Source organism: Schistocerca americana, chromosome 2, assembly GCF_021461395.2.
Source record: "Schistocerca americana isolate TAMUIC-IGC-003095 chromosome 2, iqSchAmer2.1, whole genome shotgun sequence".
NCBI classification, from domain to species: Eukaryota; Metazoa; Arthropoda; class Insecta; order Orthoptera; family Acrididae; genus Schistocerca; species Schistocerca americana.
In genome coordinates this window covers 106,500,497-106,644,675 of record NC_060120.1, presented here as the reverse complement: position 1 = coordinate 106,644,675, position 144,179 = coordinate 106,500,497, and the positions used below count along the sequence as shown (strand labels likewise).

The 144,179-nt window shown below is 39.9% G+C and overlaps 2 protein-coding genes across 3 annotated transcripts in view; one reads left to right on the top strand and one right to left on the bottom strand.

The window, feature by feature from the left end:
• Window positions 1-26,182, top strand: part of LOC124596586 (endoribonuclease LACTB2) — a 93,405-nt gene extending 67,223 nt beyond the window's left edge. The window contains exons 4-7 of one of the 2 annotated variants that reach the window (XM_047135778.1): window positions 2,560-2,758; window positions 14,748-14,876; window positions 17,203-17,421; window positions 17,454-18,308. In XM_047135778.1, the coding sequence (XP_046991734.1) occupies window positions 2,560-2,758; window positions 14,748-14,876; window positions 17,203-17,334 (460 nt within the window). In that variant the 3' untranslated portion in view covers window positions 17,335-17,421; window positions 17,454-18,308. Of the gene's footprint in view, window positions 1-2,559; window positions 2,759-14,747; window positions 14,877-17,202; window positions 17,422-17,453; window positions 18,309-25,855 lie in introns of those variants that run through there. The other variant, XM_047135779.1, reaches the window with a different exon arrangement.
• A 19,432-nt stretch (window positions 26,183-45,614) lies between these two features.
• Window positions 45,615-92,835, bottom strand: LOC124596584 (transmembrane protein 18). Its single transcript, XM_047135776.1, has 5 exons — window positions 92,707-92,835; window positions 91,235-91,352; window positions 80,372-80,426; window positions 49,261-49,354; window positions 45,615-46,383 (listed from the first exon to the last, which is right to left on the bottom strand). Exons 1-5 carry the CDS (start codon window positions 92,767-92,769, stop codon window positions 46,261-46,263), a joined length of 453 nt encoding a protein of 150 aa, XP_046991732.1. The 5' UTR covers window positions 92,770-92,835; the 3' UTR covers window positions 45,615-46,260.
• Window positions 92,836-144,179: the final 51,344 nt, after the last annotated feature.

The window sequence follows — 144,179 nt, the reverse complement described above, 5'->3', positions numbered from 1 at the left end:
CTGGTTGGGCATTTCGAATTATTTAAGAATAAAGGAGATGACTCATAGAAAGGCAGAAGTGCTGTGTCATCGATAGATACACAAACAAAAGGTACAGACAGAATGAAATTCCTTTTTAAAGCTGTAGGTGAAATACACACACACATACACACACACACACACACACACACACACACACACATGTACATGTCTGTTTCCCTACATTGTGCTTGGTCGACTGCAGCCCTTTTCTGGCCAATGGTGGGATGGGGTGGGGTGAAGAATGGAGAGAGGCAAGAGGCAGGAAGGGGGTTTGGAGGAAGTGTCTAGCAGCTTGGGCAGGGGAGAGGGGGGGAGGGGGGAGTGGGGGCTGTTGTGGGTTAGCAAGGAAAGCAGGTAATGGGGGCAGCTGGCACACAAATTGGAACAGGCGATGGTGTACGCATGCATGCACACACACACACACACACACACACACACAGACACACACACCTTTGGTTGGGGGATGGGGGACTGCAAGTTACCTTACGTTTAGGCAGGGAGGAAGGATGTGCTGTAAGAATAGCTCCCATCTGTGCAGCTCAGAAAAGCTGGTGGTGGTGGGGAAGATCCAGATGACATGAGTTGTGAAGCAGCCATTGAAATCTCGCATGTTGTGCTCTGCTGGATGTTGTGCCATTGGGTGGTCCACCTTGTTTTTGGCAACGTTTTGGCAGTGGCCATTCTTTCTGGTTGACAGCTGGTTGGTTGTCACACCAATGTAAAATGCTGTGCAGTTGTTGCAGTAGAGCTGGTATACAACATGGCTGCTTTCACAGGTGGCCCAGCCTCTGCTGGAGTAGGATAAGCCTGTGACAGGATTGGAGTAGGTGGTGCTGGGTGGTTTGATTGGGCAGTTCTTGCATCTGGGTCTTCCAGAAGGGTACGATCCATATGCCACTCCCACCCCAAAATCTCCTACCACAGAAATCATACCCTTGAGGAAGACCCTGATGCAAGACCTGCCCAATCCACCTACCCGGCATGACCTATTCCAGTCATGTCACAGGCTTATCCTACCCCATCAGAGGCTGGGCCACCTGTGAAAGGAGCCATGTTATACACCAGCTCTGCTGCAACCACTGCACAGTGTTTTACATTGGTATGACATCCAACCAGCTGTCAATCAGAATGAATAGTCACCATCAAACTGTTGCCAAAAACTAGGTGGATCACCCAGTGGCGGAGCACAACATGTGAGATTTCAATCGCTGCTTCACAACCTGTGCCATCTGGATCCTCCCCACCTCCACCAGCTTTTCTGAGCCGTGCAGATGGGAGCTGTCCTTACCGCACATCCTTCGTTCCTGTAACCTCTCTGCTATAAACCTAAGATAACTCGCTGTCCCTCCCCTCCACCCCCTACCCAATAGTGTGTGTGTGTGTGTGTGTGTGTGTGTGTGTGTGTGTGTGTGTACACACACCATCCCCTGTCCAAATATGTGTCAGTTAGTTGTGTGCTGTCATCTCATGCCCTAATCTGTGAAATCGCATTCCCAGCTGTCTGCCACTGCCCCCTCTACCTGCACCCCTAGCTAGCCCACAGACAGCTCCCCACTCTCCTTCCGAGCCACTAGATGCTTCCTCCCAACCATCTCTCCATTCCTCATCCACCCCACACCACCCTGCACCGCCACCTCACCCAAGTACTCTCACCGTGGGCAGGAGACAGGCATGTACATGTGAGTGCGTGTGTGTTTGTGTGCATGCTTCCCATACAGCTCAAAAAAGGAATGTCGTTCTGAAAGCTAGCTAAGTCTGCACCTTTTGTTTGTGTACCTATCAGCGCTATAGCACTTCTGCCTTTTGGCGAGGCATCTCCTTTATTCCTAAATAATTCATAACAACGACTAAGCCAGAGGCATCAGAGGATGAGACGACATTAAAAATCTCAAGTGGCACACATGCACTGTAGTTTAGGTGGCTTTTATAGACCAATTTGAGGTTATTTTCCAGCTTGATAGACCGCTAGTGTCCTATACCAAATTGTTTTTGTTGACTTCCCCTACACCACTGTAGAACATTTTAAACAGTTATCATTACACCCTGTGTTATTAAACTATTATACTAGCACCATAGATCAAAACATTATTTTACTTAGGGCAAAAATCTTGACAATTGGACACTGAGTGCAGAATTCAAGTATTGACTGCCTGCTATCACTCCACTACCATTTGCAGATGGGGGCATTCAGTTATGTAATGTTGCAGCATTCAGGGCAAAAAATATTGCACAAAGGAGACTTTTGCCACTTTTGATATTCAGATTTGGATAGAATAAACTCATATTTAAAGACAATAAGTGCAGTTGGATTTCATCCTGTTTATCACATTCATTATCCAGTCAGTATGATGATGAATCACTTTTATAACTAAATCAGGAATATTATTGACTGTATACCAAGGAAAAGATTGTATGTTCTAATTGCTATCTGCTTTGAAGTGAGAATTTTATTTTTATTTATGTTTAATTTGATGCTTTCGTGTTTTATTTAGGGATGTGGAATGTAAAGTTATTTATTGTGTGAAATTTATTATGTAGGATTATGCACACTCCAGGTCATACTACAGATCATATTACATTGGTACTGAAAGAAGAAAATGCATTATTCAGTGGAGACTGTATTCTGGGCGAAGGGACAGCAGTATTCGAAGATCTGTACGATTACATGGCTTCCCTTCATTTGATACTAAAAGAGAAGCCCAGTCTGATCTATCCTGGACATGGGCCAGTAGTGGATGTAAGTGTTGCTCATTTTTTTTACTTAAAATGCATAATGACTGTTCACATGTGACACAGTTTGTTGCTTAATTCTGGTATTCCAAGTTTATATAGCCTTATCAGCCATTGCTCACACTATATTATCATGTATTCCTGTCTTGCCAAAGCTACTTCCTCTTCCTTCTGTTGCTAACAACACTTGTTTTGTCCAGTCCTTTCTCAATCCTCCTCCTCCTCCTCTTCTCTTGCAGTTGCCATTCCAGTACTCTCCTTGGCCAATTATCTGCCCCATTCTCCTTCTGTGGCGTATGCTCCTGTATTTTTACAGTCACATCTTTTACAATCCACTATCCTTTTATTTCTTTATTAGTCTTCTTTGCAGTCTTGATATTCAACTGCTCATTGTCCATGTTTCTTCTCCATAGAATAATAAACTTTTATTAATTGTACTATATAATCTTTTCTACATCATCTTTGTATTTTTTTTTACCTTTAATTTCATTTACACTAGTTCTGCCAGATGTCACCTTGCTGAGAGTTCTCTCTTACATGTACCCCACTTTCTTTTTCTTCTATTTTATTTTATATCATCATGCACAACAAAGGAGCCCATTTGAACTTTATTTGTTCAGTTGAAGCCCACACATATTACAAAGACATGGGGCTGATATTAATTACATTTTTATAGATTATATTTGCAACAACAGATATTTAATAATGACAGCATTAACCTAACTGGTGATCGTCGAGGGGACACTGAATAGTGCACGGTACATCCAAACCGTCATCGAACCCATCATTCTACCACTCCTAGACCGGCAAGGGAACTTGCTGTTCCAACAGGACAATGCACGTCCGCATGTATCCCGTGCCACCCAACGTGCTCTAGAAGGTGTAAGTCAACTACCCTGGCCAGCAAGATCTCCGGATCTGTCCCCCATTGAGCATGTTTGGGACTGGATGAAGTGTCGTCTCACGCGGTCTGCACGTCCAGCACGAACGCTGGTCCAACTGAGGCGCCAGGTGGAAATGGCATGGCAAGCCGTTCCACAGGACTACATCCAGCATCTCTACGATCGTCTCCATGGGAGAATAGCAGCCTGCATTGCTGCGAAAGGTGGATATACACTGTACTAGTGCCGACATTGTGCATGCTCTGTTGCCTGTGTCTATGTGCCTGTGGTTCTGTCAGTGTGATCATGTGATGTATCTGACCCCAGGAATGTGTCAATAAAGTTTCCCCTTCCTGGGACAATGAATTCACGGTGTTCTTATTTCAATTTCCAGGAGTGTACAACAGTGGCTAAAAGGGAGAGGAAAAGCCACATAGTTAATGCAAGTTTGCCTTCTGGTACTCATCAATAGAAGTACTGATTTTGTTTCTAATTGATAAGGGTAGTTTGTTGAAAAGTAGGTTACCCATATCTTTCATCTCATAGCCTCTTGTGACTTCTGCTTTATCTTTGTCTCAGTAGATGAATGTTTGCTTTTTTTTCTTACGTCATGGCTGTGGACTCCTCCATTTGTTGTAAAGAGAACAAGGTTGGTGAAACTGTTTCTAGAATACAGATACACAGGACTGGCAATATATTAAGCTCTTGAAAAATGGGTTTGGTGGCAGATGGGATTGGTACACTCTTATTACTTTTATTATTTATTTTTGCCCCATGAAAATTTTTCTATGGATCACCCCCTCTGCTGTTACTGAGTGCACAAGTCCATGATAAACAGTGTTTAGTGTTTTTATATCATGACTGCCCAAGAATTCTGAATGTATAGCACAGATTACAAAACTTTTACCTTGTGGTGGCCCCACTGGAGTGACCTGCCAATCCAGACTCATTCCAGATGGACCACCACAGCACAGAACTGTTAAAAAAGCTTGGTAGCCTCTGCTATGCTTTCAGAATTCTTGGGCAGTCATGTGATGTAAACACATTAAAAATAGCTTGGTAGCCTCTGCTATGCTTTCAGAATTCTTGGGGAAAAAAAAAAAAAAAAATGAAGAGAGGACAGATATGAATGTATCATGTCTACATTTTGTTGGTTCCAGTTCTTTGTTTGTCTGCAAATTGATGATGCATCTGTGCTGTCAAGTTCCAGAATATTTATTGCAGTTTCAAGCAGCCAAATGTTCTTAACTTTGAGATGACAAGACAGAGAATTCTTGTGGTTGGCCTGTCGTTATTCATTTGGAGAACGTGACCTTATAATATTAATCATCTCTTCCTGCTCGTGTCAAAGAGTTCTTCTTTTGGCTGATATAATTCCTGAGACTTCCTTTTCATTATAATTCCATCTAAGCAGACCGGGCCAAAAATTATTCATTGTTGCTTTTCTCTATCTTGAATTTTGATCTGTCTCCAATTATTAAAGCTTCCTTTGCATATAATGACTGTGTTTGATTACCATGTTGTGCTGTCTTAGTTTTATGTTCTGGGAGATTGATTTTTTGTTGTGTCTGCAACAGATGATTCATCAATTTTTGTGATTGAGAGTGTGCGTGTTTGTTTCATTATTTAATAATGGAGGCTGCACAATTAGTGGTGTAGTTCTGGGTATATAGACAAGTTGTTTCCATTTCATGCACAATATTTTGATGACCGACTCAGTCATCTTCTTCAGGTGCTGTGAGCTGTGTTGTTATGTTTATTCATTGCATGGACTCCAACAACTCTGGTGCATAAAACAGAAAAAAAAAACTTGGCTGTACTCCATTAATCTATCATGCTGAGAAAACCTAAGAAATCGAGGCTGTATGATTTCTCCTAGGTATCTGAATTGAGTTACCATAGGATGTGTCTTGAAAGGAGCATATAAGATGAACATCAACAAAAGCAAAATGAGAATAACGGAATGTAGTCGAATTAAATCAGGCGATGCTGAGGGAATTAGATTATAAAATGAGACACTTGAAGTAGTAGATGAGTTTTGCTACTTGGGCAGCAAAATAACTAGTGATACTCGAAGTAAAGAGGATATAAAATGTAGACTGGCAATGGCAAGAAAAGCATTTCTGAAGAAGAGAAATTTGTTAACATTGAGTACAGATGTAAGTTCAGGAAGTCCTTTTCTGAAAGTATTTTTATGGAATGTAGCCATGTATGTAATTGAAACATGAACAATAAACATTTCAGGCAAAAAGAGAACAGAGGCTTTTGAAATGTGGTGCTACAGAAGAATGCTGAATGGTAGATGGGTAGATCACATAACCAATGTGGAGGTACTGAATAAAATTGGGGAGAAAATAAGTTTGTGGCACAATCTGATTAGAAGAAGGGATCAGTTGGTAGGACACATTGTGGGACACCAAGGAATCACCAGTTAAGTACTGAAGGGAAGTGTGTGTGTGTGGTGTGTGTGTGGGGGGCGGCAAACATTGTAGAGGGAGACCACGAAATGAATATAGTAAGCAGATTCAGGAGGATGTAGGTTGCCGTAATTACTTGGAGATGAAGAGGCTAGCACAGGATGGAGTAGCATGGAGAGTTGCATGAAACCAGCCTTTGGACTGAAGAGAACAACAACAACAGGATGTTCATCTAGATACTGAGGAGTTCCTAAGATGTGATGAGTTTTTATTCATGAGATTTGTGCAATCTAGTTCTTCTTTCTTATTGTTGGAGGGAAATGCTGGGTTGTCAGCATAGACCATACACTGCCGTGGGTTTTATTTTCATATAGTCTGCCAATAATTATTCCTTTAACTTATTTCTCCCAGGTCCTGAATTCTTTGTGCAATACAAGATTGAACAGTAGGGTGGACAGTCCATCTTCTTGTCAGACTTCTGTTTTAATATCAAAAGCGTCAAACATTTCACCTGAGAATTAAACTTTTGATGTAGTTTGGTTTAATGTTTGTTTAATTAGCTTTGAACATATTAAGTTATGTATGTCTATCTACCTAACTACATGCTTTTTTGAACTCTACAAGGTGATCATTATCTGTTTGCCTTTGCAAACAAGTAAGATGGTTTTTTAGATAGAGAATTATTTCTGAAATGTTATGCTGTTCCTAAATCCTGCCAGTTATTTGTTATCAGGGCTCTTGACCAAGACTTTTGACAGAATTTTGTAGGTGACTGGTGCCAAGGAAATCCCTCTGTAGTTATTTATATGTTTTATTCCTTTTCTTACACAAAGGGTGGATTAAACTTCAATGCCAGACACCAGGAATTTCTTTCACCTGAGTCAGATAAGCAAGAAACACATGAGGTTTCTCAGCAAGTCTTTTGTCTTTTTTTTCCACATTTTGGAGACTACTAACCCCACCCCCACACCCTCTCTCCGCTGGTGCCTTGTTACTTCACATGTTCACATGTTATTTGCTCAGTTTCTTCTAATGTGGGATATTCTGAATTTCACTTTGGCCTAGGATTTTGGAAAATTGAGTCAGTTTTGGTTGATTCACAGTTAAAAGGCACAGTGCTGTTCATTATTTGTTTCCAAAGTCTCAATCTGACTTGTTTCTTGATATTCTGGCAGTTTTTTTAAAAATCTTACATAGTAGTTAGACATGTATTGTTTTCCTTGAAATCTCGTTCATTTTCTACCAGCTCTTCTGGTCATATCGGTATCTTTCAAATCTGATGATATTGAGTCTGTTTATGAATTTTGGTGAACTCTTGTGACTTTTATGTGGTCCTGTGGGAATTTCAGTTTTTCCAGGTTTTGTTTGTAAGTTGTATGGCCTTTTCACATGTGTCATTCCATCAGTTACATTGTGTTTCTTCAGACATATGTCAATGCTTTGGGAAGTTTTCAAGGGTGTATATTTATCAGTTCTAGTGCATTGGAAGGATTATGGTTGCAACTGTTTACATGGGGAATATCAGAGTTGTTTTAAAGATCACCTGGAGCAATTTATTTTTCTTGTTAGTTTCTACCTTGAATAAAATATTAATATGATGGTAGGGGATATTGACTGTACTTTCTCCTAGATCCCAGAAGTTCACTGCTCTTTGTGTGTATTTTTGGTTGCAAATATTAGTAGGTGCATAGATACTGATGAGTGAACAAGGCTTTGTTTTTGGGTCAGGTTGATAACACAGAAATTATTTCAGATAACGATGCAAAGTTCAGTACTGAATAAATGATATTTCTTTAGATTGCAAATCCAGTGCCAAATTGCAGTGGATTGCTAGGGACAGTGACACCTGGTTTCTACTTGTATCTATAGTTCTCTGTAACAAAATGATTTTCAACAACGTACCTCATTTCTTTTAGTGCTACAGTTTGGTTGTTAAGTTGGTCTAATGCATCTGTAGTTGCTTCAGTTTGGCAGTTTTGAGAAGTGTATTGATATTTAATTTACATTTTAAGAAATTTGGGAAACTTTGATAAACTCTCCCACGATGTTCTTGGTTGTCCAGAATCCAATTACAGAGATAACTAAGTGCCTTTACTAGGGACTTGGGAAGTTGCTTTGTCCCTGTTATTTCCAGCACGCTAGAAAGTTGAAGGTAAAGGGGAGATTAATCTGAGTCGAGCTCAGTGTGAGAGCTAAGGTATTAAGCCTACAAGATTTGCCTCTAGAAGTGTTCTGGCCTTTCTTTTAAGGCTTCTGTATGTTCCAATTATCCTTCTTTATTTAACTTTGGACTGACAACAGCATCTACTGGGATATTAAATCTGCCCAGTATTTAATGCAGGTGGAGTTTACAAAATTAATATATTTAAATACTTCCTGATGTCAGATATTTTGTTTAGCTGAAATTTGCTTTGAGTTCTGAGTTTTCATAAATTCCAGTAACTCTCTCATAATGCATTCTATAGCATCATCTTTGATGGTTAAGATAATTTTATTGTCTGCAAATAACAGAGAGACAGAGACTTATATTACCTCCATTCTTTCTCCCACACTTATATTGTCAATCTTTTAGAGCTTCACTAATGTAAATGTACTCACTGTTACAGACAACTAACCTCCCAGCTTCATCCTTGTATTGTATTTGTATTTATTTATTTATCCTGTGCATCACATATTGTACAAAGTACACATGATATAGGACAAGTCATTTTTCTTAACAAATATGTAGTTTGGAAAAAAAAAAAAAATAGGCAATGGACTGCCACTTGGTTCTGTAGCTTGTTTAAATATGGGCAGAAATATCTTATTACACGCACTTAAGAAGGAATGCTTGTTCTATAGTTCATTTATGTTAAAAATATGCATACGTGGAACAAGAAACAAACTAGAGTTGTGCTGCAGGACACTAAAATTTAAGGGACATACAATCATCACAAGAGGAAATGGTTTTGGTGAAGGGAGTATCAGAATTTGAATGGTATTGTGGGGAAGAGAAGAAGTAGATGTGGGTCTTGAATCATGATGATCAAATTTCAAGATTGATGGTACTTGCATGCAGATTCCTGACCAGAACAGTTGTGAATAGTGCTTGCACATCATTTGACATCTGACTGCTCTCTTGTGTAGCTGAGGTGCCATTACTAATAAGTAATGCAAGAGTAAAGTTAACAGTTCATTGACTAACCAAGGTGCTGAGTCATCAATATGCACATAACAAGACTTCTAATGTTGCTAGAATTCCGTCTTGTTTAGGTGCATATCAGTCTTTCAGCAACTCAGCTGTTCAGTGGTTTGTTATCTCGATATGTACCATCATTTATATTCCACAAACGAATTTCGACTACCATATTTATGAGGTGCTATTACTGCTGATGCAAAGAAAGCCCCCTCATAGTAGTAGTGGTAGCAGTCACATGAGGGGGGGGGTTTGGAGAGATCCACCTTATTTTACTCAATTATTCATTGTGTTCTATACATTCTCACCTCAAAGAGAAACATTTAGGGTTGTGGAGTGGGCCAATCTATATATTAAAATGTGAAACAGCTGTTAGAAGGTACATAAGTTATTAACTATGGTTAAATTCCTATATGCACTGTGTGCTTACCCAGGCTAAATTTAACATAATAAAATCACAAGGCTTTGTATGGAGGGAAGACTGCTAGCTCCTCAGTTCTACTGACGAGCTGCTTCTTTACCTCCTACTGCTAGCTAAACACCTACACGGTGATATTGTTGAGAGACACAAAGAGGGGGAAGTGATTTTTTAATTTTTAGCAACAAATATCATTAATGACTAAATGTACTGAGAAGTCATAGTGTTATGATCCCATTTTGAAGATTTTGGAATTTTTACTGAGCTTGCTTTCATCATTGTTGATAGTACACAAGTATTGAAAATACATTGCAGGATTTTACCACATTCATGGTAATGGAGCTTCAACTCCTGATTACAGCCTATCCCCTGAATTTGATTCAGGTCTAGTCTTCCTGGCACAATATGCTTTAAACTATTATTCATCACTTGTTCCTGCTTCTGTTTTATTTTACACTCATTTGTTTTAGGTGAGAACAGAGCTCATCATATCAATAAAAGGATCACTCAAATGATCTGTGAAACATGTAACTAAATAATAGGATTTTTTAAATATTTTCCCAGTATTCTTATTTGACTCTAAAAAGAGATATATACTCAGATCAGTATAATAAAGTTCTTGACAGCTAGTTGTTTATCAAAGAACTACCACAGCAATGACCAACCAGAGAATGAGCCTGGCTACACCTTTCTTTTATTTTACGTTGTTATACTGCTGTGCAAAGATTATTACGGCTCCTAATGTAACTTTTATGGTTCAATTTCATTATGTGCTTTGTTTCTTAGTGCTGATTTTCATATAATACATAAAAAATATTTGCAGTTGACTGCAAAAATGAACAGAAAAGTGACTAGACTGTTAAAAATCCTCCACAGTGAACTCAGTACTGCAGGTTAACAGGAAATGTACGAAGGAGTGCAGTCAACTGAACAGCTGTTGTTGCCATGGCCATATTGATGTGGCAGTAATGGTGATCCAACAGTGTCACAGCTTTCTGTATTGATCTGTCTATCACTTTGTTACTGTGATCTAGGTATAGTGTAAAAATTGGGATTCAATGTAATAGGATGGATATTGTCGTGAGCATTGCATCAATTAGACTCATGTGTAAATGCCCCTGTTGCTAGAGTGACTCCCCAAGCTCTCAATTTACATGTTCCTCGTAATGCGTCATCCAAGGCTGGTAATAGGATGGATATTGACGTGAGCATTGCATCAATTAGACTCATGTGTGGATGCCCCTGTTGCTAGAGTGACTCCTCAAGCTCTCAATTTACGTGTTCCTCGTAATGTGTCATCCAAGGCTTGTGCTATTACTCAAGGCATGATGTTATTTTTGTGCTGGTATATGTGATTTCATTCCTGATTGAATGTAGCTGCAGTCCAAATTGTTTTCTGCACTCCTAAAGGTAAAATTACATTATCTTCTTCAGAAAGATCTTCCTCCAAAAAGCTTAAATCACAGGTGACATCAGGTGATACCTGCGTTTGATGTAGAGACATTCTTAGGGATGATAATCAAATATTAAGGAAAACAAACAACGGAAAAAATAAGGGTAACTGCTGTAACTGCTCACCACTCAGTTGAGGCATTGAGCAGACATGTAAGAGTGTAGGCTTCCATAGCCTGAGACAGTGTGAATAATACCCTTTTGGGTCTTAAATTGAAAACTTACAGAGTAGCTAAACTCATGATGAAGGTGTGTGTGGAGGGGAGGGGAGGGGAGGGGAGGGGAGGGGGGGCAGGTGGGTGGAGAGTGGCTATAATCATGATTGGACATGGGTTTGATTAATTCACACATTGTATTCTGCAAATAATATGGGAGAGCCCTTCAGAGATGTAGAGAGATTCACATTATACAATAAGAGACAGAAACAGCCATTGTAGGTTACTTTTGTAACATGTCCTGACAGTTACAACTAGTGCTAATTTACTCACACTGTTAATTATATTATGTGAATTACTTCTAGCTTACTTCATTTTTAAAAAGGCTTATGTAAGTACAAGGGTTGGAACTTAAATAGTGGCAACTATTTATTCACAACCGATACGAAAGAGTTACATGTTTGCACCTGTTACTGTCTTTCAAAGTAGTCACCAGCATTGTGTAGAACCTATTGCCAGCAATGTGGAAGGCATAATATACCTTTAACAGAGCCTGTTCTGTTTATGGTGCGAATGGAGCGGTCTACTGCCTGTCAAATCTCTGCAACAGTTCTGAAGTGAATGCCGCAAAGTGGTTCCTTCATCTTTGGAATCAAATCAAAGTCATAAGGACTTAAGTCAAGGGAGTATGGTGGATGATACAGTCACATCAACCGAACAGAGCAGCCACAGCTTGTGTTGTATGCGCCCATGCATTGTCGTGCAAAATGATGGGTGGGTTGAACAGAAAGTGTCGCTGCTTCTTTCGCAAAGCTGGTTGCAGGTGATGCTCCAAAAAACAAACAGTAATACTGTGCATTGACGGTGTGCCTTGGAGGAGCATAATGCATTAGGATAACACCATCACAGTTGTACACGAGAATAACCATAACTTTCACCATACTGGGGCCCTGACGCACTTTCGACTTTTGCGTAACCCATTATGACGCCATTTGTTGGATTGGTGTTTCAGTTTTGGGTCATAAAATGTGGCCCATGTCTCATCCAGTGTTATGATGTGGCGTAAGAGAGCCTCTCCTCCATGTTCATAGCGCTCCAAGTGTGTCTGAGCAGCAATCTTAACGCATCCATTTCTGCATTTCCGTCAAGTCATGCGGAACCCACTGTGATGCAATTTTTTGCATGCCCAGGCATTCCTTCAGGATGCGAAGCACAGTCGTATGCACTAATCTGGTTTTGTGGGTGAGCTCACAAATTGTATGAAGTTGATCACTGTCCACCAACGCGGCAACAGCATGCACTTCTTCTTCAGAGACACTAGGACGACCTGCCCAGTGCATGTCTGCCACAGTTTCCTGACCTTCGTTGAAGGCTTTTATCCAACATGCCACTGTTCTGTATGGTAATGCTGATTCCCACGCCTCTTGAAGACCTTGATGACACTGACATGCTGCATGACCTCTGGCACATTCAATCTTGATCCAACTCCGTTGTTCCTGTTTCAAAAACATAGTGACACCGTTATGTTAGACCACTTGCTCACAAGTGATTGTGTTTCCCTCGATTGTGCGCAAACCGATGATGTGGGACAGGCGAGCCCATTTGCTCGGAGGTAAGGTAGGTATGTCAACAATGTGTGCTATCAATGACAACAGTAGATTCCATTGAATAGCGTCTCCACAGCAGTGTTGCCACTATTTAAGTTCCAACCTACATATAAAAGCAGCTACTTTGAAAAAATCCTCTGCTCTTCCTTCACAGAAGTTCTCCTGCACACTTAATGGGACTATTTGTGCAGAACTTCTGTAAATTTTGGAAGCTAAGAGAGAAATACTGGTGGAAGGAAAGCTGTAAGAGTGGGTTGTGAGTTGTCGATGGATAGCTCAGCCTATGTGAGTTTTGCCTGTGAAAGGTAAGGTTGCAGGTTTATATCAAAGTACGCATATCATTCTTTATTTTCAGACAAGCTGGCAAATTAAAACTATCTGACTGAAGATCAGTTTGAATCCAGGAGAGATCCAGGAACAAGGTACAGAATTGTGTATGTGAGGATATTGATGAAAAGATTGATTAGAGTAAATAAGGAACTGCATGTATGCTTCATAGATTGGGAAAAAGACTTCTGTGATCATGAAAAATAGAAGATAATGTTTACAATTTTTTCAAAGTCATTGACTGGGACAGGAGACTGATAAAGAGAACTACTAAATTGAAAGACAAGAGTACTGATTTTCTGCACATATTATCAGTATCTGCTGTCTCATAAAATGATCTTCTGTGGTCAGTGCACCTGAAGTAAATAAAGCATTTATTCAGTAGAAGTGAGCATTTAAAATACTGTGTTAAGAAGTAACAACACATCTAGCAGGGGCTGTTTTATGGAGCTTGGAATTTTTACATTCACTTTCCAATACCTTTACCTGTTAATGGTTATTGTTGCTGCTGTGGTGTTGACAAGTATGAATGACATATCTCTGCCATTGCAAGTTCTTTGACTCTGTTAACTAACGGCCCACACCATCTTGTTTGTTAGTTCATTGTATGACTTCTTGTAATATGGACGTCTGTATGAAATATACCGGTCTTCCAGAAGTGAGTGTGTTACCTTCGGCTATAACCCAACAGAAATCCCACACTGCCAATGAAAATCAGCTTCTGCTTAACTATGACTTTCACAATCGCAGTACAATAAACAAAAAGAATTTTCAGGTAGACTTTGCCCCCTTGCCTAGGGTGCTGAGTGAAGTTATTTACTGCTGTGTGAATGTATTCAACGAGCTCCCATTTAACATGAAGCAAGGAATTTGGAATCATAACTAATTTCAAAAGAAATTTAAAAGCATACCTCATTAATTACCATTATACACATTATCTAACTATTTAGATTCAGGGTTGGAAAGTTCTGTTAGGTACACGGCATGTAGCAATGTTCATTGTAAAGCTGCATGCCAAATAATAATTTATGTTAAACAACACTATTTATTTACAGAATTAGGAAACTATTCTCTTTTAAAAATACCAGTGTAATAACGGAAATGTTGAGCAACCAACAGCTATTTAATGTAACTGAGGAAGCAGCAACTTCTTTCCAAAGTAGCGGCTTCCTTTCTAATTTATTTGGTTAAATTTAGCTGGCATTGCATTAAGCAGCATAGTGAAAGTTTATTGTTGCTACAGTGTACATATTAAGTTTTTATGGCATATCGGGTTGTTGTTAATGTATACTTTGACACTTTGGACACACTGAACATTCTCGTTCTTGATGGGATTTACAGAACACAGTAAATGACCAAGAACTACAGGAAACAGCAAGGAATATGGCCATTATGGAAGACACAGTCCTTTTTTCATATTTATATAAATGACGCTTAATGTCTACATATTGCCAAAAATTAACCATCATTATCAAATGTGTGTAAGAGACATTTTTTAAATTCCATATGCTACTCCATTCACAACTAGAAACATACAGTTATACATTTGTATATTTTATTGCAGGATCCTCTCACAAAAATTGAATTCTACATAAATCACAGAACTAAGAGAGAAAATGAGATTCTGGAAGTCATGAGGAATAATACCACAAAAAAGTTCAGTGAAATGGATTTGGTAAAAATTATATATGTGGTGAGTATAATGAAGGAGCTTATCATTTTTTATGAATGTACTGTTCAAACAGTAAATGAAGTTTCTGTGATATGCCTGACTGTTGTTAATATATACTTCGACTCATTTGACAGCACCAATGGTTGTTATTCTTGATTGGGGTACTTCACTTGTAGTTCTTGCATCCCTATAAGTTATAACTGTCAACATGTTCAGGGTATTTTGTCAGCAGTCACCAACTGCCAATTTGTCATTTTTATCTTCAGTCTTGTTTACAGAGGGGACAATATTTAGAAGAGAAGGAATAGAAAATTTTCACAACCACAACTTGCAGGCCTTAGAAAATTCTCAAGGCACAATTCAGGTTAGACACTAAAAGCAGTTAACTATTAATGCTGTGTGTGTGTGTGTGTGTGTGTGTGTGTGTGTGTGTGTGTGTGTAGGAATTGTAGGAGACACTCGGAATATTGTTTCAGCAGGTCTTACAGCTGCCGTCTAGAAAGACTTTATTCAGACCACTCTTCCAGGCTTGATGCAGCAAGTGCTCCTCCAAGTATAGGGAAGCATGTGGTTTATGTACACGATGGCCCTCCAGTACATTGTTTGCGATAAGGTGGACGGTATCTACCATTACAGATGGATAGTTAGGGTCCTGCACGTTGTCTGTGACTTCAGTCATTGGGATTTTTATCTGGGGCCACCTAAAACATTTGAATTCAGTTGCAGACATACTTCAACAAATCATGGAAGCTTACAAAACCACTGAACTCCACCCAAGGGAGTTTGATAGGTGGAAATGGTGCAACAGTCTATGATCTGACAAGTGCATGCATGTATAGAAGCAATCAGAGGACATTTTGAACATTTGTTATGAGTTTCACACTCAAGAACTTTGCAGAATGTGTTTCCATTATTAACTCAAAAGTCAATTATTTTTGGGGATATGCCTATACGAAATTTTTCCTTGTTCCTTTTTTCCCCCCCCCTTCCTCCAAGGTTTAAAAACAGGTAATTCTGATAGACCCTGTGTACAAGTCTTTATGTCTTGTACTCCAGTAATATCTTATATAGAATTAATTTGCCACAACTGTGATTTCCTTAAATTCTGACTTGTAACAAGGCACACAATTCTTACAATTTTCCCAGTATTTCTAAATACTCTAACACTGAAAACATATTAATACAGTCTCATGCCAGCACAAACTCTCTTGCCAACTTGAGGCTAAAATAGTGAAATGCAAATGTACCCGCATTTGGTAACCTCTATCATTTCGTGCATCCTATTATTATAGACTTTGCAATGTATAGTTAAGTCTCAATGCAGTGTATTGTTAAACAGAATTCAATACAGTTCCAAATTTGCAGTTTCATCCTTGTGCTTAGTTTCTTCCTGGATGCCTGAACAGAGCCTGTTTCTCAGTTTACAATGGCAGTTTTGTTGTAGCTGACCTGTCTCTGAAAGTGACTCACTTGGAGGCTTCTGATCACATTAGATCTAGTGGGAACAGCTTTCTCTTTTTCATTAATCATCAGATCTTTTCTAGATACATAAAACAACTGTATTTCCAGCATCTCTGATATGTCCACATACTTCAACAGACACTTTAAACTTGACAGTCCTGCTAGATATTAAAGCAGAAGCTGTGTTATTTGTTTATATTTCCTACATTATTTAGATGTCTTCTGACAGCATGCATTTGTTAGCCATTTTATGTCATTTTTGTGTGATGACTTGGTCTAATCACTATGTCTAATAGATTGATGCAAGGGGCAGAAAAGTTAAAAGGAAATAAAAAATTTCTAACAACCCTGAACTTTATATCTTCTTACAGAATTTTGTTGTAGACCATGTAGTGTCACAGTTATTGTCTAGAGTATAGACAATTTTGAAAGTGCTCGTATTTATCAGTGCTGGTGTTTTTACATAGGTATTATTCAAAGAAAATAGTTATCCACACAGAGTGCTGTTTACAACAGACAATTAGTTCTCAGGCAGCCTTAAAATGAACACTGTTATTTGCCACATACCTAACAAAACTTTTCAATCCTTGAATCTAGATATTCTGATAATTTGTAGGAAGATTAACTAGTGAGGTATGTTTTTAATTGTCCTTTAAATTGGGTGGGATTATAAATTTCCTGCTTTATGTTCAATGGAAGTTTTATTAACACCTGTGCACAAGAGTACTATAACTTCATTCCAAACCATAGGCAAGGCTCCAAAGTGTAATTGAAACTTGTTTTTTGAGATCACAGTTGAGCTGAAATAAGTTCTTATTGCCAGTGGCAATATCAGTTAAGAATTAAATACACTTGAAAGTTATGTGTAATTTTTATATTTCCTCAGGAAACACCTGAACACCTGCATCCTGCAGCAGCTGTAAATGTTGGTCACCACCTTCAGAAGTTGTTAAAAGAAGGGAAAGTTACAAAACATGAATCACTGTGGCAGTCTGCTGAAGTGAAATCATGCCTGTAATTGCAATGCTGGAATTTTGCTTTCAGTACAATAATGGAATAATAAACAGAAACGAGGGAAGAAAACTGCTGTTAACTTGTAATGCTGACACACACACACACACACACACACACACACACACACACACACACACACTGTTTGTGTGTGTGTGTGTGTGTGTGTGTGTGTGTGTGTGTGTGTGTGTGTGCAGAACCAGTTTGGAAGTCATTTCGAAACAGTGTCTTAAGATATGGGATGAAGTAACTAACTAACATTTCAATGAGCAGCTATTTTAACATTAAAAGCAAGAATATTGAAATTAGAAGTATTTAGACAGAGTGCTACAGATTTCAGTTAAATCCTGTAGTGATGTAGGTATTAAAATATTCCCAGCTACAAACTGAAATAAGCAGAATGTTCTAGAAATAAGTTAATATTTAGCTTATCAGTGACAAAATGGCACTGTTAACAAGACACATGCATGTAATAATGGACATTAACCTACTGTAGCTATTTGATTCTTTGAATATGGTGGAGGATATGTTGTGGTGCTAATATACAGTATTTAATGGCGGCATGTGAGAGAGATGTCCTTGGCAAACATTCACATGATTGGTAGAAGCCATTGTATGATTAAGAATATTGTCAGTCTGAATTCAGATGAATTACTGTACTGTACCGTACATGAAACTACAAAATTTGAGATGGCAGATATAATTTTGATGCATAATTTGTGGATTTTTTTTTAATGGACAATTTAGTTATTGCAATAAAGCAGTTTATGAGATTGTATAAATGCTTTGCAACAATCATTCCTTCTTATACTTCTATTGCTCATACTATAAATGGATGCTTTATAGTGCAATAAATACTATTACATGTTCTTATTTGTAATTGATCGGAAGTGGAGTAAAATTTAAATTCAAAAATAACATGATGTATTGATGAAATCAATAAAGCCAAAATAAGCTTATATACTAAAATAGAATATCAAACAGCATACTGTCTTCCATTTCTCTGCACAAATCTTAAATAATTATTTCCCATTTATGTTATAACATTTGTGCATAACATGCAACCCTGTGAACTTAATGAATAACTGACTCTTAAATTTTTTTATTTTTCTTACTCCTGCAACTGAACCCAAGTCATGTGGGTTCAGACGTTCCATGGTTTTTCAATTCACTTAAGGTGTGTGCTTGTGTGGTTCAGTTAAAAAGGTCGGCACTGAAAACTGTTCTTGTCTTACTGAAATTTCTTGTACCATTAATTTTACATGTGCATTCCAAGAACTATTGTACAGTGCATGGCAGTGGTTATTTTGTACCAACAATAGCAGTTTTTTGTGCTCTATTTAAAGATGATGCAAGGAAAAAATGACCAATGATATGCCTTGGTTCATATCCTGATCTCATAATTCTTATGCAACATACGATAGAGGGAGCAAAGCTCTTGCAAAGACATTCTTGAATGTTGGTTCCCTACACCAACCCAACAGGATTACATGAGAACATAGTTGACATAGTTGTCTTTCATCCAAAGATGGGTCATTAACATAGAAACAGTGTCATTCTGAATGCAGTTTGGAGTTGTGATCATGTAAAAACCGCTATTATGAACAGTAAAATTGCAAGTGACAAACTGTTTAAAAATACAGCCACTCTGCAATAAGAATGACCAAATGTGCTGTTAACATGTTGATTACCACGAGGCTGCAGGCAGCCAACAGTGGAGCCTTACGCCTGATACTATGGCCTGGCCTGGCAGCGAAACATCCATCACTCTACTGCATTATCTTTATTTTTATTGTAACCATAATTTTGTTTCAGATTTACACAGAGGCTTATTTATATTAATTTCGTACCAGCTGAGTTGTGCGGTGGCAAAGACAAAGGAACATGGCTCTGACTCAGTTGTGGTAACAGACTGCATAGATTTGGCTCCCATTTGGACTGAAGAGTGCCCAATGTTGTTCCCATGAGTTCATTGGAAACTGCTGTTTTGATCTACTAAATTATTCACAAAAAGCATTTTCTATTATTCACAAAAAGCATTTTCTAACAAAACAGCTGAAAAAAAGGATATTGCCTGGAGTAGAAATTTTATAACACTGCTGTTCATTGCTTATAAAAGTTACACATAACTCAAATATTATTTGCAGCATTATTTGGACAAATTGGTTGTCCTACACTTCCCTTTCAATTTACCATGTGTTATTAAATGCCCGAGGCTTGATAAAGGACGTTCCATCCTCCTGGGGAGAACAGAGACCAGATCTTGACAGGAGGGTGGAAAAAAAAAGTAATCTGTTGTCTCTTTAAAAAAGGAAAAAGGACGGAATATCAGGGTTTAATGTCTCATCAACCATGAGGTCATTAGAGATGGAACATAAGCTTGGATTAGGGAGGGATGGGTAAGAAACTCGATTGTGGCTTTTCAAAGGAACCATCCTAGCATTTGCCTTAAGTGACAAACCTAAATGTGGATGACTGAATTGTCGTCCTTCCAAATGCTAGTCCAATGTGCTAGCTGTAATTCTCATGTTCTGATAGACAGTTGTCAGTATACTACAAAAGCCCACTCATCTCCAATGATCTCCCCCTCTTTTCACAAATTAATCTGTATACTACAAAAGGTCACTCATCTCCAACAATGTCCCCCTCTTTTCACAGATTGTCCGCCCCCAATAGCTGAGTGGTCAGCATGACGCACTGTCATACCAAGGGGCCCAGGTTCGATTCCTGGCTGGGTCAGAGATTTCTCCACTCAGGGACTGGGTGTTGTGTTGTCTTAATCATAATCATCATCTCATTCTCATCGACAGGCAAGTTGCCGAAGTGGCAACATCTCAAAAAGACTTGCACCAGATGAACGGTCTACCTGATGGGAGGCCCTAGCCACACGACATTTCATTTCATTTCAGATTCCTCTGAATGTATGTCAAATTTAATGCTCAGTGCACCCACATAATGATGGGCGGCATTGATCAGTATCAAAACTTTTGTCAGAGAATGTGTGCATCTGTGTATTAACATATTCAGTGTTGAAATGTTGGCTGATGGCATCTGCGAGTATATGGGAACAAGTTTGTATATCAATTTGCAAGAAAGGCTGTGTCCAATTAATATATGCTCTGAAGATAAATGACCAACATTCTCCACCTTGATAGTGATTTGTATATATATTGAGATGGGGGAGTTTAAATGATACAAAATCATTATGTAACAATGGCAAATATAAGGGTGTACTGAAAAGTAATGCCTCCAAATTTTTTATTCTGTTCTCAATATCAGTTGAGGTTTTTCATGTCATGCATATTTACTCGGTCAACTTTCCCACTTCGCTGATGCAAGTTGCAACCCTCTGGCACTAGAGGACTCTGAATTGTAAGGTACAACATGGTGGTGCATAACGTAGCTATGTCGGTACATGAGAAACAGCATGCTGTTATCAAGTTACTGACTGCAGAAAATGTGACTCCAATTGAAATCCAAAGAAGAGTGAAAGCTGCGTATAGTGACGATGCCAGACCACACACAGGCACTGCAACACCTGCAATACTCCGATGCCTCAAGTTCACTGTCATCCATCATCCTCCATACAGTCCCGAGATGGCCCCGTCCAGTTTTCACCTGTTTGCAAAACTTAAAGAATACCTTTGAACACTTCACGTTGAAAATGCTGAAGCCGTGCAAACAGAGGTGAGGTTGTGGCTCTGTCAACAAATGCAAACATTCTATAGTGACAATAACAAACAGGTCTTTCATTGGGAGAAATGTGTCCATTGTCAGGGTGTCTATGTTGAAAAATAAATATGTAGACATGAAGATTAAAGATGTAGAATGTTAATAACATTTGTTTTATTTAAAAAGCTTTAAGAATTTTCACATAAAAAATTTTGGAGGCATAACTTTTCAGCTTACCCTCTTTTATTCTCAAAACAACTGCAGTAGTTAACTCCTGACACCTTCGCTGTCATTTCGCAGAAATTCTCGAGAGAGGATAGAAAAGCTAGCAAGAAACACTGCTCATGCCACTGTCACCTGACAACTCACTGTCTGTCTATCGGATGGAATGATAATTAATATCAACTAATAATACAAAAGAAACACAAAATGCTTTTTCTCCTAGTGCATTACTGCAGACGTGTGGAAACAATGCTTTTTCTCCACATGTTGTCCTACGCCACTGCAATCAAACGCCAGTATCAGATTTTGATATTCTGCTCAGAAAACTGATGTTGCATCTCTCTATGTAAGGTAGGTACAGCATATTACAATTTCTACAGAGATTCAGGCTGGCAATAACATTTAATTGTCTCAAAATTAACTACTCATATTCCAGTTTGAGCTATTAATTTTATGTCTGAAAACAAACATTTCTTTGAGTGTTGATCGAACTGCAAAACAAAGGTCGGAAATTCTTGGGATTGTGAAGTTCAGTTACATTTTATTACCATTCTCATGCAATGAGATTGCTTTTCAGCAATATTTTCCCTATTTTAGAAATGGTTCTCAAATAGTAAATATTCTGACATTTAGTAGGCTATTTGTTCCACACGAATAAATTCCTTGTCACATTTCCATTCCAAATAACTGATTTAGAAATTCAATCTACCCAAGCCTTTTCTGTCTACTAGCCTTCAAATTTATTACTTTGTGAGCCAGTGGATGGTTTGCTTCTATAAATTTCTGAACAGGAGTTAAACAGTAAGTGTAGTTGTTGTTGAACTCTAATGTAGTTTTTTATAGTACTGTCAATAGGTGTCACAGTTAGAAAAATGCTAAGCTTATCATGTTTGGTAATATTTGACCAAATACCATACAAGATTTCTACCAAGCAACTGAAGCTATGCACTTCTATGTGCATCCTACATTTTTGTCAAAACATGCATGAATGAAATGGACGCCTTTGTAGTTTCAAGTGCAAACCATGATAGTGGCCAATAATAGATAAAATTCAAATTTCAAGAGGCAACAGAATTTTATCAGGAATATAGATATGGTACTCACCACATTTTGCATTACCTTTATTCAAAGATAACATCAGTTAATCATAATTAATCATGCACTTTATTTGTTGTGTTGTGAACAGAATTAGTGATCATTTACATTTATTTATGTAAATGTGATCATCATCATCATCACAGTTAGAATATTTAAAACTGAAATTAATCAGGTTCTTGAAATAGGTCAGTGGCTGAGTGCTCTGGTTAATTTGAGAGCAGAAAGAAGATTAACAATTACTGTATAGAATGCGACATAATGGCTGCATTCTATAGATCAATGACTGTGTATTAACATACTGACTGCTATAAGGCTGCTGGTGGACACAGCAGAGTTTCACATGTTACGCAGTGTGCCTGCCGCCGGCCACACAGACAGGCTGGGCCAATTCATATTAGCAGAAAATTTGGAAACTGTATAAAATAAAGTTATTTTACTTTGTCTTTACTTATACACATCCCTTATACGAGAAAATGCTAAAGAGATGGAAAAATATAGGATGGTTGCAGATAAATCACATCTAAGGCGAACATAGGAACTTGGTGCCCCATGAGGATGGTGACTACCACAGAACAAGAATTAGATGCAAACTAGTTGTAAACAATAGGTATACCTAAACAAAAAGAAAGGAAACAATCACTTATATTACAGTTTATTGAGTAGGCGATTACTGTTACCTCTTTCTTGTGTAAATGTCAGGCAGTGGCCTTTTTTATCTTTTGAGAGTGTGGTAATCTTTATTGGCTTCTAGAGAACATTCAACTGGATAGTGAACCCAACTTCATGTAAATCAAGAAATGAAAAGTAATGCATGTTACTGCAAGAAATATAAAGCAAGTAGAGCCTTAAGCCACAATCTCTCAAACCTAAGATCACATATTATGTGAATTGAAGGTGGAGGGAGGGAAAGTAAAGGAAAGAGAAGAAACTAATGATATCAGCTGCATCGGTATTTTATGCAGAGTCAGTGGAACCGAGGGAAAATGTGTGCCTACTGGGATATGAATTCGGAATCTCCTGCTTACTAAGCAGTTGGGTTAACCACTGTGCCCCACAGACACAGTGTTTAACATAACTGTGCAGACTATCTCTGTATGCCCCTCAGCTGACCCACATTCCCACCTAGCACCACCTATCCACAGTCCTCATCCATATCCTCCATGTTTGCTACTTTGAGATTCCTGCAGGAGGTCAAAAGTGACTGAAGCTGGTGGATTCATAGCCTGTAGTGGTGACAATTATACGAATGCATCGTGTCTATTCTTTTGGACAGCTGCTTTGGGACTTTACACAGAGTCAGCACGCTATCAATCTGCCACCTTCAGCGCAAATGCACAGTTATCTTGAACATTCTGCAGGAATCTCAAAGTAGCAAGCATGGAGAACATGGGCAGGGAATGAGAATACGTAGGCTCTAGGTGAGAATGTGGATTGGCCGAGGGGCGTACCGAGATAGTCCACGCAATTGTGATACACTCTGGGTCTGGGTGGTGCAGTGGTCAATGCAACTGCATAGTAAGTAGGAGATTCTGTGTTTGCATCCCAGTCTGACAGACATTTTCACTGGGCGCTGCTGACTCTGTATAAAGCTCCAATGCAGCTGACGCCATGAGTGCCTTCCCTTTCCTGTCCTTTCTTCCCCCTCCACCTTCAGTTTACATAATATGTATCACAGATATGGATTGTGCATGGTGTCTATTCTTTCGGACATGTCTGAAAGAATAGACATTATGCATTCATATAAGGTCACACCTACAGGCAATGTTCATCCACATGTGACTGACCGTATTACAAACATGCCACCCAAAGATATACTGTACGAAATGCAGTAGAGCTTGTGGCCGCTTGCACGCAGATGGTGTCGGGAATGAGGTTCTCCTGAGTCCAGCGGCAGCTTTGTGGCAGTCAGTGTGTACAGCTGCATGTCGACAAAAGGATTCAGTTTTTCTTATGGATGAAGTTGTATAGAGATCCCAGAAATATCGGTTCCTGCACGAAAATTATGTGCATAATTAGTTTGGATCTTTCATGATGCAGGCTTGTGCATTTGTGTTGTGTTGTTTCTTCCTGACAACCAATTTGCAAAAGTGACACACTCATTCACAAACAGAACAAAACATGCAATGGCCATGCAGAAACAAAACACATGCAGTACAGGTATGACAAGCACGTATGCAAAATGTGCATCTAAAGCATATAGCACCAAGAGAAGAAAATAAACTATACAGGGTGAGCACAAAGTCTTGCCCTGATTATAAAAATTTATAACAGAATAGCCATTTGGAATAACCATTTGACATAATAAGTTACATTTGATGCCGTTACATAGGTTATGTTACTAGTTTTTTTTTGAGACCACTTACATTAGTAAACCTCAACGTGTGCTCCCTTGGTAGCTTGGAGAATGTCGAGGCAGTATTCCAGTCCTGCCAGATGTTTCATAACATGTGTTCTGTCACAGTACCCACAGTAGCTTGTATCCTAGCCTTCAGTTCATCGACGTCAACAACTAGTGTGACGAAGACTCTGTCCTTGATATAGCCCCAGAAAAAAAAAAGGTCAAGGGGCGTAATGTCTGGAGAGTGGGGTGGCCAGAGTGTTGCACCGTTCCTTCCAATCCACTGATCCAGACATTACTCCCCTCTCCAGACATTAAGCCCCTTGTCTTTTTTTTCTGGGGCTATATCAAGGACAGAGTCTTCGTCACACCAGTTTCTGACGTCAACAAACTGAAGGCTAGGATTACTGTGACAGAACACATGTTATGAAACACCTGGTGGTATGTCAAACAGTTATTCTGTAATAAATTGTTATAATCAGGGCAAGACTTTGTGCTTACCCTGTATTATATGAACTGTAATGCCCAACATTATAATATGGTTTACAGAAGCTCGAAACTTAGTGCAGACTTCAAAGAGAGATGTTTTGAACAGTTTTCATAATGAAACTCAATCTTGAAATTTGTCAGAAAATCCAGAGGTTAATGATGTTCTTGAGAAAAACAATTAGCTCTGTATCCACACGAAGTAATATGTGCTATAAAAAGGAGTTCCCAAGGTGATTCCCTAGTCCTAGATTTCCAGAAGGCTTTTGACACTGCTCCTCAAGAGCAGCTTCTAATCAAACTGTGTGTCTGTGGAGTATCACTGGATCAGTGTTTTCCTGTCAGAAAGGTAATAGTAATTCCCTGGAAGTAATTTGGTGCAACAGAAGTGATATGTGTGGTTCCGCAAGGAAAAAAAGTCCTAGATTCTAACAGATTCAAGCATCTGACTACTTTACAAGTGAGTTAATGTGTTAAGTATTTGACGACATTCCTCGTTGCTTTTCAAGCATGTTAATATTTGTGACATATCTCTTGAAATGTGCCGTACAGTGATATAATTTTCCAGGTAAATTCAGTGGTGTATGTGGATAACACCTGCAAAATGTGTTGTAAATAGAATTTGTAGTGAAGAGGTAACAAATTATAACATCATGAGAGATGCTGAAGTTTTACTGCATGAACAACAAAACTGTAGTAACTGATGTTTCAGCGTAACATCACGCTAGCACATCGGCATGGAACATAACATCATAGAAGGCTGTAAGACGACGTCAGCCAATAGAACGCTGACTAGGATGACACCACGACAGGAGCGGCATCTATATGAAGAGAATATAAGTGCCACTCCAGCTAGCCTCAGCCGCACTAGAAGACGAGCTGTGGTATAAACTCTGGGTGTAGCAGTGACTTATGAACTTGTGTGATTTGCTTGCATGGAAATTGTATATACTGAAGGGCTTTGATAATTTGCATGTTGCCAATTGCTTGAGACCCCTCTTTGTAAAAAGGCAAAGTTAAGTATTGTCACTTTAATTTACTGTAATAAACTCCATTAATAAGATTTGCTTGAATGTTGTTTAGCTATCCAAGAAAACGGCTTCCTAGGCACCCTTTATTAGACGAATGTGCAGGATCCAACAAACTTATTTCTTTTCATTATTTTGTGGGGGCGCATCAGTGAATAAAATTAGGTGTAAAGTTGGCTGAAAGTGACTACATGCTCTCATTGTAAATACTGTACGAATATAGTATGGTTAATTTGAGCACCATGAGTTATGCTGCCTCCTCTTATATACACATTTTGTAACTGCAGTACTTGACTTATTGTGTTAAGCCTTTAACATAAGATTACACCTATTAATGAGTATTTATGTCAGTATTTAAAATTTTTAAATTCCATCAATAAAAATAAGAAATATTGAAAATCAAATTTTTGTTGCCATTGGTAGCTGTTAGACAGTCCACCTGCAACTAGGACCAGGTGACTGTTTCAGATGTTTAGTAATATAGATCTGAAAGCCCTCTTAGGTTGTTTGCAGATTATACTGACATTTACCCACCCACCAGTAAAGTCATTACAAGATCAAAATGAAATGAAAATGCGTAATGAATTGTTCACTCTGCGGTGGAGTATGCACTGATTTGAAACTTACTGGAAGATTAACACTGCGTGCTGGAATGGGACTCAGTTTTAATATATCCGTAAGTTTCAAATTGAAAATGATTTAGACAAGATACCTCTATGGTGAAAAAGTGAGCACTGATCCATATATACAGAGTGAGTCACCTAACGTTACCGCTGGATGTATTTCGTATACCACATCAAATACTGACGAACCGATTCCACAGACTGAACGTGAGGAGAGGGGCTAGTGTAATTGTTTAATATAAACCATACAAAAATGCACGGAAGTGTGTTTTTTAACACAAACCTACGTTTTTTTAAATGGAACCATGTTAGTTTTGTTAGCACATCTGAACATATAAACAAATACGTAATCAGTGCCGTTTGTTGCATTGTAAAATGTTAATTACATCCGGAGATATTGTAACCTAAAGTTGACGCTTGAAACCTCCGACGTTCAGTTGCGTGTTGTAACAAACACGGGCCCACGGTCGGCGAGCAGCATCTGCAGGGACATGTTTACGATGACGACCGTGTTTACGAGTGTGGCTGTAGTGCACTGTTGTGGTTTGGTCTAGCTGTCGCAGTGTCCGCATGTAGCGCTTGCTGCTATTGTTACTCTGTATTCGTCTCCGCATGCAGACCAACTGTAGTACACCGTGTTACCAGACGTCTGTGATGGTGTAGTGTTGTAGGAACTGTGACCATGGTGTATTTGAACTCTGAAAAGGCGGAGATGATACTCATCTATGGGGAGTGTCGACGAAATGCAGCTGAAGCCTGCAGGTTCAAATGGCTCTGAGCACTATGGGACTTAACTGCTGAGGTCATCAGTCCCCTAGAACTTAGAACTACTTAAACCTAACTAACCTAAGGACATCACACACATCCATGCCCGAGGCAGGATTCGAACCTGCGACCGAAGTGGTCGCGCGGTTCCAGACTGAAGCGCCTAGAACCGCTCAGTCACACCGGCCGGCAAGCCTGCAGGGTGTATGCAGAACGGTACCCGGACAGAGAGCATCCAAAGTGCCGCACATTGCAAAACATCTACCGCCAACTGTATGCAACAGGTATGGTCGTAGCACGCAAACGGGTCCGTAACAGGCCCGTCACAGGAGAAGTGGGTGCAGTTGGTGTGTTAGCTGCTGTTGCCATGAACCCACACATGAGTACACGGGACATTGCGAGAGCCGGTGGACTGAGTCAAAGTAGTGTCATGCGCATACTGCATCGTCACCGCTTTCACCCGTTTCATGTGTCGCTACATCAGCAATTACATGGTGATGACTTTAATCATCGAGTGCAATTCTGTCAATGGGCATTAACAGAGAATGCGTCGCAGTTCCACCTGTTTACCGATGAAGCGGGTTTCACAAACCACGGGGCAGTGAATCTACGGAACATGCATTACTGGTCCGTGGACAATCCTTGCTGGCTCAGACAGGTAGAGCGACAGCGACCGTGGACTGTAAATGTATGGTGCGGAATCATTGGCGACCACCTCCATTGCAGGGGCCCAAACAGCTGCAACATACATCGTGTTTCTACAGAATGATCTGCCAACGTTGCTCGAAAATGCCCCACTGGAAACGCGTCGATGTATGTGGTATCAGCATGAAGGTGCACCTGCACATTCCGCAATTAACACTAGGCTGACCCTTGATAGGATGTTCGACGGGCGTTTCATAGGACGTGGAGGACGCATAAATTGGCCAGCCCGTTCTCCTGATCTTACACCTCTGGACTTCTTTCTGTGGGGTACGTTAAAGGAGAATGTGTACCGTGATGTGCCTACAACACCAGAGGATATGAAACAACGTATTGTGGCAGCCTGCGGCGACATTACACCAGATGCACTGCGGCGTGTACGACATTCATTACGCCAGAGATTGCAATTGTGTGCAGCAAATGATGGCCACCACATTGAACATCTATTGGCCTGACGTGTCGGGACACACTCTATTCCACTCCGTAATTGAAAACGGAAACCACGTGTGTACGTGTACCTCACCCCTCATGGTAATGTACATGTGCGTCAGTGAAAAAGACCAATAAAAAGGTGTTAGCATGTGGACATAATGTGCTGTTCCAGTCTCTTCTGTACCTAAGGTCCATCACCGTTCCCTTTGGATCCCTATGTAATTCAGTGCTCTCCGATACACATGATCGAACAGCGGAGGAGTGGTGCTCAAGCGTCAACTTTAGGTTACAATATCTCCGGATGTAATTAACATTTTGCAATGCAACAAATGGCACTGATTACGTATTTGTTTATATGTTCAGATGTGCTAACAAATAAGCGGGGTTCCATTTAAAAAAACTTAGGTTTGTGTTAAAAAACATACTTTCGTGCATTTTTGTATGGTTTGTATTAACCAATTACACTAGCCCCTCTCCTCACGTTCGGTCTGTGGACTCGATTCGTCAGTATTTGATGTGGTTTACGAAATATATCCAGCGGTAATGTTAGGTGACTCACCCTGTATATATATATACTTACCAAACAAAAGCGCTGGCAGGTCGATAGACACACAAACAAACACAAACATACATACAAAATTCAAGCTTTCGCAACAAACAGTTGCTTCATCAGGAAAGAGGGAAGGAGAGGGAAAGACGAAAGGATGTGGGTTTTAAGGGAGAGGGTAAGGAGTCATTCCAATCCCGGGAGCGGAAAGACTTACCTTAGGGGGAAAAAAGGACAGGTATACACTTGCGCGCGCGCGCACACACACACACACACACACACACACACACACACACACACACATATCCATCCGCACATACACAGACACAAGCAGTCTTTGGGAGGTGGGATACTGGAAAGATATGGCACGGGAAATTTGTTCTTGTACAAGGTTGGGAGGATAATTATGGCCTGTGAAGGCTTCAGTGAGACCCTCAGTATATTTCAAGAGGGACCGCTCATCACTGCATATGCGCGATGACAACAGGTGGCTAGGCTGTATGGAAGGGACTTCTTGGTATGGAACAGGTGGCAGCTGTCAACGTGGAGGTATTGCTGGTGGTTAGTAGGTTTGATGTGGATGGACGTACTAACGTAGCTATCTTTGAGATGGAGGTCAACATCTAGGAATGTGTCTTCTTGGGCTGAGTAGGACCAGGTGAAGCAAATGGGGGAGAAGTTGTTGAGCTTCTGGAGGAATGTGGATATGGTGTCCTCACCCTCGATCCAGATCGCAAAGATGTCATCAATGAATCTGAACCAGTTTAGGGGTTTAGGATTCTGAGTTTTTAGGAAGGATTCCTCTAGATGACCCAGGAATTGGTTGGCATAGGATGGTACCATGCAGGTGCTCATAGCTGTACCTCGGATTTATTTGTAGGTAATGCCTTCAAAGGAGAAGTAATTGTGGGTGAGGATATAGTTGGTCATGGTGACTAGCAAGGAGGTTATTGGTTAGGAATCCGTTGGGCATTGAGAAAGGTAGTGTTCAATAGTGGTAAGGCCATGGGCATTAGGAATCTTTGTGGTAAAGAGACAGGAAGTGTGGAGAGTCGGTGGAGGAAATGATTGGTAGGTTCAAGGTAATAGGTTGAAGGTGTGGGTCAATGACAGCAGAGATTTTCTCAGTGGGGGCAAAGTAACTGGCCACAATGGGCTGTCCTGAGTGGTTAGGTTTATGACTTTAGGAAGCATGTAGAAGGTAGGAGTGCTGGGAGGAGTAGGTGAGTAGAGAGATGGACTCTGGGGAGAGGTTCTGGGATGGGCCTAGGGATTTGAGTTGTGGCTGGGGATCCTGTTGGATTTCTGGAATGGGGTCACTGTGGCAAGGTTTGTAGGTGGAATTATCTGACAGCTGGTGGAGTCCTTCTGCCAGGTAATCCTTGCGGTTCAAAACAACAGTGGTGGATTCTTTGCCCACAGTTAGGATTATAAGGTTGGGATCAGTTTTTAGATGGTGTACGGACTGCAGTTCTTTCTGCAGTTGTAAGGTTAGTTTGCATGTTGAGAGATTTGGGGAATGATGGTGATGCAAGGTTCGAGGTTAAGAAATTCTGGAAAGTTAACAGGGGGTGATTTGGGGGCAGTGGGGGTGGATCACAGTTGTATGGAGGAGTGAACTGAGTTAGGCATGATTCAATATTGGTCTTTAGTTGAGTGTGGTTGGTAGGGTTGGTGGCAAAAAAGTGTTTCCACTGTAGGGACCAGGAGAAGGAGAGAAGGTCTTTAACAAGTCCTGCATGATTGAATTTGGGAGTGGGGAGAAAGGTAATGCCTTTGGAAAGGACTGATTTTCGGTGGGGCTAAGGTTTCTGGAGGAAAGGCTCATGACTGTGTTATGGGTCTGTTTAGGTTTTAGATTCTGTGTGGTGGTGGGAGTGAGTTTTGGAGGGTGGGGTAAGTGCAGGTGGTCTGCGAGGCAAGGTTTGTCAGCTAAGAGAGGACGTGGGGGAGGTTTGGAAGTTGTTGTAGAGGTGGTCGACAGTGGTACTCCAAGGTGGGAGTAGGAAGTGAGCAGGATGGAGAGCTTTTTGAGGTGGCGTTGTGCATATTACTCAAGTTCCTGCAGGGCAAGAGCTTCAGTGTGTGTTATGAGTTCCAGGAATTTGGGATTGCACAGCAGGAGAATTTTGTGGATGGAGAGAAGGTACTGCAGGGAGGTTTGGGCTTGGTTGATAAGGTTTTGCAGGACTATGTTGGTGAGGGCTAAGGATTGGTAGAATCTGAACAGGTGGAGGTCACTGTGGAAGGAGGGGTGGCAGCCGGAGATGGGTAATTTGAAGGTAAGGCCATTTGGGGGTATTCCATGAGCCAAGCAACAATGCTGGAACAATATGTGGTGCTGTGTTCTGGATAGGGATACGGAAACTTTCCTGTATTGATGCAGATGGAAGGAGCAAGGATCCATGGTGGTGGAAAAAATGCGAAAAATTACATAAAAAAACATAGATTTATGTCTGAAAAATTTTGCAAAAATACACCAAAATAAGTGTGAAAATTCATGAAATAGATGCAAAAGTGGAATGGATGAAATCTGAGGGAGTTGACGATAGCGAAAATCGAAAACTCACTAAAATCGGTGAGAAGTCACAAGGATCAAAGTAAAGAATAAATCATTATAAAATATATATTACTGTGGGTATTAGGTCTGAGGGTGGGTAAGTATGAAGAAGGGGGACAGCAGATGTGACTGGATGAGGTGGAATTAGTGTGCGTAAGTTGCGTCGTTTGTGTGTGTGTGTGTGTGTGTGTGTGTGTGTGTGTGTGTGTGTCTGTCATCTATTGTTGACGAAGGCCTTAGTGGCCGAAAGCTTTGTGACAGTCTTTTTGTTGCGCCTATCTGCGACTCAGCATCTCTGCTATATGGTGAGTAGCAACTTTCCTTTTCAAAAAACTATCTAGGACAGATAGTTAGGAACCACACTCAAGATGAAAAAATATTCACTCTAATAGCAATAAACAGATCTGAACTCTTTGAGAATGTCCTCATCGAAACTGGTATCAGTGACTATGACACGGTTGTGGCAACAGTGATTACCAAAGTACAAAAAAACAGCTACAAGTAGGAAGATATATATGTTCAGTAAATTAGATAAAAAATCTGTAGTGTCATACCTCCATGAGGAACTTGAAACCTTCAGCACAGGGCACGAGCATGTAAAGGAACTATGGCTCAAGTTTCAAAGAAAAGTTGACCATGCATGGGATAGGTACACTATGTAATCAAAAGTATCTGGACATTTGGCTGAAAATGACTTACAAGTTTGTGGCACCCTCCATTGGTAATGCTGGAATTCAATATGATGTTTGCCCACCCTTAGCTTTGATGACAGCTTCCACTCTCTCAGGCATACATTCAATCAGTTGCTGGCTTCACGGAGTGCTGCACTGAGGAGAAGTATCGATGTTGGTTGGTGGCCTGGCACGAAGTTGGCGTTCCGAAACATCCCAAAGGTGTTCTATGGAATTCAGGTCAGGACTCTGTGCAGGCCAGTCCATTACAGGGATGTTATTGTCATGTAACCACTCCGCCATAGGCAATGCATTATGAACAGGTGCTCAATCGTGTTGAAAGATACTATTGCCATCCCCGAATTGCTCTTGAACAGTGGGAAGCAAGAAGGTGCTTAAAACATCAAAGTAGGCCTGTGCTGTGATAGTGCCATGCAAAACAACAAGGCGTACAAGCCCCTCCATGAAAAACATGACCACACCATAACACCAGCGCCTCCGAATTTTACTGTTGGCTCTGCCCACACTGGCAGATGACGCTACCCGGGCATTCACCATACCCACACCCTGCTATCGGATCGCCACATTGTGTACCTTGATTTTTCACTCCGTACAACATTTTTCCATTGTTCAATGTTTATGCTCCTTACACCAAGCGAGGGGTCGTTTGGCATTTACTGGCATAATGTGTGGCTTATGAGCAGCCGCTTGACCATGAAATTAAGTTTTCTCACCTCTCACCTAACTGTCATAGTACTTGCAGTGGATCATGATGCAGTTTGGAATTCGTGTGTGATGGTATGCATAGATGTGTGCCTATTACACATTAGGACCCTCTTCAACTGTCAGCAGTCTTTGCCAGTCAACTGATGAGGTCAGCCGGTACGGTTTTGAGCTGTACATATCCCTTCACTATCACATCGGAAACAGTAGACCTAGGGATGTTTAGGAATGTGCAAATCTCACATACAGACATATGACACAAGTGACAATCAATCACCTGACCATGTTCAAAGTTTGTGAGTTCCGTGGAGCGCCCCACTCTGCTCTCTAACGACGACTAAAGACTACTGAGCACCTGGCAGTAAGTGGCAGCACAATGCACATAATATGAAAAACGTATGTTTTTGGGGGTATCTGGATACTTTTAATCACATAGTGTACATACCTAGTAGAACAGTTCATAATGGGAGGGAACCTCCATGGTGTACAGTCACTGTAAAGAAATTGAGATTACTGCATAATAGATGATAGACACAAAGAAGCTGAATGAAATATGTTTGACTGTCAAGAGATCAATGTGTGAAGCCTTCAATGATTACCATAGAAGAATATTGTCAAATGATATTTCACAAAACCCAAATAAATTCTGGCTGTATGTGAAGGCTGTCTGTGGCAACAAAGTTAGTGTCCAGTCCCTAGCAAATGAGACAGGAACTGAAACTGAGAGTAGCAAAGCAAAAGCTGAAATGCTTAATTCCATTTTCAAATGTTTCTTTACAAAGGAAAATGCAGGAGAATTGCCCCAAGTTAACCCTCTTACCACTGAAAAGATGAATGAAATTAGTAGTAGTGTCAGTGGTGTCAAGAAACAGCTGAAAATATTCAAATTGAACACAGGCTCCAGGGCCCAATGGAATTCTGATCAGATTCTATACTGAATTTGCGACTGAGTTAGCCACTCTTTTAGATAAAATCTATTGTAGTTTCCTCACACAAAAAATCATGCCCAGTTCTTGGAAAGGAGCACAGGTCACCCATGTCTACAAGAAGAGTAGAGAAGAGTAGTAGAAGTGATCCACAAAACTATTGTCCAATATCCTCAACATCAATTTGTTGTAGAATCTTAGAACATATTCTGAGCTCAAACATAATGAGGTACCTTGAGCAGAAAGACTTCCTCCATGCCAACCAGCATTGATCATGTAAAACTCAACTCGCACTTTCCTAACATGGCAAACTGAAAACTTTGGATCAAGGCAGTTAGGTAGGTACAGTAGTTCTTGTTTTCCAAAAAGCATTTGACTCAGTATCACAACAAAACTTATTGTCAAAAGTACTAATGTATAGGGTATCAAGAGAAATTTGTGACTGGACTGAGGACTATTTGGTAGGGAAGGCACAGCATGTCATATAGGATGGAGAGCAATTGTCAAATGTAGAAGTAACCTTAGCACCCTAGGGAAGTGTGTTGGGACCTGGCTATTCATGTCAAATCAATGACCTCGCAGACAATACTTTTTGAGGATGATGCCTTTATCTGTGATGAAGTGTTGTCTGAAAGAAACTTTATAAATATTCAGTCAGATCTTCATAAGATTTCAAAGTGGTGCAGTGATTGGCCAATTGCATTAAATGTTCATAAATGTAAAATGGTGCACTTCACAAAATGAAAAAAAGGTATCCTATGCCTACAGTATCAGTGAGTCACTGTTGGAATCGGCCAACTCATACAAGTACCTGGGTGTAACACTTTGTAGGGATATGAAATGGAATACAGACTCAGTTGTGGATAAAGCAGGTGGTAGACTTTAATTTATTGGCAGAATACTGGGGAAGTGCAATCAGTCTACAAAGGAGATTGCTTACAAATCACTTATGCGACCGGTTCTAGAATGTTGTTCATGTCTGTGGGACTTGTACAAATAGGATTAACACAGATTATTGAATAGAGAAAGGCAGCGTGATTGGACACAGAGTTGTTTGATCCGCGGGAGTGTCACAGAGATGCTGAAGGAACTGAACTGGAAAACTCTTGAAGATAGACGTAAACTATCCCGAGAAAGTCTACTAATAAAATTTCAAGAACCACCTTTAAATGATGACTCTACGAATATACAACAACCCCCGCCCCCTGTTACTCACACAGAGTCATGAGGATAAGATTAGAATAAATACTGCATGCACAATGACATTCAAACAATCATTCTTCCCTCACTCCATACAGTAAATGAAATGGGAAGAAACCCTAATAACAGGTACAATAGGATGCACCATGTGCCATGCATCTCATGGTAGTTTGCAAAGTATAGATGTAGGTATATAATACGCGAGTTTTGGTTCCAATCATTAAAACAAAGGCTTTTTTGGTATATAATACGCGAGTTTTGGTGCCAATCATTAAAACAAAGGCATTTTTTGGTATTTAATAAGCGAGTTGTGGTGCCAATCATTAAAACAAAGGCATTTTTTTCTTTGGTGAGATCTCTCCATGAACTTTTGACCACAAACTGTCTCCTCTGAATGCAAAAATACTTCATTGACTCCCATCTCTATAGGGAGAAATGACCATCATAACGTAATACGAAAAATCAGAGCTTGTATAGTCTGATTTAGGTGTTCCTTTTTCCATGTGCTATTTACGGTCGAGAAATAGTGTAAAAGCGGTTCTATGAACCTCTGCCAGACATTTAAGTGTGAACCACAATGGAGTGATGTAGGTGTTTCTGGGTGTGTTTGATGTAGAATGCATATAAAGATAATAAATATGTAAACCTACCATAGTTGAAACAATATGAAAACAAAACAGTCAAAATTTGTTATTAACTGTTACATCCCATTGAGAACAAATTCCACTGTGAACACTATTAAAGATAGTTCAGGTACAATATAGATAAATTGAGTAGATCAATAACACTACATATATGCTAATGATAAACACAAAATAGCAGAATAAGGAAAGAAAATAAATTTTTTTCTTCTTCAGACATAAAGGTACAAGTTTAATTTCCAAACTTTTACAACAGGAAACTGAAAGTTTAAGACATCTGATTAAAATTTTAGTGCCAAATTTTGCTCCATGGAGTAGTTTTACAGATCACCTTCACACTCGTTAGCAAACCATTTGCTTTCGTATACTTATATTAACAAGTTGGTTGCCAGACCTGAATCATCCAAGGTTATGTACAAGGCCAAAGCCTTTTTCAGGTGTGAGCATGCCTTGTTTGGGCTGACTCCAGCTACAAGTTGCTAAAAGGAAATTGGAAATATCTACCGAAACACAACAGGAAACGCACCTGACGACCCATAGGTGAGACATCAGGTACATTCATCTGAATTCAACGTAGTTGTGTATATGAATTACACATAATGGCCTGGAATAAGTATCAATTTGATGCACATGGACTGTCGGGGAAGTCACCCTGTATATCAATTTGATACACATCACACCTGATGTGATAAATTCCCTCTTATTTTACGGTCTAGCTCTTGTTTCTTTGTTTACAATGCCTCTTACATTCCATGTAGCAATTTTCATTCTATCTGTAATACCTAAACGTTTATCCTTCACTTGCCTAAGGTGTTGATCCATCCTTTTTCATCCGAGCCTGTGAATTGCACATTCCCAAATTCTCAAAAAATTACTTCCCTTTCAGAGTCCACAAATTGTTCTTGACACTTAGATCTACATTAATTCAATTCCTTGCTTTGCTCCTCTTGCCCCTGTTTTCCACTGCCAGAAGTATACAGGGTGAATCACCTAACACTTGCTCTGCAAATATTGTGGAAACGGAAAGTGCTATTGATGTGTGGTTTTCGTAGAATGGGTTGGTAGTCAGGGGCTCATATTTTTAGGCAGTAAACTGATTCTAATAATACTTAGAAAGTTTATTTTTGTGCAAACACACGAATTTTTAAATGGTACATTAACAAATTTAAGTAGGGTAGGTTAGAATGTAAGTGATGTTTGTTGCAGGAGTTTAGTGCAAGTTGTTTACAAGATATTGTATTTTGAAAAGTTCCCACACCAACTCTTGTTTGTGCCACCCAACCTGAGTAGTTGCTCGGAATGTTGTCATTATGTTTGCTTATAGTGTGCTTTTGTGTTCTTTGAGTGCACTGCAACTTGCTGGTCAGTAGGTCATGAGTGGACTATGGGATTTACCAATGTACAAAAAGCTGACATGCTTATGTTGTATGGTGAGTGTACGAAGAATGCAGTTCGTTCTTGTAAGGTGTATGTAGCAAGATGTCCTAACAGATGTCAACCATCTTGGCAATTATTTATCAACCTCTTCAACCAATTATGTGAAAGTGGTAGTGTAACATCTAAGCATCTTGGCAATTATTTATCAACCTCTTCAACCAATTATGTGAAAGTGGTAGTGTAACATCTAAGCATCTTGGCAATTATTTATCATCCTCTTTAAACACTTATGTGAAAATGATACTGTAACATCTTGACAATGTAACAGAAAGAAACAAGTGACACAATCGCACAAGAAAGGGGCATAAGTCAGGCAAGTCTTCTACACATTCTCTATCGACAGAGGCTGCATCTATTTCACATCTCCCTCTGTCAAGAATGGCATGGAAATGATTACGAGAATCGCGTTAACTTCTGTATATGGCAATCAGATGTATCATGTTTCTTATTTAGTGATGACGCTACATTTACCAATCATGGTCAGGTAAACTGCCGAAACATGCACTATGGGTCTGCTGACAATATCCGTTGGCTTCATCAGGTGGAACTTCAGTGTCCATGGAGTGTAAACGTGTGGTGTGGGATAGTGAACCATCAGCTCAAAGGCCAGTTTTTCATAGATGGAACACTGAATGTGTACAAGTTTCACAGCTTCCTAACAGATCATCTTCCATGGATGCTAGAAGATGTTCCTCTAGGAGGAACCTATGGTACTAACATGATGGCTGTTCAGCCTACGGTGCACAAAGTACTACACAGCCTGTCTTCTTGGATTGTTTCCAGATCCCTGTATTGGACACAAAGGACCTGTACCTTGGTTGGCCCATTCCCTGGATTTGATGCCTGTAGACTTTTTCTGCGGGGAAAGCTGAACGATGCTGTCTACAATGACATACCAAACTACACCTGATGATATGCAATGATGTATTACTGCAGCCTGCTTGAAAATCTCCACTGAAATGCTAGCATCTTTGCAGAAATCACTCCAGGCCCAACTGGAAGCAAGTATTTCTGCTGCCAGTGGTCATTTTGAACACAATCTGTGATGGTCAATTGTCTCTTTACTGGTCAGAATCCACATAACTAATGTACGTTCTTGTGTTGTTCTTTAGTATGTACTGTGTAAGTGTTGATGTGAGAACTTTTCAAAATACGATATCTCGTAAATGACTCTCACTAGAATCCTGCAGCAAACACCACTGACATTTTAATTTATCCTACTTTTAGTCTGTTAATGTCAATAGGCATAGTTACATTTAAAAAAGTACATGTTTGCACAAAAAATTCACTTTCTAAGAAGTATTCCAATCTGTTGATTGGCTAACAATTCAAGCCTCTGATTACAAAGCCATTCTGTGAAAACCACGCATTAATACAACTTTCCATTTCCACAATATATGCACTGCCAAGTTTTAGGTGATTCATCCTATATATTACCTTCAATTTTTACTGTTTTACTGTTCATTTTTATCTCTACTCAAAACTTAATATTTCTTTCCTTTGTTGGCTTATTGTGCTTAATTTTTAATTTTTTCATTGTGTAGGAAGGCAAAGATATACTCTGAGCATCTACTGCATTCTTTAAATGGTTCCTCTTGGTGCAAATCCTTGTTTCAATATGTAGTAGTTTCTTCAATTATCAGAAGTGCACACTTATTTGTGTGTCAGATCTGCATCAGAATTGTTAGAATGGAAGATAAGGTCTCAGGTAATTGTGGAACTGAACTTGAATATAGTACAGAAATAAATCTATGTCCAAGCATATTAAGACAATTCATATTAACATGGACTGGGTTCAGAATGTTAGTTCACAGAAGATAAATTCAAGGACATGCTGGTCCCCACATGGGCAACAGAAACATTAGCCATAAAACACAACCTTTGGAACTGACTTTGCCGTACACAAAACGGGTTAGGACACTTGCAGAAACAACGAAACAAACATGCCAAATTTAAACAGACACAAAATCTCCAAGATTGGTGATCCTTTACAGAAGCTCGAAATTTAGCGCGGAGTTCAATGCAAGATGCCTATAACAGTTTCCACAACAAAACTTTGCCTCGAAACCTGGCAGAAAATCCAAAGAGATTCTGGTCATATGTGAAGTATGTCAGCGGCAAGAAACAATCAATGCCTTCTCTGCACAATAACAATGGAGTTACTATTGAAGACAGTGCTGCCAAAGCAGATTTACTAAACACAGCCTTCCGAAATGTCTTAACAAAGGAAGACGAAGTAAATATTTCAGAATTTGAATTGAGAACAGCTGCCAACATGAGTAACGTAGAAGTAAATATCCTCGGAGTAGTGAAGCAACTCAAATCACTTAATAAAAGCAAGTCTTCTGGTACAGACTGTATACCAACTAGGTTCCTTACGGAGTATGCTGATGCATTAGCTCCATACTTAACAATCATATACAACCGTTCACTCGATGAAAGATCCGTACCCAAAGACTGGAAAGTTGCACAGGTCACACCAATATTCAAGAAATGTAGTCGGAGTAATCCACTAAATTACAGGCCCATATCGTTAACGTCGATATGCAGCAGGATTTTAGAACATATATTGTGTTTGAGCATCATGAATTACCTCGAAGGAAATGGTCTATTGACACACAGTCAACATGGGTTTAGAAAACATCGTTCTTGTGAAACACTGCTAGCTCCTTACCCACATGAAGTGCTGAGTGCTATTGGCAAGGGATTTCAGATCGATTCCATATTCCTGGATTTCCGGAAGGCTTTTGACACTGTACCACACAAGCGGCTCATAGTGAAATTGCGTGCTTATGGAATATCATCTCAGTTATGTGACTGGATTTGCGATTTCCTCAGAGAGGTCACAGTTCGTAGTAATTGACGTAAAGTCATCGAGTAAAACAGAAGTGATTTCAGGTGTTACCCAAGGTAGTGTTATAGGCCCTTTGCTGTTCCTTATCTATATAAACGATTCGGGAGACAATGTGAGCAGCCGTCTTCGGTTGTTTGCAGATGGCGCTGTTGTTTATCGACTAGTAAAGTCATCAGAAGATCAAACCAAACTGCAAAACAATTTAGGGGGAAAAAATTGAATGGCGCGAAAAGTGGCAGTTGATCCTAAATAAAGAAAAGTGTGAGGTCATCCACATGAGTGCTAAAAGGAACTCATTAAACTTCGGTTACACGATAAAGCAGTCTAATCTAAAAGCCATAAATTCAACTAAATACCTAGGAATTACAATTACGAACAACTTAAATTGGAAACAACACGTAGAAAATGTTGTGGGGAAGGCTAACCAAAGGCTGCGTTTTATTGGCAGGACACTTAGAAAATGTAACAGACCTACTAAGGAGTCTGCCTACACTACACTTGTCCGTCCTCTTTTAGAATACTGCTATGCGGTGTGGGATCCTTACCAGATAGGACTGACGGAGTATGTAACAACAGCGACTTGTACTATTGTACACATAAGTAATTATTTTCATCTGATTTTATGATAAACTTGTGTAATTGATGTTCTGATTTCATTTCGTTTTGTTTCATGCCATATGTTAAGAAAACTGTAAATAAGTTTCAATGTGAATATTAATGTTTATGTCAAATGCCAAGTAATATTGTAATAGAATTGAAATGTGACAAATGTTGGAACTGTTGTAAGATGTTTGAAATTGTAACTATGCGTCTGGTCCATACGTAGTCAATGGGTTAGGATATGTAGAATGCAAAAACTCGGGTGAATACCCGGTCTGTTACGGAGTGGTAAAAGGTGGATGGCAGGCAAGTGCGGGAAAATGTGCACGGGCAATGCACGGCACAATGGGCTGAGTAGTAGTTGGAGTTTGGCACTGGTTTGAGCAACACCTTCTGGAGCAAGGAGGCTCTCCTGGAAGACATAGCTTCACTGAGCCTTGGGTATGCTGTTCCAACACCCACATAGCATGGCAAAATTCCATAGGCACTAAATGGAAAAGTATTGCAACGCTAAGAAGAATTAAAGTGCCGATACGTCAAGAGAGCTGTGGTTGTGTGTGTGTGCTCTGTGCCTCGCCATCTTGCCGCCCGCCAACCGCCGCATCGATACTAGCAGGTTGAAACTTTTAGTACTGTATTCGTATGGATCAGAGAGTGAACTGTGTTCGTTTGGTGCAATAATAACCTAAATTTTAATTTTACCAGAATTTTTCCATCATTCAATCCTCACAACTAACCTAGACAGGGTCTTTTCCAAACATTGTGCAATCCGAGTGTCCCGAAATGAAAATTAAAAATTGTATTAAAATTAATTATTTGCAGAACTAGCTATATTAGAATGGTGTTTAATGAAATGTTTTGTTAATGAACCAGTAAATGAATAACGAAGGTATAACGAAGTCAAAAGATAACTTTACTATTGATATAGTAATGAAGTTTATTATTTCGAGACAGATTTAAAGGCATTTAAATTAGCAGTAAATAAGATGAAAAGAGTAGTAACTTATATATATAAAATTCAGTAATCATTTTTTTTTTAATTACAGCGATCATAACAGTTTCAGGGTCCCCCCTTCATTTATTTGAATTCTTAAGTGTTCTAAATTGGTTTGACCAGCAAAAGTTAAAGTCAATATAAAAGCCAAAATTTATCAGTGTTTTATCTTTACCAAAATTGACATTTTGTGTGTGTGGCATAAAAGTACAATTTCTAGGGTAACCTATGCCCGATTTTAATCAGATTAATAGGCCGTATAAAGTTTTGTAGTAAACATTATAGTGTAGTGTTATGTATTCATGATTTTCCATATCAGTACAGAACGTGAAACTATCAGTTCAATAGACTTTCTGGTTATAAAATTCTACTATATTATGCAGTGTTACAACTTGTTTTGCATGAATATATACCAACTTGTACAGGGAAGAAACTCAGTGAATGCCGAATTAGGCTGGCGACCACATTATTGTCACATTGGTAGCATCTTCTGGTTTGCTTTTGACCCATCCTGACACGTGATTGCATTTCAAACTTACTTGACGTATCATTGTTATTACAGAGTGATGTAAGTCTGATTTGCCACCATTCAGGCCCACACGGTCGATATCTATGCAAAAATCCTTTCTCATAAGGTGGATCCCGCTCACTTACCATAGCACAGGCTTTAACGAGTACTGTGTCAGGGATTACAAGTACATCGAAAAAGTTCAAAGAAAGGCAGCACGTTTTGTATTATCGCGAAATATGGGAGAGTGTGTCACAGAAATGATACAAGATTTGGGCTGGAAATCATTAAAAGAAAGGCGTTTTTCATTGTGACGGAATCTTCTCACAAAATTCCAATCACTAACTTTCTCCTCCAAATGCGAAAATATTTTGTTGACACTGACCTACATAGGGCAGAACGATCACCACGATAAAATAAGGAAAATCAAAGCTTGTACGGAAAGATATAGGTGTTCATTCTTTCCACGTGCTATACGAGATTGGAATAATAGAGAATTGTGAAGGTGGTTCGATGAAGCCTCTGCCAGGCACTTAAATGTGATTTGCAGAGTATCCATGTAGATGTAGATGTAGATGAAATGTCAGTACTATTTCTGCAAATGGAGACCATTTTCCAAGTCACTTCATTAAATCTGAGCACCTTCAATGCACTCAAAATACCGAAGAATACTTAAGTAAAACCACTGTACAGCAAATGTTCTCAGTAATCTAGCAAGTCTTGAACCACACTGAATAGCCATCTGGCATAATAATGATACCACATATCCCAGTGGCTGCCTGGAATTTGCTGGGTTGCAAAAACAGTAAATACAACAATAACACCATGAACATGTGAAACACATTGTGCTATAAAGTTCACACATATGCTGTATCCATTCACACACACAGTTATATGTAGGTATTCTTGTTTCTGTCCATATTAGCATCTGCAAGAGAGGCGCTCTGCATCGCGGTGTAGCTTGCTCGCCAGGTTTCGAGAGGGTGCGTTTCTGGATGAGGTATCGAATACATTGCTTTCCCCTACTTATACCTCCCAAGGAGATCACGAATGTAAAATTAGAGAGATTAGAGCGCACACGGAGGCTTTCAGACAGTCGTTCTTCCCGCGAATCATACGCGACTGGAACAGGTAAGGGAGGTAATGACAGTGGCACGTCAAGTGCCCTCCGCCACACACAGATGGGTGACTTGCGGAATGTAGATGTAGATGTAGATTAGCAAACTGATTGACGAGAAGGAGTGAGGGATGTGGGGTACAAGTCACTTACATCCTTCTGCCTAAAGTCTATTTATATTTATGAAAAACAAAACGTTATCATGGATGTTGCTGTGATTAAGAACGAGGTTCAAGAATGACAACATAATAAAACCGTAATTCCATAAGCATTATACAGGGTGATTCAAAAAGAAAGAAAAGATTTCAATGGTTTATTACAGACAAACTATGACAGACAGAAACTTATTGCGCATGTCATGGATAGAGGAAGGTTCAAAGCTTTATATGAACATACACACTCTACCATACACTCAATACAAGCATAATATGTTGCTCGAGAAACATTGAAATGGTAGTCCACTTCATTCCATACACGAGTCAACAGGTCACTGTTTACTGAATCAACAGATTCAACAATTCGAATTCACAGATCTTTAACAACTAGCTGCCATAGGCAAGGCAAAGATTATCTTTTATGTATCCCCACAAAACAAGACTGCAAGGTCTGAGGTCTTGTAATCTGAGAGGCCAAATGCAATGAACAAGAACTTGCTGTCCAACTCTTCCACTCCAACGTTGCAGGATGGTACTGTTAAGATAATGTTGCACTTCAAGGTGAAACTGGGGCAGGGCACTGCCATGCCTAAAAATGAAATCACTGGAATTTTTATGAAGTTGAGGAAACAACAAATTTTTCAGCATGTCCAGGTATGACATGAACAGAAACGGCACAAAACACATTCAGTTTCTGTGGTCTCTTTCATATTTGATAGTGACCCAGAATTTTGTGACCGTCCAAATTCTTACGTTATAGCAGTTTACTTTACCCGATAGATGAAATGACCATTATCCAAAAAGATGAGTCATTTGGAAAAAAGTGTTCTCTGGCTTACGCTGGAGAACTGAAATGCAAAATTCGTACCTTCTGTTATGGTCATTGGGATACAACTACTGCAGTAGCTACAACTTGTAAGGCTTCATAGGCAGGTGTCGTTTCAGAATACGCCACATCGTTGTTTGAGGAAGTTGAAGTTCCTGATCTGCATGTCTTGTGGACTTCTCAGAACACCGTGTGAATGCTCATCAGATACGCTCGACATTTTCATCACACATGCATGGCCAACCAGTGCTTTTTTCTTTGCATACACAACCAGTTTCTAAGAATATGTTATGTCAATCATAAATCTGTGTGTACAGAGGCAGCTTCTTGCTGAATGAATTGCAGAATGCGCATTGCACTCAAACAATGGCTTGATTTCGAGCAAATTCACACACAGAAAATTATTTCTCTTGTGGTGTAGTTGCAATGTTGCTACAAACAAATAACAGTGCTGCTGTGTCAAAACTTTGAATCTTCCTCTATCCAATGACATGCACAATGTGTTTCTATTTTTTATAGTTTGACTGTAATAAACATTTGACATGTGTTCTTTTTTTTTTTTTAATCACCCGCTTATCAAATGTGGATATTAGGTAACTCCTTTCTCCTCCCCTTGTAGCTAATTTATATTTTAATTTTAATGTTCAACATATCAGTTACTTGCATCAAAAGGAAAACCTAATTGCAAAAACTAAAATTACAAAAAGGCAGTATGACTAGCCAGAACTTACCTTCAAGAGGTAAAATTCCAAGTACTGCTGATACACACATATAAAAGAAGAAAAAAAGAACTGTTCTAACTTTCACAACAGTTAGTTCCTTTTCCAGAGAGGAAACAGGATGTTGCAAAGGAGGGGAAGTTCACTCAGACTCTAAGATGAGATGGACCCACCTGTTACGAAGGCAAGAGGAGACTCGCTTTACTTTTTTCTATCTTAAAATGTGGAATTCCATCTCTGCTAGCTGGTCATTCTATCTCCTCAGAATTTACAACAAATCACTTATCTAGGATCTACATCACAGATTTTACCAGAACTAATATAAACATCACTACTGCACGATTCACTGTACAAATCTCTTGGATAATAAGGACCTGGGACAGGTAAAACTATAGGAGGGAGCTTGGATGGTTTACTTGTTATATCAAAGAAAAAATGCACGCTATTTCTGAAGGTAGTTATAATTAATTAATTCATTCATCTCTGAGTTATGAAACAGACATCTGTTACAACACACATCCATTCACAGTTCCGTTATTGCAGCCTCAAGTGCTCATCTTTATCTAAACACAAAATTATGTTAAGCTCAAACACTATCAAAACAATCTGTACAGCTGTACATATCAGACTTGGTACTTCTAATGGAAGCCTCAGAGTATGTACACTGGTTGTGTGTGTCACATGAAGTGCTGAGAAGCATTATATAAAATGTGATGTAATATAAATAACTCTTACCAGATCTATGTCTCATACTTTTTTCAGGCACCATGCAGTATCACAGTTAGCTTAATGGTGAATCTAGCTAACTGCTGACTTGAGATGTTTCAGAAATTTCAAGCCAAATTAAAATCTACAGAGAATCATTATCATATTTCTCAGCAGTTCAAGGTTATTAGACTGTACATTAACCAGTAAGAAATCAATGATATTAAGTACAATGATATGGTACCATTCACACTGCAACCTCCAAAGAGAGTTCACCACAAATTATGCCACATTAGTTACAGTAACCAGTCATTCAGTATGTAACATTTATATAGGACTCTGACTAGTTCATGCTTTAAAATGTACTTAGTAATAGGGACGGGTTCAGTCTTCCTTCAGAGCTTTGTGTGCCCCATTCCTTTGTTCCTTCGAAGCTCGAATCTCTCTCCGCAGCTGCGCAGTTTTTAGTTTTGTCATCAACTGGCTAGATTGGTACAACCAGTGTGCCTGTAACCATAATTATTTTTATAACAGAGATGCAGTTTTCTGTGAATCTTCTGAGCAGACAGTAGAGCAAAACATTATAAATTATACATATGAAGAGGGTAAGAGGATTCTTTTAAATAGCTATTGAGGCACTATTAACGACAAATGTATTAGGATAATAATAGAGCACAGATTTCATGGCTAGTGTTTACTTCAATTAAGACTTCTGGGATGAGAGGCCATGGTCAATATATAAATTTATACCCTGACTTTGGTCTCCAACTGTGGGTGAAATCTTTAGATGTAAAATGGCAACTGCACAAAGGGCTTGAGAGGCACTAAATTTATAGGGATGCATAGAGGGCACCACCATTTGTCATGTGATGCTAAATGCGTGATTATCATTGGCTAGGATCACTATTCACAATTAAAAGTAACCTGTCATCAATCTGTTGGTGCAAAATCAATGTCCATACTTATTTAAGTTAACTCCCTCTTTTTTTCTATTAAAATTATTATGGCAGTTGTTAATCTCTATGGCCCCTCTATACTTTACACACACACACACACACACACACACACACACACACACACACACACGATAATGTGTTGTCTCTGTTAAAAGTTAGGCTCTCTAAATTTCATACTGCGAAAGGAAAGTTTCTACTCATCATACAGCGTAGATGCTGAATCACAGATAGGCACAACGAAAGGACTCTCACAATTAAAGCTTTCGGCCATTAAGGCCTTCATCAACAACCCCACACACACACACACACACACACACACACACACACACACGCGCACACACACACACACACACACACACACAATTCACACACACAACTGCAATCTCAGGCAACTGAAACCACACTGCAAGCAGCATCATCACCAGTGCATGATGGAAGTGGTGACTGGGTGGGGGCGGGGGTGGGGGGGGGGGGGGAAGGAAGCTGGGGAGGGATAGTATGGTGAGGGTGGCAGAAAGTGAAGTGTTGCAGGCTAGACAGATGGCAGGGGAGATGTGGGGAGGGGAAGTAGCGGAAAAGGAGAAAAGCCGTTATTCCACCACCAAACCCAGTCTTTTTGTTTCTCTCCTTTCCCGCTAGTTCCCCCCCCCCCCCCCCCCCCCCCACTTCTCCCCTGCCATCTGTCTAGCCTGCAGCACTTCACTGTCCACCACCCCCACCATAGTATCCCTCCTGCTCCCCACCCCAGGCTCCTCCTCACTCCCACCCAGTCACCACTCCCATCATGCACTGGTGTTGTTTCAGTTGCCTGAGTCTGCAGTCGTGTGTGAGAGTTGCTTTTGCGTGTGTGTGTGTGTGTGTGTGTGTGTGTGTGTGTGTGTGTGTGTGTGTGTGTGTGTTGTCTATTATCGACAAAGGCCTTAATGGCCGAAAGCTTTAATTGTGAGAGTCATTTTGTTGTGCCTATCTGCGACTCAGCACCTCCGCTATATGGTGAGTAGCAACTTTCCTTCTCATAATAAAGTATTATTTTGTTACAGCCGATACGTCAGTTTGTTCTAGGTGGCAGTTTGTTTTGTGTTTGACTAATTGGGTGTTGCTCTTTCTTCTACTGGTTTCAGTGTACATTTGCACTCAGAACTATATGGAATTTTATACACCCGAAGTGTCTGGGCACCATACATCTTTTGCCATTCTTAAGTGTTCTTTCCTTGCCTTGATAGGTTTAAAGATTGTATCAAACCATACTTGGCCAACAATTTTATGATGTAATCTTGTTAATTTCATTCTTAGACATTGGCCACATCATGTGCACTTTTACAAGTGAACCAACAGATTCAGTGTGGCTGACACTGGCACAACGACAAAGACATGCACAAGGGTTGCATTTTATTATTTTACAGACAAAATTTACATCTGTGTTATGTAGCTTGACAATGCTGAAGGGGCAAAATTAGCTAACAGTGTAAAATCATGAAATCAAGTATTTATTTCAAAACTAAAAATGGCCTATGCAAGACAATGACTTCCCTGAAGGAATGTCTAAATAAAGCTACTATATTGGTCAGAAAAGTATCCGTTACATATGAAATACCTTTGTTCACAGAAACCATCATAAATAAGGTCACAATATCAAAGCTGACACAAATATAACTCGGGCTCATATTCACACCTTTCAGTTTTTTTAATTATATGCACTGAGTTTTCAATATAACTGTCAGTTCTACCAACATAAGGTTGTAGCAATGGGGCTATCTCTGGTTTCTGTACTTTTGTAAGCCATACAGTCTAAGCAGATACACTTCTGCCTTCCAGGTTTGTTTCATACTGCCCAAAGAAAAAGGAAATGCCATTATTAATTGATTGGAAATGCTCAGAACTTTGGTTGTAGATCTTAGATCTTACCAAAGCTTTCTGTAAGTAGTTGGATCCAAAAGAGCCATCATCTTACGATAATCTTTTACTCTTGACTCCAACAGTGGCATTACCTTTGTCAGTGGTAAGAAAAATGATGATGATATCTGTGTTGATGTTCCTCAGCACATTTCTTTTCATTTGTGACAAATTACTGTTTCAAGGGAAATAGTTTTATACACTGACAATGACCTCACAGCCCACAAGCTGTAACTGAAGAAATATGTGATAAATAGTTTTTTTGAGTTTCTGGTTATTGACTGTAAAAGTTCACGCTTAATCAAATACTACAGTTCTGATTGACCCCACTTCAACCAATATTCTTTCAGTGATTGTTAGGTGAGTACCTTTTGTACATTAATGCTACTGAATATAAGTTAAACTATTATAAGTAAGCAATAACAGTTATTTATATCAGTTAAGAAACATAAGTGAATCATATATGCCACAATTTATGGAACACTTACTGGTTTTTAAGTAATGACAGACTGTTACATATGCCAACTGTACTTACCACCATTATCATGCAGTTTAGAAGAATTGGTACTGAAAATACCAGTGAGATGAACATTCCCTGACTGTCAAAATACTGTTGTCTTGAAAATAAGCTGAAAATAAAAAGAGAAATTTCTTATTCTCCACATTATCAAAGACTTTATATGGCCCACAGCTTTACATAAACAGTACTGAATTTTAAGTCCTAAATCAGTTTCATAACTACTTTTTTGATAATTTAATTTTTAAATACTGTGGCAAAGATAACTTCTAGTTTGACCACGTCCAGTCAGCAGACACACTTCACCTTATAAAAGGTCTGAATTTTATGAACTTTTAATACATTGTATGTAGGTGGTCTGTAGTGTAGAATTGAATTTTTGATCCCAAGAACCTTGTGATAACTTGCAGAGATCCAAAAAAACTGCACAATTTTAGCAGTTTTTGCTCTATAGATCTTTCCACTTGCATCCTATGACACTTAAATAAGTGTCCCTAATGGTCAAAGCTTAAAATCCAGAACCAGCACCCCCCCCCTCCCCCCAATGGGATGCTGATTTCCTATAGCTACACAAAAATAACATAAAAGCGTATATTTTCACGGTATGTACTTCTGTCTACATTTCACAACTGCAAGACACCACCCTCTCCTAATATATACTGGTCACTTCCTACTAGTAAATGTATATTTTAAACATCAAAGAAGAAACATTTAACGGAACAGAGAATCACACAAAAAAGTTAACACCTTGACCTCTTTGGTCCATATGGTAAGTCAAACTGGGTATCATCCCCATCCCCCTCAGTGACAGTGTCATCACTTAACAGTTTCTCCACTGTCGTAACTCATCAACATCATTATCTTTCGTGCCTGGCATAATGACTTCTCTTGCAGCCTGTATAGCGACAACAATGTTTGCCAATGACAAAGTGCTGGAGTCCTGCTTTTTTGAAGCTGCAATCCTCTGTGCTATCCCTTTTATAAATTTGCAGTACGTGATTTTTTTATGGGAGACGCTGAAGCTGCATTTTTAATTGTTGGTAGTGTCCAGCCCCAAAATTATTGAATCTCTTCTTTACACAGCCATGTCTATAATTGTAGGCACATACAAAAGGTATTGTACTGGGCAGTGTCTTGAGCAAGGGGCAGTCTCACAAGGTGGAATATGGGTTTTGCCACAGATCATGACTCTGTCAGTGGCAAAGATAGTTCAGTGTACCACTGTACATGTCTCCATCATACAATGTCACAAGAAAGCTCCTGCTTCAATAGTTTGGTATGGTGTTGCATTTGGTTGTTTGAAAGGGTTTTCCTCATGAAGGTACTGACTTTCTTCTTGTCTTGTGCAAAGGGGACTGAAGTAGTGTCACCTCTGCTTTCTGCAAGAAAGGAAACAATATCCTGTGGATTGAATATGCATGATGTTGATGTTGACAAATGCAGAACACTCTTCTGGAAATATATTTTTTTTTCAGAAGAGGCTGATGTTGTCAGCAATACCAGGATATTTTTGCCTTTACCTGCGATGGTAACACTATCACAGTCATCAGCCTTTGATATAGTGAGGTTCATTATCATCACATCAGTCTTCTGGCTTCTGCCATTTCAGTCATCAGCACTGAAATAGTTTCTTTTATTGGTGGTGTTTGATAAAAAGATTTCTTGTGGATCGTAATAGCTGTTTTTGTGAAGAAGACTAATTTTGTGGATAAGTGCAATATAGTCTGGTACTTTGGTAATGGATGTCTTTAGGACACCCATCGAAAACTACTACGGCATTACATCCAAAGTATTTTTGGACATAATCTACACTGATCTTGCATACTGACTCAAACATCGCTGGCGTATTTGTACTCCACACAGCTTCATGTAGAAAATATCCACTGTCAATTACAGCACAATTTCTCATCCAGAGGTCCACTTTTTCTTGTATCAGAGTGAATGCTGCGGACAACATTGACTTTGTGCCCTTGCAGAGACTATCCTCAGTGAAGATGCATTGGAACAGGAGCAAGCTAAAATCTGAACAATTCTTTCAGGTTGAAAATGCATCGGAACAGGAGCAAGCTAAAATCTGAACAATTCTCTCAGGTTATCATCAGATTGCTTACCAATGCAAACTCACTGGAAGAGAAGTGCGAAAGACTGGCCGGAGTTGCCAAAGAATCAATTGTAACTTTTTTGTTTGCAATTTTCAGGGCATACAAAACTAATGCTAGGATAACAACTTGACTCTTTTATTTGCATTTACACCTTTTATTTTTCTCAAACCGTTTTCTTCATGCAGTTACAATGACAATAATTCGAGCTAAAGAACAGTTCACATCTTCATGAGCAACTGTTTCTATACTAAGTAATATTAGTTCCTTAGTCTCAAGGAACACTGACTGTTCAGAGTGCACTGGTTATACAGGAAGGTCTCATATCTAGATGATGTTCAGATGTTGCTTAACACACTTCAGTTTGTTTATGAAAGTGCTAGAGGCATAGCATACTCAAAGTACACTGAGACAATACACTATCCATTATACAGTACAATGGGACAGTCGTCCATAAATCTGTGTCCTCATCCTTACGACTTCCTCTATGGTCGTGCCTTCTTGATCAAAATTTTCCAGTACAGTGAACAGTGAAGCAGCGTTCAGCCATGAAATTGTGAAAATCCTGAATATTGATTTTGCCTTTTAGACTGATCATGTCCTTGTAGAGCACATGTGCACTCTTTAACATAGTTCAGACGATCTTCTGCTTGAGAGTAGGGAATAATTTCTGTGAAATACTTGACGTGCAGGTTCCAATTTCACATCCATTACACTTTAATGATTTAGTATCCCAGGGTCATTCGGATTCCCTGCCTACCCCAAGTCCTGATAGAAAGAACATGTCTGAGATACCTGGGCTCCAGGTGACAGCTGTGGTATACAACCACTGCGGCAAATACATGAGGTGGCACTGCCCTCTGAAGAGTGTTTACCTGTATATCTCAGCCCAGCAATTGTGGTCAGTCTCTTGTCAGTCACTAAAGCCTTACGTATGTGCCACTAAATAGCATAGTTTTTCGACCTTATATGATTAACGTTTTGTGAATTGGACTTTCCCCTGGATTGTAGTGTATGCTCAAATGACTTGACTATGCTCTATACTTGTGTTATTTATTATTCAAATCATGATCTCTACTGTCAGTCCTACTGGTACCACCTGTTTCATTCTCTCAGTCTCCTTGTTGCCGCATGTGCGAATAATCATACTGTGTTTCTACCTTGAAGAGTAGGACAGTAAAAGTGATGTATTTCATTAGGGTACACATGCTGAAGTACTGAATCCATAGTGTAGCAGTAGGACCAAAATACTATGTGAAGATGTAACACTGTCAACAATAGCTCAGGCAGTGATGGAGGGTGGTGGCAGGAGGATCAAGAGTAACAACCGCTTAGAATCTTCCAAGATCATCAAACCACCTGGCCACTTAAATTGAGTGGTAAGAGAGGTTGATATATGTTGCCTGCATGATGCATGTACCACCCTACTTTTAAGAACATTGTAAAATTAAAGTTATGATGATGAAAGGTGCATGTTTTGCAGGATGTTTTTAATGATTTCAGAAATTTTCCATTTTTTTTGAAGCTCTCTATTTTGGTAAGTATCTAGCATAGCAAGATGTTTAATCAGTGCAAATTTTAGCAAATCTAATGCTCTAAAAGAAAGGTATAAATGATTTTTGTCATAGAAAGCAAGGAAAAAATTCACAGAGAAAAAACTGATGTCACAGTTTTTCGGTTTCTCTCAAGTTAGAACATGGTTCTTGATCACCTAAATACAACATACTAAAAGCTCAGAAAATCAGTACCTTTTGTAAAGGGCCCCCTCCCCCTTTTGGAGTACCTGCCAGCTGGACTAAAGTAATTGATGGCCAAAATTTATATTTCTTTATTCTGAGTCAACACAAGAAAAGATACAAGTAGGATATGTGTTTAAACATCATATGTGGCCAGGAATATCAACATGACTTGGGCATCCAGTCAAGAAACACAATGGTGGAATTGTATGCAGGTCAAATCTGCATTTGATTCAATTCTTTCAGTCAAACAGTAATATTACAGTTACAAATGCAAAAGACTTTCTACAAAAATAAATTTAAATAATTCTCAACCAGCATGGTGTGGATAATGACTCAGTAGCCAAATGTTATTGAGTGCATCTGATGTGTGTTCAAAGTAGAACTTGAAGTTTTCTAATAATGAGACAGAGAGAGGAACAGAAATAATGAGCCAGCCAAGGATTAAGTACATAAATATAACCTCACAGTCACATTTACTGAATTAATGTAAGAATAAGATATTTTGTGTCAACATTGTGTAGTTTACAATAACCGTGAGGCTCTCAATCACTAGTAGTTCAGACTGAAACACCATCAAGAGCATGCTCAAAGCACTCACTAAGGCTGTCTAGACACACAGCTACTCAAAAGGGACAAATCATTGAGTGGTTACTGACTGCAAGGCAATACAGTTTCACACACAGCACGACTCTGACGGGATGGAAGAACACAAGGTAACACTTGTTATTCCCCTCAAGAATCTTTTTTTTACACTTGGTACAATGAGTGAACGTTAAAGTAAGTTATAGTATTTATTACTATTACAAGTGTGTAAAAAAACAAATATGACTTGTGGTTCAGTCATTTCTCCAGAAAAATGTAAGCTGCAGAAAATTTGAAGCAGTGAAGAGCTGGAACATGAATTATCAGCGTTCTGTAATATGACTACACTTAGCTACAGTGCTGCTGGTGGATCTTCTGACTTGTATGGTCATGGCCCATTAAACTTTCCTGTTCCTAATGTTTCATCCAAAGCTGCACTGGATATATTCAGAGGTTAGAAATGAATATGTTTCATGGACCACAACCATACAGCCCAGAAGATTCACCAGCAACTAAGATTATCAGTCATGAAAGCCTTCATTGTATAGCTACAATGATTTAATACAGTTCATTTTTTCCAGGTGTAATACAGTGTAGCACAAATGTGAGTCTATTTACTGCAGAGGAATTAACTTTAATCACTTTGAGGTAAGAAAGTGTTGATTTACACACAGCAAATGAATGCAACTTTCATGTTCCACACTGTTCTGAACTGTGTTGGTGCACTGAGTGACAAGCATGCCCGAGTTGAAAAATTGGTGCACAACAGTTCAGCTTACTTCAGTTACAAATCATATCACTCAATTGTGTAAATGGCCTGTTGCAAAGCTAATGTATTATTTACTATGATAAACTGATTATGCTGGATGGTATACTGACAAAATAATTATTAACACTTCATCGATCAAACACTGGATAAAAATTAGGCCTTCATATTAATATCTGGTGAGAATAATATACCTTTTCTGTATTATTCTCTAGTATATGAAGCATCCTACTTGTCAAGCGATTAATGATATATTCTCCAAATAATTTTTGATGCAAGTTATGCAGAAAAATAAAAACAGCTGAAAGTGCATTTAGAATGGCATCGAAGTAGTTCATCTTCATGAAAATGCACCATATTTCTTGGAACATTTTCTTCAGAAAATGTAGGCTGCATTACCAGCTAGAAGAGAGAGAGAGAGAGGAAAGTGCTGTCTCTACATCATTCAAATCTTTCTGAGTGTACAGCCAAATAATTTTACTAAATACTGAAAATGCTGAAATACTAAAAAAAACTGATTTTTCAGGCGTGTTGCAGCAGCTTTCTCCAGGGCACAGATTCTTCACCTGAGGAAGGCCATTACAGCATGGCCAAAAAGTCAGAAATTTTAGTATTTTAAGTGCTTTGTAAGATGACATGGCAGTACACCTCAGATTTTCATGAGACTGACAACGGCATAGCAGCATATATATTTATATGCTGTGTCTATGTTCAAATGTAGATAGCTAGTCGTGCAGTATGCATTTTCCTTTGCTGAGTACACATTTTGGTAGCTTTCTTTTGGGGTCTCTTCTGCTTAGATAGTGTACCTTGATAGAAAAGTGGTCTCCTGAGTGAATTCAGTGTCCATTTCCCACTCAATATCTGCAAGAGAATGTGAACTTAAGGAAACGTCTGTAGCCTGTGACTGAGATAAAATGCATTCCATCACTCCTGTTCTGACAAAAGATGACTTCTGATACAAAGTGACTCTTAAAAACTTGACCACTGGAGTACATTTTGTTGGGACACCAAAGCATAAAGTGCACATTAAAATCCTTAACAACTAAGACTTGCTGTTGGAGATGTCTATTTAGTCTTTGGAGATGTCTATTTAGTCCTAAGAGAATGTCTTTAGCACTCTACCATCAGATGGTAAATACGAGGTCTGTTCCAAGGATTCCGGAACTTTGGCCACAAAATTTTTCTACCTTTACCTTTTACTTACTGTGCATGGTCTCCTTCGAAATACTCCCCTCCACAACTGATACACCACTCCCAATGCCACTTCCACTTCTGGAAGCAGTCTTGGTATATCTCTTGCTGGATTGCACTAAGTGCCATATGGGAATTTTCTTTTATCTCATCTACCATTGCAAATCTTTGTCTCTTATTGGGATTTTCAATTTCGAAAATAAAAGAAAGTCTGCAGGGACCAGGTCTGGAGAATACAGAGGATGAGGTAGCACAGAGATTTTGTTTTTTATGCTATAGTCACGCACCAACACGAATGAATGTATGGGTGTGTGTTGTGATGCAAGAGCCAATAATTGTCTCACCATGTTTCAGGCCATTTCCTTCTCACATTTTCTTGCAGGCATTACAACACATCCTGATAGTACCATTGATTAACAATTTATCACTGCGGCATGAATTCATGATGAACTAATCCTTCAGAGTCAAAGAAAACTATCACCATGGCTCTGACATTTGATCTGACCAGATGAGCTTTTTTTTTGTCTTGGAGGTCCTTTCCCAACCCATTGTATAGACTGAACCTTGGTATCATCATAATAATTGCACACCTATGTCTTATCACCAGTTATGATTCTCTTAAGGAACATCTCATTCTCATTTGCAAGTTCCAAAAGCTCTTCGCAGACTGTGAGGTGAACATCTTTCTGATTTTGGTTCATGAGCCATGGGATGAACTTGTCGGCAACACAATGCATTCCAAGATGCTGTGTCAGGATTTCATGACATGATCCAACTAAAATAATACATTCTTCTGTAATTTCTGGGACAGTAGTCTTCGACTGGCTAGCAGAATTTCGTTGACGTTACTCACATAAGCATCATCGGTAGATGTTGAAGGGTGTCCTGTACGAGAGCCAGTTTTAATTGCCGTCTGGCCCTTTTTAAACAGTGTAATCCATTTGTAACACTGAGTATGTATTAAGCACTCATCACCGCAGGCTTCCTGCATCATTTGGTGTGTCTCGGTAAAGGTTTTCTTGAGTTTCATGCAAAATTTAATACACACGCATTGCTCCTCTAACACTGCCATCTCGAAATTCACAAACTGTGTGACATAACGTTCTACTCAATACAGCACTGAACAATAACTAACAGATGTACAGCAGTGAAACCTCTGGCAGTTACACATTAAACAAGGCATGTGCAGTGCCATCAAACGCATTTCTCTCCACACCGCTGGCACAAAACTATGGTACCTCGTACACTCTGCATATGGCAATTTCCATACAGCATGTGGATAGTAACAGTAACTGCTTGCAAGTTGGCAGAGAGTGGGACAGGCAAGATGTTTTATATACCGTCACTAAATAAGGCTACACCCCCTTTATCTATGTTAGCAGTAAGGTCAAACTTGCTGTGAAGGACATAACCTCCTATAGCACAAGGACATAAGATATTTATTTTCAAGTGTGTGCCTTGCAGAGGCAGACACAGTAGCTATTTCTGTGCAGGTAGTTTGAGCTCCTACATGGAAGTTATGAAATCTTTCAAATTCCACTTAATTATGAGAGCCACCAAAATAGTCAGGGTACCCATTACCCCGTTTTATTTCTGTCATGGTGATGGGCAGAAGATAATAGCAGAAATAGCAGTAAGAATTCTTATTTAACTGTTATGATATCAATGTCTACAACATTGCTTCCATCATCTGACAGTAGAACTGCTTAGTGATTCAATGGTTTTATTGTGATTTTATTTTAAGCATTGGTCAGATTTTTGCTGAAGTTTTCTCTTTACTTCTTGTACTTGCTTGGGAGAATTTGCTGAACTGTGTAGTGGCTTTGGAGCAATTGAAGGATCAGGGGCAGTTTTCATTTTACCAGTACTGCTACAATTATTTGTATCCATGTCAAACTTAGATTTTTGAGCTTGTGCTGAGGAACTGCTTTCAGCAACAAGTCTTTATGACTTCTTGCAAAAGGGGTGACACATGCTGACAGGCAGTTGCATTGCCTTGAAGGCTTTCTTATCCTCATCATAGGGGATTCTCATCTGCTCCATTTACTGAATTTCTCTCTCTGTATAAATATGCCAGTCTCCACAAATACATTTCTCAGTTTTGCTGCCAGATTATACTGCATTAAGTCTTGCAATATTTCATCAAAGCAAATGTTTAACACGCTCAGGTAGTTACTGGTACAAGATGCAGCTGTGGTAAGACACAACTGGGGCCCTGCTCCAAAGGCTAATTATCTGAGTAATTTATGGAAATGTAGACAATTACTTTGCTTTATGTGACTTTGATCCATACATGCTTCACACAGCGTTACCTCCTTGACAGTCCAAAATTTTGGCATTTAAAGCACCTCATAGGATTTGGTATACACAGATTCTATATCTATATCTAAATCTGTATCTACATCTACATCTATACTCTGCAATTCATTGTGAAGCGCATGGCACAGTCTACATCGTACTGTATCAGTATTAGGGTTTCTTCTCGTTCCATTCACGTATGGAGCATGGGAAGAACGACTGCTAGAATGCCTCTGTGAATGCTGTAATTATTCTAATTTTATCCTCACAAGCCCTACGTGTGTTATATGTCAGGTGTTGTAGTATGTTTCTAGAGTCATCGTTTAAAGCTGGTTCTTGAAACTTTGTGAGTAGACTTTCTTGGGACTGTTTACGTCCATCTCCAAGAATTTGCCAATTAAGTTTCTTCGATACCTCTGTGACACTTTGCCACAGGTTAAACAAACCTGTGACCATACATGCTGTCCTTCTCTGTATATGTTCCAATTTACCCTGTTAGTCCTATTTGGTATGGGTTCAACACACTTGAGCAATATTCTAGAACCAGTCGGATGAGTGATTTTTAAGCAGTTTCCTTTGCAGACTAATTGTACAATTCCAGTATTCTACCAATACACCGAAGTCTAGCACCTGCTCTACCCCCAACTAAGCCCATGTGATCATTCCATTTCATTTACCTACAAAGTGTTACAAATTGACTGATTACAGCTGTGACTCACTGATATTATAGTCATCAGATAATATGTTTTTCCTGTTTGTAAGTGCACAATTTTACATTTTTGAACATTGAAAGCAAGTTGCCAATCTTTGCACCACATTGGAATCTTGTAAAGATCTACAAATGACATGACACAACTTCAGAGAATTTAATGGTCTCATATCGGTATGATTTTATGCATACAGACTGAAGTGACAGGTATAAATTTGGACACAGGCCGAGAATTGAACCTGGGTCTTCTGCTTACTAGGCAGGTGCATTAGCCAGTAAACCACCTTGGCAAAGCGGTTCAACAGCTGCACGGATTACCCTGGTACGCCTCCCTCTTCAACCCAAATTCTCACTGCCACCCCAGTCTACTTTAAATTCCCTCTTAGACATGAACAGAATTGCCAAGGCTCTCCACGTTCTGGAATACCATCTCAGCATTGATCATAAATAGAGGATCATGCCTGAAATCCAGGTGTAGGCACTTATACATAATATCATATCTGTATGAGACCACTAAAGTCTCTGAGGTTGTGTCATTTCATCTGTTTAAGTACTTACCACTGGATTTCAGGCTGGATCCCCCATTTATGTTCGATCTGAGGTGCTATTCCAGAAGACTAAGGCCTTGGCAATTATGTTCATGTGTAAGGGGGATTTTAAAGTAGACTGGAGTGGCAGTGAGAATTTGGGTTGAGGAGGGAGGCATGCCAGGGCAATAGTGACAATGTAAGGGGGAAAATAAGCTGAAGATTTGAACTGAAGTTTGTGTTGGGGAGGGCACTTGAGTTAAGTATTCATGCAGCAATGTTGACCACTGTGTTGCAGTGGTGTAATGGTTAGCATTTCTGCCTTGGAAGCAAGAAGACCTGGGTTTGAGTCCCAGTTGTGGCACAAACTTTGATTCGTTTCTTCTGCTTCAATCATTATTGTGGACAAAGGTGAGACTTAGTTCTCGTCTCATTTGCTAGGGGCATCTTTCTATCTATAGCCCTATGCTTTGACTTACACCTATTATGTAGTAATCTCCATTTCTTTAGAAGTTTCTTTATAATGACTATATACCATGGATGTTCCCTCCCATTTTGAACTTTTCTACTGGGTACATATCTTTCCAGTGCATGGCCAATTATTCTTTTAAACTTGAGCCATAGTTCCTCAACATTCTCCTGCTCTGTGCTGAAATTTTCAAGTTCCTCACTGAGATATGACACTACTGATTTTTTTTTATCTAGTTTACTAAGCATATATATCTTTCTGATCGTTTTAGTTGTCCTTTGTACTTTCATAATCATTACTGCCACAACTGCATCACGGTCACTGATAACAGTTTCAATGTGGGTATCATCAAAGAGGTCAAGTCTATTTGTTGTCAATAGATCTAATATATTGCCATTATGAGTGGGGTTCCAAACTATCTGTCCCAGGTAGTTCTCTGAGAAGGCATTTAGTAATGTTTCCAAGGATGTTTTATCATGGCCACCACTAACAAAACTCTAATTTTCCCAATTGACTGTTGAATGATTTAAGTCTCCACCGGTGATTACAGTATGATTGGGGAATTTACATACGAGGTCTGTTCAAAAAATTCCACAGCATTCGTAATTTTGTGCCAATGGAGTGTTGGGAGCGAATGTTGTTGGCATCCCTGCAAACGCCTATGTTTAATGTGTAACTGTTAGAAGTTTCATTGTTGTATGTCTGTCAGTTATTGTTCAGAGTTGTATTTAGTAGAATTTAGTGCCATACAGTTTGCAAATTTCAAGATGGCAGAGCTAGAGAAACAATGTGTCTGCAATAAATGTTGTGTGAGCCTCAAAAAAAACCTTTACCAAGACACACCAAATGATACAGGAAGCCTATGGTGATGAGTGCTTAAGCCGTACTCAGTGTTACAAATGATTCACACTGTTTAAAAATGGCCAGATGGAAGTTACAGATGACCCTCATTCAGGATGCCATCTGACATCTACCGATTATGCTCATATTGGGAATGTCAATGAAATTGTGTGTTCTCGTCAAAGACAGTCTTTGAGACTGCAAAAGAATGTAACATTTCAGTTGGAACATGTTATGAAATCCTGACACAGCATCTTGGAATGCATAGTGTTGTCGCCAAGTTCATCCCATGGCTCATGAGCCAAGACCAGAAACACCTTCACCTCGCACTCTGTGAAGAGGTTTTGGATCGCACGAATGAGAACGAGATGTTCCTTAAGAGATTCATAACTGGTGATGAGACGTGGGTCCACAATTATTATGATGAGACCAAGGTTCAGTCTTCACAATGGGTCGGGAAAGGTTCTCCAAGACCTAAACAAGCTTGTCAGGTCAGGTCAAATGTCAAAGCCATGCTGATAGTTTTCTTTGACTTTGAAGGATTACTTCACCATGAATTCTTGTCACAGGGACAAACTGTTAATTGATGGTACTATCAGGACATTCTGTGATGCCTGCAAAAAAAAAAATAAAAAGAAATTGTGAGAAGGAAATGGCCTGAAATGTGGAGAGACAATTCATGACTCTTGCATCATGACAATGTACCTACAGATTCATCCTTGTTGGTGCATGACTGTTGCACAAAAAACGAAATCACTGTGCTGCTTCATCCTGCCTACTCTCTGACCTGGCCCCTGCAGACTTTTTGTTATTTTCAAAGTTGAAAACCCCATCGAAAGGATGAAGATTTGCAATGGTAAACAAGATTTTTTTTAAAAAAAAAGAAAGAAAAAAAAAAAAAATGGAGATGGCACTTCGCACGATCCAGCAAGAGATGTACCAAGAGTGCTTCCACAAGTAGAAATGGCGTTGGGAGTGGTGTATCAGTTGTGGAGTGGGGTATTTTGAGGGAGACCATGCATAATATGTAAAAAGTAAATGTAGAAAAATTTTGTGGACAAAGTTCCGGAATTCTTTTAACAGACTAATTCGCTATTAGTGCAGGGATACTGAATATTAAAACAGTATCCTCCCCCCACTGTTTCTTTGAAGTCAATGTGTGTTACACAATACTAGTTAACTAAACCTTTTTCAAAGTAAGGATGTTATGAATTTTCAGCTACTTTAGCCCGGTTTCCTTGCAGCCTAAAAGTTTAGACATTTGTTGTGTTGTAGCTAAAAAAATTAGCAGAGTGCTGTTATGAAGACAACTGACTGTTTTCACAAACCAAGCAATTACTTCCAAATCTTTGTGAATATAGAAAAAGGAGACCTATGCAAAGTGCCTTTTCTCTCCCTTACTATAAACAAATTATGGCAAACTTGTGGTCTATTACTCTCTTAACACAAATCTTACAATTCATTTTTCTCAGAATGACTGCCAACTCCGTTTCTCTTTGTTGATTGTGTGTTAGTACCCTCTGATAGCCACACTCCCCATCTGCAGCTTAAGAAGGATAAACCATCACTTTCCCATAAGAAGCTAGGTAATGTGTGGCCCTGAAATTTGAATGAACTTATTAGAAATTGTGTGCTGTGGGTGCGCTAGAGATTACCTACTAATTACTGTTTAGATTCAACAGGCATCTATAACACAGGCATGTAGCACACACTTGAGTTTGAGGTTTTAGCAGAGGATTTTATCACAATTGTGGTCAGAGAAACATATCCACAGTCAGAGTAACAGAGAATTCATGGAACTAAATGCTTGGAACCCTCCTCCTTGATGGGGTGGACTTTTTTTTTTTTTTTTTTTTTTTTTTTTTTTTGGCTGCTCTATGTTCTGCTAGTATTCTTTGGGAAGTCTGGTTGACAATTCATAGAATTAATTTTTGCCGTATTTTACTGTGAACTGAGGTGAATTTTCATTGCCATTAGCTGCAAACATCTGACTTTTGAGGATATGCCGCCGGGAGATGCTGATTCAACTTATGTCAGATTTGTTCTAAAATTCTTTGTTGTTATTATTTTACATGACCTCTTCTCTGAGGTTTTTATTCATCATCTCTGCTTCTTCACTGACAATATCTTGCCAATACATGCTGTCATGTTGGAAATTGTTACTCTTTGTATTTTTAACACACTATAGGCCGTGTCACATAGGGTGGAACTTCCACACATAGAAACGGAGTGGTAGAAAAGCGTGGAGGGGATGAGCTCTGCACATGCCACGCAGCAGAGAGGGAGCACACAAAGTCCTCATTGATGAACTGTTTTGCTGTGGACAACAATCAGGTTGTTTTGCCTACAGAACATCATATCATACATTCAGATCTACAAAGGGAATAACAAATTTTACACACACCAGTCAGTTGTCACGAGGAAAATCTTACTTCATGTCTTGATGATACTGCATCCACTGTTCCACGCTTTAATCCATGTGACATCGGAAGGCGAGAACAGCTGACACAGCTTTGTGAAGACATCAAGAACAAGTTTCTCAAAATGACAACTATCTAATGACAAGGTCATTCAAACTGTTTATAATAACTGTCATTTATTGTTATTTGAACTGTATTACACGACATAAAAATGTAATACACAACAACTTCAAACACAAACAGAAATCATTATATTTGCTTGACAGTTGCTTCTACTCCATAGTATTTTTAAAAGTACAAGGCATATATAGGGTTGTGTTTGACTGTAGTTAAGTGTAATCATAAAAAAGAATTACTGGTAGAAAAGACTAATTTAAAGAACTAATGTAGGAGACTATCATAAAAATTATTAGTGTGTTGTCAAATTTTTCACTGTCAATGGGCATTATGAGTCTAAATTTACTCATTTGACATTACTGTGAGAGACCACATTTATAATCCATTAAACAAGCAAACAATTCTACATCTACACCCATGCTCCGCAAGTCACCTGACGGTCTGTGGCGGAGGGTACCTTGAGTACCTCTATCGGTTCTCCCTTCTATTCCAGTCTCGTATTGTTCATGGAAAGAAGGATTGTCAGTATGCCTCTGTGTGGGCTCTAATCTCTCTGATTTTATCCTCATGGTCTCTCCGCGAGATAGACGTAGGAGGGTCAATATACTGCTTGACTCCTCGGTGAAGGTATGTTCTCGAAACTTCAACAAAAGCCCGTACCGAGCTACTGAGAATCTCTCCTGCAGAGTCTTCCACTGGAGTTTATCTATCATCTCCGTAACGCTTTCGTGATTACTAAATGATACTGTAACAAAGCGCGCTGCTCTCTGTTGGATCTTCTCTCTCTCTTCTACCAATCCTATCTGGTACGGATCCCAGACTGCTAAGCAGTATTCAAGCAGTGGGCAAACAAGCGTACTGTAACCTACTTCCTTTGTTTTCGGATTGCATTTCCTTAGGATTCTTCCAATGAATCTCAGTCTGGCATCTGCTTTACCGACGATCAACTTTATATGATCATTCCATTTTAAATCACTCCTAATGCCTACTCCCAGATAATTTATGGAATTAACTGCTTCCAGTTGCTGACCTGCTACATTGTAGATAAATGATAAAGGATCTTTCTTTCTATGTATTCGCAGCACATTACACTTGTCTACATTGAGATTCAATTGCCATTCCCTGCACCATGCGTCAATTCGCTGCAGATCCTCCTGCATTTCAGTACAATTTTCCATTGTTACAACCTCTCGATATACCACCGCATCATCCGCAAAAAGCCTCAGTGAACTTCCGATGTCATCCTCAAGGTCATTTATGTATATTGTGAATAGCAACGGTCCTACGCCACTCCCCTGCGGCACACCTGAAATCACTCTTACTTCGGAAGACTTCTCTCCATTGAGAATGACATGCTGCGTCCTGTTATCTAGGAACTCTTCAATCCAATCACACAATTGGTCTGATAGTCCATATGCTCTTACTTTGTTCATTAAACGACTGTGGGGAACTGTATCGAATGCCTTGCGGAAGTCAAGAAACACGGCATCTATCTGTGAACCCGTGTCTATGGCCTCCGAGTCTTGTGGACGAATAGGGCAAGCTGGGTTTCACACGATTGTCTTTCTCGAAACCTATGCTGATTCCTATAGAGTAGATTTCTAGTTTCCAGAAAAGTCATTATACTCTAACATAATACGTGTTCCAAAATTCTACAACTGATCGACGTGACTCTTCTGTGAGTAACTTGAAGGACTACTGGCCGATAATACTGGAAACCACTAGTATATCGACAAGGAACTGTCCCTGTCATTTTAGAGCATTTTCCAATTTGTAGCTTGGAAAAGACATTGATTTACCTGTGAAAATATTGGAGTTTTGCTGAATTTATCAAGCAACATTTTTGTACGCTATTAGAGCATACAAAACACCGGGAAAAGCTTAACTTTTTCTTGGACAATATGTTGAACATGCTCCTGCAGTCTCTGCTTGTGTCTTGAAATGTCAACAGTAGGAGTCCCACTTTCAAATTCACTTTTGAAAAAGTTATACATGTGGTAAATACTCCCCCTCAACTCGGTGCCTGTTATCTTGAAGGTTTACCTAAACCCCATATAGCATTTAATCTGTGCCTAAATTAATTCCATGGGATTATACTAATAGTGATATGTTGGTAAATGCAAAACTGTGTGACCACATTCACGTGCAAGAAAGTCAAGTTTGCACATTCTGCCATGTGGCTTGCATAAATTAACGAGCTGCAAGAGTATGGTTGATACTGTGGGAAATATTTTTATTTTTAAGTCAGGGCAAAATATCTTCTTTCCTGGTGTAACGGTACTTTGACTACTGCGCCTCCGCCAGAGCAAAGATGTGACCTACGATCGCGCTTGCGGAAGAGCGCTGCGTCAGCGACAGATTTTCACAAGTAATTTTGATTTTTTTTTTCTTTTGCGTAGGTGCTTGTCTTAACAACTAGTTCATTACTCTCTTGTTATCTTGTCTTCATACGTTTAAGACGTGTATTTTTTGGCGGTGATGTTAAAAAATGATTTTAAGTGGAAATTAAAACTATATTATGAAACAAACACACGGCGTAAGTTATTTCAGTAGTGATTCACAATGGTTATCGCCAAATTTATAAATTAATCCAACAGTGAGAACTTCAAGAAATTTTCATCAGACGGAGAACAAGAGGACCAGCGAACAATGAAAAAAGGACATACTACAAGAAAATCAAGAAGTATTCCAGATGCAGCCACGAAGACTATATTAAACTAGATACTACGTTTCTGACAGAATTATTAGGTTAATTTCAACTTATTTCTGATGCTATTTCCTTAGTCACTTTTTGTAGTGTCGCTGACACGGTCTGCCATTCACGGTCAAATTACAGCACTATCTCAATCAGTAATACGAAGTCCACCTTATCCGTAACTTATTCCATCAAAATTCTATTTTGTATTTTCACGGGAGAGCCCCGAAGAAGGAAAAACTACACTGGTGTTTGTGTTTTCTCTGTAACAGCTGAATGGTAAATGGCCTGGTACATTACAGTGATTGTCTTTGAAGGAAGATATGCCAAGAATTGTTCAGTGAAACACTTAACAAGACTGAAAGCGTGGATTTCTGAATGGTAGTCACTGCTGTTTTTCTTCCACCTAAATCTAAGTTTGCTCTCAAGAACAAAACAAGAAGAAAAGCCAGCATGCAGAACAATTACCTGAGAACCTATTCCTATCGGAACTGTAAAACTATCAGTATCATCACTCATTTTTCAGCAGGTCTTCCTGGAATGATTCCGATTCACCCATGTTTCAAAAAAAGGTAATACATTGTAGAACTACTTCTTTCTCTTGTATCGTATGTCTTTATAATAGATGTGGTTTGTGCTGCATCTATAACACTTCTTTCAACTAAACTCTCTCTATAGCATATTTGAAACCAATGCCTTTTAAAATTGTTTACACATATGAAGCACTACATCTGAAGCTAATGTTCTCATGCACAACTGTAACAAGCTCTTGTGATGATCTGTATTCACCATTCACATGGAGCACTTTAAGACATGGCTGTCGAAACCATTTATTGGTGTTGCAGGGTTCTTGTGATTCTGATACTTTCCATGTAACATGAAGTCCCAAGATTCCTACAGCTCTGATACTTTCATTTACAATGCTCTTTACAGTTCTCTTGCTGACAACACATGCTTCTGCAGTCTGTTATTGTGCCTTGAAATGTCAACAGTAGGAGTCCCACTTTCAAATTCACTTTTGAAAAAGTTATACATGTGGTAGATACTCCCCCTCATTTGCTTGTGAAGCACTTCACACTTACTGCTGCCACCTGACATTTTTTAATCGCACTAAAACTTTTACAGATTCATATACACAGCTATATTTCTACAAGAAAAAAGAACATCAATAGCTGAATGAATAATTTGGTTGTCACAAACTATGGCAACAGTACAGCACACAGGAGAGAGGCTCTCGCCGTCTAGCCGTAACTCGCGGTTAGCCACTTGGAAAAAGAATGAATCTTATAGGTTGCCAGTGATTAATGGAGGGGATGTGCAAAATGGCTAAAAATTGGGTTGCCTTCCTACATGATGATGACTTTAACAGGCTCAAATTAAATTAATCACCTTAAAACGAAAACTCACTGGACAAAACTTTAAAATTAGAGAGATAGAAGGGCTGGCCAATACTCCAGGAGGCAAAATTCCAGTACTTCTGACATGCATTTAAAAGTGGAAACATTAATTCTAACTTTAGTGTCTATTAGTTCTTCAGGGAGTAAAGAGGGATATGTTGAGAAGGTCAGACACGAATGGCGTATCACTCATACTTAAGGACTCTATCTGCTGTGAGGACTGTATGAAACAAAGATGGAGAGGGAGGCATCAGAGAGTAGGATGTCAAAAACAGTACACTGGTAAGGAGCAGTGATCTTTAGATTGCCTGGATGTAGAATTCTGGTCTCTGAGCATATAATTTCTATATGCTTGAAAATTCCTGTTGTCTGCATCATCTGCCCTGCAGTATTTAGGCAGATGTTTCCACCGGTTTGTATTTGATTAAGAATTATTTACTTATTTCTGGTTATGAACTTTATGCCATTTACTATATGGTACCTATTACACACACACACACACACACACACACACACACACACACACACACACAGAGAGAGAGAGAGAGAGAGAGAGAGAGAGAGAGAGAGAGAGAGAGAGAGAGAGAGAAGAGGAAGGGGGGAGGGGAGGAGAGGAGTGCAGACAGGGAGAGGACCAGATGTGGGTGGAGGGGGGAGGAAGAGGGGGAGGGGAAAGGCAAGGTTGGGGTCGGGGTGGAGGGGAGGGATGGATAATCTAAATAAAATGTAATAAATAAATAAGTAAACAATTATACTACATAAAAATAACAAAAAGAAGTGGGAAGACTGTATAACAGATGTCATGTGCATGAAGTTGGTGAGATGTGAGGATATGTTTGACAGCAGATTCCCATCTCCTAAATTCCATGGGAGAATTCAAACAGCCTGTTTGATGTATCAGGGAGTCAGTTCCACTGTGCTGACAAGGGAAGCTCCCCATCAACCCCCCCCCCCCCCCCCCCCACTTAGATTTAGTTGTACAATTGCCCAGTGGGAAGCCCTTCAAAACTGAATGCACATCAAGCATGAAAACAGGAAGAAGGTGTGCTGATCTGTGAAAAAAAAAGAGGCAAAATCAAGACAGCGAACGTTCCAACCTCAAGATGTGCAACAATGAGTGGATTGTAAGTATCATGCTGGTGTAGTTGTGGGGTGATGGTGTTGGACTGCGAAATGGAAGAGATCTGTGGTCAAATCTCCCTTGTACCCCATTTTTTTCCCACAAAATTATGAACTTTCCATCCGATCATTGAGGTGTTTGTTCTCCTACTGTAGTTTTACCAATTGTCATACTATAAATTGGTTATAGACTATGTCATATGGTGTAATATATTTACTGTCGCAAGTAAATGTGTTGAATAGTGAAAGTAGGCAAGAGGCTGCACAGACTTCTCACTGGAATGAAAACAACAAATAAATGGGTGTGAACTATGTCACAAAAAAGAATTCAAGAGTCAAAACTTACAAAATGGAATCCAAGAGTCAATGTATGGCACTCGTGTACAACAAATAAGAGTCATGCGTCTGGAGATCACTTCCTCACACCTTGCTGTTGCAAACAGACATTACACCACGACACAGATACACATTTGAATACAGTGAACAGACACATCAATGACAAGACAGACAGTTCATAATTTCCTGGAAAAAAAGTTACAGGGCATGAGAGAGATTTGGACACAGATCTCCACTTTTGCAGTTCAACACCGTGACCACATAACAATGACAACATGGCTACTCAGTTATGTTTGATGTTGCACATCTTTAGCTTGGGTCATTCACTGTTTCGATTTTGCTTCTTTTTTCACAGTCCAGTACACCTTCTTCCTGTTTTCATGTTTGATCTGTGTTCATTGTTTGATGGGCTATCCACAGGGCCACCTTACCACTAAATCAGAGGGGGTGTGATGGGGAGTTTCCTTTGTGAATATACTCAGCAACTGGGTCCTAAGAAAGTATTTAGACTTTTGCCAATCTTTGCCCTCAAAAACCTAATACCCTGAGACATGAATTTCCAGGGCACTGATATATACTGTAGTGCCATGAACTGTGTAACATGCAGTGTGGTGTAATAGCATCAGTGGCTAAATGCTGACGGTTGCCAGTTCAAACCCAACCACCAAAAATTGCTTGTCATTTAGTATTTATAGTTTCTGGAATGTTCTCAAAGTTTCTTACAATTGTAATTTTTGTATATTCTGGAATCTTCTATGTTTATGTAAATAGCAGCATTCTCCATACAGGAGTTCAGTGCTGCCTTTATGTCAATGTTCATAATAAATATTCTTAGAGTGCTAAGTGTTGTACTACACTGATGACTGTTTTCAGATTTAGATTTTAATCTGGTTACAATGTGACTTTCTTAGGTGGAGACACCAGGTATTCGAAACAACTACATCACTGTGGCTTCAATTAGACAACATACAAGCTGTTGCTTACACAGACAGGAACCAGAATACAAACAGTACATTGTCCCCGCAGTGTGTATATTCATGAGGGCCAATTGAATTCCAAACAGCAGTAATACATCTGCACACAACATATCCATCAATGTTTTCTGGCGATGCTGTACAGTACCTGACAAAATGGCTGAATGGTTTTGACCGAGTGGCCAGGTATGACAGGTTAGATGATATGATGTGTTTGGTAAATGTGTACTCCTACCTGGACAGCACACCCAAGGGCTGGCTTGAGAACAATGAAGAGAAGTTCAATATCTGTGCTGAATTCCAGGCTGAACTGAAGAAAACATTTGGTGAAAATCAGCAGCAAGTCTGCTTAGTGGAAAAACAAATAAAGAACAGTGCCCAACATAAAGGGGAAATGTCAGTCCTACATACAGAATGCTTTGGCCCTATGCTACACTGTGAATACACATATGACAGAAGCTGACAAAACATTACACTTGATGAATGGAGTCACAGAAGTCTTCTTGTAAAGACTGTCACTACAACTGAGGAAATCATCAAGTGGTTCCTTACTATAGAGGACATGCAACAGAAAAAGAGTCAGACAAAAGAGGTATGACCAGCTCCCAAATATGATCCCTAAGGAAGTTGTGTATGACCACTGTCACCTCGCATCTCTCGTATGCCAGGTTGTAGGAGGAGAGAGACACCATATTATGGCAGCCAGAACTGTCAAGCCTATTAAGCAAAAGCTAGCTATCAAGAATGTCGACCCCCTATGTCAAGAGGTAGTAGAGAATGTTGAAGAAGAGGTGTATTTATCTTTAGCACCAATCTACGCCACCATTCGAGCATGCCAGAAAGAATGGACTAGACTGGGTCAGACATATGCTGCAACTGTCAAATGACAACCCAGAGCCTGACAAATGCAAGTACAACCCCTCAGAAGCACACAAATTTTGAAGACTGAGTACAACACACTGGTATGTTTCCATGGTTGATGACCTGGACGTGCTATACTGTAACACAGAGAGAGAAGATGCGTTTTCAATGACTACTAAGCTGCCAGATGTATAGCATCACACTAGTTCTGTTCCCACCAGTCAACTGCAGATGATTATAGTCAACCTATGGGACAAAACCTATGGCTGTACCTTGGATGAGGTTGCTCTCCAACATGCCATAGCTGTTCTCTGCTGTCATACAGATGTACCAATTGCTCACTTAGCAATGCTCAATTAAACTGTGAAGCTTTTGTTGGTTTTGCTTGCCTAGCTGCCAGATTCAGGAAAACTAAGTGAGGTGATCACCTATGGAGGAGAAGCCGATGAAAATCCTTCAGCCTGCTGTCATGAACAAGACACAGTCCAGTAGTCAAGCTTGATGCTCAATTTAACTATGAAGCTTCTTTTGATTACAAAAGCTACTTAGGCTCACAAAGGAAATCTACGTGCTAGTGACAATCATAAATATTGTATCTGGGTAAGGTGGCATGAGCATAAGATAGCCGAAGCTGTTCAGGAAGAACTGCTGAATGACATCAACAAATAATTGTGTTGCGCTACCGTTAAAGAAAACACAAGGGAGGAAGATGCTATTGAACTGCCAATAGCATTGGGCCTGAATGAGGAACAACGTTGGCAAATGTCAGCCATTCTGTACCAATTTTCAGGTACTTTCAAATTCAGAACACAGAAATGATAGCCCAAGTGACCCATGGTAATACACCGTAACAACACTGGTGGTCATGCGCCAATTCATCAATTACCCAGCAAGTTTATTGCATCAAATCATTGCATAGAAGCTAGCCTATAACAAATTTTATGCATTGTTCACCTGCTGAACAATGGAGAATCAGGGAGGAAGTGGAGAAGACACACTGCACATTCAGAGAGTCCCTGGTCTTCTCCTGTGGCTCTTGTGAAAAAAGATGGCACATGGAATTTCTGTGTCAGCTACTCACAAACGAACAAAACGATGGAATGATGACACCATAGACTGCTTGAGAGGAAGAAAGTATTTCTCAACTATGAACCTGCAACTATTGGCAAATCGAGATTGACAGCTAAAAGACTTTCTTTGTAGCTCCTGATGGCATCTATGAGTTCAAAATTATGCCATTTGGATCGTGCAATGCACCAGTTACCTCTTCCATCTGGATCACATTTGTTATTTTTTTGAATACATTTGAAGGACATCTAAGCCACTTGAAAACTGTATAGAAGCATGTTCATCAGACTGCATGTCTCTGCCTGTATCTGAATAAGTGCCTCCGGCACACAAGAAATAAAACTCTTGGGAAACCTAGTGAATCAAAATGGCGTCCATTCTGATATACAAAAATAACATCACTTGTGTATTCTGACTTCTTGGCACATTCATGTTGTGAAAAATTTTCTTGGAATGTTCTCATACAAGGACTATCCAGAAAGCTGGTTACGTTTTGGCATGCAGTGACGATGGGCGGGACTAGTGCAGCAATACTGCTGTCCGAGCATTTGTCTGTTCAGCCAGCATTCACCAGTGCCAACACTTGGTTCATATCATTTCCTGTTATTTCATAATAAAAGTTTTAAATGTGCCCCAAAATTGAAAATATCAAGAGTTGTGAAATGAGGTCAGTAATAAGGTTTTCATTGACAAAAAAGCATTCACCAATTGGAATTTATCAACATGTTTGTGAAGCGTACGGAAATAACAATCATTGAAAGCGGAGTGCACCGATGGTGCATTAGGTTTCAAAGTGGATGAACTAATGTTCACAATGAAGAGTGAAGTGGACAATCAAGCATTGTGACTGATGAACTGGCTGTGAAGGTCTATGAGAAATTCAAGAAAACTATTGATTCACAATGACAGAGCTCTTGTTTGGTTTTCCACAAATTCAATGAAGTTTATTACATCAAATCATTGCACAAAAGCTGGGCAATCACAAATTTTATGCAAGATCAATGCCAAAAACCTTAACAGAAAACCACAAGAACAAACTGGGAGTTGAAGCCAAATTGCAATCACAACAAGAACACAGGGGAGTAGATGATTTCTCGGTTTTTGGCAAAGAAAATTGAGATTTCAAAGTTTTATATCATTAACCTTAAATAAACATGATTTCAGGAGATATAACACACCAATATCCTCTTTGGCAATGTACAACACATTTTGTTTAATAAGTCACAATGACACATCTTTGGACCCCAAATAAACCTCCTGATGAGGTGTTTGAAAACAGTCATTCAGAAAACTAATTCAGTAGCAACAAAATGTACGTTTGTTCAGTAAAAGACAAATAACTGGAGCAATAAATGTCACTGAATTTCAAATTTATCTATTATTCATGAGGTTTTTTTATTCATAGGTGATGAATAATTGCTTTTATTCACATAAATAATGTTTTGAATGTACTTTTAGATTGAAGGAGACCACCCACCGAAAAACAGAAGTACCAAATTGCAGTCTCTCTCTCTCTCTCTCTCTCACACACACACACACACACACTTATACGGAGTCAGCTAGAATAATAGTACCAACGCTATTTTATGGCAGGCAGTCACTGATTGTGAAAACTAGTCTACCTGCCATAAAACAGCATTGGCACCATGTAGCGGCACAGTCTCTCTCTCTCTCTCTCTCTCTCTCTCTCTCTCTCTCTCTCTCTCTCTCTCTCTCTGTGTGTGTGTGTGTGTGTGTGTGTGTGTGTGTGTGTGTGTGTGTGTGGGCTAGCAAGTTTTCTTTCTTTTGTGTGCTTATCTTCAATTTGATGCTTCTACTTCTGGTGAGTGGTCTCGATTAATCCTAAAGTATTTACATTCTACACGAACTCTCCTACAACAATAAATTTTGAATAAATATTTCACTCGTTATTCACTAATAATGAACAATAATTTCTATCAGTAGGTGTTATTTGTTAGTCACATAAATATTGCCTAACTCTAGTGTAATGGAGCACATTGTGCATGCGGTGCACACTGCAAATTCATAGCAAGTGAGTGTTGAGTGCATGACGTCCACGTGGCTGTGGACAAGCGCGACATCTGCATCGCTGTTGACAACTGCTCACTCAATCAGAGGCAGCGTCAGTCATCTTCACAATTTCTGCCAAAATTTGCAATGCGTATTCATGCTCTGTCACAATCACTGTAGTCGCATACAGAATGTGTGCTTGCAGGGCTCTATCTACCTCCAACAGATGAACGTCTTCATAGTACACTTTAATAAGAGGTGAGCAGTATGTTCTCAATTTATGCTGATGTCTAACTGAGAGACTAGAATACAATATTGTCCCTTATGGCCTTTGTATACAACACAGCAAAGCGAGACGCTACAGGCTTCATACAGACCTTTCTGGTGAGGCCGAAGTGACAATGGATACACTGTTCCTGTTCCAAGTGGGCAATACTCTGAAGAAATATGTGAAACACCTCATCCCCAAGACTGAAGAAGCAAAACAGATGGCTAGTATATGCACTCTGTATGTCCAGGAGAAAGATCACAAGCACTAAAACAACAAGCACTGGCCAGTGAAATACAGCCCTGCAGACTTTGATATGGATTTTTATGCCTGCGTGGAAAGTTGGATTCTTGGAAAAGTTAATAAAGCACTGTTAATAAAGTTAATAAAATCTGGTTGTATCATATTCTCCATCACTTGTTGGACATCACATACAAACCTGAGGATTATAACTGTTCAAGAAGACATAAGCATGTAGACACCATCTAAGTCTTCCATATGAAGCCCTACTACAATCCTGAGGTGCAGATCAGTGATGAGGACTTCTCAACCAAGGAATTTGAAGGTCCACTCAACAACAGTGAATCTTCAATGGGATGGATTACTTCAACGTTCATCATAGTACGAAAGGATCCACCAGCACTGCCATACAAAAGACCACCGACAAGATCTAGATCTATGGTCTTTAGTCAGCTCCAATCAGAATTTCTGAAGCAGTAGATCAATGTTTCTCCAGGATCGGGAACAATGCTGCGAGGTGTACAGTGTGCAGTGGGGGATAAAGTATGTAGTGGAACAATTTTTAAATGTTTATAACAGTGATACAGAGACCTTATGCCTGAAAATAATTTAACAACAGGAAAGCAAAACGATGGCTCTTGAAGGTCGGCTGATCATTTATGAAGAGGGAGGGAAGAAAATCAAAAGGCAGCAGGTAAGTTAGCCATTAAGTAGTACTTATGGGCAAAGTGGTTTCTGCCAACTATTTTATGAAGTAAAAGGAAGTAGATATATTGTCGACATAGGACACATCTCTGACATGGAAATCTCATAAAAGACATAAACATAACAAATAAGGTTTAAATAGAAGGCCACGAAATATGAAGGATAGAGAGTCAAACACACACTGGTTCTAAATATGAAAGGAATAAGGAGTAAAGGTCATGCTAAGAATAAGTTAATCAGCTCCTACTATTACAAAGTCACATAATGCTTGTTTATGAAAGTCAGTAGAAAACAGATAGTCATCACATGAATAGAGTTCCACTAGTGCTTTTTGTAGCAACAATGACACACAAGTGTAGAAGGAATGGTACCTCATACTGTGGAATGAAGCAAACGATTTGGTAAATGAGTGCTTGTGCATTTTGCTTGAAGCAAGATTCTAAAAATGTTCTCTCAATGTATCTGTGACTCACAATTGTAAGCCTCTGTAGTTAAGATTTAAAGAGCATAGCAGGTGATGCCGGCTAGCGGCATGAGTCATTAGCAAAGTGGGTCAGTAACATATGATGTGAGCAAGCACAGAGCTCTTAAAGAGTGCGAAGGGCAATGCCCCAGCTGTATGTAGCTACAACTGTGTCGAAAACAAAAACATTGATGAATCACTGTTGTAGTACGATGTGAATATTGGCATTGTTTATAACTCCAAAAATCAAAACAAAGCACTGCGTATTATGTATTCACATTGTAATAACGTATAGAAACATGCTTATTTAAAAATTTGTTTAAAATTATTAGGAAACTAATTTAAGGCATTTTGTATTGTTTCATGGAATTGTACTGTTGCTGTTTGCTGAGGTTGGAGATGGGAGAATGGAGTGACAGTTGTTGAACTCAACATCACTTTGGAAAGTCTGGAATTTCACAATGCAAGACCACATCATAGACAACAGAATCATCAATATGGTTTGCTGTTGTGGGCTGCTTACTTATGTTCTGGTAAAAGGTGTGAGTGTAATGTTCTTCCATCTCCACATATTTATGGAATGTATAGGTGTTGTGTTTATTTTATTTGTAACCCTGTGAAGTGGATGTCTTTATGACACATTCATATAAATAAGTGCAGAATGGCACGGTGCTTACATAATACTGAAGAAAAGTGTAAAAAACGTTTCATCAAATTGAAAGGACAGCAATGTGCCTATAGTAGTTGTATAGCAGTGTAAATTACAGTTGGTCATTTTAAAGAACAGCAATGTACCAAGTGTGAACAACAATGTAAATTCTTCACAAGAAATATTTTGTTGAATTTAATGGATAGCAATGCAGTGATAGTAGCTTAACAGCAGGATAAAATTTCTGATCAATTGAAGTCTGGCTACACATTACAAACTCACGCAATGTTCGTAAATGAAAGTCAGTACAAAATACATTGTCATTATACGACTAGAGATCCCCTAGCACTTTTTGTAGCAATTGTGACATTCATATACAGGAGGAATGATACCTCACACTGTGGAATGAATCAATGATTTGGTAAATGAGTGCTTGTGCATTTTGCTTGAAGCAAGATTCTAAAATGTTCTCTCAAAGTATCTGTGAATCGCAATTGTAAGCTTCCGTAGGTAAGATTTAAAGAGCACAGTAGACGACATCGGCTAGTGGCGCGAGTCATTAGCAAAGCAAGTCAGCAGTAACATATTGTGCGAGCAAGCACAGAGCTCTTAAAGAGTGTGAGGGGCAATGCCCCAGCTGTATGTAGCTACATCTGTGACCAAAACAAAAACATTGGCTTTGTTTATAAACACCCAAAATCATAACAAAACATTTATATTGTAATAGTGTGAAAACATGTCTGTTTACAATTTGTTTAAAGTTATTAGGAAACTAATTTAGGGCATTTTGTGTTGTTTCGTGGACTTGTACTGGACCTGTATGCTGAGGTTGGAGATGAGAGAATGGAGTGACAGTTGTTGAACTCAACACCACTTTGGAAAGTCTAGAGTTTCACAACGCAAGACCATATCATGGACAACAGAATCATCAGTATGGGTTGCTTTTGTGGGCTGCTTGCATATGTTCTGGGAAAGGTGCGAGTGTAATGTTCTTCCATCTACACGTATGCGTGAATTGTACAGGTGTTGTGTTCATTTTATTTGTATGACGCATTCATGTAAATAAGTGCAGAACAACATGGTGCTGACATAGTGATGAGGAAAAGTGTTTAGAAGGTTTCATTGAATTGAAAGGACAGCAATGCATCAATAGTAGTGATATAGTAGTTTTAACTTCTTATGAGAAATACTTTGTTGAATTTAATGGACGGCAGTGTGCTGGTAGTAGTATAACAGCAGTATAAAAATTTATGGCTGAAACTTGGTTAGGAGTTAATGGACTACTGTAGAGTGTTCTAGCAGAAATGATAGACTGTAAATCGACAAAAGACTGTCAACAACATAAAGGCACAGAATGATGCTACTTTGAAAATATTTACTATTTAAAGAATGATGTAATTAGTATAGAAAGTGTAACTAAAGATTAATGATTTTGGGATGTAAGGTGGTACACAAATTTATTAGTTTTTTCTAACCACAAAATAATTTAGTCTATGATTTTACAAGTTGGTTAATAAACTGAGAATGAAAAAAATAAAGAGTAGATTCAAGTTTTGAAAAACAATAACAAGCTACAAATATAATGGAATGGTATGGCTCTTGAGAGATGATAACTGAAAAGTTTATAAAAATTTGAGTAAAAATGCATTTATTTCCAAATTTGATTGTTGTCTGTGGGAACATCCCAATTCCTGGAAATCTCAGGAGGAGGAGGAGGAGGAGGATATGAAATATTTCTGGCTTTACAGCCATCTTATTTGGCTACAAGAAGCTCTTCTTAGAGCAGGTGAGAAGGCAGTAGTGGCAAGATGATGTAATGTGGTGTGAGGTATTTATGACAGGGGGTTTGTTCAATATGGGTATTGTGAGAAAGACCGCCTAAACTGTGGTCCTCCTCCATGATTGGCTGATGCATTTGGAAGTTGCATGCCAAAAAGATAATCTTCTGTTATTAATATTATACAAACTAAACAGCATATTTACTTGCAATTCATATTCAAAGCATGTCTCAATAGTATGTTATCATTCCATTATTTCACAAGTATTAACAACCAGCAAAATAATAAACAATTTTTAAATGAAAAGGACAACAATGCACTTCAGTGATCCTCAGATTGCGTCTAACTTTAATGGCGGGCAAAGTGGTTTGGCTGCAAGATTAGAGCTGGTTCAGCAGTGCTGGAGGACAGACATGTTATCTGCCACAGCTGGCATCAGGTTAGAACTTTATTATTAATGTTTGGTTAGTTGCACATATAGTTTAGAATAGTGTGATAGTAATTATGGAAATATGCAGTTCATTAATTTGTTGAAGAATAGAAATTATTTGTGACTCTAAAGTGGAATATAGTTATGCAGTTTCTCATATTCTGCTACTAAAAAGCAAGTGGCATCCCGTGTAAACAAATTGATTGGAAATTTAATTATTTCCAAAATAACAGTTCCTCGCTAAGAGTTTCTTACAGCCTCAAGATAACTGATTCATGACCTACATGCTGTTTTCTGCACAGGGGAGAACAACAATAGAAGACTGTACATTGGTGAACATTTATTACAACTTATGCATTCAACTCAGGGCGGTGGAAGCAAGCGCCTTGCGCGTACTGCAATCTTAGTAAAAATGAGATCAGTGACACGTCATCTGTGGTAACACAGAGGAAGCCTGATAGATAAATACAGGGTGACTCAAAAAGAATACCACAACTTTAAAAATGTGTATTTAATGAAATAAACATAATATAACCTTCTGTTATACATCATTACAAAGAGTATTTAAAAAGGTTTTTTTCACTCAAAAACAAGTTCAGAGATGTTCAATATGGCCCCCTCCAGACACACGAGCAATATCAACCCGATACTCCAACTCGTTCCACACTCTCTGTAGCATATCAGGCGTAACAGTTTGGATAGCTGCTGTTATTTCTCATTTCAAATCATCAATGGTGGCTGGGAGAGGTGGCCGAAACACCATATCCTTAACATACCCCCATAAGAAAAAATCGCAGGGGGTAAGATCAGGGCTTCTTGGAGGCCAGTGATGAAGTGCTCTGTCACGGGCTGCCTGGCGGCCGATCCATCGCCTCGGGTAGTTGACGCTCAGGTAGTTACGGACAGATAAGTGCCAATGTGGTGGCGCTCAATCCTGCTGAAATACGAATTGTTGTGCTTCTTGTTCAAGCTGAGGGAACAGCCAGTTCTCTAACATCTCCAGATACTGAAGTCCAGTTACAGTAGCACCTTCGAAGAAAAAGGGACCAAAAACTTTATTGGCTGAAATGGCGTACAAATGTACAACTTAATGAAACTTTACAGCTCCCTTAATTCACTGAAAAATAGTGCTTAGCTCTGCCTTTTGTCGTTGCAGAGTTTTAAATTCCTAAAGTTGTGGTATTCTTTTTGAATCACCCTGTATTTTTGAGGGAAGGGGTTTATCATACACATGTATATATATCCCTCTCTCTCTCTTTTTCAACTTGTCATACCATCTTTACCATAGCGGACATATTTCAATTCTCAAATTTTTGTACTTGATGACAGAGTCTTATGGCTTAAATATTTATAGCATTTAAATTGGAAAACAGAAAATATAGTTAAATGGATGAAGAAAGCAGGAAACAAAAAGTACTTGTTTTTGACCCCCAAAAGCAGTAAAAGGCAACAAAAAAGTCTTTGGCATATTGGTCCTTAAGGAGTTCCAAAATGTACTATTGTCCAAGCATTCACTCTATTCTTCATGCGATATTTTCCTGATTTAAATAAAAATTATTTCTGTGAGGAACTGAAAAGTCTTGGAAAATGCTACATCATTTTTCTTGTAGAAAAAGAAAACTCTACTGAAATCTAAATTTTATTTGATTAAAAATGAAGTAATTTCTTTTTTTTCCATTTTAGTAAAAACTTTTTGATCATCCAATTTAAGGAGTTTACTTGAGCAACACCTAAACTATTCTATTCAGTTAGGTTGGAAGACAGGCAGGAACGTAGAGGTCTAATGTCCTATAATACGCAATTAGAAATTAAAAATTAAATCATTCTGAAAACTAACTTTACCACGGTCTTGAAGGAGGAACAGTCCAGATATTTATTTTGTCTGATTTCTAGAAACAATGGAGAAATTGAATCAGGGCGGTTTTTATGCAGGATGAAGCCTAATCATAATGGAGTTCATATTAACATCAACTGTCAAGCTGTTACCTAGTCAGTGTCAGAAACACAATTCTAGAATGTAATACTACAAGAATAAATGCACTCATGTTCCCTCTGCCACACTATACTCTGCCCCCCCCCCCCCCCGCCCCCCCTCTCTCTATAATCATTGTGTATTCTGTGGTTTCATACTTCTTTACTTCCTGTAACTTTCTCATTTCTTTGTTGTTGTTTTTTTCATCTGATTCAGCAATTATCTGCGAGAATATCTGTTGTTTCACATAATCTCTCTCACAACAAGACAATTCATATTTTTCCAGACATCTATAAACTTGACCAGGTGTGCAAGCCTTTCAATTTGATCCACTTTAGCAGCTTGAGGTCAGTTTTGCTGCTTATTTATAGTAAATGTAGAATACTCAATGTCATTTTACTTACTTCCATTTGCTAGCAGCGATTTCATTTATATTCTCTGAGAAGTACACCAACAACACTGAAAATATACAACACATATATACCATGCATGTTTCTACACATACATATAAATATATACATAAAATAAATAACAAGACTTCAATAGAGCCAGGCTGAATGAATAGCAAAGCAACCATATTTCTATGTAAGTGGTAAACAAGAAAGATCTTAATGAATCTGAAGATAATTTATTGTCCAGCAGAACCATTCTAATTTCAAAATGAAATTACCTTTATCAGAGTTATCAGCTAACATCAGATCATAAAACAGATGGTTCATTCCCACCACTGCAGAAATCACATTGTCAATGGCTGATGACAGTCATTTTGAAATTAGTGTGTTTGTACAATTTACTGTCAAACAACATAAATACTTCATGTGTCTAGTTAGACTGAAATGTCATTCTTTCAAAAGACTTAATGAAGTAAGGACGTTCCTCAATATTTTATGCAATTGAAGATTGTCTTCCAAAATGCAACTGTATGACTTCTTTCCTGAGCATTTCTGAAATAAGATTAGTTCATCCCACGGAAAAGTCTTCATTAAGAAATAATGTTCGTCAGACCTTCTCTGCTCTTGAAGAGATCATATCATTTTCTCTTTAACATTGTTCCAGTATAGACATGGAAATATCTGCACAAGTATGTTTTCATAGATCTCACTAACTCTGTCAAAGAGATTTTTAAAAACTATCTACTGAACAATGAAATAGCTATTGCGTCAACACATACGCAAGTCTTTCAATGGAGTAACTGTGGTGATAATGACTGATTGTGAAGTGCAGTGGCATTTGTCACGGGGAAACATCAGTACTTGGCAACTGATGTTTCTTCACCCCCCAACCCCCTCCCTCGCCCAGCCTGCTGTCATAACTAAGTAGGTGTCTTCCAACAGTGTGTGCTGTTTTCTATGCGCTGGAGCTAAAGGCTTTTTCTTGGCATCTGCACACTAATGTTTGTGAGGAGCATTTGTGCCCTACAGATGTCATCAGCAGGAGTCCATAAAAATATGGAAGTCCCAGGGACACCATCCAACACAACATTCCTTATGTTGATAAAGCTTCGAAGAGCACTCCTACATCAGTATTTTATTCATGCTTTGAACTCTATAATAGAAGTCAAGAAATCTTTTTCTAGGTGATCTATATGTAAGCACAAAGAAGACCACCTTGCCTGGGCATCAAACTATTGGTGGTGGGAAGAAACAGGAAAGAGATTCTCCTCCCTTCCTGACTCAAGGATGGAAGGCAAGTTTCGTAAAGTCCCTCAAACCAGGAAAGAATAATGCAATTTTCAGGAGCTATCATAGCATTTTCCCAACTAACTGCTCGGTCAAGCTTGAGTTCAGATACTTGCGAGTGTGAGCTCTGAAAGCACCATTCAGCTGTCAATAATGTTACCCTTCAACCAATAAAAATAGATAATGCTAATACTCTATAGATACTTTCTTCCATTTTAAGAAAGCCTGTGCTACTACAGTCTGTCTGTAAACCCAAGAGTGAGTAGCACTTTTGGTGGGGGAAGTGGCCTTTCTTGTAAGAACACTGCCACCGGCCTACAGGGGTGCCCAAAATCTGCTGCCCGTTAGCTGTCTAGCAGCGTAGATCGGCATGCAGTGGTATACATCGTTTCTGTTTGTGGGATCCTCGTTACCAGTGTCAGTCAGTTAACTTTGTATACTTACTGACATACTTCGATATCCGGAAGTGATGGATAATCATCTAGCATTGCAAGAAAATGTGCAGAATACGAAGTAGAGGAGGTATTTGGGGAATAACGAGCGTTTGATTGTCTCTAATGTTATTATGTGTATTAAAGAGGTGTCCCAAAAAGAACTGTTGGCTAATATTACCAGCCCCAATCAATGGTATGCAACTTATGCAAACGTCAGCCTCGCCCAATAGGACTCATAAGGAAGAAACGCGAAAATAAGTCGCATGATTTACTGGAATCGCGATGAAGGAAAACGAATAATTTTGGGAGGAAACCCACCATTACAGACAATTTGAAAATCACGTAAAACCTTTGATGCTTATGGAACACTAAATCTCTATCTCAATCACTATCCACCTGATTCGAAGACGTATCACTTAAAACATGTGTGCAATAGCTATTCTAAGCACTGCTGAAATTTCCTTCGAAACATGTACACCGATTCTAGACTTCTAAGCAAAAAGCTTGACATATGAGGTGTGTTCACATATTATTTTTATTTTTTAGTAAGAAGTTTACTGTTAATCAACAGCAATGCTATCCTCTTCAAAATATTCCCCATTACATAATAAACACATATGCCAGTGCTTTTCCCAATTCTCAAAACACTTTAGGAACTGTTTCTTCGTGACAGTTTATAGGTCTCTTAACTGTGCATGTTTAATCTCATCCATGCTTGTAAAACTGCTGTCCTTCAACACCTGCTTTGAAATGTTTATACCAGTTGTATGCTCTTGGTTCACTCATAACAGGCTCACCAAAAGTAATACTTAACATTTCTAAAAATTTCATACACTATATTCCATTCTTATAACAAAATTTAATACAGATTCTCTAATCTATTTTTATACAAAACAAATAATCGTTGATGCTAACAAAACACATGTAACCTTTTTGACAGCTGACAACAGAGTAAATACCTCATATGGATAACATTGAACACACACTTTTGAGACACATTTACGAAGACAGTGACAAAAAAGTGGTGCAAATCGGACTAATACAACACATAAAATTATAAATTTCTGCTTACTTTTTAAACACTCTTCGTGTTTCAAGAATTGTAAAGTTTCAATGCAGTCTTTCAAAGAAAACTTCTACCTTTTAGTAGAAACACAAAGTAAGAACAAGCCTTAAATTCCCACATGAATAGGCATTCGGCTCTATGTTTGTAGTAGAATCCTGACCTACATTCTTATGTTAATATTATTTACTCTATAATGTTGTTTTTCAGAAGTAGTTTTCATTTTTTGTATTCCTTATGGTCTTAATGTATTTGTCTACAAATAAACACGCGGCAGGGCCAGTACTATGTTGTCAAACAGCCTGTAGAAGTGCCTTGTGATGTAGCTGGGTTGGCAGAGTGGGGACTCTGCTCGCTCGCTCTTCAGTTTACTGACAGACTATACTTGGAGGTATATCACAATATGACAATACAACTGTGTATTGGCAACTTGAGCTTTTGAAGACAACTTCCGGTCTTCACATCGTCCTTCTCTTCCAGGCAGTTTTCAGGTATCAAGCCAATGATTATGTCTCAGACAAAAACAAATAAAAGTACAACATCCTTCATTAATATTTTTCAACTACATTAGCTGAAGTAATTAATGATGTATTATTCTCAGTATTATCATCAGTACGATACTGATTCATTATGGATGACCCACCTCTGTTCTTCCCATGAATGTTCACCGTATGCAGTACTGATAGGATCATTTGAGGAGTAAGATGATAGCAATGGTTTTAAGTCTTCTTTAGGGGAATGTGTACGTCAATTTCAGTCGTCACCTTCAATTTTTTTAACATTCTTGTTCTTCACAAGCAGGCAACAGTTTTCTGGGTTACAAATTTTGGAATGGCTTCAATGCCTCTCATTTGATTAAAAACTTTGTATGGTTGCCACAGTAATGCCAAACCACTAATTGCACTGAATATCTTTAAATCCTGGGCTGTAGGTCATGATCAGTGCATTTTCTTCAGTTCTACAATGTTTTTGTACCATTCCAGGCCCAAAGATACTCGGTTTATGACTTAGCTAGATTACATAATAGAAATTCATAAACAATGTTCACCGTGAGAAGAAAAGCTATACACAGAGGGTCAAAACTGGCTCCAATCTGCGGCCTCTAAGACATTATACATTTTCATATAATTCAAAAGAACTTTTATTTTTTTAGGCTACCTAAAACTCTATAGTGCACATAAGAAAATATGCCAGCCAAGAATATTCAAATAATAGTTATTATCTGCTGAAGCATTCATGGATAACGGAGAGTTTGTTGGAACTGCACAGTACAAATCGCAGAAATGTTCAGCAACACATATGCAAAGGAACATCTCCACAGCAGTCTGAGTGTTTACTGCAACAAGCTTACTGTTCTGGAAAATGGAGTGCAAACAATTCTCACAAAAATGTTCTGCGAAAAGCTGATATCAAAAATTTAATATGAACTCACGCAAACTTAAGTACGATTTTGTATGATGCTAACTATAATTTCCACAGTCACATTCTGGCTATCTTGATCCAATGCAAAGTCAACAAATGAATCTAAGCCTTCCATTCAATCTCTCATGGAGTAGTTCAGTCTTAAATGGAATTCATGAGACAGAACATCAAAATACTGAATTCCAAATCTAATAATGTATTCATATGTGGGAATACTACTACCATGATCACCGCACACTCAAAAACTAGAGATAGCGAAATAAATATGGTACTGGAATGTCCTTGGTGGAATATAATAAGATGCAAGGAATAAAAGTAACAATTTGCTGTATAGTAGGAGCCTCTAGTGATCAGAACGCATATAAATCAGACAAAAGATGTGGCTGAGTTTCAAAACATTGTCATTTTATAGAGATAATTACAGAATACAACACACACCTGCATGGCCACGCTATCTTTGACTGAATATGCTACACTGCCACAACATCTCAACTGGCGTGAGGAGTTGATCAATTTGGAGTGGTTGAGTGGAAAAAAAGGGGGCATTGAAGGAATGGGAAGGAAAGGGAAGGCACAACGGAGTTGCTGCCAACTGTGAGGGAGAGGCAACAAGCACACTGAGTAGAAATGAGTCATTTGTGGATCTGGTATGGGACATGCCTTTAATCCTCCAATCACCTCTATGTACATGCTGAGAAGGAGCACTCCCCTCATTATCCAATACCACCTTGGAATGGAAAAATTTAGTTGCCTCCCTTGCCAGACCTTTGACTACTTATCAACAATTCTGGAAATGAGGAACATCCTACAGAAAAATCCTTCACACCTCTCCCTAAGAAATATTCCACCACCTAAACAATCTACAAAATATCCAGCCCATTGTTAAGTCAAACTTATTCTTAACCCCTTGTGTTATGGGTCACGCACCTGCACTAGAACCACGAACGAGACCAGTCTTATGCAGTCACCCAGCAAATATCCCATCAGAAGCAGGACCACTGGTGAAACTAGTCATATTATATACTACCTCTGCTGAAACTTTTGTGTAACAATCAACCAGCTGTCCTCACCAAACTGTGGCCAAGAGCAGAGTCACCCATAATCTGTGCTTCACAACCTGTGCCATTTGGATCCCCTGACCAGCATCTGAACTACGTAGTACTGGAGGTTGGCAGCACGGGTGTCTCCCTGTAGCTATGTTTGTGTTAATAGCGAAGAAAAGATAATTTTTTGTAGGGAAAAGTGACTGAGTGAAGCATATTTTAACGAAATATGTACAAAAACAATGACAGTGTTGTCACTTTGTTACATTTACGTCTGAAGTTTTGTACTTAAATTATCACATAAACTTATACCATGTTTGGTAGGTCGTATTTTGCTGAACATTGTTCAATGTCAACTAATGTTAAGGATGAGTAGTGATTGAAAGTTATGTAATATCAAGAGTAAGTTAATTAACACATTCTGCAGTTAAGTGAGTGAAGAGTTCTTGTTTTAAGTGGAAATAACTACCTTTTATATTATAACATACACCTGAAGTGCTAACCTGTAGGTCTAATATTTTTGTGGCTCATAACTAACAAAATTTCATGTAGTTTAAAGTGTGTTAGGTGATTTAGTTCTACTTTTAAGTGTTTAGTCCATGTTACTACACATGATAAAAGTGGATGTTATTGTAGGGTAGTCAGACAAAAAAAAGGTTAGTATGTGTAGATTGTGTACTGGAATTACAGTGTGATGATTGTAGTGAGGAATGTACTGGGGATCCCAATGAGGCTCTCCCATGGAACTGTTGGTTCTACAAAACAGACAAGAAAATTGTTGAAAAGGAAGCTAAGATTTGTGCCCTCCATGTTTAATTAGATCATCCGTAATATGAACTAGACAGAGTGAAGGGGGAAAAGGATAGTGTGACCTGGGTAAAGGTAATAAGCGAATTAATTTATTCCATGAAAAATTCATATCATTGTTGGAAAATAGCTTTTCACATAGGCTAATCAGAAAGGACACTAAACAGCCATGTAAAAACCACGAATCGCTATAAGGATTAATGATTGTTAGTTATTTCATGTTCCACATGTGGAACGAGTTATTTTACATTCACACTGCAAACCAACTTGTAAATATGGCTACATGTTGAAAATTTATAAGTTTGTTATTATTATCATCAAATACAAAGATGTGTGTCAGTAACACTTACCCACCATATTCTACACATTACACTCAGAAATTCTTCTCCAGAGTAGGAGTTGTCAAAAAGAAACTTTTTTCAGTTTGTTTTCGAATTTTACTCTGCTGTCTGTCAGGTATTGTATATCACAGAGTCAGTGACCAAAACTTTAGCTGCGACATTGTGTACCCCTTTTTGTGCTAAAGACAATTTTAATGTGGAGTAATGAATGCCATCTTTTTCTTCTAGTACTTTAATTATGTGCTTCATTGTTCCTTTTGAACTGCAATGAATTATTTACAACAAATGTCACGAAGGAATAAATATACAGTGAAGCAACAGTCAGAATGCCTAACTCCATAAACAGATCTCTACAACATGATCATGAGTAAGCACCACATATTATTCCTACAGCACAGTTTTGAGCAATGATTACTTTCTTTCTTCAAGATGAGTTACCATAAGACATTATTCTATACAACATCATTCAATGCAAATATGTGAAGTATGTCAACTTGCTGATTTGTCTCTCACTAAGATTTGTGATTCCAAGTGCAAATGTGGCTGAACTAAGTTGTATAGAAATTCCAAAATATGTTTTTCCAGTTTAAATTCTCATCAATAAGTACACCTAAGAATTTTGAAGATTCCACTCTACTATTTCCTCACCATGTGTTATAAATGTAACTGATGTATTAGCCTGTGTGTGCAGAACTGAATACGCAATGTATCTTGGGAAATAAAAGGAACTGTATCCGATGGCAAGAACAAATGAAGATCCTGTAGTAGTTGCACACTACAAAAACTACTTAAAATTACCAAGAAAAGTTACTAAAAAAAAAATCAATGAATGTGAACATTATGTCCGAAATCAGTAATTACAAAAACATACTTAGGCTATATGGGATGTAGTAAAACAAGAGATGGGACAACAAGCCACAGAAGAGGATAACATCACTATTAATTTAAATGGCTACAAATGATTAGTCACAGGCAGCAGATACGTTTAGCAATTATTATGTAAGCATAGTAGAAAAAATACGGACAAACAATTCAAGAGGAAAATGAAAAAGAGTATGTTGAACACGCAATTTACATAAAATTCAATTATATGGATGTCTCACCCGATTCTCCACCTGAAAATTATATATCCCCTCACAAATAAAAGGTCATTTGCATTTGATGGGGTTTCCTACAGAACAGAGCATTACAGATATGTTCACATATCATACGCACTGCTTTTCTGAAATAAGAAATCCATCAAAAACTCAGCAAATTTTTTCAGAGAGATTATAATGTGCCATTGTTTAATTCCTCTATAAGAAAGGTAGTACGAGAGATGTCGGTAACCACTGACCCATGTAACTACTGACATTTTCCAAAATTTTTGAGAAGGTCAAGTATTCTAGAACAGTATCCCACTTGAGCAACAATACCATCCTCGGTAAATCACAGTTTGGATTTCAGAAGAGTTGCTCAATTGAGAAAGCTATTTACACATTCACTCGTCATATTTTACAAACAACAAATAACAAAATAGCAGCAGCTGTTATTTTCTGTGAGCTAAGGCATTTAAATGTGAATCACAATATTCTCCTGGATAATCTGAAGTTTTATGGAATTGACGGTGTATCAAACCAATGGATAATGTCATATTTAACTAAAAAAATGGAAAGAGTTATACTCAGTAATTCATGCAACCAGGAGAGATTCTTCTAACTGGGAAGAAATCACTTATGGGGGTTCCACAAGCTTCGAGCTTAGGTTCACTATTGTTTCTCATTTACTTAAATGATCTTCTGTCTAACATACAACAAGCAGAAAAATGTACAAATGTGTGTGAAATCGTATGGGACTTAACTGCTAAGGTCATCAGTCCTTAAGCTTACACACTACTTTACCTAAATTATCCTAAGGACAAACACACACACCCATGCCTGAGGGAGGACTCGAACCCCCGCCGGGATCAGCCGCACAGTCCATGACTGCAGCGACTTAGACTGACTACAAGCAGAATTAGTTCTTTTGTGGATGACACTGATACGGTAATAAAACATGTATACAGCAACAAAGAGATGGTAAATGATGTTCTTATTATTGAGTAGTCTTCTGTGAATGGTTTCTCTCAATTTCAAAATGACAACATATTTGGTTCTGCACATCTAGATGTATGGCACCATGATAAGTGAAGACTGGAAGGGGTGGTGGGGTGGGGTGGGGGGAGGGGGGGGTGGGGGAAATGGAACTCCTGCAACAAGTTAGTGCAGCCACATTTGCACTTAGAATCATTGCAAATCTTGGGGACCGACAAACCAGTAGGCTGACATACTTCACATCTTTTCATTCAGTAATGTCACATAGAATAATATTCTGGGGTAACTCAATTTGAAAAATGAATGTGTTCATTTATCAAAAATGTGCACTAAGAATAAAGAGGTGCTCACCCAACATCATCTTGTAGACATCTGTTCAAAGAGCTGGGTGCTTTGACTAATGCTTCACAATATATTTGTTCCCTCATGATGTTTGCTGTAATTAGTCCACTGCAGTTCAAAAAGGACAATGATGTACATGTAATAGCAATACCGAAAGAAAAAATGACACTCATTACTCCCCATTAAGGTTGTCTTTGGAAAAAAAAGTGTTCAAAATGCTGTCACCAAAATTTTTGATCACTTACCCAACGATATAAAACATCTAACATATATAAGAATTTCTACTTTTGTAAAGTGTAAAAGATGATAGGGAGGAATAACTCATAACAGTAATTAAAAAAATGTAAATGATTAGCATGTAACCATATTTACATATAAATGTGTAATATAAATGTAAAATCACTCTTTTTACATTATTATCATTTATCATATAAATTAACATGAAGCTAACATATATGAGAATTGTCCTTACAACCCAACCATCAATTCTGCAATCCTCTTTGCATCAGTCTCTGCTAGCCCCTGTTCCATACCAACTTCCACCTCTGTCACGATGTCCTCCCACTTCACTCAACACTTATACCCTCAACATCACAGATTGCCTCCTTTTCCTGCTCTATTTTTTCCACCCAGTCCACTCCTTCACATGAGTGTGAACCACAGGAAACTATAATTGCCTATTCCAGAGTGAGCTCACTGGTGTCACGTTTACTTGATGTCACTTCCTCCCCACTATCAGATACCCATCGTTCCAATTGCCATAACCCTCCACATCTCCTTTCTCCCTTCATGCACTCCATTAAATACAACTCAGTCAAGTTGCAAGTTAGCTCTGAAGAAGTATGCCTATAACTCAATCAATGCTTCATTCAATACCCACTCTACAGAGTATTCTTACCCTCACTTGTTCCCATCACATATTGTATTCCTGTTATAGAAAGAAACTAATTTAATTTTACTTAGAACGATACTTAACATCCAACTCTAAAGGGACTCCTGTTAGTTCATTACCTAATGTTTTTCATGAGTCTCTTGTTCTTAAACAGCACTGCTTCTCTGAGAAATAAATTAGGCCATACTTGTTACAGACCAAGATCTCTCAAAGAATTTGCATGGACTGAAGGAAACCTGTGCATAAAACATAGCAGGCTTTAAGCTACTCACTCAGAATGCCTTACAAACAGTAGATGTAAATGAACATATCAATTTCTTTTTCTTCGGTTTGTGAAAATCATTTGACACTGTACCACTTTGTTGACTGATATCCCAGATACAATCATACAGTGCATCTCTGCAATGTACGTGATTGGATTAAAGAAATTTCGATTAGTAGATTCCAGCAGGCCTATATTATAGTGAACAATGAATCCCAAACAGAAATGAAAGTAACACTGGATGTGCCCCAAAGAAGTATAATCAGTCCACAGATGTTTTCAACACACAAAACCAATTTATCAGATATGATTAGCAGTAGCCTCAAATTGTTTAGCAAATAGTACACTTCATGAATACGCATTTCATTCTTACTTATTGTGGTATATTAATAGTTAACCAACATAAAATGAGGAGCCTGTAGATTTCTATGTGCATTCTCATAGGCCTACCTCTAATATTATTACTGTGGTCACTTGTGTGGTGTAAATCATGTTCATATTAACTTTTTTTTTTGAGAATGACAGCATAGTCAGAGCATTCAAAATTAATCAGCTTTTTACAGCCCAGCCAAATATGAAAAACCATCCGCACAATGAACATTAGTAAAAATCATTTTGGATAATCATCCATGAAGATTTAATGGAATTTGATGCTTTCTAATGTCAATACCAAATTTGAACAGACAATACTATTGTATCAGAATATTGTCTATTGTAACTGGTATCTTCCTCAAAGTCAGTACAGCCATAGAATACATTCTAAACAAAAAGTGTCTTCTGTTTATTTGTATGTATCGAGAAAGAAAAACTGTAGCATAGACTTGGGGCACTGTAAATAGTTTAATAAGAAAAAAAGAAAGAAATACAGATTTAGTAATTTACCATAAAAATTAACTACAATGACACTTACAAAGGATTAGAAACAGCAATACTTGAAAGTTGCTGTGGTTTCGTGTAGTTAAAGCTGCCACTGTTATTGCTACATGGAAGACAATTAGGCCGACAAGCCAAGGATCCCACCAATCAATCTGAAATCATTAAAAACAAATATTTTTCTTAGCTTCTCTTCCAACAAAATGTACAGCAGTGTACACACAGACAAGTCAGTATTATGCTACCGGTGCATGTACATCATCTCTAAACTACTGCTTTGTCCTCTGTATATCTGATTATTTTTCACAATTACATCAAGTCTGAGAACACTAGCAGTGATGGCCTTCATCCAAATCAAAGTTGCACATACTGTCTCTCCACATAAAACATTAATAAAAGTTTCAATTATATGTAAAGTCCGTAAATGGTATAATCTGTGAACAGCGAGTCTTATACTGACTGGCCTATACGAGATACCGTACAAGAAGGTCGCAAAGTTTGTCACTGACATGTCATCAAACAAGCATTAAGTAATCCTCGGGAAACAAACAAATGGTCAGAAAAATTATTAACAAGTTTCTACACTTGTTCAAATACTTCTTAATTATGTGTTTATACCACAGCCTGTGTACTTACTCCACTTGCTGACAATTCTGACCTATGACATGGGAACACATGGGCGTGTCCAGTACATACAACTGTCATCGTGTTTATACTACGTGACTGTTAGTGATAATTCCCGCCTACATTCCATACCTTCAAATTGCCGCATAAGTACGGCTCTGACGTAGCTACAACTAGTAAAACACGTTTTCTTGAATAATCACAGTGCAAACCAAACTTCTACTCGGCGAGAAAAATCTGAGCCACAACAAACAAATTTTAACATATGGTATACTATTTCCACTATCGGTTAGAAAGTGACATACAGCTGACGAATCCATCCATCACAACAAATCAAGGGCCGATGTGTGCAATACCAAGTTGCATAAAGAATATCGTCATCAGCTCAAAGTAATAATGTTGTCTGGAACATTTATTTACTTTCATTTTGTTTTGATGTATTGGTTAATCTTGACTAGTAATTTACGACTATTTGAAGTAGCAGGTTTTTATAGTGTTTTGAGATTAGTTCATACTAGTAATAAAAAAAGGTACAACGAATGTATCCCGAAACAATCAGACAGCAAATGAGTTAACATCGGTACATGCAACAGCAGTTTGCTGAGCAAGGGACAATGTTTTACAAAGCGCAAACGTCAAAGGCGGTTTCCAGAGAATCATATCTGTTATAACAGGCAGTTTAAATGAGCTCAATAATGTAATGTGTACAATGAATGAGACTGGACTTAAATATTTCCCATGCATTCAGGGCCGCAACCCATGCAGATGAAAATAAGGAATATATATTCATATTTCGAGTGGTTACATGTTATTAACATAAACATTTTGTTCTCAGAACGGCTGTTTAAATAACAATATGGATGGTAAATCTGAGAAGTAACTAACACTTAGAAGAAAAGCTAAAACACCGTCAATGTCATTAACAGCAATAAACTGCGGATCACCCATGTTTACATGTTACAACAACTTGTATTCTTGGCAACCAGCGATACCAGTAATACTGCGGACGAACTCATAAACCAAAGACGTAACATCACTAATTATATTTTGAAAAAGAATTCGCCATTGAACAAACACAACAACCTTCATATTTCACGCATTTCTACATTTTTTTGGTGTAGTTTCATCATCATAAATGGATTCCTTTCTTTTACTAATAGCACGTACTATTGTTCATGTAATCTGCAGTGCAGCTGTTATTTTAGTTTGTCATCGGCAATTTTTGTAATTCCCAATTCTAGAAAGTGAACTCGCAAATATACACTTTATGATTGTTTATGAAACATTCAACTATTGAATGAGCTGAAGAAAGTGTGTGACTTTGGGAACAAGGGAATCTTGACATGGAATCCATAGACATATATTACATGTCTGTGATTGAGCATAAAAATCTATGGTTGAGCATTGGGAAGCTCAGAACGAGAATTCTGTCAACAAAATCTGTTGCAGTTCAAGTCACGTGATTTTGGGATAGTGCGTTCTAGCCCGTATAGCGCTTAGCGTATTTTGAGTGTTATTACTTTGCTGGTACAGATACATAATCTTCACAAATACCTCGCAACTTTGTATACCTACGTCTTTTACAGACATCTCACCAGTCTGATATCTGGAACCGAAATTGGCGTAAAGACGTGAAAAGCAATGGTAATGCGCTTTTTCGCCAAAGTATCATAGCTCAGATTCCACTTTATTTACTTGTTTCATCGGTGATGGGGAAAGACGTGACTGCCACCAATTTTTTTTACTTTTTCTATTGCACTTATTCATATTCTGGAATCTTAATTCTATTTAATTAAACTACAGTGGCACTGTATAAGGCACCATGTGGTAGTGTGCCCACTTTTTTCAATAAATTAACAGAAGTCTCAAGTACAAAGGTCAACATAATTCTGTGTGGGGACATTAACATCAACACTAATATCATAAATTAATTTAAATTAATCCAGCAGCACCCTCATAAATATCCTTCAAAGTTTTGGAATGTCCCATTGGCCAATAGTGCAACTGTGTCTGTAATTGACCATGTGGCCACAAATATTGAAAGGGAAAAATGTGATGTAGCTTTAAAAGATCTTGGACTATCAGACCATCTCTGTCAAATAACAACAATAAAAATGGCATCAAATCATTCCCTAAACTACAAGCCTACAAACGACATCTTTCAGAAATAAAAATAAAAGATTTTTCAAAAGAACTAGCAAAACAAAGCTGGGATGAAGTGTATGTGAATATGAAATTCTCTGTATTCTCCACAGTATTTAAATTGAACTTTGAAAAGGCATTTCCAAAAGAATGCATGTCTGTATCAACATCTCACAAAAACAGATGGATAACAGCAGCTATTAAGAAGTCTTCCCAAACACTTAAACACCTCAGTTCCATGAAATAGAGTCGCAATGATCCAGAATTCTTAAATTTCTATCAGTGATACAAAAAGATCTATAGGAAGGTGCTTATTGCTGCAAAAAAGTCATTTAATGACAAAATAATATATAATGCAGAGGATAAAAGCAAAAGGGGGGGGGGGGGGAACACGTAATAAATGATCCACAGCACTTACCGAATTATGTAAACGAGCATTTTTCAAGTATTGCAGAGAAGTTACAGCAAAAATTTCCCGTTAGAGCCAACATAGGTTTATGAGTTCCTCGCGTTTATGGAGTCCCCTGTGTATGTTGTGGCATTTGCATAGGTCAAACTATTCACTCCGTTGACGAGCATTCCACAGAGCATTCACGACATATCAAACAAAGAGAATTTGAGAAGTCATCTGTGACTGAATATTGCCTAGAAAACGAGCATAAAAATGCAATCTAAAGAAATGAGAGTTTTGGATGAAACACCTGTAAAGTGGCAGAATAAATGAAGGCTGATTTCGCACTTTGCATAAGAGTTTTATACATCATAACGGGAGGGTGAATATGACACCTAACTTCGGTGGTAATGAGCAGATTTCCCCATAAGAATGTAATGCAAAAAGGATGACACTCAATCGACGGTATAAACACACTACTCCTATAAAGTGAATGCCAATGAGCAGAAGGTGAAACAAGCAGGGAGAGGAAACGTTTTGTGTGGAAGCCAGCATGGGCAGATGAAGAGGCCGCATCCTGAGAGGCACTACAGAAAGCTCTTAAGGGGGCGCATCCCGCAGCGCCGGATCAGCGACCGGACAGGTGACCCATACTGCAGGACGAGTAACAGACCTCCAGAAGTAGAACAGAAAGAAGCTTAAGAAAATTGGGTTCGACATTCCAAATAGATATGAACAAAACCAGTGACGCATTCGATCACGTGAACTGCAAGTGGTACACACGTGATAAACACATGTAACTTTTTAGGCGTCTGGAGCAGGGACAAAACGCCCGATTGGTGGAAACGCACTGGAAAGCAGTAAAGTGCCGAGATTTCGACGCAGTTTAATGGTAGGACCCTTGCAATTGGTAGAGAGAGTTTCCACAAAATAAGAGGGCCGCTCCTATTGATCGAAAAAATCGGTGATGTGGAGAACGAAACAACCCAGGTGTGGAGAGAGTTTGGCTACAAGAAAGACGAGAGCGAAATTTTCGAGGATTCTTCTCTGAACTGCCGTCAAGTGCAGAACAGCGCGCATAAGGCTCAGTGTGATGCTGAGGAGAAATTTGTGTGAACACTGCGTTCACAGCGGCTGACCTCCAGCTAGAAATTAGCTGTAGCATCGTTGAGCTCCAACTGTGGAGAAACGAACCAGCCAGTTAGTTAATTGTTCTTGCGAGAGGGCATTATAATATGCACGCTGCTCGAGCCATGCACGTGTATATCGCCATAGTCTGAGACTACGGATGAGTTCACGCTTTCTCGTGTATCGAGAAACATAGGGAGAGTTTATGCTGGAAAATTAAACAAAGGCTTATTTAGATTTACAGGAATTTCAGTAGGCAAGAGCAGTTATGCAGATGACAACTCATCGCAGCTAAGATAAATACCACTTACAGAGGCATAAACTTGTTGGTTCACCAGCTTGCATCCACTGTAAACTCGAGTGACCTTGGGTAATTTTTTGCTGAACTCGTCACAAAACTAATCATCCTCCATAGACTTGATTGTCATCCTAAAAATAGTACCGAACTTTGAACCAGAGTTGGATGATTTATCGTAGTACTGGTCAACATCATAATATAATCGTATGAATAATTTTGTAAGGAAACTTCTAGTTAAAATTTAATATTGTTGTGTTTAGAATTATTTACTTTCTGATAGTTAAAATTTAATACTGTTGTGTTTAGGATTAGTTCACTTTCAGAGGTCGAGATGCATCATTTCGACAACTGTCTTAACATTGTCACATTGTAAACTGTATAAAAGCGTTTATTTCTATGACAAAATTACAATATTAAACAATGTCATGACAACTTACACAGTTGTGTTCAGTCAAAGAATAAGAAACCACCTAACTGTAACCTTACACACCATCATATTGTGATTCTGTTATCAAAGAAGCGGCAGAAATTAGAATGAACAGCAACAAGACCATGAGTACAAACTTAGTAGCGTATGGGGGCAGGCTCTGGACACTATGAGCAAAAGCAAAGATGTAAGCCTGGCGCTTGTAGGAATGTGGGAGCAGCAGTTCCGAATAAGGCGCTGACGCTCACGCCATATGGTGTCACTTAGTCCTGCAGCAGAACGAAGCCACTAGGAGCTGTCCAACATGCGCTCCACACATGCATCATTCCAATTCTCTCTGGAATGTTCCAGATATTGCCGTTGCATCTATATAAGCATTACACTGTGCCAGCCCAAGCAGTCAGTGATATCAACTCATGGTGATGACGGCAGAGACAGCTCTTGGAAGCTCTAGTGTTCTATTCGAAATGACACGGATTGTAAGTTAGGAAAATTTTTATTGAAGCGTGCCACTGTCAAAGACTCAGAGGACATTGTAATTGTAATTGTATGAAACTTCCTGGCACATTAAAACTGTGTGCTGAACCAAGAATCAAACTCACGATCTGCCTTTTTCAGGCAAGTGCTCTACCAGCTGAGCTACCCAAGCACAACTCATAACTTTTCCTCTAAGTTTTACTTCTGCCAGTATCTCATCTTCTACCTTCCAAACTACACAGAGGTTCTTCCGCAAAATATGCAGGCCTAGCACTTCTGGAAGAAAGGATATTGCGAAAATATGTCTCAGCCACAGCTTGGAGGATGTTTCCAAATTAATTTTTCACTCTGCAGTGAAGTGTGTACTGATTAAAATAACTATGTGCTCGACTGAGAATCGAACTCAGGACCACGTCTCTGCAATATCCTTTCTCCCAGTAGTGCTAGGTCCATAAAATTCGTGGGAGAACTTCTGCGAAGCTTGGAAGGTAGAAAATGAGGTCTGATGGAAGTAAAGATCTGAGGATGGTTCGTGGTTGTGTTTGAGTAACTCAATCAGTAGCACTTGCCCATGAAAGGCAAAGGTCCCAAGTTCGAGTCTCTGTCTGGCACATGGTTTTAATCTGCCAGGAAGTTTCATGCCATTACAATTGTTAGAGTAAATTACCACAACGAAAAATGTATCTGGGTTTAGAAGTATTACTTTATCAGAGGATAAAGACTATGTCAAAAGAGTCAACACAGCTGGTGGGGAGCCAGAAAAGTTGTTGGAGTGAGTTAAAATATCCAAACAACCATTACATCTTATTATCTTCGAAGGCTACTACAGCAGCAAAATATAGAGGCTGGCTCACTGAAAAATTCATTCCGGGTATTGTAATGGTAGGGCAGAAATTAAATCTTATACCAAAAAGATATCCACTATAAATAACAACATTTTTGTTTCATACATCATATTTTGTACAAAGAGGTTTTGGAAAAATTCAAGGAACAATTTTCACATTGTTAGCTATATTTGTATTTCCTTATTGGTCCCATAAACAGTGATTTTGTTTATTGTTTGCACATGATGTAGTATAAAGTCAGGTTTGAGATGGTAATACAGCTTTTCATGTTGTATGATTTTGAAATAATGATACAATTCATGTTGCATATTGGCAACTTCATTAAAAGTACAGAAACAAAGTAGCAGTAATCGAGAAAGTACAGTTTCAGTTTCACATTACATACTCATCAGTTTTGTAGCTGTTTTAAATAGAATGGCTGCTTGGTTATGCAGCATAAATGACAATTTACACTAGACATCAACAGATATGTCACCTCATATCACACCACATCAAATCATATCACAGCCATGTCAGTGTGTATTCACACTGGACACCACATCTTGTCGCATCATTTCGTTTAAACCCACTACCAAGCGATGAAAGTGAGGTTATGAGGTACTATCCATGATATGAAAAGTCAGAGTATAGTACCAGAATTAAGGACCAAACAACAATAAAATTTTTTAATAGCCACAGAAAATTTTTAATGTATGTTAATGATCAGTTTTGTGTCATAAAGTGTTGAGAAGTGAAACAACATTTCAGAACAGGTTTGAGATGGTAATACAGTTTTTCATGTAGTATGATTCTGAAATAATGATACAATTCATGTAGTATTGGCAACTTAATTAAAAGTTCAGAAATATAGTAGCAATAATCGAGAAAGTACAGTTTCAGTTTCACATTACACACTTATCAGTTTGATAGCTGTTTTAAATAGAATGGCTGCTTGGTTATGCAGCATAAAGGCCAATTTAAACTAGACATCAACAGATATGTCACCTCATGTCATGCCACATCAAATCATATCACAGCCATGTCAGTGTGTATTCACACTGAACACCACATCTTGTCGCATCATTTCGTTTAAACCCACTACCAAGCGATGAAAGTGAGGTTATGAGGTACTATCCGTGGTATGAAAAGTCAGAGTATAGTACCAGAATTAAAGACCAAACAACAATAAAATTTATTAATAGCCACAGAAAATTTTTAACGTATGTTCCTGATCAGTTTTGTTTCATAAAGTGTTGAGAAGTGAAACAACATTTCAGAACATCGGCATTTATTTGCTAGCCCAAATATATGCATAAAATACACCAAATCATATTTATGAGGGAATAAATAGAGCCTGTTTACCTTATCCATTAAGTTTTATCTCCTAATGTAATAGTAATGCCATAAGCAACTGTATTTTTCTCCTTCATCAGAGCTGAATTTTTCATTTAAAATGTTTAGGTGTCAGTTCTGTTCATTTATTGTAAAACCTACATCAATTTCCGCTTTCAGATACCTGATCTCACTTATGGAAGAACACTCAATGGAAAAAATATCCAGATCGTTATGGAACATTTGCAATTTGCACATAAACAAAGCAAAAGAATAAACTAAATAATAAGAAGACACAAAAGCATGAAGCACACTACTATAACATGAGAGAGTTCAGTGATGTTAGCAGATGATTACACTGTCGAAGTTTTCATCCCATGAAACCTTGACAATGATATTGATGTATCACTGGAGACGTCGCTGGTATTGACAAGGGGACAGCTAGCAGAATTATTAAAAGTACCTATGTAATAATGGCCAACATGCAACTATTTCAGTTCTCTTATGTAATTAAATTAAAATAACATCAAGAATTTTTATTGATTACTGTATTTTTACTCTGAAATTTGTCTTAATTTTTTTATAATCCTAATATTGAACTCTGCACTCTTTTTTTAACAGCATATTTCTTCCTTCCTCGTCTGGTTCCTGTCATATTACTTTTTAAGCAGCAGCATCTACATCTCTGCCAATTCTTTCTTCGCAGTGGCCCACGGATCCTACTACTTGGCAGTCGCAGACAGTTGTATCCTTTGCCTTCTAGTCACCAGTTTATGTCACTAGACAGTGAAAGTCTAAAAAGTGCTGTTTTTCACAGTGAAGATATTGGGGAAACCAGAAAAACTGTGAAAGAAAAACCTCTGAACACAGAGCATAAAAAACTGCAAAAACCCCAGGATGCAGTAACAAGAAGGAAAAAAAAGTAAAAGAATCATTGGTGATACCATAACTTCAGAAAAACATGTATCCATAAGAGAAGAAAAAAGTGTGTTTGCTCAACATGGATCACATCCAAAAACAAATGTAATGGTCTCTTTTCTACACTGTCAGCCATTAATACTGTATTTATAATTTTCTGCTTTATTTATATTTTGTCCACTTCACCCCATAAGTGGTGGCCTGCCAGTGGCACAACATCTCGCTCTTTTCATCTAAAAACTTTAATGTATAGTTGAGAGTGTTGCACCTAGAGGATTGATGTGTTAATATTAGAGGTGGCAAATAAAGACAATCAGCCATATGGAAAAGATAACGAATTAATAAGTTTATTTACACTACATACACTTAAAAGTTGAGATATACATAGCTTTGTGTAGCTGTAGGCACTTCTGTGGAGGTGAGTTCTAATCAAACAAAGTAAAATTTTTGATTATCGCAGATCTGTCTTGAATGCTGATATACTTTGGCAACCTCTAAATATTAGCAATGTTTATTAGCATCATGCTATGTAGATGTATTGTGCTCATTGCAATCATCCGAAGTAATATCGATAAGTCTATAGACATAGGGAATCTGAGACAAAGCTCTGAGTGTGGTTGCTTTAAAATCACAATCACATACAGAGAGGTCATGTGAATGTAGCATCCTATGATAGCATTTATATGTGGCCCCACACCTCAGAGAACAGTGAATACTGTAAGAGTGGGCTCACCTGACATAGCACTGGTCTGGTGGGAGGTTTAAAAATGGTCTCTCTCAGGTAACTATGAGCTGCATGTGCCATACCCGCTGTGGCTGCCGAAAATGTTGTCAATATCACAATGATAATGTACCTAGAAACACATGATGTTTTTTGGCCAATACTTTAGCCTAGTGACTGATTTTAGAATCACATGAAGAAGTGTGCACTAGAGACCCCAATAAGTAGTTCCCACTATTTTCTACATTTATTGTTGTTATTAGACATGAGGCAGTGTTTTGTGCAGCATATGTAAACATTTTGCTATCTACAGATTTCAATGCTGCATATCGTAGTTGAAATAAAATATTGTTAATTCTCCAGTTACAGAATTTTATGGCGAATATTTTTGGAAATATTTATATAAAATGTGGACAATTTATCCATACTTTGTCGCTCATGCACCATCTTGTACCTTGAAAATGATGATGGTCTTTTGCCAAGGAACATGTAATACTTCCAAATGAACTGAGTTTCTTTAATCTCTTGGCAGTTTTGGAAAAAATGGAAATGAAGTCCCATGCTTCTTTACAGAGTGTAGGGGGACGATGTGGGAGACCCGCACCGCCTTACTAGGCAAGGTCCTAGTGGAGGTGGTTTGCTATTGCCTTCCTCCAACCGCAATGCCGATGAATGCCGATGATGATGGTGAAGATGACACAATGACACCCAGTCATCATGATGCAGGAAAAATCCCTGACCCCACTGGGAATCAAACCTGTGACCCCATGGTCGGGAAGCGAGAACGCTACCCCAAGACCACGAGCAGCAGACCTTGGCAGTTTTACCTTCCACCAAAATGGAAATTTTTATTAGTTTCCAATGGCTTCTGTTTCAAATGTTTTGATTTGTAAATAGTTTTTGATAATCCTTCTCCTTTATTTTCCTTTATGTGCTGATTAATAGTGTCTAGTAGAGTAATAATGTCACAGGCAGCCAATTAAATACAGTACTGACAAGATTTTTTCTGACTGAAATGCCTTTAAATTTCATTAGAATATTTGTTCCTGTATACATGACAATGTTGTATCATGTAAGATACTGTCATATTTCGGAAAACTTTACCTTTTTGGAGCAGTTTTTGCACTTTCAGAAAAAGACTACATCACAGAAAAAGTGAGCGCCATCATTTAAAAATGGAATGAAAAATATAAGTTAAACATCAGTCACAGGGCTGGCTAGAGGTAAAAGTTTGAAAATTGTACCTAGATACATTCTCCCCTACATTAAGACCTTACTGATATGATTAAAGGATAAAAATTTAGAGTCACTTTAAAAACCTACAGGGTGTTACAAAAAGGTACGGCCAAACTTTCAGGAAACATTCCTCACACACAAATAAAGAAAAGATGTTATGTGGACATGTGTCCGGAAACGCTTAATTTCCATGTTAGAGCTCATTTTAGTTTCGTCAGTATGTACTGCACTTCCTCGATTCACCGCCAGTTGGCCCAATTGAAGGAAGGTAACGTTGACTTCGGTGCTTGTGTTGACATGCGACTCATTGCTCTACAGTACTAGCATCAAGCACATCAGTACGTAGCATCAACAGGTTAGTGTTCATCACGAACGTGGTTTTGCAGTCAGTGCAATGTTTACAAATGTGGAGTTGGCAGATGCCCATTTGATGTATGGATTAGCACGGGGCAATAGCCGTGGCGCGGTACGTTTGTATCGAGACAGATTTCCAGAACGAAGGTGTCCCGACAGGAAGACGTTCGAAGCAATTGATAGGCGTCTTAGGGAGCACGGAACATTCCAGCCTATGACTCGCGACTGGGGAAGACCTAGAACGACGAGGACACCTGCAATGGACGAGGCAATTCTTCGTGCAGTTGACGATAACCGTAATGTCAGCGTCAGTGAAGTTGCTGCTATACAAGGTAACGTTGGCCACGTCACTGTATGGAGAGTGCTACGGGAGAACCAGTTGTTTCCGTACCATGTACAGCGTGTGCAGGCACTATCAGCAGCTGATTGGCCTCCACGGGTACACTTCTGCGAATGGTTCATCCAACAATGTGTCAACCCTCATTTCAGTGCAAATGTTCTCTTTACAGGTGAGGTTTCATTCCAACGTGATCGAATTGTAAATTTTCACAATCAACATGTGTGGGCTGACGAGAATCCGCACGCAATTGTGCGATCACGTCATCAACACAAATTTTCTGTGAACGTTTGGGCAGGCATTGTTGGTGATGTCTTGATTGGGCCCCATGTTCTTCCACCTACGCTCAATGGAGCACATTATCATGATTTCATACGGGATACTCTACCTGTGCTGCTAGAACATGTGCCTTTACAAGTACGACACAACATGTGGTTCATGCACAATGGAGCTCCTGCACATTTCAGTTGAAGTGTTCGTACACTTCTCAACAACAGATTCAGTGACTGACGGATTGGCAGAGGCGGACCAATTCCATGGCCTCCATGCTCTCCTGACCTCAACCCTCTTGACTTTCATTTATGGGGGCATTTGAAAGCTCTTGTCTACGCAACCCCGGTACCAAATATAGAGACTCTTCGTGCTCGTATTGTGGACAGCTGTGATACAATATGCCATTCTCCAGCGCTGCATCAGCACATCAGGGAATCCATGCGATGGAGGGTGGATGCATGTATCCTCGCTAACAAAGGACATTTTGAACATTTCCTGTAACAAAGTGTTTGAAGTCACGCTGGTACGTTCTGTTGCTATGTGTTTCCATTCCATGATTAATGTCCACAGCTTGTAGTCGTGCGGTAGTGTTCTCGCTTCCAGGGTTCGATTCCCGGCGGGGTCAGGGATTTTTCTCTACCTCGTGATGACTGGGTGTTGTGTGCTGTCCTTAGGTTAGTTAGGTTTAAGTAGTTCTAAGTTCTAGGGGACTGATGCCCATAGATGTTAAGTCCCATAGTGCTCAGAGCCATTTGAACCATTTTGAACCATGATTAATGTGATTTGAAGAGAAGTAATAAAATGAGCTCTAACACGGAAAGTAAGCGTTTCGGACACATGTCCACATAACATATTTTCTTTCTTTGTGTGTGATGAATGTTTCCTGAAAGTTTGGCCGTACCTTTTTGTAACACCCTGTATAATGATATGTAATTGGTTGATGCTATTTACATAAAATTACACTATTGAGTTTCCTTACTTTTTAACTAAGATCAAAAGTGGTAAAAGGCAGAGATAAAAAGAAAAATACGTTTTTAAAACATGTAGATAAAATTGTGCCATTACTTAACCCTCAAGCAGATGCGCCGATTCTCATAACATGAGCAATGCACAGTGTACATTGTACACACCTAACGAATAGCTGTCTTTATGCTACAAAGTTAAGTATGTATGAGAAAAATCACAGATTAATCTTAGTTTAATTAAACATCTATAAAATAAACTTATATTATATGAGCTAAATGAATGATTGATTACACAACAATAAAACAAACTTTTATTGTATTATTTTGTTGTCAGCTACAAGTATTACCTCACAGTAATGACACACTTAGAGCTTTATACAGTGCAGTTGCAGCAAATCCTAGCCAAACACTTATTATTTTGTAAGTAGGCTTTTTAGGTTTTTATGTTGGTAATGCCACATGGCGCTCTGTATGAAAATCACTGACTGTGCTGAGTGCAGTCTGTGCCTGGTTGGCATTATTGGAATATTCGCTATTGTAGTGTTGGGCAGTTGGATGTGAACAGTGTGTAGCATTGTGCACTTGGAGGTGAGCTGCCAGCAGTGGTGGATGTGGAGAGAGAGAGAGATGCCAGAGTTTTGAGAACAGACGATCTGGACATGTTTTCGCCAGAAAAAGGAAATTTATAAAGATGGATGTCATGAATTGATAGCTATATATATGATGACTTTTGTACACTATTAAGGTATATACATTGTTTGTTCTCTATCAAAATCTTTCATTTGCTAACTATGCCTATCAGCAGTTAGTGCCCGCAGTAGTTAGAATCTTTTGTTTAGATGGCAGTATTGGCGCTCGCTGTGTTGCAGTAGTTCGAGTAATGAAGATTTTTGTGACGTAAGTTATTGTCAGTCAGGGCCATTCTTTTGTGGGAATTATTGAAAGTCAGATTGCGTTGCACTAAAAATATTGTGTCTCAGTTTAGTGATGATCAGAATAAGTAAAGAGAGAAATGTCTGAGTATGTTCAGTTTTGCTCAGCTGTTTGAAAAACAAATAATGTAAGAGTTTTACCAGCACAGTAATACATAATTTTCTAAGAGGACGTTTCATACTTTTACAAATCATCTCATAGACAATTGCCTCATTGTGGGATTGTCGCCGGCCGAAGTGGCCGTGCGGTTAAAGGCGCTGCAGTCTGGAACCGCAAGACCGCTACGGTCGCAGGTTCGAATCCTGCCTCGGGCATGGATGTTTGTGATGTCCTTAGGTTAGTTAGGTTTAACTAGTTCTAAGTTCTAGGGGACTAATGACCTCAGCAGTTGAGTCCCATAGTGCTCAGAGCCATTTGAACCATTTTTTTTGGGATTGTCCTTTAACTGGGAGACTGTGACATTTTGTTGCACAGATCGTCAATTTTTTTTTCATCTAGCTCGCTGTTTATTTTATATTACTGCTGCTCATTTGAATGAATGACAACACAGTTTATAACTGTGTTAGCAGAGGCAATGAGGGAATAGGTAAGGGTTCACAATTGTAAAACAGCAATAGGATGGTACAAAACAGTGTTATTCATGGTTGGTGCTCTTTATACATTGGCGTGCCTGATCAAAGGTTAAAAAGGAGCAGTCCACTAGGGAAAATGTTTTTTGGGAAAATAAACATTGGTTGTTATGTAGGGTCTAAAGGTGTGGATGTATAAATAGGGGCTGCTGGATGTACTATGGAAATGAAGGTCAGTGTTGGGATGGACAGGTGGAAGACAGAAAAGGATGAGTTTACTGGGTAAGCAGTACTGTAGTATATAAAGGATAAGCGGTGGGAAAGGTGTAGGGGTAAGGGGAAGGAGGTGCCATGAAGTGGAGTGGTGTAATTGGGGAGGAGTTATATTTGATAGAATGGATAAATATCAGGGTGGACTTCACTCTCTATGAGGGGGAGTCAGCTGGAGTTGTGTTGGGATATGATGTGGTGTGAATATAGGTGTAGTGACAGTGGTATGTGTCAGTAATGGTGTGGCAGTGTACTAAGATTTGCGATCAGGGCGTGGAATAACGAGGTTGTTTCTACCTAGGCTGCAGCCAGTGTAGGATGTGTGGAGATGTTCAGTGTGGGCGAGGAAGAGTGGGAATTTGATGAGATGATAGAGGATCCATGTGTGGGAAGGTAAGTGGATGTGGTAAGCAAGATGGAGTGCTTGGTGTTCAAGAATTTGGAGGGAGTGCCAGAACTTGGGTGGAATGGATACCAAAATATTGGAGAGAATATAGTGGATCAATGTTTCATAGGTATGCAGTACAGATGTGGGGACTGATCACAATTAATTGGTTATGAACTGTAGATCAGAGCTGCAGAAATTGCAAAAAGGCAAGAAATTAAGGAAAAGAGGCCTGAATAAGTTGAAAGAACTAGAGGTTGTTGAGAGTTTCAGAGGGGGCATTAAGCAGCAGCTAACTAGAACAGGGGAAAGGAATACAGTAGAAGGCGAAAGGGTAGCTCCAAGAGATGAAACAGTGAAGGCAGCATAGGATCAAATAGGTAAAAAGAAAAGGCCTAGTAGAAACCCTTGGATAATATATAAGATACTGAATTTAATAGATGAGAAGAGAAAATATAAAAATGCAGCAAATGAAGCATGTGAAAGGGAATGGAAACATCTAAAAAATGAGATTGACAGGAAGTGCAAAATGTCTAAGCAGGAATAGCTAAAGGACAAATGTAAGGATTTAGAACCTTGTTTCACTAGGGGAAAGATAAATACCATCTACAGGGAAATTAAAGAGGCCTTTGAAGAAAAGAAAAGCGTCTGTATGAGTATCAAGAGATCAGATGGAAAATCAGTCCTAAGCAAAGAAGGGAAAGGTGAAAGGTGGAGCCGGCCGTGGTGGCCGAGCGGTTCTAGGCGCTCAGTCCGAAACCGCGCGACTGCTACGGTCGCAGGTTCGAATCCTGCCTCAGGCATGGATGTGTGTGATGTTCTTAGGTTTAAGTAGTTCTAAGTTCTAGGGGACTGATGGCCTCAGAAGTTAAGTCCCTTACTGCTCAAAGCCATTTGAACAATTTTCGATTTCATCGTGACCGATACTATGCACACATTAGTGCCTCATTCGACAAACAAGCTAAATGAGGCCTAATCATGACCCTGCAGTGAATGCAGAAGGAACGTGCGGCTTTCAGCTCGTTATTTCTTTCGTCTTCCGCACCACACAGCTCATTCTGTTATTTTCTACAACGGAGACCAGTAAAAATACAAAAAAAGAAACTACAGCTTTCTTCAACTCGAACTTGGTTAACACCACAATAGCCATTTATTTTCCTCCGACCGTTGAACTCACTAACCCAGAAACCAGAAATGAGTAGCAGGAGCTATAGTTTAAAATGGCCTCCCAAACTACGTCCGCCCCCGGTAGCTAAGTGGTCAGCGTGAAAGAATGTCACTCCTAAAGGCCCGGTGTCGATTCCCGGCTGGGTCGGAGATTTTCTGCGCACAGGGTTCTGGGTGTTGTGTTGCCCAAATCATCGTCATTTCATCCCCCATCGACGCGCAAGTCACCGAACGGCGAACGGTGTATCCGACGGGAGGCCCTAGTCACACGACATTTACGTTTATTTCGCAAACTAGGGGGCCAGTTGGATTTTTTTTATACATATAAATTATTTTCAAGGGATAATGAACTGATAAGAGACAAAAATATGAAAATGGTTGATTGAGGGTAGAACACTGCATTTTGCTGTCGAGCCATATTATAATACGCGTTAGGTATACGTTGAAGCACGCATAGTCAAAACGCAAATTTTTCCTCTGGTTTATATTGTGTTCACGAAATAAACCTGCTCTCAGTATTAAATATTGACTTTCATTTACTCTCGTAATCACTAAGCTACTCTGTTATCTACGTGAATGTATCACGCCCTCTCTTTATTGCTCTATCGATTTTTAACATTGACGTTTCACCTTAACGGACATCAAGTCTATAGTGAAAGAACAGATAAGATAATGATGTTTCATTTATGCCAACCTGTCTTTTTCATAGATGTTCATCAAACAGCTAGTTTTAACAGCTGATAGACTTCGTGCTTTTATCAAATTTTGCACAGAATTCCACGTTCACTGCAGGAAAAAGATACAACACCCTCAAGGATAGGGTCACATTATTGACAAGTGATGTGACAGATAGTTCATCACTGTAGAAGTATATGATAACAAACTGAGATCAAATGAAACATACATGTCGCAGTAAAGGGTGTCTGAACAGTCACATCAGTGCATGGTGTTTCCCCCTCTGGCGGTAGCGCAGGCATGTATTGTCGTATGGAATGGAGCATAAGGTGCCGAATGGCGTCCTGTAATAGATCATCTTGCGCCTTTTGATGCAATTCGGCAATTGTTCTTGAAGACTCTGGAGAGCGAGGTCGTTTCCGGTTTTCTCGTGTGAGTGGGCTGGTGGTGTTGGCGAATGGGGCGAATGTGGTGCACCACGTGAAGCTCCTTACGTCGTTGGCTGTGAGATGGATTTCTGGAGACGGAGCTGTGCATATTCCAGGCTTGATCGTATTAGAAATGATAGGATCAGAGAGGTTATGAATGTTGAAAGCACAATCCTAGACTACATAGAAAGAAAGCGCCTACTCTGGTATGGGCACTTACAGCGCATGCCAGACACAAGATAGCCAAAACGTGTGTGGCAATGGACTTCACATCAAAGAAGAAATCGCGGTAGACCTGCGAGATGCTGGAAAGACGACGTCAACGAAGCAATGGCGGCGTGAGATCTTAATGAAGGAGACTGGAATGACCGTGAACGATGGAGATTGGGATGCGAGAGGCGGCGGAAGCCGTAGAAACCGCGCTCATATATACAGGGTTATTACAAATGATTGAAGCGATTTCGCAGCTCTACAATAACTTTATTATTTGAGATATTTTCACAATGCTTTGCACACACATACAAAAACTCAAAAAGTTTTATTAGGCATTCACAAATGTTCGAAATGTGCCCCTTTAGTGATTCGGCAGACATCAAGCCGATAATCAAGTTCCTCCCACACTCGGCGCAGCATGTCCCCATCAATGAGTTCGAAAGCATAGTTGATGCGAGTTCGCAGTTCTGGCACGTTTCTTGGTAGAGGAGGTTTAAACACTGAATCTTTCACATAACCCCAAAGAAAGAAATGGCATGGGGTTAAGTCGGGAGAGCGTGGAGGCCATGACATGAATTGCTGATCATGATCTCCACCACGACCGATCCATCGGTTTTCCAATCTCCTGTTTAAGAAATGCCGAACATCATGATGGAAGTGCGGTGCAGCACCATCCTGTTGAAAGATGAAGTCGGCGCTGTCGGTCTCCAGTTGTGGCATGAGCCAATTTTCCAGCATGTCCAGATACACGTGTCCTGTAACGTTTTTTTCGCAGAAGAAAAAGGAGCCGTAAACTTTAAACCGTGAGATTGCACAAAACACGTTAACTTTTGGTGAATTGCGAATTTGCTGCACGAATGCATGAGGATTCTCTACCGCTCAGATTCGCACATTGTGTCTGTTCACTTCACCATTAAAAAAAAAATGTTGCTTCATCACTGAAAACAAGTTTCGCACTGAACGCATCCTCTTCCATGAGCTGTTGCAACCGCGCCGAAAATTCAAAGCGTTTGACTTTGTCATCGGGTGTCAGGGCTTGTAGCAATTGTAAACGGTAAGGCTTCTGCTTTAGCCTTTTCCGTAAGATTTTCCAAACCGTCGGCTGTGGTACGTTTAGCTCCCTGCTTGCTTTATTCGTCGACTTCCGCGGGCTACGCGTGAAACTTGCCCGCACGCGTTCAACCGTTTCTTCGCTCACTGCAGGCCGACCCGTTGATTTCCCCTTACAGAGGCATCCAGAAGCTTTAAACTGCGCATGCCATCACCGAATGGAGTTAGCAGTTGGTGGATCTTTGTTGAACTTCGACCTGAAGTGTCGTTGCACTGTTATGACTGACTGATGTGAGTGCATTTCAAGCACGACATGCGCTTTCTCGGCTCCTGTCGCCATTTTGTCTCACTGCGCTCTCGGCTTCAGCCGAACAAAACTTTATGAGTTTTTCTACGTATCTGTAGTGTGTCGTGACCATATGTCAATGAATGGAGCTACAGTGTATTTATGAAATCGCTTCAATCATTTGTAATAGCCCTGTACATGTGTGGCTTATGAGCAGCCGCCCGACCATGAAATCCAAGTTTTCTCATCTCCCGCCTAACTGTTATAGTACTTGCACTGGATCCTGATGCAGTTTGGAATTCCTGTGTGATGGTCTGGATAGATATCTGCCTATTACACATTACGACCCTCTTTAACTTTCGGCAGCCTCTGTCAGTCAACAGACGAGGTCGGCCTGTGTGCTTTTGTGCTGTACTTGTCCCTTCACGTTTCCACTTCACTACCACAGCGGAAGCAGTGGACCTAGGGATATTTAAGAGTGTGGAAATCTCGCGTACAGACGTATGACACAAGTGACACCCAATCACCCGATTACGTTCGAAGTCCGTCAGTTCCGCGTAGCGCCCCATTCTGCTCTCTCACGACATCGAATGGCTACTGAGGTCACGGATATGGAGTGACCTGGCAGTAGGTGGCAGCAGAATGCACCTAATATGAGAAACGTATGTTTTTGCGGGTGTCCGGATACTTTTGGACACACAGTGTATCACGATCACTTTCTCTAGATGTTATTGCAGCCATTCACATTTGGGAACTGTCGTACGTATAGAGTAAGATCACTGCACTAAATATTAGTGACACCCATTAAAAGAGCACAGTCGTCGCTTTGGAGCGCTGTAGACGATGAAGTACTGGAAGCAGGCCGTCACGTGACCCTACGCCGCCGACGTAAGTGAAGTCAGTAAAGTGGCGTGTAAGTGCCAGTCGGCGGCATGTATTGAGCGCTCTACGATGGGTCGACTTGAAGACGTGACAGAACGCAGAAAGGAGCTATCTTGTTTGGACGTGCCCAAGACCACATCGTGAATCAAGTTGCCCGATTTCTTTGTGTGTCACCGCAAACCATCCAGCGTGTCTACGTGGATTGGTGTACCACTCGCAGTCATGTAATACCGCATAAGAACAATGATCGTAAAGATATCCTACCAGACAGAGACTGGAGAAAATCTCACGCCTTGTCATTTACACTTGGTTTTAGATCAGACAGGAATTGCTACTGTCAGTGAATGCAGGAGGATCTCAACCAGTTTCCAAGAGAACACTGCGAAGGGAACTGCTGGCGGTGGAGATTTGGAATCGGGTACCCCGCCAAAGACTGCGGCACATACAGCTGCAAATCATCGAATGGTGAACTAACAAGGAATCTGAACACTACCTGACTGCTGAAGCTGGTGCTGGGTTGTAGTGTCTTGTCTTCATCGTAGATATTTTAATAGGTGGTTCTCTTGGGTTGTGGGATCTCGATGGAAATCGTACGTAGTATTGCCGGAGTATGCTAGCTCATATTTTGTTTTATTTGAATAATACGGCGACGAAGCTTCAATTCAGTTATTGTATTCTGGTCACTTATAGGAACACAGATTAAGAACCAACACCTCGCTTCAAGAAGACACAGCTCGTTTAAATTTTATTTAAATGGTTTGTAGTCACTGCGTACGATTATTTAAATGGTTTGTAGTCACTATGTACGATACTAATGAACTATTTGTTGCACGTGTTTCAGAACAGGCTGTGTCGACATAATTATCTGGCCTTCACTATTGATTCTGATTTTTAATTATAAGTTTGCAGAATTTATTGTCTTTCCCATTTTTAGTTCGTACACAATGGTTGCATATTAGAATCGAGAGCTTGCTGACATGGTGTTTACTTACGGATAGGCAAATGGCAACGGGCGGTAGGCAGCAAGGTTGTATCAGGAGACCTATCCCCGTCGACAACAACCACAACGTTCAATCTTTGCAACAGTGTTTCGCCGTTTGTCTGAGAGACGGTCGTTTCAGGAAGCAGGAAATCATGAAGGACGTATCCGAAATATTCGGACACCAGACTTGGAGGAAAACGTGATTAACACTTTGGAAAGCGACCTCCGTGTCAATAGCAGGCAGTTAGCCCGCCAGCACACGGTAAGCCAGACGCCGGTGTGGAACATTCTCCGTGACAACTGTTACTACCCTTATCACAGCGTGTGCAGGGATTACTAGCGACAGACTGTCCACATCGGTAGCAATTTTGTTACCGATTTCTTCACGAAGCAACCACGATTCCGGTATTTGTATCGCCATCCTATTCACAGAGAAGGCCACCTTTACGAGAAGTGGTACCTTCAACTTTCATGACAGTCACCTGTGGGAGAGCATGCAGACCCCCACGGTATGGTGACAGCGAATCATCAGTATTGGTGCAATCGGAATGTGTGGGACAGGATAATTGGCGACCGTATCTTGGGACCAATCTTCCTTCCACGCCGCCTAACGGGCCAGAACTGTCGGCGTTTCTTACGGGTGACTCTGCGTCCTCTGCTGGAAGAAGGGTCTTTGATGTTTAGAAGGGTTATGTGGGTGTTACATGATGGTGCTCCAGCCCACTTCACCGTGAACGTCCGAACGCATTTCAATCGAGTCTTCCCTAGTCGATGGATCGAACGAGGAGGTCCACTTGCATGGCCTGCTGGTTCACTGGATCTCAACCCGTGCGATTTCTGGTTATGGGGCTACCTCAAAAGTATCGTGTATGCTGTGCCCATTCTAGATGTCGAGATACTCGAGCAGCGTATTCATGCTGACTTTGACACTGTTCGGATGCAGCCTGGCCCATGTGAACGTGTGAGACAGAACTTGCTACGGCGCGTACATGCCTGCGTTGAGGCATGTGGAAACCATTTTCAACACGTACTATTAACTGTGGCTGCACGGCACAGCGCGTACTAGACCGGTGGCTCTGTTGCAATGTATGATTGAATAAATAGTCTCTAGCATGAAAACCATGCATTTCCGGACATAAGCTCATTAGACCTTTTTTGTTCGGTAGCCTCTCACCGATCAAATTCCAGGGAGAGTTTGTGCACGATGGAAAAATTCACTCTGTATAGGCAAAAACAAACTACGGCATTACAGCTTTGTTCTGTTATAACTCTATGTCCTCAGTCTTTCTTTTAATTAAAAATTTTAATTAAATATATCAAATAATGCTAAATAAAATTATTATGAAAGAAAGAATTACGAAAATGTTTCCCTAACACTGACGAAAATGTGAGAGTGGATACACTGCAGGCGTGTAGTGTGATCCGATGGGAATTTTGTTTGTTTTCAAATGATGCATGAAGTCAAGCGCACCAGGTGCCCATTCAGTCGCTTAACTCACTGTGTGTCTATGGTGTAGTGCAGACCGAAAGTGAGTCTGTGAAATATTGGCAGTCATTTTCAACTATGCCTTGAGCCCACTCGTTCGGATTAACGTGAACATGAATAAGCATGTAAGAATGCCGAGTCTCGAGGTGGTAACATTGAATAAACATCTCGGGCTATGTGCTGCGTCAAGTGAAAGAGCCATGAACTTTCCAGCAAGCACTCCTTGGGCTTATCTGCTATTACAAATAATGCTAATTAAAAAGTATTATGAAAGAAAGCTGTCGGATGTGACGTCAGTGGTGCTCACTGCGTCGCCATATATTGGTTACGTTGACTCGGCGTCCAATGCGCCTGCTTCAACCCCACGATCCTTGGATGTAACGCCTCTCTAAACTGTATGCCGTCGTCTGCATTAAGGGTGTTGTCGGTGATTCTTATTTCGATGGCGTCTTTAATTACACAGCCCCAGAAGCCGTTAGTGGTTTAGCGCCCGAAAACCTCAAACCACACACACAAGCCGTTAGTGGGAGTCACGACAGAGGTTTCGTCGTGTTCGATCGGGTGACCGTTTTTCAGAGCATGATCAGCTAAAGCTGATTTCACAGGTAGCGTAGGTGGTAAAACCTCTCACGCCAACTCCTGCGTTGTTCCACAGTGCACGACGTAAGACAGGCCACACTCACAAGACACCTTGTAGGCGCCAGGTATTCTAAGATCTGCCACATCTTTAAGTGGTATTAGTAACGAATGTATGAATTCCCCGCCCTGCGAACTTTCCGCCCCACTAGAAATCTGCGAACTCTCCACCTCGTACCTGCGTCCATTGTTTCCCGTCCTACCTGCAGCGGGACCTTGCTCTACCTGTTCCCTGGACTCGGCAGAACTCTGCCCGCATAGTCCCGTCTGCCTGTTAGTACCGCTCTAGTTTACGTAGACTTCACATCGTGCAACTTGCATGTTACCATCTCAGTAGTTGTGATATGGAAGTTACGACGACAATTCGTGGTAAGCGTCGTTGCCACTATGAAGGTTATTCTTACACAGTGAAGAAAACGAAGGAAGACGGGACTGTGATTTGGCGCTGTTCAAAACAGAAAGAGAAGCATTGCCGTGGAAAGCTTAAAGTCAAGGATTCTACAGTGCTCTTTTCGCACAAGCATCAATGTGGAGCTACGGATGACGCAAGGTTGGAAGTACAGAGGACTCTGAACTAGGGAAAGAAGAGTGCACGAGAGGAAAATACGTCTATTTACAAAATGAAACCCATGAACCATGGACCTTGCCGTTGGTGGGGAGGCTTGCGTGCCTCAGCGATACAGATGACCGTACCGTAGGTGCAACCACAACGGAGGGGTATCTGTTGAGAGGCCAGACAAACGTGTGGTTCCTGAAGAGGGGCAGCAGCCTTTTCAGTAGTTGCAAGGGCAACAGTCTGGATGATTGACTGATCTGGCCTTGTAACATTAACCAAAACGGCCTTGCTGTTCTGGTACTGCGAACGGCTGAAAGCAAGCCGTAATTTCTCCCGAGGACATGCAGCTTTACTGTATGAGTAAATGATTATGGCTTCCTCTTGGGTAAAATATTCCGGAGGTAAAATAGTCCCCCATTCGGATCTCCGGGCGGGGACTACTCAATAGGACGTCGTTATCAGGAGAAAGAAAACTGGCGTTCTACGGATCGGAGCGTGGAATGTCAGATCCCTTAATCGGGCAGGTAGATTAGAAAATTTAAAAAGGGAAATGGATAGGTTAAAGTTAGATATAGTGGGAATTAGTGAAGTTCGGTGGCAGGAGGAACAAGACTTTTGGTCAGGTGATTACAGGGTTATAAATACAAAATCAAATTGGGGTAATGCAGGAGTAGGTTTAATAATGAATAAAAAATAGGAGTGCGGGTAAGCTACTACAAACAGCATAGTGAACGCATTATTGTGGCCAAGATAGACACAAAGCCCATGCCTACTACAGTAGTACAAGTTTATATGCCAACTAGCTCTGCAGATGATGAAGAAATTGATGAAATGTATGACGAGATAAAAGAAATTATTCAGGTAGTGAAGGGAGACGAAAATTTAATAGTCATGGGTGACTGGAATTCGTCAGTAGGAAAAGGGAGAGAAGGAAACATAGTAGGTGAATATGGATTGGGGGGAAGAAATGAAAGAGGAAGCCGCCTTGTAGAATTTTGCACAGAGCATAACTTAATCATAGCTAATACTTGGTTCAAGAATCATAAAAGAAGGTTGTATACCTGGAAGAATCCTGGAGATACTAAAAGGTATCAGATACATTATATAATGGCAAGACAGAGATTTAGGAACCAGGTTTTAAATTGTAAGACATTTCCACGGGCAGATGTGGATTCTGACCACAATCTATTGGTTATGAACTGCAGATTGAAACTGAAGAAACTGCAAAAAGGTGGGAATTTAAGGAGATGGGACCTGGATAAATTGAAAGAACCAGAGGTTGTAGAGAGTTTGAGGGAGAGCGTAAGGAAACAATTGACAGGAATGGGAGAAAGAAATACAGTAGAAGAAGAACGGGTAGCTCTGAGGGATGAAGTAGTGAAGGCAGCAGACGATCAAGTAGGTAAAAAGACGAGGGCTAATAGAAATCCTTGGGTAACAGAAGAAATATTGAATTTAATTGATGAAAGGAGAAAATATAAAAATGCAATAAATGAAGCAGGCAAAAAGGAATACAAACGTCTCAAAAATGAGATCGACAGGAAGTGCAAAATGGCTAAGCAGGGCTGGCTAGAGGACAAATGTAAGGATGTAGAGGCTTGTCTCACTAGGGGTAAGATAGATACTGCCTACAGGAAAATTAAAGAGACCTTTGGAGAGAAGAGAACCACTTGTACGAATATCAAGAGCTCAGATGGCAACCCAGTTCTAAGCAAAGAAGGGAAGGCAGAAAGGTGGAAGGAGTATATAGAGGGTTTATACAAGGGCGATGTACTTGAGGACAATATTATGGAAATGGAAGAGGATGTAGATGAAGACGAAATGGGAGATAAGATACTGCGTGAAGAGTTTGACAGAGCACTGAAAGACCTGAGTCGAAACAAGGCCCCGGGAGTAGACAACATTCCATTAGAACTACTGATGGCCTTGAGAGAGCCAGTCATGACAAAACTCTACCATCTGGTGAGCAAGATGTATGAGACAGGCGAAATACCCTCAGACTTCAAGAAGAATATAATAATTCCAATCCCAAAGAAAGCAGGTGTTGACAGATGTGAAAATTACCGAACTATCAGTTTAATAAGTCACAGCTGCAAAATACTAACGCGAATTCTTTACAGACGAATGGAAAAACTGGTAGAAGCGGACCTCGGGGAAGATCAGTTTGGATTCCGTAGAAATGTTGGGACACGTGAGGCAATACTAACCTTACGACTTATCTTAGAAGAAAGATTAAGAAAAGGCAAACCTACGTTTCTGGCATTTGTAGACTTACAGAAAGCTTTTGACAATGTTAACTGGAATACTCTCTTTCAAATTCTGAAGGTGGCAGGGGTAAAATACAGGGAGCGAAAGGCTATTTACAATCTGTACAGAAACCAGAGGGCAGTTATAAGAGTCGAGGGGCATGAAAGGGAAGCAGTGGTTGGGAAAGGAGTGAGACAGGGTTGTAGCCTCTCCCCGATGTTATTCAATCTGTATATTGAGCAAGCAGTAAAGGAAACAAAAGAAAAATTCGGCGTAGGTATTAAAATTCATGGAGAAGTAAAAACTTTGAGGTTCGCCGATGACATTGTAATTCTGTCAGAGACAGCAAAGGACTTGGAAGAGCAGTTGAACGGAATGAACAGTGTCTTGAAAGGAGGATATAAGATGAACATCAACAAAAGCAAAACAAGGATAATGGACTGTAGTCAAATTAAATCGGGTGATGCTGAGGGAATTAGATTAGGAAATGAGACACTTAAAGTAGTAAAGGAGTTTTGCTATTTAGGGAGTAAAATAACTGATGATGATCGAAGTAGAGAGGATATAAAATGTAGGCTGGCAATGGCAAGGAAATCGTTTCTGAAGAAGAGAAATTTGTTAACATCGAGTATAGATTTAAGTGTCAGGAAGTCGTTTTGAAAGTATTTGTATGGAGTGTAGCCATGTATGGAAGTGAAACGTGGACGATAACTAGTTTGGACAAGAAGAGAATAGAATCTTTCGAAATGTGGTGCTACAGAAGAATGCTGAAGATAAGGTGGGTAGATCACGTAACTGATGAGGAGGTATTGAATAAGATTGGTGAGAAGAGAAGTCTGTGGCACAACTTGACTAGAAGAAGGGATCGGTTGGTAGGACATGTTTTGAGGCATCAAGGGATCACAAATTTAGCATTGGAGGGCAGCGTGGAGGGTAAAAATCGTAGAGGGAGACCAAGAGACGAATACACTAAGCAGATTCAGAAGGATGTAGGTTGCAGTAGATACTGGGATATGAAGAAGCTTGCACAGGATAGAGTAGCATGGAGAGCTGCATCAAACCAGTCTCAGGACTGAAGACCACAACAACAACAATTCAGAGGAGCTAGGTACCTTGCATAATAGAGGGTACGACTTTTAGACAGAAATGTCAGAGCAGCGGAAAACGAAGAGGATGTTATACAAGGAAAGGGTAAAGTCGCAGGGAAGTGAGAGGAATCCAGAGACAAGAGAAGAGATTGAACTTAAAGCAGAGCTAATAACTATGAATGATGGCAGCAGTTCCCTGTTAAGCGACGATAAATCAGGAGACAGGATAATAGTTTTTTGTGGAAGAGCAGGGAGAAAGGCTCTAAGAAGTAAACGAGACTTTTTTATGGATGGTACTTCAAGTGCTGTATCAAACAGTTTTCACAGATATATACAATTCATGCAGATTTTGGAAGTAATGAAAATGAGACTAATATCTACCCAGTTGCATTTGGATTATTACGAAATTGCCTGTGGTAAAGAGACTACAACAAGAATAATACAAACTGTGATTTTTAGTTGAATGTGCCATCCAAGTTCTAAAAACACTCTCACGCTGTGGCTGATATAGATGGAGTCAGACGTTAACTGTCAGTTTACACTTCTTTTTATCTCATTGTCTGTTAATATTACTACTACTTTCATTGGATTCTTCTTCATTTGCTCTTTCTTCAACTAATACACTGTCTTCTTTTGCATGACAGTTATGTTTTCTTCAAGTCCGTCAGTTTTATCAAGAACCACCCCCTTAATAGATTCTTAATTTTTTTTAGTCTAGTCAATTTTTTGATCATCTACAAATGCACTCTTGAACTATAATATTTTTGCGCCTTCTTTCATGTGATTTGGCTCGAGTGCTTCTCTGACGTAAGTTTCACAAATTTCAGCATTGAACCAGTCAACAAATGGCCCTTCAAAAACCTGACCGCAATTTACTTGTTTATTTATTTATTTACTTATTTTGTGCTCCACTTGGGCAACGTCGCTGTATATGTGTTCTAAACCAAATTTCTGCATAAATTAATAGAATCTTTTTTTTTTACTTTTAATCAGTAAGAACTCTCTATGTTGAAACATATACATATCAGAACTAATAACACTGAAATTGTTACATGCAACATATAGTATGGCTAGTACCATGCGGCTTGAGCATGCTAGCTCGCGTCCCCAGGGGATTAGTGGACCCTTCCTCGACCTTTTCTGTGTGGAAAATTCACAGGGCGGAAAATTCACAGGGCGGAGAATACACGACACCATTAGTAACTGCCTGATTTTTGTCGGAGGCCTTCTTTAGGTCGGATCAAATTTGACGGAATCTCTATTGTGTCTCCCACTAATCGATTTTGGGACTATTTAATTAAAGAAGCTATCAAAATAAATATCACCTGTGATGTCCTTAATAGAGACTGCGGCCTGCAGTTCAGCGCGACGTGGGATGCAGCGATCGTGATGTCGCATCGGACGCAGTATGTCAATGTACGGCGATGCCTTGAGCATCAGTGACATCACAGCCGGCAGCTAATATATATAAGGGCGCAACAGCAGCCCGCTTAGTCATACCTCTTGACAATAGCCAACGAGTGCTTGATGCTTGTAGCATTTTAATCATTCGACGCGGCTGGAAACTCGAGAACGTATTATTCCATGAATAACATTGTCGTGAATAAACACAGTGACCCGAATATAGAATAAATTTCCTTTACTTGACGTCTATGGTCACAAAATTTTTGTCATCAGGTTACCGATTTCGGTTTATAATGACCATCTTCAGATCTGTTTTATAAAAACATGCCCTAATCTACTGCAGCCATAGTGGCATCATCAAATGTTAAACGAAAATATGGTCATTATAGACCGAAACCGGTAGTCTGATGACAAAAAGTTTGTGACCATAGACGTAAAGTAAAGGAAATTTATTTCAACGTTTTCGGTGACGAACTGTTGCCCTTCCAGGAACACCTTCGTGGTCAGCATGCTGTGGGCACTCCCGTCTTCCAAGATGACAACAGCTGTGTTCACAGGGCTGCGCGTTCAAGGTTTGACGAACACTAAGACACTCTACCGTATCCGGTCTGCCGAGCTAAACCACTCGAACTTAATCTCGGAGAAAATGTTTCGGAGTACCTGAAACAGCGGTTGAAAAATAGAATCAACATCTCCTCAATTTTGTAGCTCTATCGGCTCTAACCATCAATGAGTGGCTTCATCTGAATATGGCATACTTGAAATAACTTGTGGGCTGTCTTGTTCGCCGAGCTAAGAGCATTATCAACGCTGGAGCCACCATTAGGCGGTATCAGCGTGATGTTTATCAATATGATCGTATGCGGTAACAACAGAAATTTGAGACTGGTTTGAGGGTTTGTTGGCATGGGGAACTGAGCACGTTATCTTGGATGAAGAATCGTCGACAAATGTACACTGAGGTGATAAAAGTCGTGACAAACTCCTAACATGGTGTCGGACCTTCTTTTGCCCTGTGTAGTGCCGAGCTAAACCACTCGAACTTAATCTTGGAGAAAATGTTTGGGAGTACCTGAAACAGCGGTTGAAAAATAGAATCAACATCTCCTCAATTTTGTAGCTCTATTGGCTCTAACCATCAATGAGTGGCTTCATCTGAATATGGCATACTTGAAATAACTTGTGGGCTGTCTTGTTCGCCGAGCTAAGGCCATTATCAACGCTAGAGCCACCATTAGGCGGTATGAGCGTGATGTTTATCAATATGATCGTATGCGGTAACAACAGAAATGTGAGACTGGTTTGAGGGTTTGTTGGCATGGGGAACTCCTAACATAGTGTCGGACCTCCTTTTGCCCGGTGTAGTGCAACGATTCAACGAGGCATGGACTCAAAAGGACGTTGGAAGTCCCCTGCAGACATATTGAACCATGCAGCTGCCCATAACTGTTGCCAGTGTAGGATATTGTGCACGAACTGACCTCTCGATTCATGTGGGGGGGTCTGGGCGGCCAAAAACATTCGCTCGAATTGTCCGAAGTGCCTTCAAACCAGTCACGAACGAATGCGGCCCGCTAGCCATCGTTGTTTGGGAACATGACATCTTTGAATGGCTGCAAATGGTTTCCAAGTAGTCGAACATCCAGACAACCCAGTCCATTCCACGTAAACACAGACGAAGCCATTATGTAGCTACCACCAACTTGCACAGTGGCTTGTTGACAACTTGTGTCCATGGCTTCGTGGGGCCTGCGCAATAGTCTAACGCTCTAACCCTACCATCAGCTCAAAACCTGTGAGTATTCATGCTGCCGCTCTCAAGTACACGTTCTATATGTGGTGTCACCGCCAGACACCACACTTGCTAGGTGGTAGCTTAAATCGGCCGCGGTCCATTTAGTACATGTCGGACCCGCGTGTCGCCACTGTGTGATCGCAGACCGAGCGCCACCACAAGGCAGGTCTCGAGATACGAACTAGCACTCGCCCCAGTTGTACGACGACTTTGCTAGCGACTACACTGACGAAGCCTTTCTCTCATTTGCCGAGAGACAGTTAGAATAGCCTTCAGCTAAGTCCATGGCTACGACCTAGCAAGGCGCCATTAGCCTTACATAGTTTGATAGTTATCATATGAAATGTCTCAACAAGAAGAACGATGTATACAACAAGGATAGATAAAAGTTAAGTATTCGAGGAGCTGCATACTTTTCTTGCTACCATTCACTACTTATCCTGTTCCAGAATTCACGCCCGTCTGCGTTAGATAGCGTGCATTTCGGCCCCCTCTATCTACAAGGTGTTGGCACATTTACCAACACATCACTATATCTCCTGGTAGTCTTATTTCGAACGGGTGGCATACACTTGAGCAATATCCCAAAATGGGTCACACAAGTGATTTGTAAGCATTATCCTTTATAGACAGATTACATTTCGCTAGTATTCTACCAGTTAACCGAAATCTGCCACTTGTTTTATCTATGACTGAGCTAATGTGGTCGTTACATTTCGTACCCCAACGAAGTGTTGCACTCAGGTATTTGTATGACTGACCGAGTCCAATACTGACTCGTTGACATTGTAGTCACAGAATACTAAATTTTTTCGTATTGTGAAGTGCTCAGCTTTGTATTTCTGAACATTTCAACTAAGTTGCCAGTTTTTGCACCACTTTTAAATCTTATCAGGATCTGACTGAATATTTATCCAGCTTTTATCAGAAGTACTTCACTATAGACTCATATGACCAGGCCAAGTTTTTCCAGTCGTAGAGTCCAACCGATATTGTCACAAGTCCAGGAGAGGCGTTACATGCGACGTCGTGCTGTTAGCAAAGGCACTCACTTCCGTCGTCTACTGCCATGGCCGACTTCTGCTGCCATGGCCGACTTACACCACGTTTTGCGGCACTGTCCTAACGAATTCGTTCATCGTACGTTCCAAATCGATTTCTGCGGTTGTTTCACGCAGTGTTGCTTGTCTGTTAGCACTGACAGCTCTACGCAAACGCCACAGCTCTCGGTCGTTAAGTGAAGCCTGTCGGCCACTGCGTTGTCCGTGGTGAGAGGTAATGCCTGAAATTTGGTATTCTCGGAGCGCTCTTGACACTGTGGGTCTTGGGGTATTGAATTCCTTAACGATTTCTGAAATGGAATGTCACGTGGGCCTAGCTCCAACTACCATTCACCGTTCAAAGTCTGTTAATTCCCGTCGCGCGGTCATAGTTACGTCGGAAACCTTTTCACATGAATCACCTGAGTACAAATGACAGCTTGTGTATGCGATGCTACCGCCATCTGTGTATGTACATATCTCTATCCCATGGCTTTTGTTACCTCGGTATATAAGTTCAAATGGTTCAAATGGCTCTGAGCACTATGGGACTTAACTTCTGAGGTCAACAGCCCCCTAGAACTTAGAACTACTTAAACCTAACTAACCTAAGGACATCACACACACCCATGCCCGAGGCAGAATTCGAACCTGCGACCGTAGCGGTCGCGCGGTTCCAGATTGTAGCGCCTAGAACCGCTCGGCCACTCCTGCCGACAGTATATAAGTAAGTTCAAGTATGCTCCACGGAAGTGTGCTGGGTCTCTTGCTTTTCATGTTGTGTGAGGAGCAAAAATGGTTCAAATGGCTCTGAGCACTATGGGACTCAACTGCTGAGGTCATTAGTCCCCTAGAACTTAGAACTACTTAAACCTAACTAACCTAAGGACATCACACACATCCATGCCCGAGGCAGGATTCAAACCTGCGACCGTAGCGGTCGCTCGGTTCCAGACTGTAGCGCCTAGAACCGCTCGGCCACTCCGGCCGGCTGTGAGGAGCAGTCAAATGTCTTCTTTCAGGGCAAGAACACATCAAGATTGTATGGAGGATTCGTAAGGGCTCCACAGCGAAACTTCTACAGCATAGTCGAAAGAACCTTGGCAACATGTGGGTAAGCGTTATGGTGCAACAGACTGATGCCGTCCGTCAACGTTCTTGGGCGTTTGGAATTGATGTCACGCTCCAATTTTTGCGAAGTGTGCACGTATCGCTGTGCGTTAATTGTGGCACCGTGTTCCAGAAAGTCAATGAGCAGTGAGCCCTTGCAATCACAGAAAAAGGTCATTACGACTTTTGTGGAGCTGGCATGCCTTTTGTTTTGATTACGCTGCAGATGTTTCTCTGGGGACCCCTTACACATCCTCCGTACAGTCCAGGTTTGTCCTATGCGATTAGCAAATTCCTGGACCCGTGAAGAAATACATTCATGGCTGTCTATTTGCTTCGGACGAAGGGGCGCACGCCTGGGTACCATCGTGGTTCCGCAGGCAACCGCAAACATCTTTCCATGAAGACACTGACCGTCTTGCCTCACAGAGAGATAAGTGTATTAATAGTTATGGCGATTACTCTTGAAATAATACTTTTTTCTGTGTGTCTCGTTTTCATTTGACTGCCCCTTACATATTAACGACATGGCAAACAATACCTGATAATAACTTCAGGCTTTTCGTAAATGAAGAAGTTATCTACACTACTGGCCATTAAAATTGCTACACCACAAAGATGACGTGCTACAGACGCGAAATTTAACCGACAGGAAGAAGATGCTGTGATATGCAAATGATTAGCTTTTCGGAGCATTCACACAAGGTTGGCGCCGGTGGCGACACCTACAACGTGCTGACATGAGGAAAGTCTCCAATCGATTTCTCATACACAAACAGCAGTTGACCGGCGTTGCCTGGTGAAACGTTGTTGTGATGCCTCGTGTAAGGTGGAGAAATGCGTACCATCGCCTATCGCGATTGAGGTTTATCGTATCGCGACATTGCTGCTTGCGTTGGTCGAGATCCAATGACTGTTAGCAGAATATGGAATCGGTGGGTTCAGGAAGGTAATACGGAACGCCGTGCTGGATCCCAACGGCCTCGTACCACTAGCAATCGAGATGACAGGCATCTTATCCGCGTGGCTGTAACGAATCGTGCAGCCACGTCTTGACCCCTGAGTCAACAGATGGGGACGTTTGCAAGACAACAACCATCTGCACGAACAATTCGGCGACGTTTGCAGCAGCATGGACTATCAGCTCGGTTACCCTTGACGCCGCATCACAGACAGGAGCGCCTGCGATGGTGTACTCAACGACGAACCTGGGTGCACGAATGGAAAAACATTTTTTTTTTTTTTCGGATGAATCGAGGCTCTGTTTACGGGATCATGATGGTCGCATCCGTGTTTGGCGACATCGCGGTGAACGCACATTGGAAGCGTGTATTCGTCATCGCCATACTGGCGTATCATCCGGCGTGATGGTTGGGGTGCCATTGGTTACACGTCTCGGTCACCTCTTGTTCGCATTGACGGCACTTTGAACAGTGGACGTTCATTTAAGATGTGTTACGACCCGTGGCTCTACCCTTCATTCGATCCCTCCGAAACCCTACATTTCAGCAGGATAATGCACGACCGCATGTTGCAGGTCCTGTACGGGCGTTTCTGGATACAGAAAATGTTCGACTGCTGCCCTGGCCAGACATTCTCCAGATCTCTCACCAATTTAAAACGTCTGGTCAATGGTGGCCGAGCAACTGGCTCGTCACAATACGCCAGTCACTATTCTCGAACTGTGGTATCGTGTTGAAGCTGCATGGGCAGCTGTACCTGTACACGCCATCCAAGCTCTGTTTGAATCAATGCCCAGGCGTATCAAAGCCGTTATTACGGCCAGAGGTGGTTGTTCTGGGTACCGATTTCTCAGGATCTATGCACCCAAATTGCGTGAAAATGTAATCACATGTCAGTTCTAGTATAATATATTTGTCCAATGATTACCTGTTTATCATCTGCATTTCTTCTTGGTGTAGCAGTTTTAATGGCCAGTAGTATACATAATGAAGTACTTCTGATAAAAGCTGGATAAATATTCAGTCAGATCCCGATAAGATTTAAAAGTGCTGCATAAACTGGCAACTTACTTTAAATGTTCAGAAATGTAAAACTGAGTACTTCACAATACGAATAACACTTAGTATTCTATGACTACAATGTCAACGAGTCAGTGTTGGACTCGGTCAGTCATACAAATATCCGGGTGCAACAGTTCGTTGAGATACGAAATGTAACGACCACATTAGCTCAGTCATAGATAAAACAAATGGCAGACTTCGGTTGACTGGTAGAATGATAGGAAAATGTAATGTCTATAAAGGATGATGCTTACAAATCACTTGTGCGACCCATTTTGGGATATTACTCAAGTGTGTGCCATCCGTTCTAAATATGACTAACTGGAGATATAGAACGTATGCTGAGAGCGGCAGCACGAATGCTCACAGGTTTGCCTTATACGTAGGAGAGTGTCACAGATATTACGAAGAAACTTAAACGGCAGTCCCCTGAAGATAGACGTAAACTATCTCGAGAAAGTCTACTTACAAAATTTCAAGAACCAGGTTTAAATGATAACTCTAGGAATATAATACAGCCTTCAGTGTACAGCTCCCCTAGGGACCTTGAAGAGACTATTGGATTAACTACACCCCAAGCTCCGTACATGAATGGAATAGGAATAAGCCCTAACAACTGGTATAGGAGAAGTACCCTCCGTCATGCACTCCATAATGGTTTGCGAACTCTCGATGTTGATTTCCTCTGAAGATGTCTAATTTGTTGCCCGATGTGCGTATTCTCGGTACTCCTGCTGCATCAAACTTATACAAAAAACTGGTGTTAACCTCCAATAGTCAGGAACTACTATCAGTGATAGCTTTAGACGATGCAGATGTTATAGGCTCTAGCATGTTCTATTTTTCACTCAATCTTGGCGCAGCAATAATACCTAGAATACTTTTTGCGGAGAGATCGTTGCGCAAGAATTTTCCTCTACCAGGAAACTATTGTCTACCCTTGCCGTGTTCCATGAATACAAGCTACGGCACGTTTCACGAAAGACATGTTTCCAACCACTGTGACAGAAAAGGCTGATGGGGCTGCCTTCCCACAATACAAGCAGCGACCACTGCGTGCCTCAAGGTCGTAGCGCGCTCTAAATCTTCCACGCTGCATCTTGCGCAAGGCCGATTTCTTTCCTTACCCTATCCTTGTGAAACCTGGACAAGCGCTCCGCATGAGATGACCTCACAGTCACGACAGCGTTAAAAGAAAGAGAGTCTAGTCCGGGTCCACTCGATCACGCGAACAACACAGCGTCCCCCAGTCGCGTCATCGGCTGACTGCGTGTTGAAAGACTTGGCGATAACGCAGCTCGACATTTCCCGTCGAGCACAGCTCAGCTTAACTAACTCTGCGTTTTCACAACACGACTGTACGACAGCTGCAAGAGATACAGAAAGGACGTATATCAATCAACAGACCATTTGTTATGTTTTAACCAACACAATACACGATTCAGCAATGAATCTTTTATTCTGCAGCGTAGTGTGTGCTGTTTTGAAACCCCCTGGCACGATTAAACCGTGTGGCGGACCGGCATTCGAACCCGGAACCATTCAATTCGTGGGCTATGCTTTCAACGACTGAGGATTCCAGGCACGGCTCACGACCTGACCCCACATCTTTGGAAGGTAGGAACGAAGGAGAAAGGCACTAGAAGAATGAAACTCCCTGGCAGATCAAAACTGTGTGCCAGACCGAGAGTCGAACTTGGGACCTTTGCCCTTCGCGGGCAAGTGCTCTACCAGAGATTACTAGAAGAATTTTCGAAATATGATGTTCGCCAAATTAACAAAGGCAAGCTTGATGATAATTTACCCATTTGTTTATTTTAGCCCTCTGTAAAACTGAATTGTTGTCCTATTACTTCTGTTGTATATGTTACCCGTTTAGTCCCATCACAACTAAATAATTTCATATCTACATTTCTTCAATGGCCTTGGTAGATGGCACTATGATTCGTCCTTAACATCGAAGAAGACAGTTTCCCATGACGTATTTATGTTCCCCAAGAAGAGTTTTAGTTTTCAGAAAAATACCTGTCAAGGCAATTTCCTCAGTTTCATCGCACTAGGAAAGAAAAATAAAGACTTCCGGAGAAGCGTATTTCGAACTAACACCGAAGAAGATGACGTATCACGTGCGTAAAACGGACCTGAAGGGGAGAACGGAGGTACTATTAAAATCACAAAAAAATTTAAAAATAAAACGAAATAATACGGACATTTTCCCCGAAAAGTAAGGTTTAGGGGTTAAGTCCCAGTCCAGAAAGTATCAACCTTTATACGTATTCATAGCAATTGTCACCCATGTCTCGTGGTACAAGAATCGCCGAGAAAGCAGCCGGAACGAATTCTTCACTTCGTTGCTACGTTGAGAGATTGCATTCGTCCAGTATCTTCACAGTGCTTTTGCACTGCATTAAATCTATCTCCATCTCATTCTCCATTTTAACAATACCCTGTAGCCTGAACCTTATCCAAAACCACTACACATTAAACATGAGAGTAAAGCTTTACTTTTTTTTAAACGTCGGTGCAGCTGCCTTCTCGGCAGATATAAGTTGTTTTCTCTCTGTGCAACAGGAAACCAGTATGCCTTTCAAAAAATGGTTCAGATGGCTCTGAGCACTATGGGACTTAACATCTGAGGTCATCAGTCCCCTAGAACTTAGAATTACTTAATCCTAACTAACCTAAGGACATGACACACATCCATGCCCGAGACAGGATTCGAACCTGTGACCGTAGCAGTCGCGCGGTTCCGGACTGAATTGCCTAGAACCGCTCGGCCACCGCGGCCGGCCAGTATGCCTTTCAGATTGCAAACTATCTATACTGTTCTCATCTCTTTCTATTTCTTTCTTCCTTCCTTCTCGTTTGCTACTTACCCTATTATTTCTCGCTCTTTCTCTGACTAGTCAATTTCTGCCCCCCTCTCCCCCCTCCCCCCTGTTTAGATCTATAGATTTTCTCTGTACTGTCGTCTTACATTTCTGTTAGATGTCACTTTTCACATCTGAAAAGAACGTAATGAGGAAACTGCTTTATGTTAATGAGACTGACATTTCATAAATTCTACATATTCAACTCTATACATTGTCATTGTTATTATTATTATTATTATTACTGTTGTTCTTTCTTTCTTCGTTAAGCTCACAAGGGGAGGCCGCCAATTGTGAAATTCAGATTCAATTCATACTGCGCATAATAAAAGCTCATGGCCAGAGGTGTAATGTGGAAAAGCACCAAGATGCACTTCTCAGCCGTTGTCGAGAAAATCGACAGTTAAAATGAACTGTTTCCGCGAAATACTCTATATGATTAATAATTTTCTACAGAGTCGTGGCGCAGTGGTAAGCGCTCGGGTTCGTAATCCCGCACCATGCAACATTTTTTTTTAGTATTTGTTTTTTGTAATTCAAATGTATATATATATATATATATATATATATATATATATATATATATATATATATATAATTCCCGGCAATCAGTTGCAACAATTATGCATATAATAAGTTGTTGAAAGTCGTTTGTCGTGGAAAAACTGGCGACTTCGAACATCATTATGTTTTCCGCAAACAAAGCTGTATTTCACAAATGTTATTAATTGTCTTCATAATTTTAACCACATATAGTTAACGGAAGACGTAGAAACGATATTCCGAAACGAATACGTATAGCGTAAGTCAAACGTTCGAATTAGAATAGAAACCCCACGAACATAAATTTTCTGTGGCAGGTATGAAATATAAACTCCGTTACTCGCTCGTTAGACTTGAAGGACAGATGTTGAATGGGCCAAAACGAGCCGCCGCATAACAGCGTAGTTGCCTGCTAACTTCGAAAGAAGGTAGATGCGGTCCCTAGCGCAACTTATAACATCGTCGAAAATCAATGCGGACGTGAGAGCTTTGGTACACCCTGTTAAACAAACGGAAAAATGGAGGCGGTGCAATTGGAGAGCGATCCGCCTTCACCAACATGCATAAGCAATTCATTAATAGTTCATATATATATACACTGATTTGAATTACAATAAACTAATAATAAAAAAAATGTTGTACGGCGCGAGATTCGATCCGGCGACCTTCGGATTACGAACCCGAGCGCTTACCGCTGCGCCACGACGCTGTAGAAAATTATTAATCGTAGAGTATTTCATGGCAACGGTTTCTTTTAACTGTCGATTTTCTCGACAACGGCTGAGAAGTGCATCTTGGTACTTTGCCACATTACACCTCTGACCATAAGCTTTTATTATGCGCAGTATGAATCGAATCTGAATTTCACAATTGGCGGCCTCCCCTTGTCAGTTAAAGAGAGCGTTTGAACTTGTTAGTTTGGTCTGACAGATTTCATTTCTTCTTCTGTTCCCAAAATTTCTTCATGAATTCGCTGTGTTGTTTCTCGTGTTCCTGTGTCATTTAGGGGGGCAGGGAGGAGCGGAAGATTATTGTTTAACGTGCCGTCGACGAGAGCAGTAGAGATGGAGCACGAGCTCGGATTTGGGAAGGATGGAAAGCGGCCGTGCCTTTTCAAAGGAACCATTCCTGCATTTGCCTTAAGCGACAAAGCGAAATCACGAAAAACTGCATCTTAATGGCCGGACGCGGGTTCGATTTGTCGTCCTGCTGAATGCGAGTCCAGTGTGCTAACAATCGCGCTGCCTCACTAGGTCTGTCATTTTAGCTTTCTCTGCGAATATTTGATCTGCAAACAGGATTCCAAGGATTTTGCGATCTCTGGTAGTACGTTCTGTGGCAGTCATTCCTCATAATTCATACTTAATTTCTTCTAACTAAGTTGTAACACACCACCCGTCACTTATCTGGTTTTGGTGTGTGTTCACCCCAGGTAATTGACTAACAGATCAACAGAGAGTGCAAAACTGCCGCAATGTCGGGTAACGCAAAGAAAGTAATAAGGCCCTGTGACTCCTGATTGAACTATGGTGGCAGTGTTGACATTAATTGATTCAGAATTGATCCCTTTTAATTAAAAAGGGGTGCACATTGATGTTATATTCAGCTATTAAACACCAGATGCAAATGTTGAACATAAAATTGATTATGAAAGTGACTTGTGATTTCAACTACTTGATTGAAAACAGATGCAGTCGATTAGCACAGATTTATTTTAACTCACGACCTTCAATCATCTCATTACATGACTCTCCTAACAGGCAGTGGTAATAAATTGCGTTTGCGTGGAGTAAAGCGCGACTGACCCAGGCGTAATGCGAAGTGCGAGAAGAATTCTACAGTACACGGCCCATGAAACCCTCGTGGAAAGTTTGCCGACGTGAACCAACAAATTAATCAGTGGCCGGAGCGGGCGCAATATCACCGAATTCAGCGTGGCGGGGCGTCGTCGTTATGCGGACGTCGGCCGACCTCGTGGTGCTGCAAGGCTGCGCTCGTCTATTCACTCCTAGCTATCTTGCTCAGTACATAGCTGAACGAAAATTTTCTATCTCCAAGCTCAATCATTCCGTTTGCTAAGTCCTAAACTGCAGAGATGCTCACTCTCTCTCAGGCAAGCTGAGTAAAGAACGCCACGTCCGCACTCTAGGCAAGCTGGGAGCGGAAGACAACTACGGAGATTTCTCCCAGTCCGCTCTTCACCTCGGTTTCCCCTCCAGCAAAATCACTTACGCCAATTGCAGCGCAGGTCGCGTTAATTATGCGTCGCTTCCCACAAAATTTCCCTTCCTCTCAACTTCTGCTATTTAGCTCCTCCCAGGCCACCCATCGAGGTTAGCGTCTGCACAAAACACCAGTTTATCCGGAATTCTGACTCCCAGGAGAGTACTTCAAGTTCCTTGGTCCTATGTTCCCATTGGAGGCCGGCGTATTTCATTCTGTCGCTCTTCACCTGATTTACTTCAGACTCTGCGGACCGTGAATTCAGCGTAAAGTTGCTATAGTCACGAATACTCATATTTTGGCCTCTGTTGACCGCTCCACCGTAGCTTTGCGCGGCTTGCTCGCATGTTTCACTGAAAACAGGACGACGGACATTTATCAACAGGCATACAAGTTCTCCAATAGCTTCCCAGAACACCAGCATGGGGTCAACCACCCACTCACTGTCACTCATCTTAAGGCAGCTGGAGGCCGCACCCCGTTACCACTTCTCAGAGATTGAGCTGTCCTAAGCTGCCTATTGTCGCTTCCCTTCACCGCTCCCCAGCCGGCCACGGTCAACTTGAATACTTCCCTGGGATAAACTAGCCTCCAGTAAATCGACACGTTTCCACAAAGTTTTCATGTCGTGTGAATCACTTTAAAACCATCACCTGACATTAATTATTCCAAAACGTCCATACTATACCCTCTAAAAGATGCATTGCGCCTTTTCAGTCATTTTTGTTCAGCCCTACTGTTCGCTCAACGTGAGTTAGGTGATCTTTAATGACTTCATGTAAGGGGCATAGTTCTTGCCATCTTACAAAGTATTTTGCCGTTTTTAAATGTATTATATTAAGTATTTTTGTAAGTTAGTCTAGCGTTGTCCATTCTGAAAATGTGACTATAGAACTTCAAGCGTCTTCTGCGTACTGCATTAGTGAACTTCTCTGTTGCTGTGTGTAGATCTATAGTTTTCCTTTTAATTCATGTAACATTTGTGTTAATAGGACCACAGATTTTTCTGTCAATTTTTTGTTCTTTCTTTCCAATTTAATCAGTTTTTCAGCAGCCTGCTAGAGACCTAGTTTCAGACAAAACAACTGTCTTGTAATACAGAAGTTTCACTTTGTGGGATATCAATCGTTCGTTGTGGTGATTCCATATTATTCTTTACATTTCCTTGAGTTTAACGGTTCTTTCCAAATTGACTTCACTGTCTAGTTTATTTCTCTGATATACAGTATTTAAAAGAAGACACTTGTGAAATCGCTCCATATTTAGTTTCTAGTGGGGATCTTCTGATGTTTTGATGTAAATTTTTCATAAAATGAGTCTTCTCATATGATATTTGGAGTCTTGTCTTTGACAGTATCTTATGTAACTTCTCTGTGGCATACCTGCTTTCTTCACATCAACAAAAGCTAGGAACTTCACTTTGATTCTCAGTCCCAAAGTCCCGACTATTATACCTTGGATTTCTTTCCCAGATTCTCTGACGACTTTGTTCAACACTACGTTTAACAGAAGCTGGAAGAGGCTATCTGCTTGTCGAACTCCTGTAAGTACTTCTAAACCCTCAGACATTTCGCCAAGAAACTTCACTTGAAGCGTTGTGTCTGTGAGAGTCTGACTGATCATGTCTTCTAGTCTTCATGTCCGCTGTGAACTCTTCTAATGTGTCCAGAATGGATTGTCTGTAAACGGTGCCATACGTCATTTCTGTTAAGAGAGCATGAATTATTCTTATGAGGTCAACTTCTCCTATTTAGAAAATATCTGCAGTTATTCTTCTTTTTCAGTATGTGTTAACTAGGGACCACGCACCAATTTCAGTGCTTCCTCCTTTGTTCTTCTTTCTTCGTCCTCCGTATTCTTTCATCTTCTCACTATGTGTGCTTTTTCTCTCCTCATACCATTTTGACCCTGTCTTCTTCTCCCTCCTGCCTTGGAATCCTTCAATTTTTAACACTTTCTTTTTAAATATCTCTCTTTCCGTTGCCTCTTTCCAAATCTTTCCTAATTTCTTGAATCCAGGCTATTGTCGACTTCTTGTCCCAAAAATATTTAAAAACCTGTTTGGCTAACCTGTTGCCGTTCATTCAGTGTAAACGCCCAAAAAATAGCAGTCGCCTCTTCCGTAGCGTTTCAGTTATGTTTTCTATGTTGCGATATATTTCTTCGTTACTTCTTAATTTCCATACCTCTGTATTTCTTTGCGGACCGAGTATTTTTCGAATGATTCTTCTCTCTAGGACCTCAAGTTTGCGTAATTTGTATTTCAATACTGAACATTCACTTGCATAAAGACATGCTGGTTTTACCACTGTGTTGTAGTGCTGTATTTTCGAATTTTTAGACAGAGACCTTTTGTTATAGATGCTCCTGGCTGTACCATATGCTCTCTCCATTTTAAGTGCTCTTTCTTCTAAAGCGAATTTCCCTAAGCCATTTTCTTGAATCATTTCTCCCAAATATTTAGAGTTATTAACCCTCTATATCTGTCCAATATCTACGTATTACTAGGACTTCTAGATCATTTTTTATGTTTGTCAAAAATTTTGTTTTTTCTATAGATATTCTTAAACCTGATTTGTTGGCTATTGCTTCTAAGAAATTGATTAGTATTTCTACATTTGTTAGGTTTTCACAAAGGATGGCAAAATCATTCGCAAATGCTAGACAGTGAATTCCAATACCTATGTTCTTAGATCCCAGTCTTATGGTGATAACATGTCATTCCAGTTTTTATTGCCAGTCCATTACTAGTTGAAGAGGAGTGGAGAGAGGCCGTCACCTTGCCTTACACTTCTTTTTATTCTGAATGCCTTACATTTTTCACCCCGAAACTTTTCTTTTGATATGGTGTCTGTGAGCGCTTCACGAATAAGTTTCGCTAGTTTAGATTTAATGCCAAATTCTCGGATCACTTTATCTAATGTTTCCCTATCAACTGACTCAAATGCCTGTTTTAAAATTTATAAATGTTACAACTAGGTATTTAGAGTTTGCAATTTGGTGACGGATTATGGACTTCAGGTTGAAAATCTGTTCTGAGCAAGATCTGCCCTTTCTAAATCCACTCGGATATTCTCCCAAGTGGCTGTCGAGTGTTGCTCCTACATTGTTTAGCAATATTTCAGAAAATATTTTATAACCCACTGGCAACAGAGATATACCTATGTAGTTATTTACATCATGCTTTTCACCTTTCTTGTGCAAAGGATGCATAAGAGCCACTTTCCAGTCTTCTGGAATCTTTTCAGTTTCCCATATTTCTTCAAATATTATCTGAAGGTTAGTTACAATTTTTGGTTGAGATCATTTTGTAAGTTGATCTGTCGTACAGTAATGCAGTTATTATCGTTATTGTAATTATTACAGTTATACATTACTTCCATTCCATACAAATAGTAATGTTTACTCACTGAGAAAGCCTGGTTAGATGTAAGACAGGGTCTGGAGGTCCTAATTTTGCCAAGTGAAATAAATTCCTAAATAAATAAATAATAAGTGGTTACGCAAAGATCGACAGTTCGTCTCTCAAGTGCAACGTGATTCAGAACAGTTGGCGTTCCTGTTAAACACAACTAATTCTTTATTCACACGAAGTAATGAGCACTCTCGACAGGGGCTCTCAAGTTGATCCCGTATTTCTAGGTTTTGACACTGTTCCTTGTAAGCGACTTCAAATTGCGAAGCTACGGAGTATCGTATTAGTTGTGAGACTGAATTAGTGATTTACTGTCAGAAAGGTCACAGTCCGTAGTAACTGACGGATAATCTTCGAGTAAAAGAGGAGTAATATCTGACGTTCCCCAAGGAAGTGTCACAGCCCCGCTGCTGTTCCTTATCTACGTAAACGATTTAGAAGACAATCTAAGTAGCTCTCTTATTTTGTGTGGAGATGATGCTGTCATTTGCATTATATACAATCATCAGATGGTCAAAATCAAGTGCAAAATGATTTAGACAAGATATCTGTATGGCGCGAAAAGTGGCAATTGGCTCTACATAACGAAAATGTGAGGTCATCCACATGAGTACTAAAAGGAATCAGTTAAATTTTGGCTACACAAGAAATGGTACAAATATATCAACTGTGTGTAAATTCAATGATATACCTAGCGATCACAATTACGAACAACTTAAATTGGAACGATCACACAGAAAATATTGTGGGGAAGGCAAATGAAAAACTGCATTTTTAGACAGATGCAACAGATCTCCTAAAAAGACTACCTACACTATACTTGTCCATCGTCTTCTGGAATATTGCTGCGTGATATGGGGTTGACAGTGGATATCGAAAAAGTTCAAAGAAGGGCAGGGCGTTTTGTATTATCGCGAAACAGGGGAGAGAATGGTACGGATATGATACGCCATTTGGGGCGACAATAATTAAAACAAAGGCGTTTTTCATTACGGCGAGATCTTTCACGAAATTTCGATCAGAAACTTTATCTTTCGAACGCGAAAATATTTCTTTGACTCTCACCTACATAGGTAGAAATGACCATCTAATAACAATAATAATAATAATAATAATAATTTCGTGAATGGCTTGGTGCAAGTCTTTCTATTCGGCACCAACTTCGACGACTTGCGTGTCCCTGTCCCAAAATGGTTCAAATGGCTCTGAGCACTATGGGACTTAACATCTGAGGTCATAAGTCCCCTAGAACGTAGAACTACTTAAACCTAACTAACCTAAGGACATCACACATATCCATGCCCGAGGCAGGATTCGAACCTGCGACCGTAGCAGTCACGCTGTTCCGGACTGACGCGCCTAGAAACGCACGGCCACCGCGGCCGGCCCCTTTCCCAATCCAGTTATCCAAATGAGGAAAGGAGAACTACAGTTTAACGTGAAATCCGAACCACGTGTGGATTCTGGAGATTCCTCACATCGTTGAGAGGTGAAGGCTGGGTTAAAACGAAGATTGAAAAACGGTGGGCCGACCTCTCGCTTGCTCTTCGGGAGTGAAATGGTAGAGAAGTGATCCGAAGGTGATTCGATGATCCCTCTCCAGGCAGTTAAGTGAACTGCAGAGTAGTCATGTAGATATAGATACAGAAATCGCTTATTTTGACAAATATATACGAGAAAGTCGGAAGAGATGAAATACATTGTTACTTACTCCCGACATGCGCTTACAGCTTCGAATCCGCCAATACTTCTCTTTCACTTTCCAATGGTAACAGCAGCTCTCCTGCATAGCAGCTCTCCTGCATACCTTGTTGAAATAGCAGTTCTAGAAGAAAGGTTATCTTGGAGAAATGGCTTAACAAAACGCTTAGGGGCTGTTACCGGAATGAAGATGTCACTCAGCAGCGGAGTGTGCGCTGCCGTAAGTTCCTGGCAGATTAAAACTGTTTGCTGTACCGTGAGCCACATCGGGAACTATCATTCCTTTTACCTCATCATAAATGTCTTCAGTCTCTTCTTCATGAGTGGACCTATATACCATATACATTTGGACTACTGTGGTGGCTGTTTGCTTTGTGTCTATCTTGGGTACGATAATGCGTTCACTACGCTGTCCATAGTAGCTTACCCGTATTCCTATTTTGTTATGAATTATTAAATATACTGTAGCATTACTTCTATTTGATTTAGTGTTTATAACCCTGTATTCACCTGACGAGAAGTTCTGTTCCTATTGCCACCGAACTTCACTATTTCCCACTATATCTAACTTTAACATATCCATTTCCCATTTTAAGCCTTCTAACCTATATGCTCGATTAAGGGACCTAACATGCCACTTTCCGATCCGTGGAATGCCAGTTTTGTTTCTCCTGATGACGACATACTGCTGGGTAGTCCTCGCATGGAGAACCGAAAGGGGGACTATTATCTCCGGAATTTTTCACCCAAGAGGATGGTATCATCATTTAACCATACTGTAGAGCTGCATGCCCTCGAGAAAAATTACCACTGTAGTTTCCTTCTGTTTTCAGCCATTCCAGTTCCAGTACAGCAATGCCATTTTGGTTGATGTTGCATACGCAGATCAGTCAATCATCCTGACTGTTGCCCCTACAACTGCTGAAAAAGCTGCTGCCCCTTTTCAGGAACCACACGTCTGACTGGTCTCTCATCATATACACTATGTGATCAAAAGTACCCGGACACCCACAAAAACATGTTTTTCATATTAGGTGCATTGTACTGCCACCTACTGCCACGTACTCCATATCAGCAACCTCAGTAGTCATTAGACATTGCGAGAGAGCAGAATGCGGTGCTCCACGGAACTCACGGACTTCGAACATGGTCAGGTGATTCAGTGTCACTGGTGTCATACGTTTGTACGCGAGATTTACACACTCCTAAACATCCCTAGGTCCGATGTGATAGTAAAGTGGAAACACGTACAGTACAAGAGCGTACAGGCCGACTTCGTCTGTTGACTGACAAAGACAGCCGACAGTTGAAGAGGGTCGTAATGTGTAACAGGCAGACATCTATCCAGACCATCACACAGGAATTCCAAACTGCATCAAGATCCACTGAAAATACTATGACAGTTAGGCGGGAGGTGAGCAAACTTGGATTTCATGGTCGAGTGGCTGCTCATAAGCCTCCCATCACGCCGGTAAATGCCAAACGACGCCTCGCTTGGTGTAAGGAGCGTAAACATTGGACGATTGAACGGTAGAAAAACGTTGTGTGGAGTGACGAATTACGATACACAATGTGGCGATCCGATAGCAGAGTGTGGGTATGGCGAATTCCCGGTGAACGTCATCTGCCAGCGTGTTTAGTGCCAACGGTAAAATTCGGAGGCTGTGGAGTTATGGTGTGGCAGTGTTTTTCATGGAGGGGGCTTGCACCCCTTGTTGTCTTGCGTGACACTATAATAGCACAGGCCTACATTGATGTTTTAAGCACGTTCTTGCTTCCCCAAGTTGAAGAGCAATTCCGGGATGGCGATTGCATCTTTCAACACGATCGAGCACCTGTTCATAATGCTCGGCCTGTGGCGGAGTGGTTACACGACAATAACATACCTGTACTGGACTGCCCGGCACAGAGTCCTGAACTGAATCCTACAGAACACCTCTGGGATGTTTTCGAACGCCGACTTCGTGCCAGGCCTCACCGACCGACATCGATATGTCTCCTCAGTGCAGCACTCTGCGAAGAATGGGCTGCCATTCCCCAAGAAACCTTCCAGCACCTGATTGAACGTATGCCTGCGAGAGTGGAAGCTGTCATCAAGGCTAAGGGTGGGCCAACACCATATTGAATTCCAATATTACCGATGGAGGGGGCCACGAACTTGTAAGTCATTTTCAGCCAGGTGTCCGGATACTTTTGGTCATTAGTGTACCTCTCCGTTGTGGTTGCACCTGCAGTACGGCTATTTGCTATTTCGCTGAGGCACGCAAGCCACCTCACCTACGGCAAGGTCCATGGTTCATGGGGGATAGTTTCAACATGTAACTTTATATATTTGTACCATTGTAAAAGATTCTGCACTTCATGCCAATATCATATCCCTAATCTAAAGTGCAATACCGCGCCGTATTAGGAAATCGTTCACAAGGTGTCGTTGATAATGCATTCAAGTCGAAGATCTTCAATAATACTTGGCTGGAGTTGGTATAATTGAGCTGGATTTGCTTGGCGATAACTCTAATGCTTTCATGTGTATAGCGTTGGCATGAGTATTTGTAGGAAGTACAGCACAGCTAATTGCATCTTTATTCATATTATTTAGGCCGTAAGTAACTCCCCCAACTAAGAAAATTCGAATGAAAGTAGAGACTGATGGTGAAAGTTAATTTGAAATACAATTTTTCGGAATTCCATGACTTCTTAAACTGAAAGGGAAACAAACATCTCCCGAATCGAATTCATTCGTCACAGATTTTGTGGGCATGAACAAGTGAGTGTTGAAAGCTGTGTGTAGTTCCCTAAGCAAGTGTTGTGTCCTGCTTTCTAACTTTTAAGATTTAAGTGTATGATAATTATACAGTGACTATGAATGTGCCCATGTTTTAGATTATGTGTGTTTTATTATCGTGTTCTGCTTACTATTCATTTCGTTGTAATATTTAATAATGTATAACAATTACAGAGCATTGTTGCATTCCGAGCAGTGAACAGCTATAAAACTGGTTCCAGCTTCGACTCCCAGAAGTATGGTTACAACAAGAGGCGACTATAGAATGGGTTGAGGAAGTAGGAAACGATATGGAGGAAGTTTGGATCAGCCAAACATCTGGGACAGAGAGATATTGCGAATGAAAGTTCGCGAATTTAAGGCGGTAAAAGAAAAGCAAAGTACAAGGACCAAGATCACCTGGAAGAAAGGATTAACGAGCTAACCAGTTGTTTCCCGTGATCTACAGCAGACTGAAGTCGAAAACTTAGAAAAAAAAAAAGAAAATCAAAAGGTCATATACATCTGTGACACGTTGGAAGTTGGGATGACGGCGAGTTACGTATGGGGGCGGAAGCGGGGTTAGGAGAGAGATAGAAAGAAAATGTGTCTCCTTTCCCTAGCACAACCTGGAAGAAAGGATTAACGAGATAACCAGTTGCTTCCCGTGATCTACAGCAGACTGAAGTCGAAAACTTAGGAAAAAAAAAGAAAATCAAAAGGTCATATACACCTGTGACACGTTGGAAGTTGGGATGACGGCGAGTTATGTATGGGGGCGGAAGCGGGGTTAGGAGAGAAATAGAAAGAAAATGTGTCTCCCTTCCCTAGCACAACCGAACTTTGGATCCGCGCCTGTATCTCCCATATAAGTAGGGTGACCAGACGTCCGGATTAATCCGGACATGTCCTCCTTTTTAGCTCTTTGTCCGGGGTCCGGGCGGATTTTTAGTGTCCGGTTTTTTCGCAAAGTTGAGCGTAATACAGTTAAATTTACAATTCGTCCCGTTCTATTGCTCTTTTGTTAAATACTTTAACTATTGGCATAGCCTTCGTGATAAACACGTACGAAGAGGGTGTTAGTAGGTGGTACCAGGATCGTCGATGTTATCATTGATCGACCTATAAGCGAATGCAAATATCGATTATTTAAAATTTTCGTTTCGAATCTTCGATTTGTATTGACTTGGCTTCCTGTGGTGCACGTGTGATTTGTGAGTGTAATTTTTCACCGAGTGAGTTATAAAATATTTGGCTATGCCTGAACGAAGTTGTACATTTTCTGATGTCCTTTCCTGCAAATATTCGGCTTTCAAGAAAGGGAGAAATGAATTTGAAGCGGAATGTAAGATATGTGGAGTTGGAACGTACGTCTCAGTGGCCAATAAAGGTAAGAAATAACTCGACAGATTAACTGTCTGGTTTTATTTCATTGTTTCATAGTCACTCAATCTATTTGCATTGGGAAGGTTAAAGTGCAGTTTACATGTCGTCAGCTGCTGCTTGAATTGTAGATGTTCGTAGCGGTGCGTCGAAAGAAGGGAGGTGAATGGTCTTACGTTTTTCGCTTTGTAAACAATTCCGTGTTGTTGACATAGCAATTGACGCCACACAGTCACCACAATCAATGTTTTTAATTTTTTTTATATATTGCTCAGTTAATCACCACCTGACCATCAGTAACAATTAACTACTAGTTTTACCGGTAATTCCCGGCAGTCACGTGGCTTGTCCAAGGCTGACGGGTGGTATCCTCATTGACCCGTTTGATGTGTCCTCTTTTTTCCTCCTTTGTCCTCCTTGTTGAAGCTGTTTGTCCTCCTTTTCAAACAATTGCATCTGGTCACCCTACATAGAAGAGGGGTCTCGGCTAACGCGTCAGCTCTCCCGGTAGTCAGCACGTGCCTCGGAACGCGAAACGCTGCTCAAGTTCGAAGTTTAGATTTTAGACGGTGTTCACACGCACGACTCACCAGCTGCGTCGGATCCGCCGTTGCCGCGTCAGCGTCACGTGACGCTGCATGTCAACGCTGTCACGTGGCCGCCAGGTCTCCAGTGCCCAGCTGGCGTTGCGTCACATTGCACCCACAGGGCACCGAAGCAGCAGGTTGGTGCCGGTAAACATAGGAAGGAAAGGATGGCATTCCAGGCCTGATGCTCATGTCGAATCTGCCGTCGCGGAGTACTCGGGAGGCTGTTGGAAACAAAAATAATAAAAAAAAACTTATATTATTTTGAAAAAAAAAGAAAAAAAACATGTCTTTTGGAAGTAGAGACTGACTACAGCCGCAATCTGGCCTTGCAGTAATCCAATGGTAAACACTGAAAATTTATGCCGGACCAGAACTCGACCACGGATTTCCCACTTTGGCTGGTATCACCATGGAGGTAGAATAAGGGGAGATGGTGCTACAGACTTACGCTGTGCGTTGTTTTGAAGCCAGTGGGCGGGGCCTGCCGCCATCTTGGATCCCCCAAAACATAAGCAGACGAGTGTTTACAATTGCTTCTTGTTCGTTATTTCTGTCGTATGCACGTGACATTTATTTTATATAGTAAATGTTACACTGTTTTAGTGAACAACACAGCATAAGGAACGCAACTTCAAACGTTTTTCTGGTCTTAAATGCGTATTCGATACAGTAATGTGACACGGAAATATGACGCTTCTGGCCCCAGTACTGTAATTCCTTTTTGTTTATACACTTCGAATAACCGAGAAGAGAAGTATGTGTTATTAAAAACGTGCTTTCGTAATCCATTTCTATTCACTTTCATTGTGTTTGTGTCGATAAATCATAAAGCCAGAACTCCAAAAGCAATGATTGATAGTTTAGAGGCACCGATTTGTAGTCGTTGCATTTTCAAGTCAAATGCAAATTTCAAATGTTCAAGTTTGCAAGGAACTTACCTTATTTCCTTTGGTGTCCAACAGACGTATGCAGGGATGATATAAACAAGCCAGCTGTCATGTCAACAAAGTGAAAGATTCGTTAAATTACGAAGGAAAAGAACTGAATTTGCGATTGTCAGGCCTATTGTAGTTTACACATCTGCTTTGTTTTTAAACTGCACCTACCGAGTGACATTCAAGGTGGCAAATAGCAGCAATTTAACATGACAACACAGTGATTAATGTAATGGTTTAAATAGCCTGGACATAGATAGGTAACTTTGCTTTAACAAATATGCAACCCTTTAAGTACTTATAATTTAACCACTGTAACACGTGTTACACACATTTTACTGAAGATTTAATTAACTACACGTAGTTCCATTACTTTTATATTAAATTATTGCATTTTAAAACATTAGTCCCCGTTTCCAGGATATTTCTTGCCAGGATTTTTCAGTTACTTGGGAATAAGCAAACAATGAAAACCAAGTGTACTGCTCACCTCCAGAGAGCTCTTCGCTTTGGACTGATAGGAAATCTAAAGTCAAATCACAGAAATAAAACCATAATGTAAAACTTTACAGTGCATCAGAATTTCAAGTATATGCAAGAAAATAGCTCTTAAATAAGTCCACTTACGAATGAAATGTGATTTGTTTAAACTTTAGACAACAATCAGAACGATTAGTACATCCGTAAGCGACGCAAGCCGACATTTTTTTTTTATCAAAACACTTCACGACTACACAGAATCAAACCACCAGAAGCGAATGTTTTGGGGTAGCTAACATGGCGGATCTTCACTTGGGTCGGCTTCAAGCTTCGACCATAAATATAATAGACTGGTCATGACGTCATTTTCGTGGCTCCAACATCTCTGGGCTGAAGTCACGTGAATGTTGGCAAAACATGGTTGTTTCGTGTTGCGCTTATGGCTGTACTCAGCGTTTTGTCGGGGAAATGGATTACATTTCACGTGTAAGTGTTTCTATGATAGTGCAGATGCGTTTATTGAAATCTGGTGAAGTGACTTTCATATGTTTTTTACTCTTGAAATAGAGTATCACGTAAGTTAAAGTGTTGAAAGCGATGCCTGTAAAGTCAGACTCATATTACATTTTGGAAAGTATCTGTGATAATTCGGTTACAGAAGTAAGTATAATCGTTTCTCGTTCCTACTCATAGGTTCCGTAAGTATGAAAACCGAAGGCAGCTTTGGATACAGGCTCTGAAACGGAAAAACTTTAAGCCATCTGCACATACGCGCCTTTGCTCGAAGCACTTCGCGGAGAAGTGTTTTGATAGGTTAGTTATTATTTACAATGTATATCTATAATTCGTATTTACAGCGTCTGTCATTTTTAAACCTAGGCTCCAAAATTATTTTCTGAAACTGCAAAGTCTCACCTTTCATCTAAAATATCATGTTTTTTTAAAACTGATAGTTTAAACTTTTGTAAAAATAGTGGGAACTGAACCTTTGAAGTGCACCTAAAATTGATTCTCTAAAATGGACCTGCTCCTAAAGTAAACAATTTTGACACCTATAGTTGACATAATTCCCATAGCCCATTTTCTTTTATAAGTCACTAGAGCTCGAAACGTGGCGAATACAATGTTTAAAGTTTTGACACGAGCCCACTCTTACTGTTTAAAAGAATTTTAACGACATTTTACTGTAATTGATAGTTTATAGTAATTTCGTCCCGCTGCCCACCAGAGTGGCGTTCGATGTATTTGTTAGATTTTATAAATGGTACTGTTAACAAATCCAGGACAAATGTAGTTCTGGCATGATTTTTCACAAATAAAAAAGTAGTTTTTTTTGGAAGCGTTTGGCAGTCAATTGAGAAATGCGGGGAAAATCCGATACAAACATAGGATGGCAGACCGCTGATTTGAAATCCCGCCGCGTTTTGCCAACAGTCACGTGGTTTATGTTGGAGCAACACTAGCCCTATAACTTCTGCACAGCAAGGCCAGTCTACTAGTATCTATGGTCGAAGGCTTCAAGTTTGTGACGTCATGACAACTCCTTTTATTTTTACCTCCGTGGGTATCACACTATTACATTTCTTTGACAATGAAACATGCTCAATTATTCGTCAAATTTCTTTGACAAAGATCTTTGACGTGACTCTAAAAAGGAGTATTACACTGTCGTCACATTTTTCGTTAAATTTTAAGATGGCGGACAACAACTTGTTATTGTGCGCTCCAGTTATTAGTACCACAATTGCATTGTGTGTGCATTTGGAAGAAAAGCGGCGGAAAAAAGGTAACATACCTTGATGAAGCCATACGTATTACGTCGGGATAGTAAAAGCATTCACCAAAATTTATTACGAGAGCTACAAGTGGAGGAAGTCAGGTCTTAATATGCAAATTACTTACGAATGGATGAAAGCATTTTTCAGTATTTGCTCAGTAAAGGGGCTTCTCAATTTACGAAACAGATTACTCTCTTGAGAAATGCTAATTGTGTAGAAGACAAACAAACTGTGACATTCGATTTCTTAATACAGGAGAGGTCTACTCTAGTTTACAGCACTGCACTCGAATATCACATTGCATATTAACTAAAACAATTCCAGAAACGTGTGAAATGATTTATAAAGCTATTAAAGGAGAATATATTAAGGTAAAGAAATGTTTAGTACACTGTATGGGCAATAAGAACTATTCTTACTTTTGAATAATTTAATTAATGGCATTAGTGTTCCAACAACTACAACATTAATAAAAAGTACGAAACAGATGAAGCGCTTTTTAACTTGTGGCATCCAGAGTTCAAAAATAGACAAAGCAGAATGGAAAGTTACGAAAGAACTTTTTTATTCTATTCGGGCTTGCTGAAAAGCTGCCTGGATGTTTCCAGATGTAGAGGTGGATGGCTG

Excerpts from the sequence above, each read along its gene's own strand:
- LOC124596584 (XM_047135776.1), bottom strand. The coding sequence starts at position 92,769 with ATGGGTGATCCGCAGTTTATTGCTGTTAATGACATTGACGGTGTTTTA. Across the intron at positions 91,353-92,706 it reads TTTTAGCTTTTCTTCTAAGT|ATTGATTGGTGGGATCCTTG; the intron begins GTTAGTTACTTC and ends TAATGATTTCAG. Across the intron at positions 46,384-49,260 it reads TAAACTGCATGATAATGGTG|GCACACTGGTTGTACCAATC; the intron begins GTAAGTACAGTT and ends TTATGGTTACAG.